Here is a 144179-nt window from a genome sequence, read left to right on the forward strand (position 1 = left end):
AAGTTATATTTGAATTTTGATTCAAATCAGCTTCAACCTAAGAAGTGGTAGCTACATTAGCCCTGCCACATTTCATTTTCATGTCATGATCATGCATCATAGTGTTGCATTTCCGTGAAGTAAATAATGTTCTTTCTTGTTTGCCGATGTTGTTCCCCATCGGTAAATGATGGTTCCGACGATGTGATCGTTGACACTGATGAAGACTCAGAGCTATCTTTAGAACTGTCAGGTAAGCAACCCTCCTTGAGCATTCGGATACAATCCTACTCTCTTGCCTCTGCTCCCTTTTATTGCATTAGGACAATCATGATTCAACTGTTACATATTTCGGTAGTTGAACCCATCCCTCTACATGACCTGTTTTTGCCATAGTAAATAGTTGAAACCACTTAGCATGAGTAGCAACTGCTTGAGCCTTTTTGTGCGCACTCATCCATGCTTGCTTACTGTGCCTGCTATGGTTAGAGCCGTGTCAGGTCCGATCCATCTGGACAACGAATCGAAATGGTGGTGTTCATGTTCTATAGTATGAGAGTAAAGGTGTGAATCAGATTTGGTAAAGGTACCGATGAGAGGCTCTGTAGGAGTACATGGCGGGTTGTATCATTGTGACCGTCCTTAAGAACTGAGTCTCGTGTATGTTATCCAAGACTAGCTACTACCGCACATTGGGATCCTTAATTGACTCTCTCGGCTTATTAATCACCTAGATCTCTGTCCAAGAGTTGCAACTAGTTTCTGCTGTTTGTAGGGCATGCTAGTAGTCTACCGAGTGGCACCCCGTACAGGTGGGCTTGGCAACCCTGTACACATCGTTTGGGACTGTAGAGGAAACTTTGGTCAGACTTCCTTGCGGGTTTAGTCTCAAATAGGCGATAAACCTGGACTAGAGTCTTGTGTGGTTAGTTAGGTCGTGGCCGACACCCACGCCAGTGCTTCCGCTTGAAGGTTGCCGAGATGCATGATGTGCATATGGTGATAAGTGGTGGGAGCGTGTGTGAAGAAGTACACCCCTGCATGGTAATCTAATCAATTCGAATAGCTGCGTCCGTCGATATGAACTACTTGGAAACTTATATGGTCATATAAAACTTGAATGGATACTATAAAATATTGAAGATAAGTGTGAGTGCTATGGATGGCCTTCTCGTAGGGAGACGAGAGTGGATCCATAGTGGTGTATTGAATTGGTGAATATGTGGACTCGTGTGCCCTATCCCACCTCAAAAAAGAACTTGTAGTCGTAGTACAGGTTAGCGAAGAGTCAAAGCTGGCTTGTTGTAGTCAAGCCCCACAATCCCTTCATTGATACTGATGCATATGTAGATAGTTCTGATGTAAGTCTTGCTGAGTACCTTTGTACTCATGGTTTTTTTATTTATGTTTTTGTAGAGAAGATTTTAGTCTCATTAAAGGTTTCTACGAGATGTGTTCGATGTTGACCGGAATAGCTTGGGAATCCTAAACAGAGCTCTCGTTCCTTTGGTAGGGTCGTTATAGCTTTTCAGGCTCCTCCAATCACTTTTAGTAGATGTTTGTACCCACACATGTTATGTTTCTGCTTGATGTTTGTATGACTTCAATGTCGGGTCACGAGACCCTTGTTTGTAATATCATACTATGTTGATTCTTATGAGTCTTTAATAAAAGCTTGAGTCATAGAGTTATGTTGTGATGCCATGTTGTATCTACACATATCGTGCATATTGTTTGTATGTTATGAAATGCATTATATGTGTGGGATTCGACACCTAGTTGTGTGCCTTTAGTAGTACTTTTTACGGGGAAATGCCTCTTTGTGCTTCCACCGAGCCTTAGTAGCTTGCTACTGCTTCGGACACATTCATTGACCGGCATTTGTCCTTCTTTGCTGATGTGTCTGTCCTTGTAGCTTGCTACGACTCGTGTACACACGCTGATGACCGACACCTATTTTGCTGGGTTAGGTATGCATGTCCCTGTACGGATGTACCACTTGGGTTTATAACTAGTCATGTCGACCCGGGTTCTTTGTCATTTGAATGCTAGCGACACATTCATATACGTGAGCGAAAAGATGCAAACGGTCCCGGCCAAGGTAAGGTGGCAGCCGTGGAGTTTACCATGCGTGGGGCCGCAAAGTGATGTGGTGTGTTACAGGATGGGTTCTTATGATTTAGGATTGGGGTCTCGATAAAGGTTGACATGATCATGACTTTACTTAATAAGAAAGCTCCTATTGATCCTCATGATGTTCCTCTAAATTCTTTGGTTGCTCAAGAAAGAGAGCAAGTGGATGTTAATTTTATTTCTAGGAACAACTTCAATAACAATGCTTATGGGAGTACTTTTGGTAGCAATCATAGACCGTTCCCATCCAACAACTATGGTAACAATAACAATTATCCTAGCACCAAAAACTCCACTTCTGAATAAGGGAGCATGCTTAAGGATTTTATCACTTCTCAAAAAGCCTTCAACAAGAGTGTAGAAGAGAAACTAGAAAAATTAGATAGTCTCTCTTTGAAGTTGGACAACATAGCTCATGACGTAGAGATTCTTAAAATTAGAACTTCCCCACTTGAGGAAAGGAACACCACACCCATGAATGCTATCCAAGTCCAAATTAATGAGAACATAAGAATGCTAGCCAAACTTAAAGAGAGATGTGCTAGAGAAAAGGAAGAGGAAGAGAGAATTAAGAGCCTTCCTACACACACTACCATTTCTACTATACAAGTTGTTGAGGATCTCAAAACTTTTAGCACCCATCGCACTCCTAGTACCAATGGACCTATTAATGGTGATGCTAATACCTCAACTATAGGACAAGAAGGTCCTTTGTATTTAGAGACTACCAAAAGAATGAGCTTAGATGACATAACTACCACTTTAATTAATGGTAGTAACCTTGATTTTGACAATTGTAGTCTCTCCGAAGTCATCACCTTTTTGCAAAGAATGGCTAAAGACCGCCACACTAGTACACTCAATATTGCCTTCACCGAGCATATTACCAATGCTCTTATCAAAGCTAGGGAGGAGAAGCTCAAGCTAGAGACTTCTATTCCTATAAAACTAGAAGATGGTTGGGATCCTATGGTCAAAATAAAATTGAATAATGTCTCTTGCTTTGCTTTGTGTGATGTTGGAGCTAGTGCCTCCGTTATGCCCAAAAGAATGTATGATATTCTTGATTGGAAACCTTATGATGCATGTTCCTTGGTGTACGTCTTGTTGATTCTTCCATAAAGAAACCTTTAGGGAGAATTGATGATGTGCTTATTATTGTCAATGTTAATTATGTGCCCACTGATTTTCTTATTATGGACTTTGAATGTGATCCTTCATGTCCAATTATTTTGGGACGTCCTTTTCTCCGCATCGTTGGTGCTATCATTGACATGAAAGAGGGGATTATTAAATTCCAATTTCCTCTTAAAAAGGGAATGGAACACTTCCCTATAAAGAATATTAAGTTACCTTATGATTCCGTTACTCGGGCAAGTTATTCTTTTGGAGTTGATAACACTTGATCTTCTTGCATTATGCCTAGCTCAAAGGCATAAAAGAAAGCGCTTGTTGGGAGGCAACCCAATTTGTTTTTACTTTTTGTTTTAGTGATCTTGATGTGTGTTACAACTCTAGCAACATCATTGTATCTTTATTTTTAAGCTTTGTGCCAAGTTATAGCCTCCGATTGCAAGAAAGTTCAAAAGTTGTGACATGCTGTCCAGAAACAGATTATGTCTGCTTAACGGAAAAATTCACCAAACATCACGAGGTCATCTTTATGATCTGAATGTTTTTGACAGCATGCTATATATAATTTACTTTCTGGCATCTGTTCTGAGTTTTTTATTTGAGTTGCAGAAGTGCCCGGAATAAATTATTTACTACCCCTTGTTTTGTTTTTCGCAGATTCTGCCATGTTTTGCGTTTTCATTGTCTTGCAAATCCTAAGCTTACTTTTTATTCGCAAAAACCTTTTAGCATTCATAAGAAGCAGTAGCTTTTCATGAAAATCTTTATTTCCAGCAGGTAATTAATTATTTTATTAAGGGAACTAACCATTCTATTCAGCTTATGATGAGTTTCCTATGAAGGGAGTTTTCACGTATGCGATGGGAGATGATGAAAAAAGGTACAAGAGTGTCAAGCGCTCAAGATTGAAGATGCCCCATTAACCCCAAGAAATGTTCAAAGGAGACTCGAGCGTCTAAGCTTGGGGATGCCCCATTGCATCCCCTTCTCTATCAACAATCATCAGTTCGACCATCTCCATGCTATATTTTTATCACTTCATATGATATGTGCTATGGTTGGAGCGTCCCGCTATTTGCTTTTTAGTTTGTTTTAGTTTTGCTTGTTGTTCATAACAAGTCGGAACCTAACCTACCTTGTTTGGGAGAGACACACGCTCCATTCCACTCTAGAACACAACATAGGTTTTCATGCTTATCCTTTTTGTGTGTTCTTCATCTTTTCGTAGCTACTATCATGCTTTGCTCTTAGTTTTCATGCTTATCTTTTTAAGAGCTTTTATTTAAGTTGCTTCTAGAACTCTCTTGAATTATCATGCTTATCTTGTTTAAAGAGTTGGCTCGTTGCACTGAGTTGTGTGTCTTGCATGAGTAGGTAATTGAGGTTGCTACTTAAGTATAGTAGTAACTTGCAATAGTTTTGATGTATTGATTGGAGTAATGTTTGGACTATTGGTGCCAAGAGCTTGAGCCAATTAGTAATAGGTGTCATATTTTGGGAAATCCGTGTGTTTTTCAAAAACTAAAATTAATTGAGCACTCTAGCTACTAAATTGATCGCTAACCTCTAGAGGGGTTGGAATATATAGAGTACCCTCACGTTACCATGAGCCGAGGATGCGCAAGCATAACCAAACCCCCAAACACTACTCCTCGGGGTACTTGTCTCTTTGTGAATTTCCTAACTAGATAGAGAGTTACCGATAATAAGTGTATGAGTTCTTCGGACTAATGTGAGTATTCGATTGTTGGCACTTCCACCATCCATATTTTGCTAGCCTCTTCGGTACCGTGCATTGCCCTTTCTCACATTGAGAGTTGGTGCAAACTCTGCCGGTGCATCCAAACCCATGACATGATACGCTCTATCATACATAAGCTTCATTATATCTTTCCTCAAAACATCCACCATACTTACCTACTAAGGCATTTCCATAGCCTTTCCGAGATACATTGCCATGCAACATCCACCATCTCATGACATGATCTTCATGTCATACATGCTTTTGCTTGATCGAGGAGACGCATGCTAGTTGGGCTTCGCCCTTATTACTGCTACATGATGCGCTAGTATCATTTCATATCCTGCTACACTGGCAGAGGCATACATTTGCATACATCATGATAGTTTTCACTTGTCTTTATGTTGAGTACATCTTATAAAGTGTGATGATTTTTATTTTTATTCATGTAAAACATAGATAGTTGCCCTTAAGTGAGGAAAAGATACCAAAGTGCACAAAACAAAAGATCTCAAAGAGGACAAATGGGAGATAAAAAGAAAGAGCCAAAGAGGCCACAAAAAATATATAAAGAGAGAAAAAGAAAAAAAGAGAAATAAAAAGAGAGAAGGGGGCAACACTACTATTCCTTTTGAAAGATCCACACTGTACTCCATTGTTATATTTGTACTACATATTGATTATCATTCATGCATAACTATGTGGGGACCCTTACACTATAGAACTTGGTTTGCATATTCCAATGATGAGCCTCCTCAAGTGAGCTCTAGGTCTTCTTGAGCAAACTAGTTGGATGCACCCCCACTAGTTCCATTGGAGAGCTTACCTTAGCTCATATTTGCATCCATTACATGGCAATCCCTACTCCTCACATCATATCTATCATTTGGCTTTCTCTCACCTATGGTTGTCCTCATTGATGTGAGCCTATCACACCTTTTTGTCTTCCTTCCCCATTATTATTCTATTTGCCATCCTAAGTGCCAACATATCTTGCTTACGCTCATTCATTGCATGAGTGCTCAAAGTATAAAGGGAGAGGATCATTTTGATTTGTGCCTTATTAGTGGTCTGGGGATGAGTCAAAATAAGATTCCGAAGGAGACCAAGTGTGAAATTTTAAGTAGATTGAGTTCTCAATTAAAAAATATTTTATTATCTCAACCCATCTCCCACTTCTTTCACGCAAACACCACTTGGAGACATTTGAGTCACGGACAGCGAGAGCTCTTGTACCTTTATGTTCTTACTTTGCTAAACTCAATACTAGATATAGACTCTTGCTTGTTATTGTCTTGACTTCAATTACATATCTCACTTGCTTTACTTTTAAGTTCTTATATGTGTGTTAGCATGTCACCACAGAAATTATTGTGTTATCATTTATCTACTCGAGGACGAGCAGAAATTAAGCTTGGGGATGTTGATATGTCCCAAATGTATTTATAGTTTCTTCGTGTTCCATGATCTTTTGGGTGACATTGTTATATGTTTTGCTACACTTTTATATCATTTTACACATATTTGGACTAACCTACTAACTCAGTGCACCCAGGGTCAGTTTCTGTCTGCTGATGTCTATTTTGCAAGGGCTTTTACCTAATTTTCCAAAGCCCGAAAAATTCCAGAAAAATTATATAAAAAAACAGCGAAACGGAAGCTTCTGGATCACCGAACATGGGCCATGTTGGAATTATGCCCTAGAGGCAATAATAAATATAGTTATTATTATAATTCCTGTATCAAGATAATCGTTTATTATCCATGCTATAATTGTATTGAATGAAGACTCATTTACATGTGTGGATACATAAACAAAACACCGTCCCTAGCAAGCCTCTAGTTGGCTAGCCAGTTGATCAATGATAGTCAGTGTCTTCTGATTATGAACAAGGTGTTGTTGCTTGATAACTAGATCACGTCATTGGGAGAATCACGTGATGGACTAGACCCAAACTAATAGACGTAGCATGTTGATCGTGTCATTTTGTTGCTACTGTTTTCTGCGTGTCAAGTATTTATTCCTATGACCATGAGATCATATAACTCACTGACACCGGAGGAATGCTTTGTGTGTATCAAACATCGCAACGTAACTGGGTGACTATAAAGATGCTCTACAGGTATTTCCGAAGGTGTTAGTTGAGTTAGTATGGATCAAGACTGGGATTTGTCACTCCGTGTGACGGAGAGGTATCTCGGGGCCCACTCGGTAATGCAACATCACACACAAGCCTTGCAAGCAATGTAACTTAGTGTAAGTTGCGGGATCTTGTATTACGGAACGAGTAAAGAGACCTACCAGTAAACGAGATTGAAATAGGTATGCGGATACTGACGATCGAATCTCGGGCAAGTAACATACCAAGGACAAAGGGAATGACATACGGGATTATATGAATCCTTGGCACTGAGGTTCAAACGATAAGATCTTCGTAGAATATGTAGGATCCAATATGGGCATCCAGGTCCCGCTATTGGATATTGACCGAGGAGTCTCTCGGGTCATGTCTACATAGTTCTCGAACCCGCAGGGTCTGCACACTTAAGGTTCGACGTTATTTTATGCGTATTGGAGTTATATGGTTGGTTACCGAATGTTGTTCGGACTCCCGGATGAGATCACGGACGTCACGAGGGTTTCCGGAATGGTCCAGAAACGAAGATTGATATATAGGATGACCTCATTTGATTGCCGGAAGGTTTTCGGAGTTACCGGGAATGTACCGGGAATGACGAATGGGTTCCGGGAGTTCACCGGGGGGGGGCAACCCACCCCGGGGAAGCCCATAGGCCTTAAGGGTGGCACACCAGCCCTTAGTGGGCTGGTGGGACAGACCAAAAGGGCCCTATGCGCCAAGAAGAAAAAATCAAGAGAAAAGAAAAAAAAGGAGGAGGTGGGAAGGAAGGGGGACTCCCTCCCACCAAACCAAGTCCAACTCGGTTTGGGGGGGGGGAGTCCTCCCCCCTTGGACTCGGCCGACCCCCTTGGGGCTCCTTGAGCCCCAAGGAAAGGTCCCCTCCCTCCCACCTATATATACGGAGGTTTTAGGGCTGATTTGACACGGTTTTTCCACGGCAGCCCGACCACATACCTCCACGGTTTTTCCTCTAGATCGCGTTTCTACGGAGCTCGGGCGGAGCCCTGCTGAGACAAGGTCATCACCAACCTCCGGAGCGCCGTCACGCTGCCGGAGAACTCTTCTACCTCTCCATATCTCTTGCTGGATCAAGAAGGCCGAGATCATCGTCGAGCTGTACGTGTGCTGAACGCGGAGGTGCCGTCCGTTCGGTACTAGATCGTGGGACTGATCGCGGGATTGTTCGCGGGGCGGATCGAGGGACGTGAGGACGTTCCACTACATCAACCGCGTTCTCTAACGCTTCTGCTGTACGATCTACAAGGGTACGTAGATCACTCATCCCCTCTCGTAGATGGACATCACCGTGATAGGTCTTCGTGCACGTAGGAAATTTTTTGTTTCCCATGCGACGTTCCCCAACAGTGGCATCATGAGCTAGGTTCATGCGTAGATGTCTTCTCGAGTAGAACACAAAAGGTTTTGTGGGCGGTGATGTGCGTTTTGCTGCCCTCCTTAGTCTTTTCTTGATTCCGAGGTATTGTACGCTTACGAGAGACTGGTTTCATCGTCACGAGTAACTCCGTTGCTCAAAGATGACTGGCAAGTGTCGGTTTCTCCAACTTTTGTTGAATCGGATTTGACCGAGAAGGTCCATGGATGAGGTTAAATAGCAACTCATATATCTCCGTTGTGGTGTTTGCGTAAGTAAGATGCGATCCTACTAGATACCCTTGGTCACAACGTAAAACATGCAACAACAAAATTAGAGGACGTCTAACTTGTTTTTGCAGGGTATGCTTGTGATGTGATATGGCCAACGATGTGATGTGATATATTGGATGTATGAGATGATCATGTTGTAATAGAAATATCGGTTTGCACGTCGATGGTACGTCAACCGGCAGGAGCCATAGGGTTGTATTTATACTAACGTTTGTGCTTGCAGATGCGTTTACTATTTTGCTAGGATGTAGCTTTAGTAGTAATAGCATGAGTAGCACGACAACCCCGATGGCAACACGTTGATGGAGATCATGGCGTGGCGCCGGTGACAAGAAGATCGTGCCGGTGCTTTGGTGACGGAGATCAAGAAGCACGTGATGATGGCCATATCATGTCACTTATGAATTGCATGTGATGTTAATCCTTTTATGCACCTTGTTTTGCTTAGAACGACGGTAGCATTATGAGGTGATCTCTCACTAAAATTTCAAGACGAAATTGTGTTCTCCCCGACTGTGCACCGTTGCTACAGTTCGTCGTTTCGAGACACCACGTGATGATTGGGTTTGATAGACTCAACGTTCACATACAATGGGTGCAAAACAGTTGCGCACGCGGAACACTCGGGTTAAGCTTGACGAGCCTAGCATGTGCAGACATGGCCTCGGAACACATGAGACCGAAAGGTCGATCATGAATCATGTAGATGATGTGATTAGCATAGGGATGCTTACCACTGAAACTATACTCAACTCACGTGATGATCGGACTTGAGCTAGTGTAAGTGGATCATGAACCACTCAAATGACTAGAGAGATGTACTTTTTGAGTGGGAGTTTAGCGAATAATTTGATTAAGTTAAACTCTAATTATCTTGAACATAGTCTAAGTCCACTTTGAATATATTTGTGTTGTAGATCATGGCTCACGCGATAGTCATCCTGAATTTTAATACGTTCCTAGAGAAAGCTAAGTTGAAAGATGATGGAAGCAACTTTGTAGACCGGGCTCGTAATCTTAAGCTAATCTTACAAGCTGGGAAGAAGGATTATGTCCTTAATGCTGCGTTAGGAGATGAACCACCCGCTACGGCTGATCAGGATGTTAAGAACGCTTGGTTAGCACGTAAGGAGGACTACTCAATAGTTCAATGTGCAGTCTTGTATGGCTTAGAACCGGGACTTCAACGTCGCTTTGAGCGTCATGGACCATTTGAGATGTTCCAGGAGTTGGAGTTTATCTTTTAGAAGAATGCCCGGATCGAGAGGTATGAGACCTCCGATAAATTCTATGCTTGCAAGATGGAGGAAAACTCATCTGTAAGTGAACATGTGCTCAAAATGTCTGGGTACTCAAACCGTCTAGCTGAGCTGGGGATTGAACTCCCGCAAGAAGTTATCACTGACAGAATCCTTCAATCACTGCCGCCAAGCTATAAAGGCTTTGTGTTGAACTACAACATGCAAGGGATGAACAAGTCTCCCGGCGAGTTGTTTGCGATGCTGAAAGTCGCAGAGTCTGAACTCCGTAAAGAGCATCAAGTGTTGATGGTGAATAAGACCACTAGTTTCAAGAGAAACGGCAAAGGCAAGAAGGGCAATTCGAAGAAGAGCGGCAAGCCTGTTGCCAATCCGACGAAGAAACCCAAAGCTGGACCTAAGCCGGAAACAGAGTGTTACTATTGCAAGGGTATGGGTCACTGGAAGCGCAATTGCCCCAAGTATGTGGCAGATAAGAAGGCGGGCAAAGAAAAATCAGGTATATTTGATATACATGTTATTGATGTGTACTTAACCGGCTCTCGTAGTAGTGCCTGGGTATTCGATACCGGTTCTGTTGCTCATATTTGCAACTCGAAACAGGAACTGCGGAATAGGCGAAGGCTGGCGAAAGATGAAGTGACGATGCGCGTAGGAAATGGTTCCAAGGTTGATGCAATTGCCGTCGGCACAGTGTCACTTCGTTTACCGTCAGGATTAGTGATGAACTTAAATCATTGTTATTTAGTGCCTGCATTGAGCATGAACATTATATCTGGATCTTGTTTATTGCGAGACGGTTACTCTTTTAAGTCAGAGAATAATGGTTGTTCTATTTCTATGAGTAACATCTTTTATGGTCATGCACCAAATATGAGAGGATTGTTCATATTGAATCTTGATAACGATACGCATATACATAACATTGAGACCAAAAAGGTTAGAGTTAACAATGATAGCGCCATATTTTTGTGGCACTGCCGCTTAGGTCATATTGGTGTAAAGCGCATGAAGAAACTCCATGCTGATGGACTTTTGGGGTCACTTGACTTTGATTCACTTGACACGTGCGAACCATGCCTCATGGGCAAGATGACTAAGACTCCGTTCTCAGGAACAATGGAGCGTGCAAGTGACTTGTTGGAAATCATACATACCGATGTGTGTGGTCCGATGAGCGTGGAGGCACGCGGCGGATATCGTTATTTTCTCACCTTCACTTACGATTTAAGTAGATATGGTTATGTCTACTTGATGAAGCACAAGTCTGAAACGTTTGAAAAGTTCAAGCAATTTCAGAGTGAAGTGGAAAATCATCGTAACAAGAAGATCAAGTTCCTGCGGTCTGATCGTGGGGGTGAATATGTGAGTTTCGTGTTTGGTGCTCACTTAAGACAATGTGGAATTGTTTCACAGTTAAACACCGCCTAGAACACCACAGCGTAATGGTGTGTCCGAACGTCGTAATCGTACTCTATTAGAGATGGTGCGATCTATGATGTCTCTTACTGATTTGCCGTTATCATTTTGGGGCTATGCATTAGAAACAGCTGCATTCACTTTAAATACGGCACCATCAAAATCCGTTGAGACGACACCATACGAACTGTGGTATGGCAAAAGGCCAAAGTTGTCGTTTCTTAAAGTTTGGGGATGTGATGCTTATGTCAAAAAGCTTCAGCCTGAAAAGCTGGAACCCAAAGCGGAAAAGTGCGTCTTCATAGGTTACCCAAAAGAGACAGTTGGGTACACCTTCTATCTCAAATCCGAGGGCAAAGTGTTTGTTGCTAAAAACGGAGCTTTTCTCGAGAAGGAGTTTCTCTCGAGAGAATTGAGTGGGAGGAAGATAGAACTTGACGAGGTTGTCGAACCTCTCATCCCTCTGGATGGTGGCGCAGGGCAAGGGGAAACCTCTGTCATTGCGACGCCGGTTGAGGAGGAAGTTGATGATGATGATCATGAAACTCCAGTTCAAGTTTATGTCGAACCACGCAGGTCGACGAGACCACGTGCTGCTCCAGAGTGGTACAGTAATCCCGTCTTGTCAATCATGTTGTTAGACAACAATGAACCTGCAAATTATGAAGAAGCAATGGTGGGCCCAGATTCCAACAGATGGCTAGAAGCCATGAAATCCGAGATAGGATCCATGTATGAGAACAAAGTGTGGACTTTGGAGGTACTACCTGAGGGCCGCAAGGCTATTCAAAACAAATGGATTTTTAAGAGGAAGACGGATGCTGACGGCAATGTGACCGTTTATAAAGCTCGACTTGTGGCAAAGGGTTTTTCACAAGTTCAAGGAGTTGACTATGATGAGACATTGTCACCCGTAGCGATGCTTAAGTCCGTCAGAATCATGTTAGCAATAGCTGCATTTTTCGATTATGAGATCTGGCAGATGGATGTCAAAACGGCGTTCCTTAACGGTTTCCTTAAGGAAGAGTTGTATATGATGCAACCCGAAGGTTTTGTTGATCCTAAGAATGCTAACAAGGTGTGCAAGCTCCAGCGATCCATTTATGGACTGGTGCAAGCATCTCGGAGTTGGAACAAACGCTTTGATGAGGTGATCAAAGCATTTGGGTTATATACAAGTGGTTGGAGAATCTTGTATTTACAAGAAAGTGAGTGGGAGCTCTGTGGCGTTTCTAATATTATATGTGGATGACATATTACTGATTGGAAACAACATAGAGTTTTTGGAGAGCATAAAAGGTTACTTGAATAAAAGTTTCTCTATGAAGGACCTAGGAGAAGCTGCTTACATTCTAGGCATTAAGATCTATAGGGATAGATCAAAACGCCTGATAGGACTTTCACAAAGCACATACCTTGATAAAGTTTTGAAGAGGTTCAAAATGGAACAGTCCAAGAAAGGGTTCTTGCCAGCTTTACAAGGTACGAGATTGAGTAAGACTCAGTGCCCAGCAACTGATGAAGATAGAGAGCATATGCGCTCCGTCCCCTATGCTTCAGCCATAGGTTCTATCATGTATGCGATGCTGTGCACTAGACCGGATGTTAGCCTAGCCATAAGTATGGCAGGTAGGTTCCAGAGTAATATAGGAGTGGATCACTGGACAGCCGTCAAGAATATCCTGAAGTACCTGAAAAGGACTAAGGAGATGTTTCTTGTGTATGGAGGTGACGAAGAGCTCATCGTAAAAGGTTACGTCGATGCAAGCTTTGACACAGATCCGGACGACTCTAAGTCGCAAACCGGATACGTATTTATTCTTAATGGGGGTGCGGTAAGCTGGTGCAGTTCCAAGCAAAGCGTCGTAGCAGATTCTACATGTGAAGCGGAGTACATGGCTGCCTCGGAGGCGGCTAAGGAAGGTGTCTGGATGAAGCAGTTCATGACGGATCTTGGAGTGATGCCAAGCGCACTGAATCCAATAACCTTGTTCTGTGATAACACGGGTGCCATTGCCTTAGCAAAGGAACCACGGTTTCACAAGAAGACAGACACATCAAACGACGCTTCAACCTCATCCGCGACTACGTCGAGGGAGAGGACATGAATATATGCAAAGTGCACACGGATCTGAATGTAGCAGACCCGCTGACTAAACCTCTTCCACGGCCAAAACATGATCAACACCAGAACTGTATGGGTGTTAGATTTATTACAATGTAATTCACATGGTGATGTGAGGGCTAGATTATTGACTCTAGTGCAAGTGGGAGACTGTTGGAATTATGCCCTAGAGGCAATAATAAATATTGTTATTATTATAATTCCTGTATCAAGATAATCGTTTATTATGCATGCTATAATTGTATTGAATGAAGACTCATTTACATGTGTGGATACATAGACAAAACACCGTCCCTAGCAAGCCTCTAGTTGGCTAGCCAGTTGATCAATGATAGTCAGTGTCTTCTGATTATGAACAAGGTGTTGTTGCTTGATAACTAGATCACGTCATTGGGAGAATCACGTGATGGACTAGACCCAAACTAATAGACGTAGCATGTTGATCGTGTCATTTTGTTGCTACTGTTTTCTGCGTGTCAAGTATTTATTCCTATGACCATGAGATCATATAACTCACTGACACCGGAGGAATGCTTTGTGTGTATCAAACGTCGCAACGTAACTGGGTGACTATAAAGATGCTCTACAGGTATTTCCGAAGGTGTTAGTTGAGTTAGTATGGATCAAGACTGGGATTTGTCACTCCGTGTGACGGAGAGGTATCTCGGGGCCCACTCGGTAATGCAACATCACACACAAGCCTTGCAAGCAATGTAACTTAGTGTAAGTTGCGGGATCTTGTATTACGGAACGAGTAAAGAGACTTGCCTGTAAACGAGATTGAAATAGGTATGCGGATACTGACGATCGAATCTCGGGCAAGTAACATACCGAAGGACAAAGGGAATGACATACGGGATTATATGAATCCTTGGCACTGAGGTTCAAACGATAAGATCTTCGTAGAATATGTAGTATCCAATATGGGCATCCAGGTCCCGCTATTGGGTATTGACCGAGGAGTCTCTCGGATCATGTCTACATAGTTCTCGAACCCGCAGGGTCTGCACACTTAAGGTTCGACGTTATTTTATGCGTATTGGAGTTATATGGTTGGTTACCGAATGTTGTTCGGACTCCCGGATGAGATCACGGACGTCACGAAGGTTTCCGGAATGGTCCGGAAACGAAGATTGATATATAGGATGACCTCATTTGATTACCGGAAGGTTTTCGGAGTTACCGGGAATGTACCGGGAATGATGAATGGGTTCCGGGAGTTCACCGGGGGGGGCAACCCACCCCGGGGAAGCCCATAGGCCTTAAGGGTGGCACACCAGCCCTTAGTAGGCTGGTGGGACAGCCCAAAAGGGCCCTATGCGCCAAGAAGAAAAAATCAAGAGAAAAGAAAAAAAAAGGAGGAGGTGGGAAGGAAGGGGGACTCCCTCCCACCAAACCAAGTCCAACTCGGTTTGGGGGGGGGGGGGAGTCCTCCCCCCTTGGACTCGGCGGACCCCCTTGGGGCTCCTTGAGCCCCAAGGCAAGGTCCCCTCCCTCCCACCTATATATACGGAGGTTTTAGGGCTGATTTGACACGGTTTTTCCACGGCAGCCCGACCACTTACCTCCACGGTTATTCCTCTAGATCGCGTTTCTGCGGAGCTCGGGCGGAGCCCTGCTGAGACAAGGTCATCACCAACCTCCGGAGCGCTGTCACGCTGCCGGAGAACTCTTCTACCTCTCCGTCTCTCTTGCTGGATCAAGAAGGCCGAGATCATCGTCGAGTTGTACGTGTGCTGAACGCGGAGGTGCCGTCCGTTCGGTACTAGATCGTGGGACTGATCGCGGGATTGTTCGCGGGGCGGATCGAGGGACGTGAGGACGTTCCACTACATCAACCGCGTTCTCTAACGCTTCTGCTGTACGATCTACAAGGGTACGTAGATCACTCATCCCCTCTCGTAGATGGACATCACCATGATAGGTCTTCGTGCTTGTAGGAAAATTTTTGTTTCCCATGCGACGTTCCCCAACAGGCCATAGGGGGGCCACGGGCCTCCCAGGCGGCCTGCTGGCGCGGCCAGGCCCTAGGCCACACCAGGAGGTCGCTTGGATGGGTCCCACCTCCTCCGGTGCCCTCCTTTGGCCTATATTTAGAGTCTCGAGAGAAAACCCTTGCAGACTTTCTGGAATTGCGAATTTCTCCATCGTTCCGCCGCCACAGCGCTTCCGAGATCAGGAGTGTCAGGCGACCTTTACCCGGCACCCTTCCGGAGGGGGGATTGACCTTTGGGAGCTTCTCCACCACCATGGATGCTTCCCGGACGTGCCGTGAGTTGTCCTCCTTAGACCATGAGTCCATGACCAGTAGCTATGTCATGTCTTCTCTCCAATCTTGTGCTTCAATGGTTAGTCCTTGTGAGCTGCCCTACATGATCAAGGCATTTATGTAATTCTCTTGCTATTTCTATGCTCGGTTTGTTGGGATCTGATGGATTATGAGATTATGTTCAGATTGTTATGAGTTATTTATTTGATTATCCTCTTATATTATGTTCCTTAGTGATTCATGCATGTTCTCCGTTGCTATTTATTGCTTTGGCCGAGTAGTAGATTGTAATTCTCTTGCTATTGCTATGCTCGGTTTGCTGGATGGATTATGAGATTATGTTCAGATTTTTATGAGTTATATATTTGATTATCCTTCTATATTAGGTTCCTTAGTGATTCATGCATGTTCTTTGTTGCTATTTATTGCTTTGGCCGAGTAGTAGATTGTAACTCCAAGAGGGAGCGTTATGCATGATTGTGGGCTCATGCCCCTCAATGTCTAGCTTGAGTGATAGAAACATGAGACTAGGGGATGTGCTTGTTGCCACCAGGGAGAAAACAACGGTGCTTGTGACCATTGTTGCAAGGATTGTTTACCTTACGCATAGTTCGTTAATGCAGTTGTCCGTTGCTTTGAGTTTACACTTTGGGTGGGGCTCGCAACTTAATACCAGAGAGATATTCTGGATAGATATCTCAAGGTGGATGATTAGTAAGTAGATGCTGATGAATAAACGGTCTACTTGTCTTGGCGTACTGCCCATTACTATTGAACCTCTAACTGTCAAGTAGCATAATTAGCATTGCGGTGCGATCATAATTCTGTCAATTGCCCAACTGTGATTTGTTTACCCAAGCATAGTTGTTTATCTTCTTTTGGGAGAGAGACATCGCTAGTGAACATCATGTGACTCCGGTCCATATCACCATCATCGTTCACACCTCCGTCATTTTCCGCTTTCATTTACTTTTCCGTTGCAATCACTATTACCTTCCCGCTTTTGTTTTGATCCTTTGCAAACTACAAGGCCGGAGAGATTGACAACCTCTTTGTACTCGTTGTGAGCAAAGTTATGTGTTGTGTCTGAAGGTCCACATTTTCTGCTGACCAGGAGATGATACACCTACTTGTTGAGCCTAGGAATCCTCCTGGTTCGATAAACCTTACAGTCTCCATGTAAGGGATATCTGCGAGGGGCGAAAACTATATCCATCAACTCGTCATCACACACCCGCAGATGAGAAGAGATCTTGTGGGTATGCACCATACATTTAGATGCTCATCAATGCCAAGATTGGCCAACATGCATATCAACTTGATCGTCCACATCTGCCACTTCAGCTAGAGTTCGAGGACAATGAAGTTGTGATGGACCCCAACCATCCTAGCTCAGCTACAGCTCATCAGAAGGCAGAGGTAGCCAAAGAAGCTCCAGCAGCACATGTGAGATCCACAGAGGAGCAAATGTCATTTCTTGTCAGCACCATCCAATGGAGGAGAATTACAGAGATCTTGTTGAACCAGAAGAGCCTTGATAGGATCGTGGAGACTAAATTCCATGACCTAGATGTCAACGTGACACAGTTGGCTACAACTGTTGAGCAGCTCCAGCATGAAATGATGCAGTGCATATATCTCGCTCCAGCAGTGATGATGAAGATTCGCCTCTTCCAATGACTACTTAGTTTAGGTCCCATTCTAGGTCTATAGCTGTGCCCGTGATGGAAGCAAGACCAACTTCATCAGCTCAAGCATCAGCACCTTCAGCTCCTTCAACTCCACCACCTCCTGCACCTCCCGTGATAACACCTCTGCCTCCGGGGACATCCGTTGAAGCATTCACCGACGATCTCCTGTCGAATCCATCAACTGCTATTGGAGGAGATCGAGCCGAGAGCACTGCTTAGTTATAGACCTTTGAACTTTTTGGTAACTTGTTGCCAAAGGGGGAGAAGTGTAGATCATTTATGGATTTGATAGAGAGATAGCTTTGCCTTTTATTTTCTCTCGTTTGGTTTTACAGAACATTTGGTCTTTTGGATGACTTAAACTTTCGTGTTTGATCATACGCTTTGATTGTTGATGCTACTATGTTATACTTCTGAGATATCTACATGATGATCATTCACTCTTTGTTTGGTGTTATGTGCATTACTATTCACTTGTATCATTTATGTGCACCACCAAGATATATGTGACCTGGAAGGGTGAACCATGATCCTAATTGATTGTGCATTTGCATTCAAACACAAATTTAGAATAATGCACAAATTTAGGGGGAGATCTTGATTTTTCCCATACTTCTCAAAGCTACGATGCTAATAATTGATTATATCTTTTGTCAAAACTTTGATCTATATGTTGTCATCAATGACGAGAAAGGGGGAGATTGAAAGCACAATTGCTCCCTAAGGTGGTTTTGGTAATTAATAACAACATATGTATCATCGAACTAATGATTCTATCCAAGTATATTTTAGAAAAGTTCAAAGATGCATTGACTAAATGATTGGAAGGAGAAACCCCTTGATGCAAAGAAAGGAAGAGGATTTGCCAAGCTTCAAGCAAGAGGACTCTACATTTTATATTTATAAGAAGTCACTTTTGAGTCCATAGGAAAGCCAATACTGTTAAAAGGGGGTGAGGTATTTATGGTGAATTGGTTCCTGAAGTGCTTAGAGACAACCACCAAAAATACTCAGCAATTATCTCATGAAATCTTTGTCCAAAGCCTATACATCAAAAATCGGTGCCACCAAGAATTCTATTTCGGCCCTACCGATTTTCTAAAGACAGAACCTTTGCCAAACCCTAATCTCTCGGTATCACCATCTTTCATATCAGTGCCATTGAAAGTCAGTGACCAACTTTCTGGTCTATCGATTTCAAGAATAGGAATTTCCGAGGTTTGAAATCGGTCTCACCGAGATTTGGAAACTGCCCTAGGTCTCCAAATCGGTACCACCAAGATTCATATATCGGTCTCACCAAGAATCCAAAAGTGGTCACATTTAGTGCAACTCGGCACCACCGGGATTCATGTCCGTATCACCGAGTTGGGAAATAATGTTGTAACGGTTGGATTTTGGGAGATACCAATATATACCCCTCCACCACCGCTCATTCATAGAGGAAGCACTCAAAACACACACACACACAAACACACACTTGCCATATCCATTTTTCTGAGAGAGAGCCACATATTCATGTGTTGAGATCAAGAGATTCGAGTCCATCCGTTTGAAACTTGACCTCCAACCTTCCAAAGTTGCTTTCCACTGAATCAATCTCTCATACCCATGCCAAATCTGTGAGAGAGTGACTGACTATTGAGGAGACTATCTTTTGAAGCACAAGAGCATGGATTTCATCGTTGTATCGCATCTATTACCTTTTTTAGGGTGGTGCATCCTAGATTTGTTAGATGTCGCTTGGGAGCCTCCTACTTCGTGTTGTGGAGTCGAACCAAGAAGTTTGTAAGGGCAAGGAGATCACCTACTTCGTGAAGATCTACCAGAGTGAGGTTAGTCCTGTGTGGACGTAATCCATGGTGGAATAGACAAGGTTGCATCTTCATGGACCCCTTGTGGGTGGATCCCTCCATGGACTCTCGCCGCCGTTAGCCTCCGTGGTTTGAAGTCTCCACTAACGTGGATGTTCGATAGCACCGACTATTAGAACCACGCCAAAAATCACCAAATCGACCTTTGCATTTGATCTTCCTTCCCTACCCTCTACTTACACTGGCATGTCTTTACTTTCCGCTACTATACTTCTAGATATGCATGTGTAGGGTGTACTTGACTAGTCACAATTGCTAAAACTGACCCACAACTAAAATTTGGAAAAGCCTAAGTTTTCATTTGGCCAAGTAGTCTAATCACCCCCCCTCAAGACATACTTCAGATCCTATAGGTAGCAAGTGTAAAACAGCGAGCAAAACGTTGTATAAATGCTTGGTAATAGGGCTTAGGGTTCATAATTTCACTAGTGCAATCTCTCAACAATGCTAACATAATAGGATCATATGATCATCCTGCAATGTGCAACAAAGAATCACCCCAAAGTTCCTATCTAGCAGAGAACAATAAGATGAAATTGGTGTGGGTAGTATAACCAACTCAAAGTTATTCTTTTTGATCAATTTTTGAGCTATTCCTATAAGTCTCACAAGTAGCCCTTGAGTTTGTACTAGAATAACACCCATGATACATATCAATAAACCCTAATGTCACCTAGATATTGGAATGTCACCTCAAGTATCTGCGGGTAAATTATATGACATGCGTCAAACAATTTTAGATCTATCATATTCAATCAAACACAAAGAACTTCAAGGAGCACCCCAAGATTTCTCTCGGAGAACATAGTATGAAAACGTGCAATCAAACCCTATGCGTAATCCCCAAGGTCATAGGAATCTGCAAGTTGATGCCATAACATATATCAACTAAATCACTTGAATACCCCAATATCACTACGGGTATCCGCATGCAAGACATACATCAAGTATTCTCAAACCAAAATATTCAATCAAACATAACGGGGCATTAAAGTGAAAGATTCAATTCATCACAACAAGGTAGCAAGGGAATAACATCATATGATCCAACTAGATTAACAAGGCATGTGATACATCAAGATCGTGCCATCTCAAGAACACGAGAGAGAGAGAGAGAGATATATATATATTGAACACATAGCTACTGGTACATACCCTCAGCCCCGAGGTGAACTACTTCCGCCTTGTCATGGCATCCGCCGGATGATGAAGATGGACCCCGGAGATGATTTGCCCTCTCCGAGAGGGTACTAGAAAGGCTCTATATGTGTTTTTCATCAATATAGAGAGTTGCAACAGCGGAGCGGAAGTACTCTCTTTATTTTTGGGTTTTCTCGTATATATAGGATTTTTCAGCATTGGAATCACGCCAAACGGAGCCACGTGGACCCCACAAGCCATTAGGACACGGCCTGGGGGGGCACCCTATTGGCTTGTGGCCCACATGTGGCTCCCCTCTGGTGTTTCTTCGCTCCAATATTTCTTATTTACTCCAGAAAGAAGTATAAAAAAGTTCGGGCGATTCCGAGTACTTTCATTTTCTACACAAAAACAACACCATGGTAATTCCGCTGAAAACAGCGTCAGTCAGGGTTAGTTATAAATAAATTATATAAAGTGCATCAAAACCATATAAAAGTATTGTAAACATAGACATACATGGCATGAATACTTCATAAATTATCGACACATTGGAGTTGTATCAGATAACTTGTGCCCATCTCAACTCGCCTTACCCTACATGCAACCGACTACGAAGCGCCCTAGTTTGCAGGGGTGTCCTCAGAGAACTCACACTAGTGAATGCGGGTCCTATACAAATGGTTTTTACGATCTTTCCGTGACATAGTTTTAAACCATCGCCTTCCTTGTGTGGGCGATAGGGGAGTCCATCCCACACGCCAGATAAAGCGTAGGTGATGCCTCCTCAGGTCACACACGTGTTACAAAAAGAGCTCGTCCGTGATTGAGTGAGCCATCAAAAACAAATATATTGTACTAGTCGTGTGATATATTCTTAGCATCCCACAAAGTGAATCTGCAACCTACATATCCGTTTGTATGGTACAACTTTCTGCATAACATCGTGTGTGATGGGGGTGTCCATCACGGACGATATTTAAAATTTTATCACTTTGTTATTCAATACATCACACGTGACGCCTAGAAGAAACTATATGGCATAGGGTTGTACATCACACACATTTTGTGTGTGGAGATGTTTGTGTAAGCTGGCCGAATGCACACAACTGTTCACTCATCCAACACGACCAGCTTCTAAAAACTGTGTGGGTTGGTTGAGGTCATTTCCATTATGTTGTCTTTGAAACTGTCTGCGATGAAAAAACCAATAAGCAGGCTAATTGCACTATTATTGTTTAGCCCATGTAGTACTCAAATTGACATTTCATATCAAACACACAATATATTTCATATTCATATTACGGCGACCAGGATTTCATAATTGAGATACATCAGAGTACAAAATCATATAGCCTCAACACTAAGTTACACCATATAGGCATATACCTAGCTACCCAATTACACAACAAGGTCGTGTTTCCACGTGCAAGATCTCAAACCTTTGGAAACTAGCATCATAGTCGGTAAATAGATAGATGAATCTCATCTAGAAATGTTTTGAAGCAGAAAGGAAATATTGAGCCTTTAATGACATTGAAGGTCCTTGCGACTTTAGGACGGTGTTTGTGGATGATTGCCCGCACATCCTTCGTCCTATTGAGGAAGAGTTCAAGATTATATCTTGGGTGTTGTATGAATGCCTTACTCGCCTCTTTACCATACATGTGGTTTGAGAGGTAATCATTGATGAAGAACTTTGGAAAGGATTGAAAACAAATATATGCATAAATATATTTTCTATATTTTGAAATGGCACAAAGGACCAAAACAAGGTAAAAGAGTTAGTACTATCCTATAGTTAAGTGATGTCTTCTTCATTGTCGAGACAAACATCCCGTTGTTTTTACGCTAGTTTCTTTATGCTAACAATATTTCCGAGTTTCTTTATTTAACTGATATTCATGGAGATTCTCATTTGATCATATGCAAAATGGGTTGAATAGCGGGTCTAATCCTCTTACAACAAGACTTACATGTCAAGACTAAATTATTAAAAACCTAAATATTAGAATGGTTCCTGCAATTGTACAGTAATGTGCTATCAGCCAAAGGACCATGCATGTGCAAACCTTGATGGTAAACCTGAGTTTCTCCCATTGTTTTCCCCGAAACATATATAAGGAAGATAATTGACATGTTAAGTGAGAGTTGGCACACTATCAGTAAAATATGTTAATATAAAATAAGCACATTACAGATCCAACAGATTAATTCGAGCCATATGGAAAAGCCATTTATCTAAAGCAATCGTTTTTAAGAACTAGGAAATGTAGCAACTGTTAGTCCATACAAATTCGATTTATTTCTCACATGCATAACAATACAAAACTGTATCGAGAACAATTGAACATCACATTGCAGAATTGAACAAAACAAATAACTGATCACCACAAAAAATGAACCAAACGGTTACATGAGCACCATTGCACAACAGAACATACCAAAAGATCATATTGCATAGTAACATTAGATAGGACAATTCACTAGAATTTCTAAAGGAAAGGCATGAGCAGCACATGCAACAGGTAAACCAAACATGCTTAACCAGCGTAGCGAGCTGAACATTGGTCCTTGGTAAGCTAATATCTAGATATTCCTCATCGTTAGAGATACTGATGATGATGAGCTCCTTAAACTTCAAAGAGGGGGAGGACTCCACATCGTGGGTGCCCTCCTCGTAGTGATGAGTCACCTGAGCCTGTCCGAGCATCAACTTGCTATCTCTAGAGTTGAGGTAAGCATGGGTTAGTTGAGAAAACACATCATTGTGTTCGTGAAAGGCACCGGTGGGACCCTTGAGAAAACCCCATGAACTGTCGTTTAAAGCAACCAACCGCATGGAGGCATCCATGTGTGAGGCTTCGATGGTGGCCTTGATATTGAGGTGCTCCTCGAAGATCTGGGGGTTGGCACACATGGCACCATTGTAGCTTCATACACGTGTGCGGTCGTGATTTACTTCTCCATTGCCAAATGCTCCTTCAGCTCCTGGCTATACTACATGCACCATGGCTTTCGATGGCGGTTATTTGGAGGATGGGGTGATGATTTGGGTGGAAGGTGTCGCATCGATAGTCGGGGAATTTAGGATGGAGGAGGAAGAGGAGTTGGTGAGGGGAGGGGGATAGAGGAGGTGTGGATTACCTCACTAGATCGATGGGACCGATCACTAATTAGTATCGGTGCCAGCGAGGAGGTGGTCAATACGTCTATTTTGCATCATGATTTCCTATTGATATTTATCATGTTTTCAGGCACCATTTCACTTTATGATGCAATCCTTATACCTTTTCTCTCTTACTCCCTCCGTACCTAAATATAAGTATTTCTAGAGATTTCATTATTGAACTACATACGGATGTATATAGACTTATTTTAGAGTATAGATTCATTCATTTTGCTTCGTATAGAGTCTCCTATTGAAATGTCTAAAAGACATATATTTAGGAACAGAGGGAGTATTTTACAAGATTTATACAAAGAGAAAATTTTCGGCAATTAGAATTCTAGACCTGAAAGGGCTATGGATAAGCTGGAAAATTTCTGGACTCCAAATGACGTGAGGCTTCACAAAGAATTTTTGTGGAATGTATAAAAAATATTCAAGAAAACAAATACCAGAGGGGGCCACCACTTGACCACAAGGCAACATGGATTAACCACCCCTCGGCCCGCACTCATGCCTTGTGGGTCCCATAGGTGGCCTCTAGTGCCCATCTTCTGCTATATGAAGGGTTTTGACCTAGCCAAAATAAGTGGAGGATTTTTAGGACAGCGCTGCCGTCTCGAGGCAGAACCTTGGTAGGAGTAGTTTCGCTCTCCGACAAAGAAATTCCATGGGGAAACTTCCCTTTGGGAGGGGGAAATCGAAGCCATCGTCATCACCAGTGCTTCTTTCTTCATGGGAGGACCAATCTTCATCAACATATTCACCAGCACAATGAAATCCTTAACGAATTCAATAACCCTCTGATATTGAACATGAACGTGCTTTGTGAGTAGTTACTTTTGTTCTTTAGCATATGGGAGGAGTCTTGTTATAAGTAATCATGTGAAGTTTGTATTCGTTCGATATTTTGATGATGTGAATGTTGTTGCTTCCTTCAGTGTTGTCATGTGAAAGTCGACTACATGATACTTCATCATAATTGGGCCTAAGGGAAGGCATTATGGAGTAGTAAGTAGATGATGGGTTGCTAGAGTTAAAGAAGCTTAAATTCTAGTTTGTGTGTTATTCCATAAGGGGCTGATATGGATTCATATGTTTAATGATATGGTTAGATTTATCTTAATTCTTCTTTCATAGTTGTGGATGCTTGCGAGAGGGGGTAATCATAATTGTGTTTCTTGTTGAAGTAAGAATAGCACCCAAGCACCGGTCCACCCACATATCAAATTATCAAAGTAACATATGTGAATCAACTAAACATGATGAACATGAGTAGACGACAATTCCCATGTGTCCTCGAGAGCACTTGGCTTTATATAAGAAAAATTTCCACCTTTTACTTTTCTATAAAAAGGATTGGGACACCTTGATGCACCTTTTCTACTATTGTTACCCATTACTTGTTATGAATTATCTTGCTACAGAACTATCTATCATTGTTACATATAGCATTTGCATAGAATACCTTGCTAAAAACCGCTTGTCATTTCTGTCTGGTCCTCGTTGGGTTCGACACTCTTACTTATCGAAAGGACTACAATTGACCCCCTATACTTGTGGGTCACCAAGACTCTTTTATAGCACCGTTGTCGGTGAGTGAAGTACCTTTGGTAAGTGGAATTTGGCAAGGAAACACTTCTGCTACGTGTTGAAATTTACTGTTGCTTGTTATACTATGGAGGATAATCCTTTGACAGGCCTATTTTGGGTATCTTCACCTCAACTAGAAGTGCAAAAAAGTCGATCCTCAACCTACTGAACCTACTAAAAATATTTACTATGAAATTCCTTTAGGTATGTTAGAGAAACGGGTAGCTAATCCTTATGCAGGAAATGGAACAACTCATCCTGGTTTGCAGTTGATATATATAGATGAAATATGTGGATTATTTAAGCTTGGAGGTTTATCCAAATATGGAGTTAAGAAGAACGTATTCCCTTGATCTTTGGAGGGAAAGGCATTGATATGGTACATGCTATTGGATGATACTGGAACATGGGATTGGAATCGATTAAATCTATAATTTCATGAGAAGTTTTATCATATGCATCTGGTTCATCGTGATCGGAATTATATATATAATTTTTTGCCTCATTAAGGGGAAAGTATCTCTAAAGCTTGGGGTAGGCTTAAGCCTATGGTGTACACATGCCCCCAATCATGAGCTCTTAACAGAAATAATTATACAAAAAATTTATGCTCCGCTCTCTCATTATAATCAATCGATGCTTGATTCTTCTTCTACTTGCTCCATTATGAAGAAAACTATTGAATTCAAATGGTAGATTATGGGAAGAATTAAACGCAAGTCTGAAGATTGGAAACTCTACAAAGGTAAAGATTCAGGTATAAAGCTTGAGTTTGATTATGTTAAATCTATTATGGAAACGATTATTTTCATAAGTTTAGTACTAAATATGGAATCGAGTCTGTGACAGTAGCTTCCTTTTGTGAATCATTTGCTATTCATGTTGATCTCCCAAAGGATAATTGGTTTAAATTTCGCCCACCTATTGAAGAATTCTTAGAGGAACCTATTATAGTTAAAGATTAAACAACTATTTGTAATGTTGATCCGACCATGCCTATTGCTTACATTGAGAAACCACCTTTTCCTGTTAGGATTAAGCAACATGCTAACATTACAATTGTGGTTAATAAAAGGAATATTAGAACAGCTAAACCCTCTAAACAGATAAATGTAGAACATAATATTGCTATGGTTTAGGATCTCTTGGTTGATAATATTGATGGTCATATTATTTACTTCTGTCATGAGGTTGCTTGTAATGCACAAGATGCGATACTATCCTTATTTTGGTTCGAGGGCCTAGACACGAATAGAAGCGCATCTCGTTGTTTTGCAAGAATGGATATGGTTACAAGTACATGTATAGAAGATACGAGTATATGGAGTTGTCTTACACTTGCCACAAGCTACATCAAGATCACATCAATACAACAACATTCAATCAACATGTAGAAGAACAGGGTCCGACTACGGACGGAAAAAACGATAAAAGAACAACGTCCATCCTTGCTATCTCAGGATGCCGGCCTGGAACCCAACCTAGATCAATGAAGAAGAAGAAGAAGAAACTCCAAATAGAACAATCATCGCGCTCACATCAAAGTGTCACTTTACCTGTACCTGCAACTGTTGTTGTAGTAATACGTGAGCCACACGGACTCAGCAATATCATTTCCAAAGGTATCAAGACTAACAAAGCTTAATGGGTGAGGAATGGTTAAGTGGTGAGGCTGCAGCAAGTGACTAAGCATTTATTTGAGGTGGCTAACTTACGAGTACAAGAATAAGAGGGGGGTGATCTATGCATAACAGACATGAACTAATAATGATCAAATGAATGATCCTGAACACCTACTTGTGTCAAAAATAACCCACCATGTTCTCTTCCAGATGTAGAACACACGAGAAGAGACGGTCATAGTTACGCACACGGTTGGGATATTTTAATTAAACTTACTTCAGGTTATCTACAACCGGTTGTTCAACAAAGTTTCCAAGTTTACCACATAACCGTGGGCACGGCTTTCCGAAAGATTTAACCCTGTAGGGGTGCTCCAACTGATCCGTCACAAATTACCACAAGCTGCATAGAAAACCTCGATCACGAAACTCATGATCTCCTCGGATTCCTTAGTGGAAAACCTCAACTCTGAGGTGGCCCAAAGCATCACCAATATCTCGATGCACAAGATATTTTGTAAAAGATAAAACAAGTCCAGCAAGGCCGCCCGACGTGTCGACGAACCCGATAGGAGCCGCGTATCTCGTTCTCACGACATGACCGTATGAGCAATATGTACTGTAGCCGTATAGACATCCCCCGAGTTGCCCCGGGTGGCCCATGCAAGTCGCTCTATATTTGACCAACACTCATGAGGAGCACTGGCCCGGGTTGTTGATTAATTACCCTCGGGTTAATTACTCCCTATGTGGTTCATTAGTTATTAGGCAAATAGTACCAAAGTTGGCCCTTGCAAGACCAGTCTTAAACTAAAATAAATTATCAAGGGGGTCCCCACAACAACTCGGAGCGTGTTAGGAGCGCTCAATTATGGAATATAACACTGATAGCCGAAACTAAGGCGACAAAGGTGGGACAAAAATACCAGGCTAGAAGGCCAAGCCTTCCACCTTTTACTAAGTATATGGGTGCATTAAATTAAGTAGAATTAATATGGTGATATAACAAGGAACCCATGTTTTCACATGGAAGCAACTGCACCTGCAACTAGCAACGCTATCAAAAGGCTAAGCAAGCAGTAACATAGCCAAACAGTGATTTGCTGGGTTCTCGAAAGGTTAGAGGTTTTTATGGCAATGTTGGGAGGCATATTAAACTTGTGGTAGGCAACGAGACATACCAAAAGAAATGATACAACTAGCATGGCAATGATAGTAATGATATCTAGGGAAATGATCATCTTGCCTGTGATCCCGCTTGGAAGAAGAATGAATCCACGAAGCAGACAAACCAACGTAGTCGAACGGATCCTCACATTCTGACACACTTGTGGAACTCTTTCGAGAAGAAGCAAACCAGAAACAAGAATCAACACACGATATGATGCACAACCAAATATGATGCATGTCCATTTCAATTATGCATGGCATGGAAATTCACAATAATCAAGCACAACACATTAAGTGAAGCTCAATATACAACGAGTTGCATATTGACGAAACTCCACATTCAAATATTTAGCTCACTCTCATTCAGGTACACGACAATTTTAAAATGTTGTTAACATGGCAAGAAGTGAAGCACAAATAAACTACCTATCTAGGCATTTTAAATGAGGTCTAAAATGACATATAGCATTTCCGAAACGACCCCACATGTTAACTTCAAAATTTGTCCAGATATGTCCTAAACACATTTTATGTTTGTTAAACGGCAAAATAAAGTGGTTCATGTGATTCTACATGTCATTCTAGTCGGTTTACATATATAGCTCAACTCCAGCGGAGTTACGGTCTAAAAGAAACGAGCAACACAAGATAATATGGCATCAACGCAACATGGATGCAATTGACAGCCACAACACGTTCCAGTTCCGATAACTCAATGAGATACCGGTGCAAACGAATTGGGAGTGTGTGCGTGTCATGCCAAAGAATGATGGGGTGATCCCGGATACCGGTTTCCCCATGTGTCGGAGGCATGAATATGGGGTACGTGCAACTAACATTGCATCTACGAAACGGATAACATCACATCTCATACAACAATGCATTCGATCCATGGGTATCGTCTTGGCAGTATACCTTTGAAGTGTGCATCTCGGAGAGGATCGAGTCGTTGTGGATTAGATGTTCATGGGTCCTCGCAAACGTCATGGAAGTAGCAGTACACATGTTCTTGTCGGATCCACGACGACGGTAGTGGAAGTAGTGGTACTCAGCGCATCATCGGTTCATCGAGTACTTGACGGTCTCGAACTTGATAGAGATGAAGCAGGACGACAACGGTCATGGGCAGAGTGGCAAAGGACTTGCGATACTTGGCATGAACAAAATGAAGAAGCACATGGCCTCGGTTCCATGGTGCAGCAGCTCATGGAAACGGTCAAGGGGGTGGTGGTCCAGCAGGATGTGGAGGTCACGTGGAACCAGAAGAGCAGCGGCAGCAAGAGCGGAGCATCGCCATAGCAAGGAGACGGGCGGAGGCCATGCGGATGCACGCAACAGAGTGGCGGCTTGGCAAGTTGCACACAAGGTCGACAACAGCTAGAGACAACAGGGAAAGGCATGGGCATGGGGAACAGTCGTACTCCAGAGGCATAGAGGGCACGGGGCCTTCTGCTCGGCTCGATTCCGGAAGGTGCGAGGGAGGGAGGAGGCATAGCAGCAAGGCGCGAGATTGGGGTTGGGACTCCTCCCTGTGAAACGGCACAAGGCAGAAGGAGCGGTAGTGGGTGCAGCGACGCGAGGAGGCTGGAGGAGCCCTCGGGCACGGGGCGCAGCAGAAGCTTGAGGGGAGGCGACACGGCAACCATGGTGCCGCTGCTTGTCGGCGGCTCGCCAGCTATTAGTAGGTCGGAAAGGCGGGCGTGCAGGTCTCCAGCCGCGAGGAGCTCCGGCAGGGGCGGCGGGGTGAGGTTCTAGCCATGGCAGATGATCGGGCGCGCGACGAGCACAACAGGAGTCCGGGAGGGCGACAAGAAGTGAGGGGCTCACCGGAGTGGGGCTGCAGCCATGGGGTTCGGGATGAGGAGCTTCTCTTGTGTGATCTATGTGTATGTGTGGCGATGCTAGAAGGAACGAAAGGGAGAGGGTGCGTGGGAGGCTGTGGTCACCCGGACGTATCCAATTTGACCGCGGACATGGTCGGTATATGGGGACTTAGGCGATTTGGGGCCATTGGATGGGGATCCAATGGTCCATATTTGGACATGGGGTAGGATTTCGTGGAAGTGAAGAGGTGGAGCTAGAAGGTGGGATTTGGGGGGTGTCTGCAATTTGGCTAGGGGGAAACCCTAATGGAGTGAGAGAGCTCTCTCCATGGCGTGGTTCTTATATAGCGTTTGGTCTATGGTGGGATGGCCCTCGTCCGTCCGATCGCGATCCGACGACCACGAATGGAGGGAAGGGCTAGCTTGGTCTAGTGGGTTGTGTAGTTAGGCTATGTGAGGATGAGAGGGAAATGGTGCGGCCCATGACAGAGTTTAAAATATCAAAATGTCCGACAATTGACCACCTATAGTGCCGCTATATGTTTAACGGTTCGGGTATCAAACGAATTCCGATTGCGACAAAATTTGGCATGCGGTCTACCTACATTAAAATAAGACCACACACCAAGTGTCAACCCAATAATAGAAAGTTTCATACACCCTTTTAAAAACAATATTTTAATGATGTCGTGGGCACGTGTGTGTGTGGTTGGTCTCAAAATAGTCAACGACAAAAACAGAGAGAACCAGCAACTAATAACGGATGCAAGTTTCGAAAACTGGCGGCAACAGAGTGCCGATGCAATGCGGATGATGCGATGATGAGTGCGACCAACGAATAATCACAGGGCGGCAACGGAATAAAAGGGGAATCTTCTGGAGTGTCAGTTCTGGGTTGTTACACTCTTAGTATCACAAAACCTATTAGAAATGAACGTGATATGTCAGGTAAGAATAAACTAGTGGTTGGCATGCCTGTTGTTTTTGTTAAAATTGGAGATCATTGCTATCATGGTTTGTGTGATATGGGTGTTAGTGTGACTGCTATCCCTTTTATTTTGTATCAAGAAATTATGAATGATATAACACTTTTTGATATTGAAGACATTGATGTTACCATTGAACATGGAAATAGAGATACTATTTCACCACTTGGGATTGCTCGATATGTTGAAGTCTTGTGTGGAAAATCAAATACCGTATTGATTTCTTAGTACTTGGTTCACAACAAGATAATTTGACTCAACTTCAAATTCATATGGAGCATGGAGATATTGATGAAACAATCTGATGCTACAGCAGAATCCGAGTCAAACTACAAGTCCAAAGGTGTTGCATATCCTCCATTTGGGCCCATGGGCTTTGTACGATCTAGGGTTAGATTTAGGCTGCCTTGGGACATCCTCCCACCTCCTTAGCCGCCACCTCTTGCTCCTATATAAGTATGTCAATCTAGTAGCTTTTTTTCTTTGGATTTGTTTAGTTAAAAGTTAGCCATTGCAACTTCGTGTACTTCATTTGTGCCCAACGACCAGACCAAGACCTCTTTTGGATCCCAATCCTTACCAATACTTCATCTATATTTGCAATATTGAGATTTCTTTTATCATATTCTTGTTTGTTCTTTGATTGCCTCTAGGAATAGACCTTCATGGTCATCTTGATCATGACTTGGTGTGGTCAATAACTTCCATGAGTTGGTTTAGTGATTGCTAAGGCACAACGTCATACACGTTTGTAGTTGGACCGTCAAAGTCGTCTCCACCAAATCGATAGTTATCATCTCATTGAAAGATCAGTACCCTGGCCTCAATCAAGTGGTATTAGTTTTCAGGTTGCTCGATGAGAATTTCCAATTAACCCTAGAGTTGATTTATTTTTCTTACCTATTTACCAATAAAAATCCACAAATTATTTTTAGATCTATTCATCCTATGTCCAAGCGAGTCTGAGCCTTTGCAATTTTCTTTTCAGTGCTTGCATAGTTGAATTATCGGTTGCATCATCATGTCGAGTTGTGGGTCTTAGTGTCTAGTTCCTTTAGAGTTTTGAGTTCTGTTCACATTAGGCACACCACCGCTGAATCATCACCCCTATTGTTGTTGCCCATCACCATCCATCAAATTCCACCACATGCTCTCCATCGTTCATTGTCATTATCATACTTGAGGTTGTTCGCGTCTACGCTATATCCAATCTGCATTGTATCTGGTTTGTTTTGGAAAGAAGAAAGAAAACGAGGAAAAAAGTGAGAGATAAAAAGTAAAAATAAAGTGAGAGAAAAATAGACAGAAAAAAAATAAAAAAAAGTGAGACGAGAAAAAAAGGAAAATATTCGGATCCATCTAGACTAAATCTTCTATGTGCATTCAGATTGGAATTTGTTATACGTAGTGTTTAGTAAAAGATGCATATCTTCCTCATACGAAGTCTGTTTTGGCTCGACAAGTACTCAAATTCAAGCTATCGACGAGCCGCATTTGAATAGTTCATTATTGTCAGTTCTAGTTCAGCTTCTAAATAGGATTTTGTTTTGCCCTCTAAAGGTCGCGAACACAGTTTCATTATTTTCCAGGTCCGGACCCGAATTGTTTTGACTCCTCATACGAACTCAGAATTAAGTGATTATTTTTGCATTGGAAAGCTTGAGATAGTGGCATTCTTAAGAAAAAATATAAGAAATTAGACATGATATTTTCAGAGGAATGTTGCACACGGAGTTTTGGTATATCCTACTTGGTGGTCATTTATCGTCATTATCTTTACTCCCATTGTGATTTTCACTTATATCTTGCTATCTAGACCTACTTCATATCATTTTTTGCTGCTACTTGTGGTATGTCGTGAGTCTGTTAGTTTTCTAGGCTCGTGTCTCTTGTACGATCTAGCCTAGGACCAAAACAGTACCGTCGTTGAGCGTTTATTGAACATTGTATCTGTGAATTGATTATTTCTAATCTTTAGCTACGATATATTAAGCCTTCCGAGCTCCACATATTTCTAAATTGTGTAAACATACGTTCACCTGGTAATCGCTTTAATCAATCTTCGGAGATATTGATATCGTGGGTTGCTGGTCACCACCTGCTGCATGAAAAGAATTTGTAGGACATTGATATTTGCTCTACTATGAGCGCTTTACCACCACATACTAGTAGTTTACAGGAACATTATTATCAGATTTTGTTACTTGTTTTCTACTAATTATGAAAGGTTTCGGAGTTGTAAGTTCTAGGATGACAGACACATCTTCACCCTCACGAGAGGTGTGACTAAAATCACAAGCATGTGACCAGGTTATCTCTCCACCTCCTTCTCACGGTAGATTTAATCCTCCTATGTATCTTGGTTTGGAGCTTGAGATAGAACAAGGTTTTAGTCTCTATGATTTTTCTGCACTTGAGAGAGTATGAGTTGTCACTTGAGAATTTACTAGTTTTGCTTCTATTTGGTGGGGTATGTATCGCAAGGAAAACATTGATAATCAACCCACAACTTGGAAAGATTTGAAAGCTATAATGAGACATAAATTTGTTCCCGCTTAGTATTGTCGTGAATTGCTTTGCAAGTTAGAACAATTAAAACAAGGCAGTAAAAATGTTAATGCTTACTACCAAGAGTTCAACGCTTACATGCATCATTGTGACATAGATGAATCCGAGGATGAAACAAAGAATATATATTTTTCATGGTTTGAACCATGACATTCGAAGAAAAATCATTATATTCTACATTGCTTTGCTGGTATCTATGTTCATGCTTGTACCTTTCAGAGATAAATGCAGGAAGATGCGTTGGGAGACTACGACAACTTCTAATCCAGTTCATGCTCACCACCATTGGTTGTATCCTCCACCGATGCATGTGCTAGATCAGCCACACCTCAGATTGTGAACGCGATATCGCCTCAAGTCTATGAAACATTATCATTGTCCATACCTACATCATTTGAGTCATTGCATCAAGGTAAGAGTAAAGGTATTGATGACATAACTTCACATGAGAATGATGTATGCCTAGTTGACTTGAATACATCGTTTGTTGGGTTTCCTATTGATTTGAGGACAACACCTATTTTAGATAATCATGTTACTATTATAAATGTGTCATGTGATCAAACAACTGAAGTACCAACAATTTTGGGTGAATCAATTCAATTTGCTGATGAGGAAGAACCATGTGAATCGGTGAATAAATCAGATCTAGCTCAAATACGTTTGAGAATAATTGTGCCAATGTTTAATCATTATGTTATGGCCTCTAATATTGGTGATGATTCTGTCTCAAAAGACTTTTTCATATTTTCTTATTTAAGATCATTGTAGCATGTAAATTTGAAGCAATTAAAGTTTATTTACCAATGTTGGGATGTTTTAATGATGAACATTGTCAATCTTTTGATATGAATAAGTGCTTCGCTTATATGTGCAAACTGAGTAGCAATATTTTCATGCCTTCTACTTCTCCTGAAAGTTGCAATCTTTTGACTTTATATTTCATAACATATGAAAGTTACTCATGTGTACATGTGTCATATCTGCAAAAAACAAGGGAAGTCAAAATTGATGATATATACATATACATCATGTACACTTTGTCTCTTTTTTTAGCTACATTTCATATTAATCAACGTCGAGGACGGCTTTGTTTTAAAGAAGGGGAAGATGATGAGGACATGCCTACATTGGATATGATCACAAATATTGCATATGCACATTTATTTGAGGTGATTTGTGATAAGAGTTATGTAATAATTTATTTATGCTATACATAATAAAAGTACTTCACCTCTTTTTGTGTCATGCCTAATTGTAGAACTACCGGACACTTGTACAATCCACATATGCAGGTAAGGGAAAAAGAGGCATTTAGGTGATGTTCAAGAAGTTCTCTCACGTTACTTTTAGCTCAAGAAAAGATAGAGTCCAACTCACTCACGTTCTGGACTCAGATTCGGACTACACCAACACAACTGTCTCAAAACACCACCAACTTCTGAATTTGGACTCCAAATTGGGTGATTATTTTTTGTTGGAAAGTAGATTTCACATGATTTCAGCCCAACTAGATTCACCTTCAAATTCGTCCGGAGCATGGAGATATTGATGAAATAATCTAATGCTGCGGCAGAATCCGAGTCAAACTACAAGTCTAGAGGTGCTGCATCACCTCCACTAGGGCCCATGTGCCTTGTACGATATAGGGTTAGTTTTAGGTTGTCTTGGGACATCCTCCCACCTCCTTGGCCGCCACCACTCGCTCCTATATAGGTAGATCATTTTAGTAGCTTTTTTCTTGGGATTTGTATAGTTAAAAGGTAGCCGTTGCAACTTCGTGTACTTCGTTTGTGCCCAACGACCACACTAAGACTGCTTTCAGATCCTCACCCTTATCAATAATTCATCTATATTTGCAATATTCAGATTGCTTTTATCATATTATTGCTTGTTCTTCAATTGCTTTGAGGAATAAACCTTCGTGGTCAGGTTTATCGTGCTCCGGCGTGGTCAATAACCTCCTAGAGTTGGTTTAGCGATTGTTAAGGCGCAACATCATGCAATTTTGTAGTCGGATCGACAAATTCATCTACACCAAATCGATAGTTATCAACTCATTGAAAGATCAGGACCCTCGCCTTTATCACGCCGAGTTTGCACGATGGACAGCTCTCAAGTGTCCCGTCGGGCCTATGCGACGGAAAGCTCGCACGTGTCCTGTCATCCAATAGATGCTCCCACGACACCCCCATATTAAGTAAAAAAATTAGATGGAGGGCACCAAAAAAGTTGGATGCATGGCACCAAATAAATTGTTATTAGATGCGTGATAATAATGTTGCAACTATTTGTTCCAATATGTCTACATTGTATGTTATTGTGTGAACCTCTACATTGTCAGTTTTGTATTTACAGGAATTCAAAAACCAAAATTATCAATGATTGAGGTTCCCACTATTGGAAAACAGTAATTTGCCATAGGCCGGTTCTTTGCCGTCTGCTGGCTGATGGCAAAGACCCTCTTTGCCGTCAGCTGACCTAAAGCGGATGGTAAAGGGCTCACTAATGGTAAAAAGAATATTTGCCATCTGCCTGCGGACGAAAAAGAGACCTAGGGCAGACGGCAAAGAGGGCAGATGGGTCCCACTAGACCTTGGGCCTGGCCAGGTCCAACGGACGGGCTCTTTGCCGTCAGCCTGGCCTTTGCCATCTGCCGTTGGGCCCTTTGCCGTCCGAGGGCAGACGACAAAGCTGACGGCCATTATCCACTAGCCCCTCGCTCCACTACCCCACTCCCGGCTCTGTCTCTCCTTCAAACCGTCGTGCGCGCCTCCCTCCTGCACCACCGGCGGCCGGCCACCCCTGTGCCGCCCCCTACGCCGACCCCTGCGCCACCCCCTGCGCCGCCCCCTCACCTGCCCCCACCGCCGCCACCACTGCCCCCCGCCGCCACTACTGCCCCCCGCCGCAGCACAGCACCCCACCGCCGCCACCACTGCCCCCTGCCGCCACCACTGCCCCCTGCCGCCACCACTGCCCCCCGCCGCCGCACTGCCCCCGGCGACGCCCCACTGCCCCGTCGCACCCGTCCTCCTCGCCGCCCCAACGCCCCAGCCGCCCCCGCTGGTGAGTCCCCCCATTTTTTTTGTTTTTCCTTATTTTTATTTATGTTAAATTAGTTAGGTTAGTTTTTTACTTTATTAGGTTAGTTAGGTTAGTTAGTTAGGTTGTTAAATTAGTTTAGTTTAGGTTCAGTTTTAGTTTAGGTTTAGTTAGGTTAGTTTCCTGTTTAGTAAAGGAGAAAAGGAGAAGAAGAAGAAGGAGAAAGGAGAAGAAGAAGAAGGAGAAAGGAGGAGAAGAAGAAGGATAAAGGAGAAGAAGAAGAAGGGGGAGAAAGGAGAAGAAGAAGGAGAAGGAGAAAGGAGAAGAAAAAAAATAAGAAGAAGAAGGAAAAGAAGAAGAAGGAAAAGGAAGGGAAGGAGAAGAAAGAAGAAGAAGAAGAAGAAGAAGAAGAAGAAGGAAAAGGAAGGGAAGGAGAAGAAGAAGAAGAAGAAGAAGAAGAAGAAAAAGGAAGGGAACTATATATCATAGATGTGTGGTGAATTATATAAATGTGTTGTCAAATATATATATATATATATATATATATATATATATGTGTGTGTGTGTGTGTGTGTGTGTGTGCTGTGAAATAATATAAAACAAATAAAACAGGTACTATATGGGCTCTTTGCCGTCTGCCAGCTGATGGCAAAGACCTGTGCCATCAGCTGGCAGATGGCAAAGGTGCCACATGGCACCTAGCTGTGCATCCTGGGGTGTCTATATAGGCTCTTTGCCGTCTGCCTCTAGGGTGGGCAGACGACAAAGAAGAGGGCACAGAGGAGGGGGGGAGGAGGAGGCAGGCGGCAAAGAGTGGAGGGGGGGAAGGAGGAGGAGGCAGTCGGCAATGAGTGGAGGGGGGGAGGGGAGGAGTAGGCAGACGGAAAAGATGGAGGGGGGAGGCAGACGGCAAATATGGAGGGGGGAGGGGAGTAGCAGGCAGTCGGCAAAGATGGAGGGGGAGGCAGACGGCAAAGATGGAGGGGGAGGCAGACGGCAAAGCCTCCGTTAACCCCTATCGGAGGCAACGCCTGTCGGCTGCCGTCTCGAGCACTTTGCCGACTGCTCCTAAGGGAAGCTGACGGCAAAGAGCTTTGTCGTCCACTTTGGGGGGGGGCAGACGGCAAAGAAGGTCCTATGCCGTTGTAGGCTGACGCAGAAATTTTTTGCCGGCCGTGAGAATCTTTGCCGTCTGTGATTTTGTCTTTGCCGTCTGGGATTTTGTCTTTGCCATCTGTGATGGCAGACGGCAAAGAAGCTGATTCCTGTAGTGTCCATAATCTATCATGCCTAAATGTTTCTAATTCATTTACATTCGTTCCATGGGACCTAAGAAAGCGCCTAGGGACACAAAAATGATTTTTCATGCACAATAGCATGTTCTTCTAGTTCAAAATTTGAATTATGTGCATTAAATCCTTAGAGAACTCAATTAATGTATAAAAAGGATCGAATTAGTGCACTAGGGGACGCATTGAATGTAGTTTTTCTACCAAAGGTGGCATGTTCCCTATCAAAATTACAAGGCTTCTTGCATAAGCTTAGGTTGTAAGATGCATGTACCAATATTTGTCCCAAATTCTAAAAAAGATAGCACATCATATATGTGTTGTGGCATGACGCTAGGTAAGTTTCATGAAGTTCATACGAGTGTTGGGTTCTCGAGGATTAAAAAACCAATATTGTCAATGTTTGCGCCCTAGTTACGTTGCCAAGATGTTTGTAATTCATTGACATTCAGGGACGACAAAATGGTTTTTAATCCATTTTTGGTGCCCTGGAGCATGTGCTTGTTGTAGTTCAAATTTGGGTTCTTCACATTAAGTGCATGACTAGAAAACTCAATGTCGTTTCGACCATAAAGGTGACATGTTCCCTATCGAAACCATGAGGCTTCTCATGGGAAGCCCCAATTTGTAAGAGGTTTGTCCCAAATTGGTCAAAAAAATACCATGTCGTATAAGAGTTGTGTCATGACACGTGGGTAGGTTTCAAGAATTTCAGACGAGTTTCAGACTTATGGGGATATAAGAGCATAGTTTCTCAATGTTTGCGGCCTAGTCACGACACTAAGATGTTTCTAATCATTGCATGTGACGTGAATAGGGACCCAAGTACATAAAAGTGATTTTCTAACCCATTTTGGTTCCCTACAGCATGTGCTTATTGTAGTTCAAATTTGAATTATGCACATTAAATATCTATAAAAACTCGATTAATGTATAAAGGGCACTGAATGAGCCCTGAATAATTTCATAATTTAGCACTGCACTTGCATTAGTCTACGTTGCATGCAGAAAACAAATCAAGGCAAGAAGAGGCATTAAATGCCGCTACGTCCACGTGGGTGACATGCTCCATATCGAAACCTATTTTGGAAACATGGAGCATGTGCTTTTAGTTCAAATTTTAATTATGCACATTAAATGCCTAGAAAAATTGTGTAGTACATAAAAAGGACAAATGATCCACAAATAATTTGAAACAGGTCTATACACCCGCCTTGAGCCCGTGCGTATGTAAGCATGGTGTGTGCATGTCTCATGCTGGGTCGAGTTTCCTTCTTTCAGAAGTTATCTATTTTATATTAAAATGGTGTTCTATCCAAACACGCTTGTCCCACCACTCCCCCAATTGGTCTCCCGCCACTCCCCCAATCAGTTTCATGCCGAAGCATCGACCTTGTCATCAACCTCCTCGACGAGGAGGATGAGACGGAGCAAGCCGGAGAGCAAGAACGGCATCATCCCATCGAGCATGAGCGAGACGTCAGCATCAGTCCATGCAGGCGTCGGCAGCGCTGCCATGACACATCGCACATAGTTTCTAGTACTACAAGAAACGTTTGCGAGACATAGCTGGTCCCACGAGGTGACCGTCAGGGATGCCTTATAAATGCTAGGACACATGCCTTATCAGCAAGTTGTAGCTTCCCAGCCCCTAACTGATTAAAATGGAACTAGAAAGTTAAGCGTGTTGTGAGTGTAGTAGTCCAAGGATGGGTTACCGGTTGGGAACTTGCTAGATCTCAATGTTCATTTAGACGGTGTGATACAATCACTACATGCATTTGCGAGTAAATGCATGTAGTGGTATGTTAATCCGGCTAAATAAATATTGAGATCCTTTTTTTCAAAATATTTGAGTTACTTTCTTTTGTTTTCGTGTAGGCGTCTCTGTGTAACCCATGCATGTGTGTGTGGACCATGCCTTCGTTGCGCGTTTTTTGATGACACAGGAATGTCTGTAGTGATATGTCTCCGGCTAAATAAATCTTGAGATCCTTGATTTGAAAATAATTACAATGATTTTCTTTGACTGACAATACTGGAACGCCAAGGATGGGTGACGTGTGTGTGTGTGTGTGTGGACCATGACTTTGTTGTGCGGTTTTCGATGACACACCTATCGATGGGATCCTAGGGCCTATCATGTCCCTTTGACTCATAATGCTGGAACATCAATGATGGGTGATGTGTGTGTGTGTTTGTGTGTGTAGTGATATGTCATTCCGGTTAAATAAATCTTGAGATCCTTGTTTTCAAAATATTTCGAGTGGTTTTCTTTTGTTGTTTGTGTGTGTGTGTGCATGGACCATGCCTCTGTTGTGTGGTTTTCGACGACACCTGTTGATGGGCCCTAGGGTGTGTCATTTCTTTGACTCACAACATAGGAATGCCAAGGATGGGTGACGTGTGTCTGTGTGTGTTTGTGTGTGTGTGTCAACCCATGCTTGTGCATGTATGGACCATTACTCCGTTGTGCGGTTTGTGATGACACACCTATCGGTGGGCCCTAGGGTCTATCATATCCCTTTGACTGACAACGTCGGACTGGCTAGGACGGGTGACACGCACGCGTGTATGTCTAGTTTCCTGAGCCAGGTGCATGAATGCCACATCATAGTGTTGTGTGTTGTATATTTGAACACCGGACCACACTCTTTTCCTATATACATTTGGCCACATGCAGGCGATGTTGTTCTTCTATAGCCATGCTCATCCGATCTTCAACGATGCTCCAACTCATGGGACCACATGTTCTATATATCCCTCTTGTCCGACAACAAAATTTGATGGTTTGACCAAATTAAGGTATAAATTATCTTGGTTGTATTATGACAAGTCGGGGATAGCTAAATGTGTGACAAAGTTTCAGCCAGGTCATGTGTTCATAGGATCCCCTCCTCCGGCACATAGTTTATGGTCCAACACCCTATGTTTGTGTCATGAACCCTTTTCTGTCACACTTGACACTTTTTGGCATGAACATATATATGCATCATGTGCCACATCAAAGTTGTGCATTGGAAATTTGAACATGACAACACCATGTTCGTACATATACATACTTCATCCATTCCTAAATACAAGTCTTTTAGAGATTTGATTCCGAAGTACATGCATATGTATATATACATACTTTAAAGTGTAGATTCACCTATTTTGCTATGTATGTAGTCCATAGTGGAATCTCTAAAAAGACTTATATATAGGAACAAAGTGAGTATATATTTGGGACTCTAGCGGGTGCGGTTGTATTTTGACCCTATCTTGCATTTTTCGTTGTTTTACCCAAAAAAAATTATTATCTAAAATTGCAAACGAATGTGGAAAAACAACTGTATGTGATTGTACCCCAATAGACATAAGTTTTCTACTCTAGTCGTGTGTGATGATCGGGCAACCACAACCTTTAGCCAGTGCAAAGGGGTAATGTGCACACTAAAAACCCAAACCCGCTAGCGACCTACAAAAGATTCCGCCGGCGGCCACTAATAGTTAATTTTTTCCGTTGGTACCTCGCCACAACCGCCACACACACACCAAATGGAACTGGTGCTCAACCATGGGGATGTGTATGGCGCCGTCCTAATAGTGTTCCATGACGACATGATAGAGGATTCCACCGCGTTGGCTGCCATGGCGCTGAACGACAAACAGCCAGCTACCGCAGCCGATGATGACGGGATAGAGGATTACGATGCACTAGCCTCCATGTCAGTCAACGGTAAACCACCATCTGCCGCCGATGATGACGGCCCCTAGTTTCAATGTCAGATGTAGATTGCCATTGTTGTGTCCGTCCAGGAATTGGGCTTCGATGTGTTCCTGTGCGACATGGACGAGCATCGTCTCAGCATTAGTGTGGAAAAATCTATTCCATCTACGGATGCCATACGCATAGGCCCCTACATCCGCAACGAGGCTAGGGATCTGAAATGGTAGAAATTTCGTGCGATTGCAAAGAGGAAGCACCTAGGGAAGAACTCAGAAGCGAATGTAGCGGGCAAAAAGAGGTGGGAGCAGGACCAGAAGGCGGCAGAGCAGGCCCCTGACTCCTTGCGAGTGCGTTGGTCTCCCTGCAAGCTTAAACGGTAATGTGGCACATCAATGGCAAGTGTTTTCTCAGTTAAGAAACCAAGGTATCAATCCAATAGGAAGACACACAAGACTATGTAAGCAGCCCGTGCACACAAATAGCAAATCCTCACAACCCAACGCGTAGAGGGGTTGTTAATCCCTCGTGGTTAAAGTAAGGATAGATTGATAGATGCAAATAAGAGTGATAGCAAATAGGACGTAACAAGGTATTTTTAGGTTTTTTGATAATATAGATCTGAAAAAAAGATCAAATAAATTACAAAAGCAAATAGCAAAGTAGAGATTCCAAATAGATGATGTGAAGAAGACCTGGGGCCTTAGGTTTCACTAGTGGCTTCTCTTGAGAAAATAGAAAGTGGTGAGTAGACAAATTATTGTTGGGAAATTGATAGAAAAGCAAATAATTATGATGATATTCTAGACAATGATCATGTATATAGGCATGACGTCAAAAATAAGTAAACCGGCTTTGGCTTTCATCTACTTCCATTACTCCACACATCGACCGCTATCTGACATGCATCAAGTGTATTGAGTTCATCTAGAAACAAAGAAATGCCTTAGGAACGATGACATGATGTAGACAAGATCTATTCATGTAGGAATAGAACCCATTGTTTTATCCTTAATGGCAACGATACATGTGTGTCATGTCTCTTTCTGTCACAAAGATTGAGCACCGCAAGATCGAACCCCATCACAAAGGACCTCTTCCCATTGCAAGATAAAATATCAAGTTGTCCAGACAAAAACCAAATATCAGAGAAGAAATACGAGGCTATAACAATCAAGCATGAATATGTTTTCATAGATCTGATTATAAACTCACAATTCATCGGATACTAGCAAACACACTACAAAAAAAAGAGTTGCATCATATGGAACTCCAAGAGACCATTGTATTGATAAAAAACGAGATAGAAAGCCATCTAGCTACTGCCTACGTACCCGTAGGTCTGATATGAACTACTCACGCATGATGGGAGGAATACCAATGAAGATGGTGAACCCCTCGATGATCGTGTTCTTCTCTGGAAAAGGCTATAGACTGGTTTTCCTGGCTCTGGAACTTGCGGTGGCTGGAATGATTTTTCATTAACTCCTCTAGGGTTTCTCGAATATTGGGGTATTTATAGAGCTTAGAGGCGGTACAGAGGCTTCTAGAGGGCCCCACGAGACACGAGGCCGCGCTAGGGGCCTCTAGCAAGCTGTGGTGACTAGTGCCCCCTGGGCCTTGGCTGCTGCTCAATCTTGGCCTCCAAGTTTCCTTCTGGTCCAAAAAAATCTCCGTAAAGTTTCATGGAAATTGGACCTCATCTGATACGAATTTTCTGTGAAGGAAAAAACATCAATTGGCACTAGGCACCATGTCAATATGTTAGTCCCAAAAAATGATATAAACTTGCTATAAAATGATTATAAAATCTCCAAGAATGATAACATAACAGCATAGAACAATCAAAAATCATAGATACATTGGAGATGTATCATCATCTTCAAGCTTTACTCCTGCTCGTCCTCGAGTAGGTAAATGATGAAAACAGAACTTTTGATTGTGGAATGTTGTCTCTCATGTCCATCATATTCTTTTTCTTTCAGCATGGACATATGGACTTGTAGATGATGCAAAGCAATAGTCTATAATTTGACATGAAGATTTCAATACGCAAGCATATCAACAAGCAACCAAGTCTTTCTAAATATCAATGCTGAAGAATGTTATCCCTAGCCCATCGTGCTCTATCATTGACCCATTCATGCAACACACTCACATATTAAATACGTCCAATGCTCAAGTCTGATAATGGTGTTCCTTAGTTGGGGCTTTATAAGAGATGATGGAGACTCCAATTCGAAAATAAAAATTACATAAGGTAAATAGATAGGCCCTTCGCATAGGGAAGCAGGGATTTGTAGATGCGCCATAGCTCAAAGTACAAAACTTAGAGATAATTTTTTAGGGTGGCATGCTTTTCTAGTCAACGAGAACGATTAATAGTCCCCAATATCCTTCATGATAAACAAATTATAGGCAGTTCCAAACTGAAAGTAAAGTTTATTCCTTTTCCACCATTCTTTTAGATTCCACGGCTAGCCGTATCGACGGGTGTCGTCCATACCAATACTTTCCAAGGAACTTATTATTTGACAACATAAAATATATATTTTTCTTTTTGGTACTGGGCATCCATATTACCACCACACTCTCATGCAATGACAAGTGAATAAACACTCATCTTGAGAATAACCTATTTAACATGGAAGATACTGGCCACCCCTCGCCGCTTCATGAGCGGTACGGGCACACAAAATAGAATTTTATTTTGAATTTTTAGAGTTGGCATTTGCAAATTTACTTGGAATGGTGTTTAAATACCGCATATAGGTAGTTATGGTGGACTCATTTTGCACAACTTTGGGTTTAGGATTTGGATGCACAAGCAACATCCCCGCTTAGTAGAAGTGAAGGCTAGACAATAGATTGAGAAGCGCCCAACCAAGGAACAAAAATCATCATAAGTGAACAATAAACATAAGTAACACTGAATAATGCAACACAAGTAGATGTAATTTCATAGCATAATTTTTGACTTCTTGTACATGCATAGGGAATCACAAACCTTAACACCAATATTCTTACTAGAGCATAATTACTCACCAACATAACTCACATATTACTATCTTCATATCGCAAGACTATTGCAAAGAATCAAGTTTAATATCCAATGATCTTCATGAAAGTTTTTATTATACATTTCCTGGACATTCCTCACTTTGGGACTAATTTTCATTTAAAGCAAATTTTCAATGCAAAAAAAACTCTCAAACAAGTATAAGTGAAGCACGAGAACACAAGTTTCTATAAAATTTGGATGCACAAGCAACATTCCCGCTTAGTAGAAGTGAAGGCTAGACAATAGATTGAGAAGCGCCCAACCAAAGAACAAAAATCATCATAAGTGAACAATAAACATAAGTAACACTGAATAATGCAACACAAGTAGGATGTAATTTCATAGCATAATTTTTGACTTCTTGTACATGCATAGGGAATCACAAACCTTAACACCAATATTCTTACTAGAGCATAATTACTCACCAACATAACTCACATATTACTATCTTCATATCGCAAGACTATTGCAAAGAATCAAGTTTAATATCCAATGATCTTCATGAAAGTTTTTATTATACATTTCCTGGACATTCCTCACTTTGGGACTAATTTTCATTTAAAGCAAATTTTCAATGCAAAAAAAAACTCTCAAACAAGTATAAGTGAAGCACGAGAACACAAGTTTCTTTCAAATTTTCTACTCTCAGAATTATATAAGTGAAGCAAGAGAGGATTTCTTCAAAATTTCAGAAAATCTCAAAATAATATAAGTGAAGCATGAGAGAAAAATTCTTCAAAATAATAGCACCACCATGCTCAAAAAGATATAAGTGAAGTACTTGAGCAATTCAATTGCTCAAAAACTTTAAGGGAAGCATAAAGAGCGATTCTTAACAAATCATGGCATAATTTAGCTCCCTCAAGTGGGTGTGTACAGCAAGGTTTATTATGACAATCTAATCATCAAATAAAGAAAAGACTCAAATGATACAAAATTCTCCCAGCAAAACTCATGATATGTGACGAATAAAAATATAGCTCCCAGTAAAATTACCCATGGTTTCTACAAGAAAGAGGGGATGCCTTATGGGGCATCCCCAAGCTTAGCTGCTTGGTATTCCTTAGATATTACCTTGGGTGCCATGGGAATCCCCAATCTTAGGCGTTTATCACTTCTTATTCCATTATCCATCGTGATCTCACTTAAAACTTGAATACTTCAATCACACAAAACTCAAGAAAATTACGTGAGATCCCTTAGTATAAGAAAACCAAACTTTACTATAGGTACTGTTAAAACCCTATTCCAATTTTATTATTTTGCATTATAAATACTGTATTCTAACTCTACCATGGCTTATGACCCCCAATATAAACCATAGAATCATTAAAATAAGCACATAACACAAAGGAACAGAATCTGTTAAAAACAAAATAGTCTGTAAAGATTCGAAATTTACTTATACATTTGTAACTCCAAAAATAATGAACAATTAGTACCACTTAGGGAATTTTTATATTAATCGTTTTTCTTAAATTCAGACAGTTTTGACTTTTTTTGATTTTTAGGAATTTTTCTACCGGACGCAAAAAGTTTTTGTTTTATAGCAGGATTACATCAACTAATACCCCACATGATCCCAAAGGCTTTGATTGGTACAAAAAATAAATAAAACACAAAAAATACAATTATAAGAGTAGCATAATTGTGCAAAAACTCAAGAATAGAAAATAAAAATGAAAATAAATTTTATTCATTGGGTTGCCTCCCAACAAGCGATGTCGTTTTACGTCCCTAGCTAGGCATATAAGATAAATTTGAAGTGATGTCGTCCTTAGCGATTGATCCATAGGTTGCCCTCATGATTGATTCATATGGTAATTTAATTTTATTTCTAGGGAAGTGTTACATGCCCTTTCTTAGTGGAAACTGAAATTTAATGGTCCCTACTTTCATATAAATCGCATCTCCTATAGCACACAAGAACGGTCTACCAAGAATTATTGGACAAGACAGATTGTACTAAATATCAACAACAATAAAATATATGGGCACATAATTCCTATTTGCAAGAATAAGAACATCATTAATTCTTCCCACAGGTTTTTTAATAGTAGAATCCGCCAGGTGCAAATTGAGAGAACACTCTTCAATATCGATAAGACCAAGCACATCACAAAGAGATTTCAGAATTATGGAAACACTAGCACCCAAATCACATAAATCATATCACTCAAAATTCTTGATTTTTAGCTTAATGGTGGGTTCCCATTCATCATGTAATTTCCTAGGAATTGAAATCTCTAGCTCTAACTTCTCTTCGAGAGTTTTAATCATCGCTTCCGAAATATGCTTAGTGAAAGCTTCATTTTGTTCATAGGAATTGGGTAAATTTATCATGGATTGCAACATAGAAATACACTAAATCATGGAGCAGCTATCAAAATTTAAAAAATTGCAATCCAAAATAGTGGGTGCATCACTAGCTAAATATTTCACCTCTTCAATCCCACTTTTATAAAAAAAAATCAATAATATTTTCACCCCCCAAATCATGGGTACGCCTCCTAGCTAAAGATGACACTTCTTCCGTTCCCTCATCATTAATTTTAACATTATTAAATAGGGAATCAATAGAAGAAACACCAATCATTTTAATCTCTTCATCATTTTTATGAAAGCAATCGGGAAACGCTCTTTCTAAAAATTGTCTTTTAGCTCTAAGCATAATGGTTCTTTTCTTACTTCCATCTATAGAAACAGATAAAGCTTTAATTGATTCATTAATATCAACCTTTGGAAAAAAATATTCTTGAGATTTTTCTACATCATGCGAAATTCTATCACTCCTTCTAGACATATCATCAATTTTATTCAAATTTTCTTCTATCTTTGTATTAAAAGCCTTTTGAGAATTGATAAATTCCTTAATATTACTCTCAAGATCAGAGGGTATCCTAGCATTATTATTATGAGAATTACCATAGTATTTACCATAATTATTTGAAGAACTTCGAGGATACGGCCTAGTATTAAAATTGTTCCTACAAGCATTATTGTTAAAATTGTTTCACGAGACAAAATTCACATCTACGGGATTAATATTTTTCTCAATCCAAGTAGACAAAGGCACATCATTAGGATCAATAGGAGCATGCTTACTAGCAAGCAATTTCATATGAGCATCAACTTTTTCACTGAAAGTACCAATTTCTTCAATAGAATTAACTCTTTTACTAGTAGGAGCTCTTTCAGTATGCCAGTGTAAATAATTAGCCATAATATTATCAAGAAATTTAGGAGCATCACCCAAAGTAATTTCCATAAAAGTACCACCCGCAGCGGAATATAAAAGATTTCTAGAAACAAAATTCAACCCTGCATAAAACAATTGTATGATCATCCACAAATTTAAACCATGAGTTGGGAAGTTTATTATCATCAATTTCATCCTTTCCCAAGATTGGGCAACATGCTCATGCTCAAGTTGTTTATAATTAATAATATGATTTCTAAGAGAAATAATTTTCACAGGAGGAAAATACTTTGTGATAAAAACATCTTTGCACTTGTTCCAAGAATCAATACTATTTCGTGGCAAAGATGAAAACCATATTTTAGCACGATCACGCAAAGAGAACGGAAGTAATTTTAGCTTGACAATGCCATTGTCTGCATCTTTCTCCTTTTGCATATCACATAATTCTACAAAAGTGTTTAGATGGGACGTGCCATCCTCATTAGGATTACCGTAAAATTGCTCTTTCATAACAAGATTCAACAATGCAGCATTAATATCATAAGACTCCGCACTAGTGGTAGGAGGAGCAATAGGAATGCTAGTAAAATGATTGTTATTGGTATTGGAAAAATCGCACGGCTTAGTGTTCTCTTGAGTCATCGTGACTATGCAAACAGGAACACAAGCAAACAAGAGATCCAGCAAGAAAACTACAAATTAAAGATGGCAAATAAAAAAGGCAATTTGTTGTGAAGTGGGGTGAGGAAAACGAGAGGCAAATGGTAAATAATGTAATGCCAAGGAGATGAGACTTGTATGTAGGAACCTGATAGATCTTGACTTGATCTTCCCCGGCAACGGCGCCACAAATCTTGTGATTCCTCACGAGTGTGTTGGTCTCCCTCCAAGCTTAAAGGGTGATGTAGTACAACTATGGCAAGTATTTTGCTGAGTTAAGAAACCAAGGTATCAATCTAGTAGGAAGATCCACAAGACTATGTAAGCAGCCCCTGCAGACACAAATAGCAAGTCCTCGCAACCCAACGCATAGAGGGGTTGTCAATCCCTCGTAGGTAAAGTAAGGATAGACTAATAGAGGCAAATAAGAGTGGCAGAAAATACAATGCAACAAGGTATTTTTGGGTTTTTTGATAATATAGATCTGAAAACAAAAGAACAAATAAAATAGAAAAGCAAATAGCAAAGTAGAGATTGCAAATAGATAATGTGAAGTAGAACCGGGGGCCGTAGTTTTCACTAATGGCTTCTCTAGAAAAAATAGCAAGCGGTGGGTAGACAAATTACTGTTGGGCAATTGATAGAAAAGAAATAATTATGATGATATTCAAGACAATGATCATTTTTATAGGCATCACGTCCAAAATAAGTAGACCGACTTCTTCCTGCATTTAGTTCTGTTACTCCACACATCGAGTGCTATGTAGTATGCATCTAGTGTATTGAGTTCATGGAAAAATGTAGTAATGCCTTAAGAATGATGAAATGATGTAGACAAGATCTATTCATGTAGGAATATACCCCATCGTTTTATCCTTAATGGCAACGATACATGTGTGTCGTGTCTCTTTCTGTTAGAGAGATTGAGCACCGCAAGATCAAACCCATCACAAAGCACCTCTTCCCATTGCAAGATAAAAGATCATGCTGGCCAAATAAAAACCAAATATTGGAGAAGAAATACGAGCTATAATAATCAAGCATGAATATGTTTTCATTGATCTAATCATAAACTCACAATTCATCGGATCCAAACAAACACACCGCAAAAGAAAGAGTTACATCATATGGATCTCCAAGAGACCATTGGATGGAGAAACAAAATGAGAGAGAAAGCCATCTAGCTACTCCCTATGGACTCGTAGGTATGATATGAACTACTCATCCATCATGGGAGGAACACCAATGAAGATGGTGAACCCCTCCATGATCGTGTTCTTCTCTGGAAAAGGCTCTAGATTGTTTTTTGTGGCTCTAAAACTTGGGGTTGCTTAAACGATTTTTTGTCAACTCCTCTAGTTTTTTGGAATATTTTGATATTTATATAGCTCAGAGGCGGTGCAGAAACTTCCAGAGGGCCCCATTAGACAGTAGGCCACGCCAGGGGCCTCTAGCGTGCTGTAGTGTCTAGTGGGCCCTCTGGACCTTGGATGTTGCTCAATTTTGGCCCCCAAGTTTCCTTCTAGTCCAAAAAAATCTCCGTAAAGTTTCATGGCAATTGGACCTCATCTGATATGGATTTTCTACGAAGGAAAAAAAACAACTGGCACTAGGCACTATGTCAATATGTCAGTCCCAAAAAATGATATAAGATTGCTGTAAAATGATTATAAAACATCGAAGAATGATAACATAATAGCATAGAACAATCAAAAATTATAGATATGTTGGACACATATGAGGCACCGCATGCCTCTCAGCCGCGTTGGAGGCGAGTGCAAGCCTTGCATGTGCGGTGGAAATCCTAGCAACAGCTGCCATAATGACCGGGGACGCAGCTCCTACGAGAGTGGCATCCGTATGTATCCCTATGGCCCATGCGGACACCATGATAGCTTCATCAATGTTGGTGGCTGCCTGATATGTCTCCAATGTATCTATAATTTTTTATGGTTTGATGCTATTATCTTGTCAAACTTTGGATGTTTTGCATACCTTTTATATATTTTTTGGGACTAACTTATTAACTCAGTGCCAAGTGCCAGTTCCTGTTTTTTCCATGTTTTTGACCCCTTTCAGAGGAGATTTTGAAACGGAGTCCAAACAGCAGAAAATCCCCGAAAAGATTTATTCTGGAAAGGAAGAAGATCGGGAAGCTTGGGAGCCAAGGCAGGGGAGCCTCAGGGTCCCCACAAGCCCCACCCCGCGGCCAGGGGGGTAGGCCGCGCCACCCAGGCTTGTGGGCCCCCTGAGCGCCCCCTGACCTAGGGGTTGCGCCTATAAATTCCCTAAAAATCCCAAAAAAATCAGGAGATCATCGAAAGTACTTTTCTGCCGCCGCAAGCTTCTGTCTCCTCAAGATCCCATCTGGGGCACGTTCTGGTGCCCTGCCGGAGGGGAGATTCAGACACGGAGGGCTTCTTCATCAACACCATGACCTCTCCAATGATGCGTGAGTAGTTCACCATAGACCTACGGGTCCATAGCTAGTAACTAGATGGCTTTTTCTCTCTCTTGGATCTTCAATACAAAGTTCTCCATGATCTTCATGGAGATTTATCCGATGTAATGTTCTTTTGCAGTGTGTTTGTCGAGATCTGATGAATTGTGCATTTATGATCAGATTATCTATGAATCTTATTTGAGTTTTTTCTGATCTCTCTTATGCATGATTTCATATCCTTGTAATTCTCTTCGAGTTGTGGGTTTTGTCTGGCCAACTAGATCTATGATTCTTGCAATGGGAGAAGTGCTTGGTTTTGGGTTCATACCGTGCGGTGACCTCACCCAGTGACAGAAGGGTAGCGAGGCACGCATCATGTTATTTCCATCAAGGGTAAAAAGATGGGGTTTTCATCATTGGTTTGAGATTATCCCTCTACATCATGTCATCTTGCTTAAAGCGTTATTCTATTCGTCATGAACTCAATACACTAGATGCAGGCTAGATAGCGGTCGATGTGTGGAGTAATATTAGTAGATGCAGAAAGTATCGGTCTACTAGTCTCAGACGCGATGCCTATATGTATGATCATTGCCTTAGATATCGTCATGACTTTGCGCGGTTCTATCAATTGCTCGACAGTAATTTGTTCACCCACCGTGATATTTTCTATTATGAGAGAAGCCTCTAGTGAACACTATGGCCCCCAGGGTCTACTCCACACCATATTTTCAGCCTTACACTTTTAACTTCGTTGCACTTTCCGCCTTCAGATCTCACTTTGCAAACAATCTTGAAGGGATTGACAACCCCTTTGAAGCGTTGGGTGCAAGCTTGTTTGTGTTTGCGCAGGTACTCTGGACTTGACGAGGCCCTCCTTCTGGATCAATACCTTCGTTCTCAAACTGAGGGAAATACTTACTGCTCTTGTGCTGCATCACCCTTTCCTCTTCAAGGGAAAAAACTGACACAAATCAAAGAAGTAACAAGAAGAATTCCTAGCGCCAAGGAAGGACTTTTGTTGCCGCAGCAGAAGAATTTCTGGCGCCGTTGCCGGGGAGGAAGATCAAGTCAAGGACTCATCCAAGTAGGTGTCACAAACTCATATCTTGCATTAACTTTGTTTGCCAGTTGCCTCTCGTTTTCCTCTCCCCCACTTGACGAATTTGCCTTTTTCGTTTGCCTTTTTCGTTCGCCTTTTTCGTTCGCCCTTTTCTCTCGCTTACTTTCGGTTCGTCTGTGTGGGATAGTCTATCCTGATGGCCAGATCCACCACTTCAAACGATACTCCCGAGAGCGAAGTCCTCAATTTCAAACAAATTGAGGAAGAGAACTTAAAGGATGCTTGGTATAGGATTTGCAATGCTCAGAGTAGATCCACTCATAAGCAATCCACTATCGTCCTGCTTCGCAGTTTTTATGTGGGTATTTCTCCTTGGAATAGGTATATTCTTGACACCATCATAGGTGGAAATTTCTTGGGTAGCCATACCGTTGATTCTTATGGAGCAGTAATAAATTTGGTAGGCTCACCCCCACTCATGGTTAATGGAACTACCTTAACTCTGGAACATGTGATGCGTAGGCTAGACGTCATTGAAAATAAAGTTGCTACGATCGAACTCATTGAGAATTTGGATAAAAAGATCCACAATCAAATCACTCAGTATGGATCCAAGGTGGGAATGGTTTTGAAAAATTTAAAGGAGAAGGAACCCACAGTTAACGAAAAGCTAGGTCATGATTCTGCTAGGATTGGCAAACTAGAGGATGTTATAACCAACTTGGGTTCCGCTTTTGCCGTTGTGCAGAATACTCCAAACTTTGCCCACAATAAGGTCACCAAATCTGTTTTTGTTCCCAAAAATAGTGGCGAATCATCTAGCAAGAAATATGAAAACCTTAACATGATCAGTGATCACGCTACTTATGGTTTGAGCACCAAAGACGATGATATGTGATTCTATCGCTTTTATGCCTAGCTAAGGGCGTTAAACAGTAGTGCTTGTTGGGAGGCAACCCAATGAATTTATCTTTTTCTTTCTGTTTTTTTGCGTCCACACTTTCATAATTCTGTTGTGATTGTGTTTTTTGTGTTTCTTTTTTTGTTTGAGCCAAGCAAAACCTTTATGACTAGTCTTGGTAATGGTTGTTTGATCCTGCTGGAAAAAGACAAAAACTTTTCGCGCACGAGATGATTTTTCATTTTTATTCAGAAAGAGATTTTGAGTTGATTCTTTTTGCTGCTGGTTGATATGATTTTTTCCCAGGCCATCGTAATTGTTCAGATTTTTTGAGGTACCAGAAGTATACGAAGTATACAGATTGCTACAGAGTGGTCTGTTTTTGACAGATTCTGTTTTTGTTGAGTTGGTTTCTTGTTTTGATGAAACTATGGTTAGTATCGGGGGGGGGGGTACTAGCCATGGAAAAGTGAGAATTCAGTATCCCAACATCAATATAGATAGAATTAAAGTTTGCTACAGTACCAAAAGAAGTGGTAGTTTGTTTTCTTGTGCTAATGTTATCACGAGTTTCTGTTTAAGTTTTGTGTTGTGAAGTTTTCAAGTTTTGGGTGATGTTGTCATGGAAAAAGAGATAAGGAGTGGAAAGAGATCAAGCTTGGGGGTGCCCAAGGCATCCCAAGCCAAATTCAAGGACACCAAAAAGCCTAAGCTTGGGGATGCCCCGGGAAGGCATCCCCTCTTTCGTCTTCAATCCATCGGTAACATTACTTGGAGCTATATTTTTATTCACCACATGATATGTGTTTTTCTTGGAGCGTCTTGTATCGTAGGAGTCTTTTCCTTTTGTTGTGTCACAATCATCCTTGCTGCACACCTTTTTGAGAGAGAGAGACATGCACTCATCGTGATTTTGCTAGAATGCTCATAGTGCTTCACTTATATCTTTTGAGCTAGATACTTTTGCTCTATGTGCTTCACTTATATCTTTTAGAGCACGGCGGTGCGTGATTTGGTAGTTGGCTTATGCTATGAAAGTAGTCCCAAAAGTGATAGATACCCAAAAAGATGCAAAAACCTCCATCTTCATGTGCATTGAGTAGAAAGAGAAGGTTTGATTCCTCTCAAATAGTTTTGAGACATGGATTTGGTAATATTAAGAGTTATGTTAGTAGGGTGTTGTGAATCTAGAAATACTTGTGTTGAAGTTAGTGATTCCCATAGCATGCACGTATGGTGAACCGCTATGTTAGGAAGTCGGAGCATGATTGATCTATTGATTGTCATCCTTTGTGTTGACGTCGGGATCGCGCGATGGTTTACACCTACCAAAACTTCCCATCGGAGTATGCGTTTAGCACTTTGTTTCGATTACTAATAAAAACTTTCGCAACAAGTATGTGAGTTCTTCATGACTAATGTGAGCCCATGGTATAGATGCACTTTCACCTTCCACCATTGCTAGCCTCTCTAGTGCCGCGCAATTCTCGCCGGTGCACAAACCCACCAAATTCCTTCCTCAAAACAACCACCATATCTACCTACTATGGCATTTTCATAGCCATTCCGAGATATATTGCCATGCAACTCCCACCGTTCCGTCTCGTGACTTGTGCCGTCACTCTCATATTGCTATTTCATGATCGTAAGAAAGCTAGCGAGATGTTTCAACGTCATACGCCATGCTAGATCGTTGCACATCCCGGTACACTGCCGGAGGCATTTCCTATGGAGTCATCATCATTGTGATCTTTGAGCTGTGAGTAAATAAAAGTGTGATGATCATCATTATTAGAGCATTCTCACATGTGAGGAAATAAAAAAAAAGAGGCCAAAGAGCCCCCAAAAAAAGAGACATAAGAGCCCAAATGAAAAAAAGAGAGAAGGGACAATGCTACTATCTTTTTCCACACTTGTGCTTCATGATAGCACCATGTTCTTCATGATTGAAAGCTTCTTGCTTTGTCACTACCATATGCTAGTGGTAATCTTCATTATATAACTTGGCTCGTATATTCCAATGATGGGATTCCTCAAAATTTCCCTAGGTCTTCGTGAGCAAGCAAGTTGGATGCACACCCACTAGTTTTCCTTTTGAGCTTTCACATACTTATAGCTCTAGTGCATCTCTTGTATGGCAATCCCTACTCATTCACATTGCTATCTATTAATGGGAATCTCCATAGCCTATTGATATGCCGAGTCAATGTGACCATTTCCTCCTTTTTATCTCACAACCACCACCACACTCTATTCCACCTATAGTGCTATATCCATGGCTGGCGCTCATGTATTGCGTGATAGTTATAAAAAGTTTGAGAAAGTAAGAGTGCGAAAACAATTACTTGGCCAATACCGGGGTTGTGCATGATTTACATTAGTTGTGTGAGGATGATGGAGCATAGCCAGACTATATGATTTTGTAGGGATAACTTTCATTAGCCTTGTTATTTTGAAAGTTCATGATTACTTTGCTAGTTTGCTTGAAGTATTACTGTTTTCATGTCAATAGCAACCTATTGTTTGGAATCATACGGACCTGAATATTCATGTCACGTGAAAGAACTTGCAAAGGACAACTATGCTTGGTAGCATTCCACATCAAAAATTCATTGTTTATCACTTCCCTACTCGAGGACGAGTAGGGGTTAAGCTTGGGGATGCTTGATACGTCTCCAACGTATCTATAATTTTTGATGGTTTCATGCTATTATCTTGTCAAACTTTGGATGTTTTTCTTACCTTTTATATATTTTTGGGACTAACTTATTAACTCAGTGCCAAGTGCCAGTTCCTGTTTTTTCCATGTTTTTGACCCCTTTTAGAGGAGATTTTGAAACGGAGTCCAAATGGAAGAAAATCCCCGAAAGGATATTTTTTGGAACGGAAGAAGATCGGGAAGCTTGGGAGCCAAGGAAGGGGAGCCTCAGGGGCCGACAAGCCCCCACCCCGCGGCCAGGGGGGTAGGCCGCGCCACCCAGGCTTGTGGGCCCCCTGAGCACCGCCTGACCTAGGGGTTGCGCCTATAAATCCCCTAAAAATCCCAAAAAAAATCAGGAGATCATCGAAAGTACTTTTCCGCCGCCGCAAGCTTCTGTCTCCGCAAGATCCCATCTAGGCCACGTTCTGGTGCCCTGCCGGAGGGGAGATTCGGATACGGAGGGCTTCTCCATCAACACCATGACCTCTTCGATGATGCGTGAGTAGTTCACCATAGACCTACGGGTCCATAGCTAGTTACTAGATGGCTTCTTCTCTCTCTTGGATATTCAATACAAAGTTCTCCATGATCTTCATGGATATCTATCCGATGTAATCTTCTTTTGCGGTGTGTTTGTTGAGATCCTATGAATTATGGATTTATGATCAGATTATCTATGAATCTTATTTGAGTTTCTTCTATCTCTCTTATGCATGATTTCATATCCTTGTAATTCTCTTCGAGTTGTGGGTCTTGTGTGGCCAACTAGATCTATCATTCTTGCAATGGGAGAAGTGCTTGGTTTTGGGTTCATATTGTGCGGTGACCTCACCCGGTGACAGAAGGGGTAGCAAGGCACGCATCGTGTTGTTGCCATCAAGGGTAAAAAGATGGGGTTTTCATCATTGGTTTGAGATTATCCCTCTACATCATGTCATCTTGCTTAAAGCGTTATTCTGTTCGTCATGAACTCAATACACTAGATGCATGTTGGATAGCGGTCGATGTGTGGAGTAATAGTAGTAGATGCAGAAAGCCTAACACTTTCACCAGGGTCTACTCCACACCATATTTTCAGCCTTACACTTTTTACTTCGTTGCACTTTCCGCCTTCAGATCTCACTTTGCAAAAAATCTTGAAGGGATTGACAACCCCTTTGAAGCGTTGGGTGCAAGCTTGTTTGTGTTTGCGCAGGTACTCTGGACTTGACGAGGCCCTCCTTCTGGATCGATACCTTTGTTCTCAAACTGAGGGAAATACTTACTGCTCCTGTGCTGCATCACCCTTTCCTCTTCAAGGGAAAAAAATGACGCAAATCAGAGAAGTAGCAAGAAGAATTCCTAGCGCCAAGGAAGGACTTTTCTTGCCGCAACACTGCCCTGGGGAATGCGGCCGTGGCAAAGGTAGCTTCGTCAACAGCGCTAGACCTAGCAAGAGGCGTCGTAGTCACTCCGGACGTGGTAGCCTCGCCGATCGCCACCATGGCACCAATGGAGCTCATCAACTTGACGAGCTCGTGTGAAAACCCCTTCTGAGACGAGGAAGGTCATGCTGACGATGGAGGCGCGACGTTCGTAAGCATCCATGGCATAGTGAATATTTTGTGCAGTTCGTCTTCATCTAAATTGGCGAAATGTTTGTAAATTAGTGAGCTTATGAAGTAATGTCAACTAATACGCTCCAAAAATAAGACATTTCGTGGTGAAAATTAGCCAAATGTTTGTGTCATATGTTTGTGGGTATGTGCAAATTTAGGATGAATTTCATGTTTGCGTCTAAAAATGAGGATGAACCGTGTGAGATGAACCCACCTTGAGAAATCTCAGAAAAAGCTACCCGCCTTGATTGATGCACAAATTCATGGTTTTGTGGCATTTCAGTACATCATACACACTTTATTATGTTTGGACCGTGTGCGGTCTTAGTTGCTCCTTCCCTGCTTTAGTTACTTCACCAAAATTTAAGTGGGAGCGGTATTTCAACTGTCACCCTCCCTCATCCACCATCGACCCTATAGTAAAATTTGGGTTGCCCACGCATTAGAATCATCGCCATCCCTCATCCAACACCATCTCCGCCCACACCATTACTACTAAAATTGTCTGTAGCATCGGCACATTTGCAAATACCCCCTAGTCCACACAACACTAGCCCCCCTCCCCCTTCCTCCCCCGCTTGAACCCTAGCTCCCCCACGCCGCTACCCTCCACCACCAACCTCAGCCGGTCTGCCCCGTGCATCCTACCTAAACAAGTTCAGGTTACCCACCACTCCACATACACCATCGCTGCGCTAAGTTTTTAGATGGGTCCGGTGGTGTCCCTTTCCCTAGATCCACATCCTGTAATCCAGAGAGTTGCAGCCTAATTAGCCCGACCACATATCTCATTGAGCTCGAGAAAGAAGAAGTATATTATGGCCTCTCCATACTACGCTGACGAGGTGGGCGTCATTCGTGCTGACCATTCGATCCTAGAGGAACACCTCACCGCGGAAGTCGGTGAGGATGTTGACTACGTTGCCTTGCTAAAGGCTTCAAGTCTGTGCGCTCGCGTATTCCTGTATCTCAGGAGAGCTGGCTACGACATCAAGCTCGTCAACATCAACGACTTCACTTGGGCCATGTCACAAGTTAAGTAGTCCATCGGCAACCCCTCTGGTTCAATCGCTATCGATCTCTTCAAAGGCCCTGTCGTTGATCTCGTCCACCTCGTGGTCATGGATTTGCGATCATTTTACTCCATCGAGCCCATTTTGTCATTTTTTAAGGAAACGTTCTACGACGGTGGCTTGGGATCCTTAGCTCCAAAGTCAGATCTCATCGACCAACAGAAGGGTACACACTACGGCTATTACAAGGGGAAACATCCCATCTGCGACATCAGGAAGCGCACCCTCGATGCCACAAATTGCAAGTGGAAGGAGCCCGTCCATCACAAGTGAGGCAACATCATGTGAGCAAATCATACTTTTGTAGCTAGACCTCTCGTACCCATTGTTGTAGTAGCTTTTGTCATGCAATAATAATGTAGTGTTTAATTGAGCATTTGTCCAGTTTTCAAGAAGATGCCTTGCTTTTCTACATCTGGTTGGTAGGTCGGTTGCATTGAGTATTTATCCAGTTTTCAATGGCTATATTTGGTTGTTAGAGTGAGCATATATGCCTTGTTTCTTTCAGTTATTCATAATGTGATGTTCATTATGTGCAAGTATGAACTGTGTAGTTCAATTTCATCAATACCACATGTTATGCCTAGTGTTTTTAACGAGTGCCCTTAACTGCTGCTTCGAACATTTATGCCTTGTTTCTCTAAATTTGGTTGGCGGGTTGGTTGCAGTGAGCATTTGTCTAGTTTTCAAGAAGATGCCTTGCTTTTCTATATCTGGTTGTTAGGTTGATTGCAGTGAGCATTTGTCTTGTTTTCAAGCAGATGCATTGCTTTTCTGAATCTTATTGTTAGGTTGATTGCATCGATCATTTGTCCAGTTTCCAATGGCTATATTTGGTTGGTATAGTGAGCATATATGCCTTTTTTATTTCAAGAAGATACCTTGTATTTTTGGTTGATGTTAAGCCTATTGTACTTATCATGACTTTACATGTACTTGCACAGGAAAACAATTGGAGTGGCCGATGTTTTCGACCGATGTTTTTTCATACCTCCGCATATACTCCATACGTTCCATAATGTACTACATATACTCCCTCCATTTCTAAATATATGTCTTTTTAATGATTCCACTATTGGACTACATACGGATGTATATAGGCATGTTTTAGAGTGTAGATTAACTCATTTTGCTCTGTATGTAGTCCACTTTTGGAATTTCTAAAAAGACTTATATTTAGGAACATAGAGAGTAGATTCTTTGAATAGTCAAACTTTTCAAACTGTGAACAAATTTATTGGGAATAATATTTATATATACCATACTAAGATGTATATGATATGGAAGTAAATTTTTGATGTATCTAATGAAATGGAATTGGAATTCTAGATGTATATGTTTTTCTCTACAAGCTTGGATGAAGTTAGTAAATGTTGACTTCTCAAAATGTTTATATGCAACCCGTCGTGGAACTGATGGAGTAATATATTACAACATTCTACAGCTTCATTGTAGCTTATAATATTGGCTTGTTGCTTGTAGGTACATATGTCCTTGGTAAAGATCCATGACTGGACCCTTTTTGCATGTGGGGAAATGAAATATTCATGAACCAGCATCAAGTGAGGAAACTGATAAGGATTGTTAGGGAAAAGAGACGAACGATGCCAATTAGACTATTTGTTTACGCTCTATCCAACACAACAGTGAGTCGTAGGATGGTAACTACGAACTTTGTGGCCTTCTATTAGAATCGCCCATAATGAGTTGTCACACAACAATGTCTGGAACTTTTTGTTTTGAAGTGGTTCCCAAAGCAATTACTCAAGATTACCTCGCAAAGTGCATGATTGATGGACACGTAATGAACGTTAAAGTATATCATAGAGACTATAATGAGTATCAAGAAGTCGTAATGAAGACATTGAAGGATGGGCGGGTGGCCATCACTAGGGGCTGGCCTAGAGTCGTTCATGTGTTAGGCATGGAGGAGGGCACAATATGGGCATTCCACTTAACCTTCTCCAACAACGAGAATGTCTTTCGGTTCTCTCTTTACCGTCTTTAATACAGCTGTGGTTCCATCATTCTTTATTTGTCCCATATATGTTTTTTTTCCTTTTTTGCGACTTGGTGCTTATGTAGTTCTTAAGTATGTGTACGTGTGAATCGAATTATGCATTCATTCTTCAACCTATATTTAAACATGATTCAATATGAAATACATGACTTCCTACTTTCAAATTTAGATTATGTGAATTCTGAATGCATGTATTAAATTAGGGGTTAATTATGCTATGCAAGCCATTACAATGCACACGGTTTGAAAAGGAAAAACATATGAGATCAACTTCAAGATCACATACGTTTCTCCACTTGCGGTGTGTGCAATGAATGCATGTTGCGCACATGGTCAACATAGAAATAACATGTGAGATTAACAAGACCAGCACACACAATTCCTCATCATAGGGTGTTTGTGCTAGTCTCCTTAACACACACGATTTTCTATCGTGAACTGTTTATGATGTCGTTCCCATCGTAAACGTTGGTCAAAGAAGAACGCGTGCTATTGGCCTTCATCTGACACAGGTATTCTGGATGACACATTTGGGAAGTATGGATGATAAGTTTGGGACATTTTACAAATCACAAATATTTATCAAAAGCGTCACATGTGGGATGGATTCAACCTTCACATACGGTTTTATAAGGATAAACGTATGCACTCTTATATCCTATCATAGATGATCATAGTGGAACTAAATGTGTGTGATAGTCTCCTTATCGTACACGGTTTATAGTTAGGAATTGTTTGTGATGTGGTGCACATTGGAAAGGGTGCACCAGAGAGTAGCATGTGTGGCATGGTTTTGCCATGACATATGTCCTCGTGTCGGACTAAGTCTAAGAGCCATCACAACTAGGTGGTTGCTTGGATGGGGTTGATCGGGAACGAGAGACAAGGGTTTACCCAAGTTCGGCCCCTCCGATGGAGGTAAAAACCTACGTCCTGCTATTTGTGCTATTGATGATGATATCAAATACAAGGGTGCAGAATCGCTAACCTAGCTCTCGAGGATTTCTAACGTGTCCTCTCTCTCAAGGTCTCTCCTTTATATGTAGGTTGAGGCTGTAAGATTACAATAGAGTCTGGGTCGCATAGCAACCCGTGACTTAATCTAACTCCTAGTGATCTTGTCTCTCGCATATGTAAAATACCTTGCGCCTCCCTTCATGAGATGACCTGCCAAATACTGGCCTATGAGTCGGCCTTCTACGAGTTGCCTCGTGTGCCTTGGACTTTCGGGCTCTTCTTGCCTCTTGCATGTGACCATGCCACTTGAGCCACCGTCTCCGACAGCCTAGTCGTCTTCCTCACGGTCCACTCTATGGGGTTTATCCCCAACATTAGCCCCCGGTTTAACTTGGGTTTACCCATGTTAAACTTCATCTTGAACAATATAAAGGAAAACCTTAACCGTGAAACTAAAACTTGAGCTTTGTCGTTAAGCCGGGATTTCTCTGCTTGAACCTTTGTACAAGTCAATACTAGCCAGGTCATTTATTCCTTTTGTGAGACTTAGTCTTTTTTTCTGATAGGCACCTTCATGACATCACATCATTGTCCCCTAGCAATAGCGTGCCTTGATTGTGAATCTTTTAAATAACCGTCAAATCCGGCCTCGTGCGGGAATTGAGGCGTGTCGGGACCCTGATCCTAAGCCATAGGAATCCAGCCTGTAACACATCGCATCCCTTTGTGGTCTCACGCACGGTTAACTCCACGGCTGCAGCCTTACCTTAGCCGGGACCGTTTGCGTCTTTTGACTCACGTATGCGATAGTGTCGCTAGCAATCCAATGTCAAAGAACCCGGATCGACATGTCTAGTCATAAACCAAAGTGGCAGTTCCGCACAAGGACAGGCATACATGACCCAACAAAGCAGGTGTCGGTCATCAACGAACGTAGACGAGTCGTAGCAAGCTACAAGGACTCCATTACGTCGCGTGACATTTCCCCAAAGGGGACAGACACAGCAGCTAAGAAGGACACATGCCGGTCAACCAATGTGTCTGGAGCAATAGCGAACTACCAAGGCTCGTTGGATCACAAAGGGGCATTTCCTTGTAAGGAGTGCTACTAAAGTTCACGACTAGGTATTCGAACCCCATACATATCAAGTAAGACACACGTACGCATGGCATACCGATATGTATAGATACATCGATGGCATCACAACATAACCATAACCATATACAAGCTTTATTTAAGAGGCTCGGAAGAGCCACACACATAATATTACACATTAAGGTCTCTCGACCCATAATAACAGTCATACAAATACAAGCCAGCGGAAGAGTTATAAACTGTCTGGGTACAGACAGTGCAGCTAGAAGGCACATGGTCTGACTATACTACAGAGCCGACGTAGGGCCAGATCGTAGCTGGGACACCAGCTACTCGTCGTCGTCGATGTCTACGAAGAACCCTCCATTAGGGTCATTAGCAACCTCTGCAACATTTATTAAGCAAACATGAGTACGAAGGTACTCATCAAGACTTTAGGATGACTAACTACTCATGCAAGGTATCAAGAAGGTATTGTGGGGTTTCATGCGGAAAGCCAGCATTTGACTCGTGGCTAGACAACTTGCTGTTGAAATTAGTTTTGACAACTTGATTTCTCGCACACGAGTCCACTAACACCACAAAAATACACTATCGTGGAATCATTCCGTCTCCATACGAAATGCCGTCCACGACACTCACGCTTATCTTGACAATTTTATGAGTAGCCATTGAAGTTATCTATGAACAACATATGTCTCCAAGTAGTCCATATCCGCGGACGCGGCTATTCGAATAGATCATAACCCTGCAGGGGTGTACTTCGTCACACACGCTCCCGCCACTTATCGCCATGTGCACGTCATGCACCTCGGCAACCTTCAAGCGGAAGCCCAGCGAGGGAGTCGGCCACGACCGTTAACCACACTAGTACCTAGTCCAGGTTTATCGCCTATCTGAGAGTAACCCGTACGAAAGTCCGGCCGAGGTTTCCGCCACGGCCTCAAACGATGTGCGCAGGGTTCCCAACCCACCGTCTGGGTGCCACTTTGTACACCGTGCCACTGCCTACCACATCACGGCCCACCTCTCAGGTCAGCACCATGCACGGCCTCCAGCATTACTATAAACACCAGAAACTACTTGCAACTCCTGGACCGAGTACTACGCGATTAATAGGCCGAGCGGGGTCATATTTCAGGGCCCAGCATGTGGTAGTATCTAGTCTTGGATTACATACACGGAACTCAGTTCCTATGGACGGTTCCAATGAAACAACCCGCCATGTACTCCTACACAGCCTTTCACCGGTACCTTTACCAAATCAAGTTCAACACACAACCTTTGCTCACCGAACACATTCCACAATTCTGTTCATCTCCCAGATGACAGACCATACACAACTCTAAGCATAGCATGCATAGCAGGATAAGGCACATCATAGCTCAAGCAACTACCAGGTATGCTAGGTTGCAAGGTTCGGCTATTTACTGTGACAAGGTTAAGTCATGCAAAGGAAGTGGGTCCAACTATCGTGGCAAAAGCAGTTGAAGCATTTGATCCTAATGCAATAATTAGATGCAGGAGCAGGAACATAGGAGTTATCGGGATGATCAAAAGGGTTGCTTGCCTTGTTGCTCAGAGGAGGAACGATATCCGTCAGACGGATATTCGGTGGAATCCGGGGGTGCGGAGCCTACCGAAAGAATGGCAACATTCTACAATCATATGCACTCAAAATGATGCATGAGCATGGCATGAGAATGCAAGTGATAAATTATTATTTTCAACATGTATTAGGTTTAGAGTTGATTTGAATCACATTCGAATAGCAATTCAAACGGGGTATTCTCGGATACCGGTTTAATTGATTCGACTTGATGCTTAGATCAACTTGGTGTTAACATGCATGAATGTCATGTTATGATACTGATTTATATCTAGGGCAGTGTGTGATCATTGCATTTATAATGAAATTTGAATATTTTTGCAAATTCCATTTATGAAGTGATTAAAAGAATTGAATTATTCCTTATTTCACAATTTAGGGTTCTGTAACTTTTTCAAACATAGCTGAAAATAGCATAATCAGAATCCTTGAATTTTTCTGATACTTTTTCATATATAATTTATTTTCATTGGAGTTACAGATTAATTTCTATGATTTTTGCAATTTTTAGCAATTTCCTGAATTAGTTTTATACTGGAAATTCCATTTATTGCATCAGGCTGACGTCAGCAGGTCAGCCGACCTGTTCAGGTCAAACCTGACACGGGGGCCCCACTGGTCAGCCTCTCTGGGACTAATCCCGCGCTGACCAGCCCTTAATTGGGGTTTGACCAGGCGTGGGGCCCTCTGGCAGCGACTGAGGGGAGGGCGATTACGCCCTAATGGTCGGCCACGTCGACGCCCACCGGAGGGTGGTCGCCGGCGACCAAACCCGCGGCGGAGGGCTCGCCGGAGGCGACCTAGACGGCGCTGCACAGCACCAAAACGCACGCGGTTGGCAGCTACAGCGAGCTCGCGAAGTGGCCGATCTGGCAGGACCAACTGGGGAGGCTAGGGTCACCGGAAGATGCGTCGGCGACGAGCCGGAGCAGCGGTCGAAGATCGGGCGTCCTTGGGGTCTTTGAATTAGGGGGATCTACGCTCGGTTCTTAGCTGCTACGGCATCTACGCGTCGTCCTGGAGCTGCTGGTGCTCTCGGGAGGATGAACTGATCATCGGAGGGCTACCGGCGACGAGCGGCAGCGGCGGTCCTCGTCGGGCTCCGGTGAAACTAGGTCTAGAGGAGGGGATCGACGGGGAAAACTTAGGGGAAACGACCGCATGCTCATAGGGAGTGCAGAGCAGAGCTTAGACGGCTCGGGGAAGGCCTGGGGGCGACGAATCGACGGGAGAGGTCCGGCGGCCGGAGGAGGAAGACGACGGCGTTGCGGGCGTTGCAGGGCTCGAGGAGACTTCGGCTTCTGCAGAGACGACCAGGGCGACAAGGCGGAGCTAATGGCGTGCTCTGGGAGGGGATCCTATGGCCAGGGGCACGGCCAGCTCGAGCTCGAGCTCGGCTCTAATGGCGGCAGCAGGGAGAAGGAGGGGATCCGGGAGGAGGGGAAGAACCGAGGCGGGGAATGGATAGGGGAAGCTCTGGGGAGCTTATCCCCGTCGTCGCCAGCACGAACCGGCGGCCAGGCAGGCACGCAGGTGCGTGGCCGCGCCGGAGGAGGCGGCGGCCACCTCCTGCTGCCTACTGGCGCGAGGGAGGGGACGAGCGGGGAGATGGGCCGGGCCAGGCTTGGGCGGCAGGTAAGTCTTTTTCCATTTCCTCTGTTTTTGTTTTTCTATTTTGCTATTTATTGCTTTGCTAATTATTTCAGCTCCAAAACAAAAGTAAAAACTATTTTAGACCTCCTGAAATATTTGTCATAATATCCCCACTCATTTCCAAGACTTTCAACAATTTTGGAAAACTATAGTTTCTGATTTCAAATTTTAAATTTGAAACCAGTGGCTTTTGCATTTATTTAAAATGCTTAAAGTGTCAAGAAAATAGTTTTCTCCAATGCTCATTTACTTTCATGATTTATCAGAAAGTTTGAACATTTCTTGAGGCCATTTTGGGTTCATTGATTTTGAACTAGTTGAAAATTCCTTTAATTGAAATGGTGGCTAGGGTTTTGAGTTTTTCCTTTGCCACTTTGTTGTTTTTGTTGAAACTTCTTACATGCAAAAGCAAAGAAGACATGAGCACAATGCTATCTTGCTTAAGGGTTAGGGATGTGACAATGCGTCTTCATAGCCATGATTTGCTATAACAGATCATTTTTTACCGTGTTGTTTCAGGTTTTCCCCTTATAAATAGTCCATCCAGCCCCCCTTCATATTTTTTACATCATCTTCCTTCTTTCGTGTCTAGTGGCATCCTAGAGCCCTCCGGTGTCCCGAATCCACGATCAATCTCGCCCCTGTGCCGTCGTCACCGAAGCTCATCCGAACCTCCAATATTCCTTCGAAACGCGGTCTCCTCCAACTCTTCACTGCTCATCTTGTAAGTCCTCCTAATGCCATTAGGGTTTAAAAACAAACTTCATAGTTTGTCGGGGTTTCTTCGGAGTTCATGATAATGATCCAATGACTTCATGTCCTTTTTGCACATCCGGTTTCGGTCTAACCATACATCCAAAGACTTTAGAGTTGACGATGTATTATGGGCTTACATAATTGCTTGTGAAAATCCTATGGGTATGTCTCCATATAAAATGGTCTATAGAAAAGCATGTCATTTACCTCTTGAGTTACAACATAAAGCTTATTGGGAAATTAAAGAACTTAATTATGATTTCAAACTTGCCGGTGAAAAGAGGTTATTTGATATTAGCTTTTTGCATGAATGGAGGACACAAGCTTATGAAAATGCCATGACAAAAGAATCCAAAGACGGGAATTTAAAGTAGGTGATCAAGTACTTTTGTACAATTCTCGTTGCAGATTCTTTGCATGAAAGCTTCTATCTAAATGGGAAGGACCATATATCATCGAAAAAGTTTGTCACTCCGGAGCTATCAGGATAAGCAATGCCGAAGGCACTAATTCGCGAATAGTTAACTGAAAAAGAACTAAACATTCTATCTTAGGTATGCCCGTTAATGTTGAAACTAATATTATTCAAGTGATGACACGAGAAGAACATATAGAAGAGACCTTGCAGAACAATCTAGATACCTGAAAGGAGTAGGTATGTGATACGGTAAGTAAATTGATCCAAAAATTCCATAAAAAATATTTATGTCTGTTTTGGAATATTACAGAAACTACAAAAATAAGAACCATCCCAGGGGACCCATAATAAGGTCACAAGGCAACATGGCACGCACTACGCCCTGGGTGTGCCAAGTTACCTTGTGGGCCCTCATGTGCCTTTCTGACTCCGTTTTCGCCTTGAATACTTGTCGTGCACGGGAAAAATCATTATGTATACTCCCGTATCTTTTGCTCACCATATTGCTAGTTTTCTCTATGTTCTTGTTTCGAGCTATTTTTTGTCAGAGATTTCAAGGCTTGGAAGTTATGTTGTCGTCCTCCTCCAACAACATTGATGATGAGGCTTGGTTGCTGCACATGGAGTTTGAAAGAGAAGGAACCGAGGAAGTCATCATGGGGGAAGAATCTATGGACTCTATGGAAGTGTGCACCGGACCTTGAAGCATGGCATGTTGGTGGGCATCTCCACCTGTCCAAACCCTTTTCTACCAATGAGATGGAGAACTCAATCAGTTCAAGAAGTGTAAAGTGAATCAAATCCGAGGAAACCCCTCGGCTGGTACGTGGAAATAACTTCCATAATTTGATTCATAACTACATGGTTGAGAATACACATTGCTCAGATATACCATCGAATCGGGACATCTGTAGTCCAAGTGAAAGTGATGCAGGGAAAATCTCTTGGTGGCCTGAGAATAAACATCTTATGGCGGAGGTGCAAAAGAACACCGCAATGATCGACAAGTTGCTCCGGGAGATGCGAGAACTGAAGGATGCCCTGTTGCCCATTATGTAAAACAAGCCTGCCACTTCACCACCACCATCACCCAAGAAAGAAACTTGAGTACACTGGTAGGAGCACCACTCTTGGCTTGTTCCAAGCTTGGGGGAGGTGCCCCAGTATCGTATCACCATCAGTTTTATCATCATTACCTTTTTTTAGAAAAGGAGGATTTCCCCGGCCTCCGCATCAATCATCATTACCTATTCTAGTTCGATCTTTAGTTGCTCTTTGGTTTAGAGGAATAAAGTCCTAGTGTCATTTAGTTTTGAGTATTTTGCTTTGTGATCTATCTATCGATGTAATCAAGTTTGAGAGTTATATAATAAAGAGTAGTTTGAGTTTGTTTGCTTTACCTTCTTGCATCAATCCTAGCTATGAAAAGAATACATAAATAAAAGATTGTATGCTCATCCCAAGGGGAATAATGGACTCACATAAAAAAGTATGATTGATAAACTTTTTGGAAGTTGACAAACATAGTATTAGTCATTGATTCAATTTCCTAAAAAAGTAATAATGGAAGGGAGGTCTCACATATAAATATATTATCTTGAATATCTTTTAAGATGTGAGCCACCGTTAAATATTCTATGCAAGATTAACTAGTTGGCGTTGGACATGGGAGACAATGTAATGAGTTATGTTTGCTTATATTCACAAAGAAGTTATATGCTATGGATCCTCCAACATGTGGTGCATGCTCATAACCTTTGCTAGCGAAAACTTCGCACCAAGTAAAGATACTATTTTCGCATCCATAAATCGATAAACCTAGTTTCTTGCCATGGGAGTCCACCATATCTACCTATGGATTAAACAAGATCATTCAAGTAAGTTGTCATTAGTATAAAAAAATACAAATTACTCCTAAATATGTATGATGTTTTATTGCAAGGGCAAATAAGCTTTGTATGAACTTGTGATGGCAAACAAATAAAAGCAAAACACTGCATAATAAAGGTTGCTATCACAAGGGGCAACATAAAATGACGTTCCTTTCCATTAAGATCTTGCACATTGAATTAAAGAGCGCATGACAACCTCTAATTCCCTTTGCAAAGGGACAAATTTTTACTTTCATGTATTTATTTTTATGCAAGAGTCATTAATGTTCATCCCTATTCCAACCTTATTTACTCTCTACTTGGCAACCCTCATGCGATGGGGAAAGATCCAGGCATATATATCCAGCTGGATGTAGGTGATCATGATTTATTATTGTTGACATTATCCTCAAGATAAGTAGTTGGGTGGTGAAAAGTATAAACCCTTATCTTCCTCTGTATCGAATTAATGATTTTTGTTTCACAAATATGACATGAGTGTCATCAATCATAGAAGGCTAAATGATAGTGGAGTATGTGAACTTGCTAAACAAATCTTTGACATAGACTCTTGCTGAAATATGATGAATTGTAACTGGCTCAATGACTAAGAACATAGTTTGTCAATTTTCAAGAAGGTTTGTAGTTTATACTTTAGCCTATGAATAGATTACCACTTGTTCATGAGAAGTTTTTATGACGATATATTGCTTCTATTGTAATGGTCATGATGCCATCATGTTCGTATTTTTGTTTTTATCAACACCTCTCTCTCTTTCTCTCTCTATCTCTCTCTCCCTCTTTCTAAACATGTGGTCATTATTATCGAGTTCGGCCTTTGCTTGAGGACAAGCGAGGTCTAAGCTAGGGGAGTTGATACGTCCATTTTGCATCATGATTTCCTATTGATATTTATAATGTTTTCAGGCATTATTTCACTTTATTATGCAATCCTTATACCTTTTCTCTCTTATTTTACAAGGTTTATACAAAGACGGGAATTACCGACAACTAGAATTCTGGACCTGAAAGTGCTATGGCAAATCTGGAAATTTCCTGGACTCCAAATGACCTAAACCTTCTTGGAGAATTTTTGTGGAATATATAAAATATACCAGAGCAAAGAAATACATGAGGGGGCCCACCACCTGCCCACAAGGCAACAGAGTGCGGCCACCCCCTAGGCACGCCCTCATGCCTTGTGAGTCCCATGGGTGGCCTCTAGTGCCAATCTTCTCCTATATGAAGGGTTTTGACCTAGAAAAAAAATAAGTGGAGGAATTTCGGGATGAAGCACCGTCGTCTCGAGGCAGAACCTGGGCAGGAGCACTTTGGCTCTCGGGCACAATGATTCCACTGGGGAACATCCCTTCGGGAGGGTGAAATCGAAGCCATCGTCATAACTAACACCTCCTGCTTCATGGGAGGACCAATCTTCACTAACATCCTCACCAACAACATCTCATATCAAACCCTAGTTCATTTCTTGTATTCAATCTTTGTCTTAAAATCTCAGGTTGGTACATGTGGGCTGCTAGTAGTGTTGATTACATCATGTAGTTTATGCTAGTTGGTTTACCTGATGGAAGATTATATGTTTAGATCCTTAATGATATTAAATACCCCTCTGATCTTGCACATGAAAATTCTTTGCAAGTAGATACTTTTGTTCTTGAGGACATGGGAGAAGTCTTGTTATAAGTAATCATATGAAGTTGGTATTCATTCAATATTTTAATGATATATACGTTGTTGCTGCATTTAGTAGTGTCATGTGAATGTCGACTACATGACACTTCACCATATTTGGGCCTAAGGGAATGCATTGGGGAGTATTAAATAGATGATTGGTTTCTAGAGTAACAAAAGCTTAAACCCTAGTTTATGCGTTGTTCCGTAAGGGGCTGATTTGGATCCATATGTTTCATGCTATGGTTATATTTATCTTAACTCTTCTTTCATAGTTGCGGATGCTTGCAGAGGGGGTAATCATAAGTGGGTTGCTTTTTAAAGTAAGAACAACACCAAAGCACCGGTCCACCCACATATCGAATTATCAAAGTAACAAATGTGAATCAACTAAACATGATGAACGTGACTAGACGATAATTCACATGTGTCCTCGAGAGCGCTTTGCTTTATATAGGAGAACTTTTTGGCTTGTCCTTTGCTATACAAAAGTAATGGGCCACCTTCTTGCACCTTTGCTACTATTGTTACTTGTTACTTGTTATCAATTATCATGGTACAAAACTATCTATCATTGTTACTTCCAAGACTTGCAGAGAATACCTTGCTGAAAACTGCTCGTCATTTCCTTCTGCTAATCATTGGGTTTGACACTCTTACTTATGGAAAGGACTATGATTGATCCCCTATACTTGTGGGTAGTCAACGGTGCGGCAAGCAAGCAGTGGAGGTATAAACTTGGAAAGGAAGGAGGAAATAGAAGAAATATGGTTTTGGTCGGGAGGAGGGGGAGGTAGACATTTCTGCGAAAGCTGAAATTTTTCGTTTGGTGCAGTGAAAAACTGGCGCAGTAAGTGTCATCGGACATTGTCCCTTACTCAGAACTTTGTGCGATATTGAAGCATCACAAAGTACTCCTACAGCTTAACCCATGTGTCGTGCAAATTTTTGTCCAAAGCTTCCGACATAAGCCATATATGAGGGTGCCCCAAGATATTTGATACTACATCACACATGGTTTGTGCTAACAAACGATGTGTGATGTACTTGATTTTCATATTGATTTGGAAGATAAAAGGGGATACAATGGCAAATTTGGTCCAAATTTTCCTAGTTACAGTGGTCGTCCACATCATTGCATAATTTAACAACACTTGCTAATTTGGGTACACAAAAGAGCCTATAGCACAACCCACGCTTACTGAATTGAGCAATCTTAGCAATTAAATAAAGCTGGTTGATCTAAACATTAGTCTAAACAAAGACTAATATTTCGCATGGCACTTGTCAATATCCGTCGCCTCCTCCTTGTCCATCCATCGCTTGCCGTCCGCCTAGGGAAGGGGTTCCTTGACATCCATCGCCACATAGTCGACAAGTATATCACAGTCCGCATATGCCATCTCTTTGGAAAAGGCTGCCACGAGCCATGCATGGGTGGCTCTAGTCCGGGTGTGGTCGGTCTTCATCTCAAATAGGAGGCCGCCAACGAACAGATGGCTTCTCAAGCGCTCACAATGATTGCCAATTCTTATGATGTGGGCTGTCGACCGGTGTTAGAGAAGGCCGCTACAATTTGTGTGATGACCAACATGAGTTCGGAATGGGCAGCCTCGACATGGGCATTGGCGGCCTCCATCACAGCTCTAACGTCCTCCGAGGAACGGACAACTGTTCTGTTGTTCTAGCCATTTTTTATCCCCATCAAATATGTTCGTGTCACCATCTCAGCTACAACGGTTGACATTTCTATCATTGGAGCTACCCTGTCGTAGATTGTGGTTGTGCTCATGGATGTTGTTAGCGCACTCATGGTGGATGCAGCCACACTGGGGCCGGAGTGGGCCGTCGAATTTGCCCTCGGGACGCAAATTCATATCCCCATCTTTCACCGGTAATGGTTGAATAGTAAAATAGGCTTGGGGAGCAAGTTTAGTTGATGCGTCGGCGATGGACTATAGCCGACGAAGATTCCAGTAAAAGCCATATGTGAGAGTGCCCCAAGATATATTATACCACATCACACGTGATTCGTGCTAATAAACTATTTGTGATGTACTTGATTTCCATTTTTTTTGAAAGGAAAATGGGATTACATTGGAAAAGGCGGTGTTTGGATTGCGAGAACATTTATCTACTGTGAACATGCAATTAGGTGTCATGTTAAAATATGGAATTATTGGGGTTCATTTGGTTTTTTATCCATTAATTTAGTTTTCTAGGCATTTATGTACATAATTCAAATTTGAATTGCAAGCACATGCTCGAGTGCACGAAAATGGGTTGAAAATCGTATATGTGTCCTTGGGTACATGTTTAGGTCCCATGCAAGAAATAAGAACAAATTTCAAACAACTAGGCGCGTGGCTCTACCAAAAACATCGAGAATCTTGGTTTTTAAATTCCCGTAAATCCAAAACTCGCCTAAAATTCATGAAAATTGGCACGGTGTCATGCCATGGCACATATATGTCATGGTATATTTTTTGTCTAATTTGGGACAAGTTTGTTACAAGCCTCTAACAAACCTGAGATTCTCATAAGAAGCCTTGTGGCTCCGAAGGGAATGTGTCCCTTTTGTGGGTGAAATGACATTCGCTGCCTCTTCTCTCCTTGATTTTTCTCTAGATGGAACATAGAACAATATGAGTGTCACGCTAAAATGTGGAATTATTCAGGATTTGTTTAGCCTTTTATACATTAATTGAATTTTTTAGGCATTTAATGTGCATAATTCAAATTTGAACCACGAGCACATGCTCAGTGGACCAAAATGGATTGAAAATCATATATATGTCCTTGGGTGAATTTTTAGGTCTCATGGAGAAATGTGAATGGATTTCAAACATCTTGGTATGGCGGCTTGGTCGCAAACATTGAGAATTTTGGGTTTTAAATTCATGTAAATCCAAAACTTGCCTGAAATTCATGAAACTTGGCATGGTGTTATGACATGGCACATATATGCCGTGGTATTGTTTTCCAATTTGGAGCAAGGCTCTTACAAATCGGAGCTTATCACAAGAAGCCTCGTGGTTTCGGTAGGGAACATGTCACCTTTATGGGCGAAACGACATTTTCTGCCTCTTCTCTCCTTATTTTTTTTCTAGAGGCAACATAGACCAAATAGGACTGTCCTGCTAAAATATGGAATTATTCGAGGTTCCTTTGGCCTTTTTATACATTAATTGAGTTTTCTAGGCATTTAAGTGCATAATTCATATTTGAAATACACGCACATGCTTGAGTGCACCAAAATGGGTTAAAAAATCATATGAGTCCTTGGGTGCATGTTTAGGTCCCATGCAAGAAATGAGAATGAATTTCAAACATCTCGGGCTCATGGCTTGGCCGTAGACACTGAGAATATTTTTTTTTAAATTTCCGTAAATCCAAAACTCATATGAAATTCATGAAAGTTGGCATGGTGTCATGGCATCGAACATATATGTTGCGGTAAAAAAATTGTCCTGTTTGAGACAAGTTTTAGCAAAAGTTTCTTACAAACGAGAACTTATCACAAGAAGCCTCATGGTTGCAATAGGGAACATGTGTCACCTTCGTGGGTGATACAACATCGATGCCTCTACCTGCCTTGATTTGTTTATAGGCAATATATACCAATAGGAGTGTTTTGTTAAAATTTTGACTTATTTGGGGTTCGTTTGGTCTTTTGATACATTAACTGGGTTTTCTAGGCATATTAATGTGCATAATTCAAATTTGAACTACAAGCACATGCTCTAGTGCATCAAAATGGGTTGAAAAACATATATGTGTCCTTGGGTGCATGTTTAGGTCCAATACAAGAAATGAGAATGAATTTCAAACATCTCGACGTCGTGTCTCAACGACTAACATTGACGAAGTTGGTTTTTAAATTTATATAAATCCAAAACTTGTCAGTAATTCATGAAACTTGGCATGATGTTGTGACATGGTGGATATGGGCATTGTAGGGTTTTGTTTTCCAATTTGAGACAAGTTTTCGATCGTATTTCTAGATCAAACATTAAGAATATTAGTTTAAATTATAGTAAATTCAAAAATCACATGAAATTCATGAAATCGGGTGGGGCGTCATGATATAGCACAATTATATTATGGTATTTTCCTATTCATTTTGAGAGATGGCGCACACATTAACAGCCAACAAAAGCATTTTGGAACAAATAGCTGCACCGTTAGCATCGCAAATGGTTGTATTATTTATAAATCATGGGTGTTATACTGACCATTTTTGTGTCGCCATGCATCCCACTTTTTATTTGGTAGGAGGTGTCGTGTGGGTAGTTGTTTGAGTAGATGGGAGACATGCAACTAGTCATTCACTCTGCATGCTCACGTGGAGGCGTGTGAGAAGTACATTGTGCAAGCTCACTAGGAAGCAGGCCCTGTGAACTCCATCGTCGCCCGAATCGCTCACAACTTCTCCATCGATGGCGCTCAAGCTATCGTTTAATAGGCGGCCATACTGCCTGCTCACTCACAATCCTCTCTCTTCTCCTCGTCTTGCCTACCTCCTTTCATGTAGATGGCCACCTACGCCATGATGCACAAGGATCATATACCACTAATCTTACGGTTTGGTGAAGTCAACCCCGAGCCGAAGGATATAGAACATAATGAAGAATGGGACCTCGTGAACATGGCCCTGAATGAGATGGTCATGGTAGACGTTGCCCCTGTTCCTATATCAGCTCCCGTCCTCGCGCCCGCGCCAGCGACCATCCTCATGGCATTAATGGGCTGGTCGCCAAGCACCATTGTAGAGATAGAAACCATGGGCGTCAGTGAGGTCCCCATGGAACCGCGTGAGCTTGTGTATGTGCAAGCGTTAGTGCCCGTGCATTTGCACGTGCGCATTCCTGCACCCGTCGTGCCAATCTCGGTGCTCATTCCAGCACATGCGATGTTCGTGCCCGTGCATGTGCCTACACCCGCTGCGCCCCCTTCAGCGGCATGGGACACAGCCATCAACCACACCCTCGCAGCATCGTGAGACCCCACATGTCGATCACGCGATGATAGACACTTTGATTGGAAGTTCAAAATATTTTGTGCACGCTTGACAACTTTAAAAACGATGTCCTAGAGGATGGCATCGCCGATGCACGACGATGTTGCCGCAGTATGTTTTTTTTAATATTGTATGTCAATCGTATGAACATAAAGTCATAGTTTGAGTGAATGAAATCTATGGGTTGATCATCTCAGTATTTTTCTCTAAATGCACAGACTAACCAAAGTAAATAAAAAACGTCAATGTTTTTTCTTTGAATAAAACACTCGTCATAAATGTTTCAGATTGAATACCTGTTTGCAAAGGCAGAGCTATTCCTTCGCCACTAAGTTAAGGAAAAATTTGGCGCAAAGGATTTGTGCATCGTGTCATCTCAAGCGATTTTGTATGATGACTCATGTGCTTACTCCATACAATTTGGTAATATTAGCATCTTTCATATTGGGTATATTGTCATTTGTCTACTTATAAACATTAGCATTTGTCAATCTAGTAACATTGCCATCTGCCAACCTTGTAACACTACCATTAGCAAAAACATTGCAGCTAAAAATCACTAGTACTGTCTAATTTTGCAACTGAAATTCACTAAACGTAGATTTCATTCATAGATGAAGCAACCGCTCTTTATACAATGGTTCAACTCAACAGATCAAACGAACAAACTTTTCCCCAATTGTTGCCAACCACGTACTAAAATAGCTAGTTCAACTATATATACTAGCTAATTTTATATACGTAGTATAGTTCAACAATATCTCTAGTAATATGAACTGAACAAAATAGCCCCTAAATACTACCAAAGTGGGGCTTTGTACTACTTCCGGCATCCTATTATCCGGCGAGCGCACTCAGTAAGTATTAGAGAACGCGGAGCCTACAGACGAGCTGGAGGAGCGGAATCCGCCGCTTGTCGTTGTTGTCCTCTGTTGCTCCTGAGAGCCTCCTCAAAGTAGTGGGACTCCTCATAGATCTCCGCATTCTGTGCCATTTCTGCAACGGGCACAACGAATGAAAGCTTCATTGCATGCATGACCTCGCACTCCTCCTCCTACCTTAGGAAGTAGATGTAGCGTGCAAGGTTGCCGATGCAAATGCCGAGCTACTGGCCTTCGACGGCCTCCACCTCCCGCATTCGGGCCGTGGAGGCAGAGTAGGTGTTGACCCGAGCGGTCGATGATGGGGTGGCGGTGGTGGAGCATGCGGTAGGTGGCGCACACACACCCAACAGGGCCACCACGTTCACTACTTTCTTCCAGGGACTATGGCACTGACGGGGTGCAACCTCCTCTAGCTAGATTTGTCCTCTGATGGAGTGGTTGAGCGACAATGACATACTGGTGCCATTGGTGATTGGGGAGAAGTAAACGAGATACACTACTGGGAGGAAGGGGATGAATGTGATGCAGAGTTGCCGACCGTGAGGGTTTATATAGCAGGACAGTAAGCATTGGGGATTTGGGAGATTTCAGTGACCGTGGGGGTTGTGCACGGGAACAGGCTCACTAACACCATCTGAAACACTTGTGTGATGCTCAAGCATGCACTCGAATGCTTCGAGGCAACACGGTGACAAGATGTGTGAGATGACAATGAAATGACATGTACACATATGATTAATAATAAAACAACATTTGCAATTATCTACATAGAAAATGATCATTCTCTACGTAGAACCAAACGGTTGTTCGCCCACGGTAAGATGTGAAATGCGATGTCGTTTCTCACGATGCCCATGGTATACAACCGCATGCATGTACAGATGGCTTGTATACGGCCATTCCTTGCGTGTACAACTTGTCTATGCATGTGGTTATTCACGGTTAAGGCAACCACGATGCTCTCTACTCGTGCCCCTCTATGTGTGCTCTGTCAGCCTCCCTCCATGCATGCTGCCAACAGTTGGTGTCGGCGCACGATCACGTAAGTTTGGGTGACATATGCATGCGGTTGCGCCACGCATGGCGCCACCATGCATTTACTTGCGCCATAATACAATTACGTGTAGCAAAAACTACCATGTAGACATGCCAAAATTCAAGATCATACAACCCCCATTTGTTCCCGCGGCCATTTACCTTAATCTCTTCAACCACGATTATGCATACACAGATAATATCTAGTGGATCCAATGACGCCCCCACCCGGGTGCTAACGATGAGCTTCACCATTCATGCCATAGTGGACACACAGAGAAGGTTCATGGACCTCTTGGTGATGTACACCAATGACCCAATCTGGGTGGAGAACTCCATCCACGCCATGGAGCAGTTGCTTGTTGAGTACAAGTACAAAGTGGTTGGCTTCGAGCTCGAGTACACTAACAGTCATGCCGGCTATGATCAGAAGGTTATCGTCACCCAGTTGTGCATGCGCCATCACATCCTCGTCTACCACTACTATGTGGCCATAAGGCCTTGTGAGCGTTTCTTTAGGTTTGTCAATAGCCCTAACTCTAGGTTCGCAACGATGGCACCACCAATGATGTAAAGGCGTTGAAGACTCCGATCTTGGCCTGTTAGAAGCTTGTCGATATCCAAGTCTAGTACAGGGTCTGGGCCAGCAAGAAGGAGAATGACTCCCTCATTGACCTCCTCATGTCCATCATCAACCCCTACTATAGAAACATGAAGGATGAATGCAACAAAAACAAGTTTGCCTCATACAGAGCCTGATTGCAGAGACTGGATGAAAATCACATCAAGTATCTAGCCAAGGATGCATACACAAGCTACTAGATGTACATGCAAATCGGTGACATGAGGAAGTGCTTATGTCCTGTAGATGATGAGGGATCAAGCCACAAGCGGAGCAGTATCGACAAACATCATCACAAGAGGTAGATGTTTTCATTATCATTTCTCCTAGTTTATTATGCATGTTATTGTTTATTGAGGCGGGCAAATGTTATGTTTAACCATTTATGTAATTGGATGTTTAATTTGGTATGTAATCATGTTGATATAAGTATATATCTTGTTGTTCTATAGACAGAGCATAGATGTCGTGTAGACACAGCAAATCACATCGCATACGATTAAACTAAGGAAAATGTCCGTGATGATTTCAACAATCACATACATTTGTTTATCAACAAGTGTTTTCCCACAACACACACAATTTATTATCAGGAATGTCTTATGTTATTAACGGTCTTCCTACACAATTTTGATTACTGACCTGTTAGTCGGGCATCACACACATCTTGTTACACGAAATCATTTGTGTTATTTTTTCTCACCACAAATAGTTCATAAGACTGACATGTATGTCGTCTGTCACGTGCATCTTGATTTGGATAATCATTTGTGTTATTTTTTCTCATCGCAAACAGTCCATTCGAGTGACATGTATGCCCTCTATCACACACATCTTCATCTAGGTAATCATTTATGTTATTTTGGCTCATCGCAAACAGTTCATATGGATCAACTATATGCCACGTATCACAAACGCAAATCTGATATGAATCGTGCTTGATGGATCATCCATCACACACGGTTTACTTTATTGGCGACAATTCCATTACCATATTGTTTGCGATTCATGCATCGCACATAGTTTGGTCGAATGGTGTCCTATACATATGTTTTCTTAGGACCTTCCTGTTGGGGACATTGCATGGGAAACAAAAAAAATCCTACGCACATACACGATCTATCCACGGTGATGATCATCTACGAAAGGAGAGATCGAATCCACATACCCTTGTAGACTGCTAAGCGGGAAGCGTTAAGAAATGTATTGATGTAGTCTCGCGATCCAATCATGATCTAGTGCCGAACGGACGGCGCCTCCGTGTTCAACACATGTAGAGCTCGATGACTATCTCCACCTCCTTGATCCAACAAGCGAGGGTGGGAAGGTACATGAGTTCTCTAGCAGCACAACGGTGTGGTGGCGGTGGTGGTGAACTAATCCGGCAAGGCTTCGTCGAGCTCTACTAAACTAATCTAGAGGAAGAAGACAATCTATGGAGAGGAGGGAAGTGATGGGGAACGTAGCATGGGAAACAAAAAATTTCCTACGCGCACGAAGACCTATCATGGTGATGTCCATCTACGAGAAGGGATGTGTGATCTACGTACCCTTGTAGACCGTACAGCAGAAGCGTTAGTGAACGCGGTTGATGTAGTGGAACATCCTCACGACCCTCGATCCACCCCGCGAACCGTCCCGCGATCAGTCCCACGATCTAGTACCGAACAGACGGCACCTCCGCGTTCAGCACACGAATAGCTCGACGATGATCTCGGCCTTCTTGATCCAGAAGGAGAGACAGAGAGGTAGAAGAGTTCTCCGGCAGCGTGACGGCGCTCCGGAGGTTGGTGATGATCTCGTCGCAGCAGGGCTCCGCCCGAGCTCCGCAGAAACGCGATCTAGAGGTAAAACCGTGGAGATATGTGGCCGGGCTGCCGTGGCAAAGTTGTGTCAAATCAGCCCTAAAACCTCCGTATATATAGGGGGAAGAGGGGGAGCCTTGCCTTGGGGTCCAAGGACCCCTAAGGGCTTCGGCCGAGCCAAGGGGGGCAGCTCTCCCCTTCCAAACCGAGTCCAACTAGGTTTGGAAGGAGGAGTCCTTCCCCCTTTTCCCACCTCCTCCTTTTTTTTCTTTTCTCTTTGATTTTTCTTCCTATGGCGCATAGGGCTCTTTTGGGCTGTCCCACCAGCCCACTAAGGGCTGGTGCGCCACCCCCAATGCCTATGGACTTCCCCGGGGTGGGTTAACTCCCCGGTGAACTCCCGGAACCCATTCGTCATTCCCGGTACATTCCCGGTAACTCCAAAAACCTTCCGGTAATCAAATGAGGTCATCCTATATATCAATCTTCGTTTCCGGACCATTACGGAAACCCTCGTGATGTTCGTGATCTCATTCGGGACTCCGAACAACATTCGGTAACCAACCATATAACTCAAATACGCATAAAACAACGTCGAACCTTAAGTGTGCAGACCCTGCGGGTTCGAGAACTATGTAGACATGACCCGAGAGACTCCTCGGTCAATATCCAATAGCGGGACCTGGATGCCCATATTGGATCCTACATATTCTACGAAGATCTTATCGTTTGAACCTCAGTGCCAAGGATTCATATAATCCCGTATGTCATTCCCTTTGTCCTTCGGTATGTTACTTGCCCGAGATTCGATCGTCAGTATCTGTATACCTATTTCAATCTCGTTTACCGGCAAGTCTCTTTACTCGTTTCGTAATACAAGATCCCGCAGCTTACACTAAGTCACATTGCTTGCAAGGCTTGTGTGTGATGTTGTATTACCGAGTGGGCCCCGAGATACCTCTCTGCCACATGGTGTGACAAATCCCAGTCTCGACCCATACTAACTCAACAAACACCTTCGGAGATACCTGTAGAGCATCTTTATAGTCACCCAGTTACGTTGCGACGTTTGATACACACAAAGTATTCCTCCGGTGTTAGTGAGTTATATGATCTCATGGTCATAGGAACAAATTCTTGACACACAGAAAACAGTAGCAACAAAATGACACGATCAACATGCTACGTCTATTAGTTTGGGTCTAGTCCATCACGTGATTCTCCTAATGACGTGATCCAGTTATCAAGCAACAACACCTTGTTCATAATCAGAAGACACTGACTATCTTTGATCGACTGGCTAGCCAACTAGAGGCTTGCTAGGGACAGTGTTTTGTCTATGTATCCACACATGTAAATGAGTCTTCATTCAATACAATTATAGCATGGATAATAAACGATTATCTTGATACAGGAATTATAATAATAACTATATTTATTATTGCCTCTAGGGCATAATAACAACAGTCTCCCACTTGCACTAGAGTCAATAATCTAGCCCTCACATCATCATGCGAATTACATTGTAATAAATCTAACACCCATACAGTTCTGGTGTTGATCATGCTTTGCCCGTGGAAGAGGTTTAGTCAGCGGGTCTGCTACATTCAGATCCATGTGCACTTTGCATATATTTACGTCGTCCCCTTCGACGTAGTCACGGATGAGGTTGAAGCGTCGTTTGATGTGTCTGGACTTCTTGTGAAACCGTGGTTCCTTTGCTAAGGCAATGGCACCCGTGTTGTCACAGAACAAGGTTATTGGATTCAGTGCGCTTGGCACCACTCCAAGATCCGTCATGAACTGCTTCATCCAGACACCCTCCTTAGCCGCCTCCGAGGCAGCCATGTACTCCTCTTCACATGTAGAATCTTCTACGACGCTTTGCTTGGAACTGCACCAGCTTACCGCACCCCCATTAAGAATAAATACGTATCCGGTTTGCGACTTAGAGTCGTCCGGATCTGTGTCAAAGCTTGCATCGACGTAACCTTTTACGGCGAGCTCTTCGTCACCTCCATACACGAGAAACATCTCCTTAGTCCTTTTCAGGTACTTCAGGATATTCTTGACCGCCGTCGAGTGATCCACTCCTGGATTACTCTGGAACCTACCTGCCATACTTATGGCCAGGCTAACGTCCGGTCTAGTGCACAGCATTGCATACATGATAGAACCTATGGCTGAAGCATAGGGGACGGTGCGCATATGCTCTCTATCCTCATCAGTTGCTGGGCACTGAGTCTTACTCAATCTCGTACCTTCTAAAACTGGCAAGAACCCTTTCTTGGACTGTTCCATTTTGAACCTCTTCAAAACTTTATCAAGGTATGTGCTTTGTGAAAGTCCTATCAGGCGTTTTGATCTATCCCTGTAGATCTTAATGCCTAGAATGTAAGCAGCTTCTCCTAGGTCCTTCATAGAGAAACTTTTATTCAAGTAATCCTTTATGCTCTCGAAAAACTCTACGTTGTTTCCAATCAGCAATATGTCATCCACATATAATATTAGAAACGCCACAGAGGTCCCACTCACTTTCTTGTAAATACAAGATTCTCCAACCACTTGTATAAACCCAAATGCTTTGATCACCTCATCAAAGCGTTTGTTCCAACTCCGAGATGCTTGCACCAGTCCATAAATGGATCGCTGGAGCTTGCACACCTTCTCAACATTCTTAGGATCGACAAAACCTTCGGGTTGCATCATATACAACTCTTCCTTAAGGAAACCGTTAAGGAACGCCGTTTTGACATCCATCTGCCAGATTTCATAATCGAAAAATGCAGCTATTGCTACCATGATTCTGACGGACTTAAGCATCGCTACGGGTGAGAATGTCTCATCGTAGTCAACTCTGTGAACTTGTGAAAAACCCTTTGCCACTAGTCGAGCTTTATAAACGGTCACATTGCCGTCAGCGTCCGTCTTCCTCTTCAAGATCCATTTGTTCTGAATAGCCTTACGGCCCTCAGGCAGTACTTCCAAAGTCCACACTTTGTTCTCATACATGGATCCTATCTCGGACTTCATGGCTTCCAGCCATTTGTTGGAATCTGGGCCCACCATTGCTTCTTCATAATTTGCAGGTTCATTGTTGTCCAACAACATGATTGATAAGACGGGATTACCGTACCACTCTGGAGCAGCACGTGGTCTCATCGACCTGCGTGGTTCGACAGAAACTTGAACCGGAGTTTCATGATCATCAGCATTAACTTCCTCCTCAACCGGCGTCGCAACGACAGAGGTTTCCCCTTGCCCTGCGCCACCATCCAGAGGGATGAGAGGTTCGACAACCTCGTCAAGTTCTATCTTCCTCCCACTCAATTCTCTCGAGAGAAACTCCTTCTCGAGAAAAGCTCCGTTTTTAGCAACAAACACTTTGCCCTCGGATTTGAGATAGAAGGTGTACCCAACTGTCTCTTTTGGGTAACCTATGAAGACGCACTTTTTCGCTTTGGGTTCCAGCTTTTCAGGCTGAAGCTTTTTGACATAAGCATCACATCCCCAAACTTTAAGAAACGACAACTTTGGCCTTTTGCTATACCACAGTTCGTATGGTGTCGTCTCAACGGATTTTGATGGTGCCCTATTTAAAGTGAATGCAGCTGTTTCTAATGCATAACCCCAAAACGATAACGGCAAATCGGTAAGAGACATCATAGATCGCACCATCTCTAATAAAGTACGATTACGACGTTCGGACACACCATTACGCTGTGGTGTTCCAGGCGGTGTCAACTGTGAAACAATTCCACATTGTCTTAAGTGAGCACCAAACTCGAAACTCAGATATTCACCCCCACGATCAGACCGTAGGAACTTGATCTTCTTGTTACGATGATTTTCAACTTCACTCTGAAATTGCTTGAACTTTTCAAATGTTTCATACTTGTGCTTCATTAAGTAGACATAACCATATCTACTCAAATCGTCAGTGAAGGTGAGAAAATAATGATATCTGCCGCGTGCCTCTACGCTCATCGGACCACATACATCGGTATGTATGATTTCCAACAAGTCACTTGCACGCTCCATTGTTCCGGAGAACGGAGTTTTAGTCATCTTGCCCATGAGGCATGGTTCGCACGTGTCAAGTGAATCAAAGTCAAGTGACTCCAAAAGTCCATCGGCATGGAGTTTCTTCATGCGCTTTACCCCAGTATGACCTAAGCGGCAGTGCCACAAAAATATGGCGCTATCATTGTTAACTCTAACTCTTTTGGTCTCAATGTTATGTATGTGTGTATCACTATCAAGATTCAATATGAACAATCCTCTCACATTGGGTGCATGACCATAAAAGATGTTACTCATAGAAATAGAACAACCATTATTCTCTGACTTAAAAGAGTAACCGTCTCGCAATAAACAAGATCCAGATATAAGCTTCATGCTCAACGCAGGCACTAAATAACAATGATTCAAGTTCATAACTAATCCTGATGGTAACTGAAGTGAAACTGTGCTGACGGCGATTGCATCAACCTTGGAACCATTTCCTACGCGCATCGTCACTTCATCTTTCGCCATCCTTCGTCTATTCCGCAGTTCCTGTTTCGAGTTGCAAATACGAGCAACAGAACCGGTATCGAATACCCAGGCACTACTACGAGAGTCGGTTAAGTACACATCAATAACATGTATATCAAACATACCTGATTTTTCTTTGGCCGTCTTCTTATCAGCCAGATACTTGGGGCAATTGCGCTTCCAGTGACCCATACCCTTGCAATAGTAACACTCTGTTTCAGGCTTAGGTCCAGCTTTGGGTTTCTTCGTCGGATTGGCAACAGGCTTGCCTCTCTTCTTTGAATTACCCTTCTTGCCTTCGCCGTTTCTCTTGAAACTAGTGGTCTTATTCACCATCAACACTTGATGCTCTTTACGGAGTTCAGACTCTGCGACTTTCAGCATCGCAAACAACTCGCCGGGAGACTTGTTCATCCCTTGCATGTTGTAGTTCAACACAAAGCCTTTATAGCTTGGCGGCAGTGATTGAAGGATTCTGTCAGTGATAGCCTCTTGCGGGAGTTCAATCCCCAGCTCAGCTAGACGGTTTGAGTACCCAGACATTTTGAGCACATGTTCACTGACAGACGAGTTCTCCTCCATCTTGCAAGCATAGAATTTATCGGAGGTCTCATACCTCTCGATCCGGGCGTTCTTCTGAAAGATAAACTTCAACTCCTCGAACATCTCAAATGCTCCATGACGCTCAAAGCAACGTTGAAGTCCCGGTTCTAAGCCATACAAGACTGCACATTGAACTACTGAGTAGTCCTCCTTATGCGCTAACCAAGCGTTCTTAACATCCTGATCAGCCGTAGCGGGTGGTTCATCTCCTAGCACAGCATTAAGGACATAATCCTTCTTCCCAGCTTGTAAGATTAGCTTAAGATTACGAGCCCAGTCTACAAAGTTGCTTCCATCATCTTTCAACTTAGCTTTCTCTAGGAACGTATTAAAATTCAGGGTGACTGTCGCGTGAGCCATGATCTACAACACAAATATATTCAAAGTGGACTTAGACTATGTTCAAGATAATTAGAGTTTAACTTAATCAAATTACTCGCTAAACTCCCACTCAAAAAGTACATCTCTCTAGTCATTTGAGTGGTTCATGATCCACTTACACTAGCTCAAGTCCGATCATCACGTGAGTTGAGTATAGTTTCAGTGGTAAGCATCCCTGTGCTAATCATATCATCTATATGATTCATGATCGACCTTTCGGTCTCATGTGTTCTGAGGCCATGTCTGCACATGCTAGGCTCGTCAAGCTTAACCAGAGTGTTCCGCGTGCGCAACTGTTTTGCACCCGTTGTATGTGAATGTTGAGTCTATCACACCCGATCATCACGTGGTGTCTCGAAACGACGAACTGTAGCAACGGTGCACAGTCGGGGAGAACACAATTTCGTCTTGAAATTTTAGTGAGAGATCACCTCATAATGCTACCGTCGTTCTAAGAAAAATAAGGTGCATAAAAGGATTAACATCACATGCAATTCATAAGTGACATGATATGGCCATCATCACGAGCTCCTTGATCTCCATCACCAAAGCACCGCCACGATCTTCTTTGTCACCGGCGCCACACCATGATCTCCATCAACGTGTCGCCGTCGGGGTTGTCGTGCTACTCATGCTATTACTACTAAAGCTACATCCTAACAAAATAGTAAACGCATCTGCAAGCACAAACATTCGTATAAAGACAACCCTATGGCTCCTGCCGGTTGCCGTACCATCGACGTGCAAGTCGATATTATCTATTACAACGTGATCATCTCATACATCCAATATATCACATCACATCGTTGGCCATATCACATCACAAGCATACCCTGCAAAAACAAGTTAGACGTCCTCTAATTTTGTTGTTGCATGTTTTACGTGGTGACCATGGGTATCTAGTAGGATCGCATCTTACTTATGCAAACACCACAACGGAGATATATGAGTTGCTATTTAACCTCATCCAAGGACCTCCTCGGTCAAATCCGATTCAACTAAAGTTGGAGAAACTGACACCCGCCAGTCATCTTTGAGCAACGGAGTTACTCGTAGCGATGAAACCAGTCTCTCCTAAGCGTACGAGTAATGTCGGTCCGAGCCGCTTCGATCCAACAATACCGCCGAATCAAGAAAGACTAAGGAGGGCAGCAAAACGCACATCACCGCCCACAAAAACTTTTGTGTTCTACTCGAGAAGACATCTACGCATGAACCTAGCTCATGATGCCACTAATGGGGAACGTAGCATGGGAAACAAAAAATTTCCTACGCGCATGAAGACCTATCATGGTGATATCCATCTACGAGAGGGGATGTGTGATCTACGTACCCTTGTAGACCGTACAACAGAAGCCTTAGTGAACGCGGTTGATGTAGTGGAACATCCTCACGTCCTTCAATCCGCCCCGCGAACCGTCCCGCAATCAGTCCCACGATCTAGTACCGAACGGACGGCACCTCCGCGTTCAGCACACGTACAGCTCGACGATGATCTCGGCCTTCTTGATTCAGCAAGAGAGACGGAGAGGTAGAAGAGTTCTCCGGCAGCATGACGGCGCTCTGGAGGTTGGTGATGATCTCGTCTCAGCAGGGCTCCGCCCGAGCTCCGTAGAAACGCGATCTAGAGGTAAAACCGTGGAGATATGTGGTCGGGCTGCCGTGGCAAAGTTGTATCAAATCAGCCCTAAAACCTCCGTATATATAGGGGGAAGAGGGGGAGCCTTGCCTTGGGGTCCAAGGACCCCTAAGGGCTTCGGCCGAGCCAAGGGGGGCAGCTCTCCCCTTCCAAACCGAGTCCAACTAGGTTTGGAAGGAGGAGTCCTTCCCCCTTTTCCCACCTCCTCCTTTTTTTTTCTTTTCTCTTTGATTTTTCTTCCTATGGCGCATAGGGCTCTTTTGGGCTGTCCCACCAGCCCACTAAGGGCTGGTGCGCCACCCCCAATGCCTATGGACTTCCCCGGGGTGGGTTAACTCCCCGGTGAACTCCCGGAACCCATTCGTCATTCCCGGTACATTCCCGGTAACTCCGAAAACCTTCCGGTAATCAAATGAGGTCATCCTATATATCAATCTTCGTTTCCGGACCATTACGGAAACCCTCGTGATGTTCGTGATCTCATTCGGGACTCCGAACAACATTCGGTAACCAACCATATAACTCAAATACGCATAAAACAACGTCGAACCTTAAGTGTGCAGACCCTGCGGGTTCGAGAACTATGTAGACATGACCCGAGAGACTCCTCGGTCAATATCCAATAGCGGGACCTGGATGCCCATATTGGATCCTACATATTCTACGAAGATCTTATCGTTTGAACCTCAGTGCCAAGGATTCATATAATCCCGTATGTCATTCCCTTTGTCCTTCGGTATGTTACTTGCCCGAGATTCGATCGTCAGTATCTGTATACCTATTTCAATCTCGTTTACCGGCAAGTCTCTTTACTCGTTCCGTAATACAAGATCCCGCAACTTACACTAAGTCACATTGCTTGCAAGGCTTGTGTGTGATGTTGTATTACCGAGTGGGCCCCGAGATACCTCTCCGTCACACGGAGTGACAAATCCCAGTCTCGACCCATACTAACTCAACGAACACCTTTGGAGATACCTGTAGAGCATCTTTATAGTCACCCAGTTACGTTGCGACGTTTGATACACACAAAGTATTCCTCCGGTGTTAGTGAGTTATACGATCTCATGGTCATAGGAACAAATACTTGACACGTAGAAAACGGTAGCAACAAAATGACACGATCAACATGCTACGTCTATTAGTTTTGGTCTAGTCCATCACGTGATTCTCCTAATGACGTGATCCAGTTATCAAGCAACAACACCTTGTTCATAATCAGAAGACACTGACTATCTTTGATGAACTGGCTAGCCAACTAGAGGCTTGCTAGGGACAGTGTTTTGTCTATATATCCACACATGTAAATGAGTCTTCATTCAATACAATTATAACATGGTTAATAAACGATTATCTTGATACAGGAATTATAATAATAACTATATTTATTATTGCCTCTAGGGCATAATTCCAACAGGAAGCACGTGGCTTTTCAGGGTGGTGGATGCCCTCAAAACATCCACTATATATAGGAGGAAGGGGTAGATAGGGCTAGCCTTGTCCCTCCTCCAAGGAGGAAGGGTTTGGCCGAAGTGGGGGGAGAGCCCACCTACCACAAGGGAGGTGGACACCCTTAGGAGGACTCCTCCTCCACCTACACCACCAAGTCTTGGCGCATGGGCCTCTTGGGGTTGGCTGCCCAAGCCCACCAGGGGATGGTGCACCTCCTCCTAGGCCCATGTGCCCCCCCGGGGGGGTGGGTGGGCCCCTCCCGGTCGACCCCTGGAACCCTTTCAGCAATCCCGGTACAATACCGAATACTGAAACTATTCTGGAACTCGAATACCACTTTCCTATACATAAATTTTTACCTTTGGGCCATTCCGGTGCTCCTCGTGACGTCCGGGATCTCATCTAGGACTCCAAACAACCTTCGGTCACCAACATAGATATCTCATTAATACTGAAATGTCACTGAATCTTAAGTGTGCTCACCGTGCGGGTTCAAGGACTATGTAGACATGACTGAGACACTCTCACGTCGATAATCAATAGCTAGAACTGGATGCACATATTAGTTCCTACATATTGTACGAAGATCTTTATCGGTTGAACGTCTATGTCAAGGATTCAGTTAATCCCGTATGTGTTCCCTTTGTCCATCGGTATGTTACTTGCCCGAGATACGATCGTCGGTATTTGCATACCTAGTTCAATCTCGTTACCAGCAAGTCTCATTACTCGTTCCATAATACAAGATCGTGTGACTAACTCATTAGTCACATTGCTTGCAAGCTTCTTGTGATGTTGTATTACCAAGTGGGCCCTAGAGATACCTCTCCATCGTACGGAGTGAAAAATCCCACTGTCGATCCACGCCAACCTAACAAACACCCTCAGAGATACGTGTAGAGCACCTTTATAGTCACCCAGTTACATTGTGACATTTTATACACACAAGGCATTCCTCCGATGTCCGGGAATTGCATGATCTCATGGTCATAGGAACAAATACTTGACTTGCAGAAAACACTAGAAGTAAACTGACACGATCATATGCTACGTTCATAGTTTAGGTCTTGTCCATCACATCATTCTCCTAATGATGTGATCCCGTTATCAAATGATAACTCATGTCTATGCCCAGGAAACCTTGACCATCTTTGATCAACGAGCTTGTCCTATAGAGGCTCACTAAGGAAAGTTTGTTGTTTATGTATCCACACATGTATTTGACTTTCCAATCAACACAGTTCTAGCATGCATAATAAATGATTGTCATGAACAAGGAAATATAATAATAACCACTTTATTATTTCTTCTAGGGCATATTTCGAAGAGTCTACCACTTGCACTAGAGTCAATAATCTATCTCACATCACTATGTGATTTACATTGTAATGAATCTAACACCCATACAATTACGGTGTTGATCATGTTTTGCTCGTGGAAGAGGCTTAGTCAATGGGCCTGCAACATCCAAATCCGTGTATACTTTGCAAATACTTATGTCCTTCTCCTTGATATAATCGCGGATGGAATTGAAGCATTGCTTTATATCTCTGGTCCTCTTGTGGAACCTTGGATCCTTGGCTAGAGCAATGGCACCCATGTTGTTAGAGAACAGATTCATTGGATCTAGTGCACTGGGCACAACTCCAAGATCTATGAACTCCTTCATCCAGACACCTTCTTTAGCCGCCTCCGAGGCAGCTATGTACTCCGCTTCACATGAAGAATCAGCTACTACTATAAGTGCATCTAGTGCCCCTTAGTGATTTTGGTGGTTTGAAGACTTATAGGCTAAGTATCTAATGTGTTCATGAGTGTACACAAGATCTATAAGTTGCTGAGGAGTTTGAAATATTCGATGAATATCGTCCCCTAAAAATGTATATCTTCGGCTGGAGAAATTGGTCTTCTGCTGAAGACTTTGATCACAAAGAAATCATGATGAAATTGATATTCCTCATGAAGATATTGAAGATGAGGAATTCGGTGTGTCCCGGAGAAAAACGATCTGAAGACTTCGAAGCGTGAAGATTTATTGTTTTTGTTTCATTTTCTTCACTCTTGAGTCATAGGAACACCGTACTGTTAAAGGGGGTCGAGGTAACACTTCGGAATGAATTTCCTCATGATGCTCAACCCAAGCCTAATCCTACCAAAAGCGTCAAGTGAGGAATATGAGAGACATGACGACTCTCACAGTTGAGGGTCTCGACCGTTGCCGCAATTCGCGCCACATCACCGATCTTATCCACACCAACGATCATATTATTTAAGGGCCTTAATGTCAAATCATGTCGGGATGCTCCCAGGCTATAAATAGCCCCCCCACAACTATTAGCTGGTTGGCTGCTCCGTGAGAAACTGACACTTGTCATTTAGAAGCAACCCAAATTCCTTAGAGTATGCGAGAGTAAATCATCAGTGAGGAAATACCCCAAACACCAAACCACAAACCAAAAACCAAGTGATTGAGCATCACTGAAGAATTTGTTCCTATGTGGGACTGAAGCCTTTTACCTTTGGGGACTGTGCATCCTCCAAACGGTTAGGCGTCATGGTCTAGAGAAATCCAGCAGTCAATAGTGGATTGTCGGGTGACCAAGTCTGTGAGGGTTTGGAAGTCTGCCCAAAAGACTTACCATGAGAGATGGGCGAGGACTGTGTGTCCTTAGCTCAAGGAGAATACGGTAGGGACTGTGTGTCCCGGGACTGTGTGTCTTTTGGTTTCAATACCAAGCCGCTCCAAACCAGAAGTACAACTGTCACAAAAGTTGGAACTGGGTCATCAACCACGGTCTTCACTGTGATACTGGTTCTATTTCTTCAACTCTTTCAATTCCTCAATATTGTATGTTGAAGATTTTCATTGTCACTGTTTGAAGAATTTGCTGAAGACTTTCTCTAAAATTCCTGAACCTCATATTCTTCACGCGAGTTAATCCTCACCTGCTTTCTCTGTGCATGTGTACTGTGCAAACTGTTTTTCATATTCCTCATCTTGAAAACTGTTGTAGTGATACTTTGCACCCCTGATCCTTTGCTATTTCTGCTGCAAGTTAGTCATCAGTGAGAAATTATTTCCTCAGTGATGAAATTCTAAAATTCTCCTATTCACCCCCCTCTAGTCGATATAACACACTTTCAATTGGTATCAGAGCAAGGTACTCCCTCGTTCTGTGTGATTTTGGTTTAACCACCTGGAGTTTTAGTTATGTCGACTGTAGGCATGATCAAGGTTACTACAGGATGTCCTACTTTCGAAGGAAAGGACTTTCCCTTCTAGAAGACCAAGATGCAGATGCATCTACAAGCTATTGACAATGATCTCTGGTATATTGTGAAACATGGTGTTCCTCTCATCACTGCTACTGTCTTTGCCGTTGATGTGAAGAAATTCAAGCAACTTGATTCTCAAGCAAAGAATATCATTTGTGGCCATCTGAGCAAAGGTTAGTATGGCAGAGTAAGTGCTTTGGGCTCAGCAAAACTAATCTGGGAAAGGTTGTCCAAAGTAAATGAAGGAGTATCAGCTCAACATGACTCTTGTGTTGATGTTCTTCGCAATCTCTTCAATCGCTTCAAAAGGCTTGACAATATAAGCTGCCAAGATACCTTTGATCGCTTCACTGACATATCAAATGAACTGCAAGCACTGGGAGCTCAAGACATTACTGACCATGAAGTTGTGAAGAAACTGCTATGATCTTTGGATTCATCATTTGATACTTTGGTTTTGATGATTCAAGAAAGACCAGACTACAAGATGCTTGATCCTGCTGATATACTCGAAAGACTCAATACTCATGAATTCCAACAGGAAGAAAAGAGAGATCTATATGGACCAAGCTACTTTAGACCTCGTGCACTGAAGGCCAACTCAATTTCCTCATCTGAAGAAGAAGACTCGGATTGCAGCATTGGTGATCCTGAAGAACTTGGACAGGAGCTAGCAATGCTCGTGAGGAAATTCCAGAAGTTTACAAGATGTGGCCAGTTTGGTAAATCTTCAAGAAGAAATATGAGGAAATCAGAATCTTCATCTCAAGACTACAAGAAAAGGACCTGCCACAAATGCAAGAAATCAGGTCACTATATTGCTGATTGTCCTCGTTGGGTGAAGGAATCAAAGAAGAAGAAATACAAGGATGAGAGTTCTGATGACTCAAAGAAAAAGAAGAAATCTTCAAAATCCTCATCCTCAAAGTCCTCATCGCACCAGAAGACTAGTTTTAGAAAGGCTCGAGCACTTATTGGTATTTTGAGGCAGAATCTGAGGAATGTGATGAAGAGGAGGGTTCTGAAGAAGACTCAGAATCTGGAGAGGCTAGTCATGCACTAGCAACCACATTCGTGAGCAAGTCAATCTTCAACCTTGAAGAAAATGACAACACCATCCACACTGGTGACTATGTTGATGACTTCGCTCCAACCTATTGCTTCATGGCAAAAGGTTCAAAGGTACCGACTGATGCTTCCTCCTCTGATTCAAGTGACTGTGAACCTGATGATTATAAAAAACCCAGTTACAGTAAACTTGCTATCATTGCAACTAAACAACAAACTGCCCTCGAAAAGCTTCAGAAACTACTAGATAGAAGCGATGACCTGTTGAATGATGAAATGAATCTTACCCAAATCCTCACAGAAGATATGAAAAGTCTTCAGTTCAGATTTGATAATCTTCAAGATCGTCATGGCACACTCCTCGCTGCTCATGAGAAACTTTCCTATGACTTTCTTCAAAGGAAACTTGATCTTGAGAAGCTGAGGATTTCTCATGATGATCTTCATATGGAAAATGATTCATTACTCGCTCAACAGATCCGTGCCACTCAGGTTGAATTCATTCCTCCATGTCTTAAATGCATCTAACGTGAAACTGCTAATTCTTCACCAGAATCATCAAATGGTTATATTGCTACAAATTCCTCAACTGCTCATGTGGTATCAAATTCCTCACTTGAGGAAACCACAAATGTCACTGATGAAAATGCAGGACTGAAGGAATTGTATGTGACAGGCATGTACAAAAGTCTCAAAGGGCACCAAACCCTTTGCGATGTGCTCAAAAAGCAGATCTTGAATAGGAACCCGGGGAAAGAAGGAATTGCCTTTGAGAGGAAATTGAATGCTGATGGATCATACTGGAAACCTGAGAAGTATCCCAAAACCTCATGGGTTGCTGCTAAAGGGCCTCCTATTGATCCATCCAATCTAACAGGCTTTGCATGTGAATTATCCTATTCCTCAGATGAGTCATTTGACTCCAACTATAAACTGTTCAAAAATCAATCTGGTGAAGTATTTGCTCGATATGTTGGAACTAACTACAGGAATGGACCACCCCTGAGGAAAACCTGGGTCCCCAAAAGTTGCCTTGAAAATCTTCAGGTGAATGTCCTCATGACACCCCCTATGAAGAATCTGAACCCCAGATCAAATTCCTCAGGAGGACCAAAGTCTTCAAGAGGATCAAAATCCTCAACTGGTCAAAACTATGCTCATACCCGTGCTAATACTTCAAATATGCAGGGAATTTACAAGGGACGTGAATATGAGTATTACTCTTCAAATCATTATGTTCATAAATCCTCAAAGAATTTCTCTGCCTATTCATTTGAGTACTCTAGCCCCCCTACTGTGAAGAGAAGTGCATTAGCTTCAATGCCCCCTTTCTCGTATGGTGGTCGCAGGATGATGAACTCTTTACCACCCCTTCAGATGTGGGTGGTGAAGAAATTGAACTAATCACTTCTGCAGGACAGGTCTCCAGATGAAAATCATCATCTGAAGAACTTGCTGGAGACCTGAGGAAAATGCTTGATAGGACGCAAGCTAACATTGATGAAATGAAAAACATTTCACACGTCCTCATAATTACTATTATGATGAAATTCCTATCTGATGAAATTGATATCATATTCTTCAAGTCTGAAGCATATGAGATGGTAAGCTGTACTAATTCATCTGCAGGATGACAAAACCAAGAGTACTAAGTGGGTTCTTGATAGTGGCTGCACACATCACATGACTGGTGACAAAAGCTTGCTGATGAATATGTCACTGACTCCATCACCCCTGAAGCAAATCACTTATGCTGACAAAGGTAAAAGCAAGGTATTGGGACTTGGCAAAGTGGCGATTTCTAAGGACAAGCACATGGATAAAGTGATGCTTGTTGAATCCCTTGGGTTTAACCTCATGTCAGTCTCAATGCTTTGTGATCTTGATATGGTGGTTATCTTTGGAAAATATAGATGTGTTGTCATCATGGAATCTGACAGATCCAAAGTCTTTGAAGGTATTAGAAGAGGGGATTTGTACATTGTTGATTTCTCTACAGGTCCTCAACCAGCCACATGCTTACTATAAAAAACCTCAGAAGGGTGGCTATGGCATCGAAGACTTGGTCATGCAGGCATGAGGAATTTCCACACGCTAGCGAAGAAGAAGAAGCATGTCATTCGCATCGAATCAGTCAAATTCCTCAAGGACCACCTCTGCAGTGCTTGTGAGTGTGGAAAAATGACCAAATCCAAACACCCTTTGAAGACTATCATGACCAATACTCGTCCATTTGAATTGCTTCACATGGATCTATTTGGACATACTCATTATGCCACTCTAACAAATGTTGCATCTTTATATGGCTTTGTCATAGTTGATGATTATTCCAGATACACTTGGGTACACATCATTCTGTATAAAACTGAAGTGCAGGAAGTCTTCAAACGATTTTCCTCAAGGGCCTTGAAGAACTTTGGCGTCAAGATCAAACACGTCAGGAGTGATAATGGGACAAAATTCCAAAACATTGGTCTTGATACTTATCTTGATGAACTTGGTATTACTCACGAATTGTCTGCTCCTTATACTCCTCAACAGAATGGCGTCGTCGAAAGAAAGAACAGGAGTCTGGTTGAAATGGCACGGACCATGCTTGAAGAATATCAGACTCCTTGTCGTTTCTAGCCTAAATCAATCAACACTGCTTGCTATATCATCAACAAGGTATATCTTCACAAATTCCTCAAGAAAACCTCATATGAACTCCTCACTCACAAGAAACCCAATGTAAGTTATTTCAAAGTCTTCGGTGCAAAATGCTGGATTAGAGATCCTCACCATATCTCAAAGTTTGCACCTAAGGCACATGAGGGTTTTATGCTTGGTTACGGAAAGGACTCTTACACCTATAGAGTCTTCAACACCTATCACAACAAGGTTGTTGAAACAGTAGATGTGCGGTTTGATGAAACTAATGTCTTGCAAAGAGAGCAATTGCCTCCTGATCCAGATAAGCTGTCTCCTAAGGAAGCAATAAAGCTCAAAGCTACTGAAGACCTTGTTCCTTCTGAGGAAATTGCTGAAGAAATCACTCCCAGCACTGATGCAAATCAAGAAGATGCTCCTGAGGAAATTGCTCCAGAACAAATTCCTCAGCCCAAATGAAATCCTCAACCAGCTCATCCGAGGATTGCAAATGAAGTAGAACTTGACAAAATCCTCGATGACATCAACGCGCCAGGTCCTCTCATTCACTCAAAAGCTTCACACTTAGTTAACTTTTGTGGGCATTCTTCTTTTGTGTCTATCACAGAACCTTCAAAAGTTGTTGGGGCTTTCATGGAACCTGAGTGGATTCAAGCCATGCAAGACGAACTTCTTCAATTCAAGCTGAATGACGTATGGGAGCTTGTCAAACGACCAGATCCTCACAAGTACAATGTCATCGGCACCAAGTGGATTTTCCGATATAAGCAAGATGAGGATGGTCAAGTGGTGAGGAATAAGGCACGACATGTTGCCCAAGGCTACACACAGGTTGAAGGAATTGATTTCGATGAAACTTGTGCACCTGTTGTTAGACTTGAAGCTATTCGAATACTACTTGCTTATGCTAATAATCATAACATTACCTTATATCAAATGGATGTGAAAAGTGCATTCCTCAATGCTAAGCTTGAGGAAGAAGTATATGTTGCTCAGCCCCCAGGTTTTGAGGATCCAAAGAATCCAGACAAAGTCTTTAGACTCAAAAAGGCGCTCTATGGTCTCATGCAAGCCCCTCGGGCGTGGTACGATACTTTGAAGGAATTCCTCATAAAGAAAGGCTTCAAACCTGGTTCACTCGATCCAACTCTTTTCACAAAATCATATGACAATGAACTATTTGTGTGCCAAATATATGTTGATGACATCATATTTGGTTGTACTGACAAACGTTAGAGTGATGACTTTGCTTACATGATGAGTGAAGAATATCAAATGTCTATGATGGGGGAACTGAAATTCTTCTTAGGTCTTCAAATTTGTCAACAGTGCAATGGCATCTTCATATCACAGGAGAAATACCTCAAGGATGTTCTGAGGAAATTCGACATGCATGAATCAAAGGCGCAAAGACTCCCATGCCTACCAACGGCCACCTCTACACTGACAAAATGGTAAAGAATTCGATCAGCGGGTATATCGCTCAATGATTGGCTCTTTACTGTATTTATGTGCATCTAGGCCAGATATAATGCTTAGTGTTTGCATGTGTGCATGTTTTCAAGAAAAATCGAAGGAATCACACCATAAGGCTGTGAAGCATATTCTTCGATACTTAGCTCACACACCAACATTAGGATTATGGTACCCCAAGGGCTCAAATCTTCATCTTGTGGGATATTCTGATTCTGACTATGTTGGTGACCATGTGGATCGCAAGTCAACTTCTGGCACTTGTCATTTCCTCGAAAGATCATTAGTCTACGGGTCCTCAAAGAAGTAGATGTTGTGCTCAATTGCTATGGATGAAGCAAACCCTTAAGGACTACGACATCAACATGAAGAATGTGCCTCTCTACTGCGACAATGAGAGTGCAATCAAGATTGCATACAACCCAGTACAACACTCGAAGACTAAGCACATCCAGATTCGTCATCATTTTTTTCGGGACCATGTCCTCAAGGGCAATATCATCATTGACCATGTGAATGATACGTCTCCAATGTATCTATAATTTTTTATGGTTCCATGCTATTATCTTGTCAACTTTGGAACTTTTATATGCATGAATATGTTATTTTATATCTTTTTTGGGACTAACCTATTAACTCAGTGCCTAGTGCCAGTTTCTATTTTTCCGAGTTTTTGACCTTTTTCAGAAAAGAATATCAAACGGAGTCCAAATGGAATAAAAATTCGTGATGATTTTTTTGGACCAAAAGAGACCCCCGAAGCTTTGGAAGAAGGCCAGAAGAGCCACGAGGGAGTCACACGCCCAGGAGACGCCCCCTAGGCTGCACCTAGCAGGCTTTTGACCTCCTCGTGGGCCCAACCGACATAATTCCACCGCGTAAATTCCTATAAATACAGAAACCCCCCAAAAGAAACCTAGATCGGGAGTTCCGCCGCCGCAAGCCTCTGTAGCCACCAAAAACCAATCGGGAGCCCGTTCCGGCACCCTGTCGGAGGGGGAATCCATCTCTGGTGGCCATCTTTATCATCTCGGCGATCTCCATGATGAGGAGGGAGTAGTTCTCCCTCGGGGCTGAGGGTATGTACCAGTAGCTATGTGTTTGATCTCTCTCTCTCGTGTTCTTGAGATGTCATGATATCGATGTACAACGGGCTTTGCTACTATAGTTGGATCCTATGATGTTCTTCCCCCTCTCCCTTCTTGTAATGAATTGAGTTTCCCCTTTGAAGTTATCTTATCAGATTGAGTCTTTAAAAACACTTGATGTATATCTTGCACGTGTCTATCTGTGGTGACAATGGGATATTCATGTGATTACTTGATGTATGTTTTGGTGATCAACTTGTGGGTTTCATGATGTCTGGAACCTATGCATATGGGTTGGCACACGTTTTGACTCTCCGGTAGAAACTTTGGGGCACTCTTTGAAGTTCTATGTGTTGGTTGAATAGATGATTCTGAGACTTTGTGATTCATATTGTATAATCATGCCCACGGATACTTGAGGTGACAATGGAGTATCTCGGTGACATTAGGGTCTTGGTTGATGTGTGTCTTAAGGTGTTATTCTAGTACGAACTCTAGGATAGATTGAATGGAAAGCTTCATGTTATTTTACTACTGACTCTTGAATAGATCGATCAGAAAGAATAACTTTGTGGTGGTTTCGTACCCGACAATAATCTCTTCGTTTGTTCTCCGCTATTAGTGACTTTGGAGTGACTCTTTCTTGCATGTTGAGGGCTAGTTATATGATCCAATTATGTTATCATTGTTGAGAGAACTTCACTAGTGAAAGTATGAACCCTAGGCCTTGTTTCCACGCATTGCAATACCGTTCGTGCTCACTTTTACTATTAGTTACCTTGCTGTTTTTGTAATTTCAGATTACAAAAACCTATATCTACCATCAATATTGCACTTGTATCACCATCTCTTCGCCGAACTAGTGCACCTATACAACTTACCATTGTATTGGGTGTGTTGGGGACACAAGAGACTCTTTGTTATTTGGTTGCAGGGTTGCTTGAGAGAGACCATCTTCATCCTGCACCTCCCGCGGATTGATAAACCTTAGGTCACCCACTTGAGGGAAAATTGCTATTTTCCTACAAACCTCTGCACTTGGAGGCCCAATAACGTCTACAAGGAGAAGGTTGCGTAGTAGACATCAAGCTCTTTTCTGGCGCCGTTGCCGGGGAGGTTAGCGCTTGAAGGTATATCTTTAGATCTTGCAATCAAATCTTTTAGTTTAATGTTTTATCACTAGTTTAGTCTATAAAATAAAACTACAAAAAAATGGAATTAATGTTGCCTCATATGCTTCATCTTTTTAATGTCTTTCGTGAAAATGATGGGAAGGATAATTGTGCTCAAGTGCTATAAGAAGAATTACATAGAATGCTTGGCATAAAATATGTGAATGATGAGCATGGTTGCAATGTTGTTAGTATGAATTCTTTGAATACCCATGATGCTAATGATATGCAAAGCCAAAAGCTTGGGGATGCTATGTTTGATGAAGATGATCTTTTTAGTTCCCCCACTTTGGATGATCAAATTTATTATGATGAAAGCATGCCCCCCTATTTATGATGATTATCGTGATGATACTTATGCTATAAATAATAGGGATGATAAAACTTGTCATACTCTTGAGTATCCTTTTACTGAACATCACTCTTTTAATGTGGAAACAATTTGTAGTGCTCAAGTCTTTTACGATACTCCCACTATTAATCATGAGAATAAATTTGCTATTGTGGAGAGTAGTAAAATTTCTATGCTTGTAGATCATGAAAGGAATGCTTTAGGTGCTCGTTATATTGTTGAATTCATTCATGATGCTACTCAAAATAATTATGAGAGAGGAACATATGCTACTCCATATCGCAATAATATCAAGTTTCCTCTCTATGTGTTGAAAGTTTTGAAGCTATGCTTGTTTTACCTTCCTATGCTAGTTGATTCTTGCTCTAAAAAATTGTTTGATCACAAAATCCCTATGCATAGGAAATGGGTTAGACTTAAATGTGCTAGTCATATGCTCCATGATGCTTCCATTATGTTTCAATCCTTATCTTTTATGTGCGCATCATTGAAATCATCATGCCTAGCTTGAAAGGCATTAAAGAAAAGTGCTTGTTGGAAGACAACCCAATATGTATACTTACTGTTTTTGTGTGTTCACATGATTAAGCTACTGTATTAATCATATTTTATTGCCTTAGTTTCAATAAAGTGCCAAGTAAAGCCTTTATGATTAGTTTGGTTGATAGTTGTTTGATCATGCTGAAAAATACAGAAACTTTGCGCTCACAAAATTATTTTTCGTTCCTATCGAGAGATAGATATTGAGCTGATTATTTTTTCTTCTGATTTATATGCAAATTTCCCTAATTGTCATAATTTTTCAGAATTTCTGGGATAACAGAGGTATATGAAATATACAAATCATTACAGTCTGTTCTGTTTTTGACAGATTCTGTTTTCAATGCATAGTTTGCTTGTTTTGGTGTTTCCATAGATTATATTGAGTAATATAAATTTTGGAAATAGTAAGATACAGTAGGCATTGTGTGAAAATAATTATGAGTCTTGTTTTTACAGTACCCAAGTGATTGATTTGCTTGTTATCATACTAACCCATCTCACGAAGTTCCGTTAAGTTTTGTGTTGTGAAGTTTTCAAGTTTTGGGTAGAGTTTCGATGGACTATGGAACAAGGAGTGGCAAGAGCCTAATCTTGGGGATGCCCAAGGCACCCCAAAGACATATTCAAGGACACCAAAGAGCCTAATATTGGGTATGCCCCGGGAAGTCATCCCCTCTTTCGTCTTCAATCCATCGGTAACTTTACTTGGGGCTATATTTTTATTCACCACATGGTATGTGTTTTGCTTGGAGCGTCGTGTATTATAGGAGTCTTTGATTTTTGTTTTGTCACAATCATCCTCTCTGCACACCTTTTTGAGAGGGACATGCACTCATCGTGAATTTGCTAGAATACTCAATGAGCTTCACTTATATCTTTTGAGTTAGGCAATTTAGCTCGCATGTGTTTCACTTATATCTTTTGACCTAGGTAATTTTGCTCTAGTGCTTCACTTAAATCTTTTTAGAGCATGGCGGTGTCATATTTTGTAGAAATAAAAACTCTCATGCTTCACTTATATCATTTTGAGAGTCTTAAACAGCATGGTAATTTGCTTAGGTTATGAATCTAGTCCTAATATGATGGGCATCCAAGAGGGATATAATAAAAACTTTCATATAGAGTGCATCGAGTACTATGAGAAGTTTGATTCTTTGCATATAGTTTTGAGACATAAGGATGGTGATATTAGAGTCATGCTAGTTAGTAATTATGGATTGGTAGAAATACTTGTGTTAGACTTTGTGATTCCCGTAGCATGCACATATGGTGAACCGCTATGTTAGGAAGTCGGAGCATGATGTTTTTATTGAGTGTAATCGTTTGTGTGGAGGTCGGGATCGCGTGATGGTTAACTCCTACTAACCCTTCCCCAAGGAGCATGCGTCTAGCACTTTGTTTCAATTACTAATAAAACTTTTGCAACAAGTATGTGAGTTCTTTATGACTAATGTTGAGTCCATGGATTATACGCACTCTCACCCTTCCACCATTGCTAGCCTCTCTAGTACCGCGCAACTTTCGCCGGTGCATACACCCACCATATATCCTTCCTCAAAACATCCACCATACCTACCCATCATGGCATTTCCATAGCCATTCCGAGATATATTGCAATGCAACATCCACCGTTCTGTTTATTATGACACGCATCATCATTGTCATATTGCTTTGCATGCTCATGTAGTTGACATCGTATTTGTGACAAAGCCACCATTCATATCTTTCATACATGTCACTCATGAGTCGTTGCACATCCCAGTACACCACCGAAGGCATTCATATAGAGTCATATCTTTTGTTCTATGAATCGAGTTGTAAGTAAATAAAAGTGTGATGATCATCATTATTAGAGCATTGTCCCATGTGAGGAAAGGACGGAAGCTATGATTCCCTCACAAGTTGGGATGAGACTCTGGACTTAAAATAAAAAGAAAATAAAAGAGGCCAAAGAGCCCACCAAAAAATGACTGAAAAATAAAATAAAATAAAAAGAGGCCAAAGAGGCCAAACAAAAAAATAGAAAAAGAGAGAAGGGACAATGCTACTATCCTTTACCACACTTGTGCTTCAAAGTAGCACCATGGTCTTCATGATAGAGAGTCTCATATATTGTCACTTTCATATGCTAGTGGGAATTTTTGTTATAGAACTTGGCTTGTATATTCCAATGATGGGCATTCTCAATTTCCCTAGGTCTTCGTGAGCAAGCGAGTTGGATGCACACCCACTTAGTTTCTTTTTGAGCTTTCATAAACTTATAGCTCTAGTGCATCCGTTGCATGGCAATCCCTACTCACTCACATTGATATCTATTGATGGGCATCTCCATAGCCCGTTGATACGCCTAGTTGATGTGACCAAGTCCTCCTTTTTGCCTCACAACCTCCACCATATTCTATTCCACCTATAGTGCTATGTCCATGGCTCACGCTCATGTATTGCGTGAGAGTTGAAAAGGTTTGAGAAAGTAAAAGTGTGAAAACAATGGCTTGACTAAGACCGGGGTTGTTCATGATTTAAATACGTTGTGTGGGGAAGATGGAGCATAGCCAGACTATATGATATTGTAGGGATAACTTTTTTTGGCCATGTTATTTCGAGAAGACATGATTTCTTTGTTAGTATGCTTCAAGTATTATTGTTCTTATGTCAATAGTAAACTATTGTTTTGAATCTTATGGATCTGAACATTCATGCCACAAGAAAGAGGTTACAAAGAACAAATATGTTAGGTGGCATTCCACATCAAAAAATCGGTCTTTATCACTTCCCAACTCGAGGACGGGCAGGAGTTAAGCTTGGGGATGATTGATACGTCTCCAACGTATCTATAATTTTTGATGGTTCCATGCTATTATCTTTTCAACTTTGGATGTTTTATATGCATGAATATGCTATTTTATATCTTTTTTGAGACTAACCTATTAACTCAGTGCCTAGTGCTAGTTTCTTTTTTTCTGAGTTTTTGACCTTTTTCAGAAAAGAATATCAAACGGATTCCAAATGGAATAAAACTTTCGCGATGATTTTTTGGACAAAAAGAGACCCCCGAAGCTTTGGAAGAAGGCCAGAAGAGACACGAGGGAGTCACAAGCCCACGAGGCGCCCCCTAGGCCGCATCTAGCAGGCTTGTGACCTCCTCGTGGGCCCAATAGACATAATTCCACCGCCATAAATTCCTATAAATATAGAAACCCCCAAAAAGAAACCTAGATCGGGAGTTCCGCCGCCGCAAGCCTCTGTAGCCACCAACAACTAATCGGGAGCCCGTTCCGGCACCCTACAGGAGGGGGAATCCATCTCCGGTGGCCATCTTCATCATCCCGGCGATCTCCATGACGAGGAGGGAGTAGTTCTCCCTCGGGGTCGAGGGTATGGACCAGTAGCTATGTGTTTGATCTCTCTCTCTCTCTCGTGTTCTTGAGATGTCATGATCTTGATGTACCGCGGGCTTTGCTACTATAGTTGGATCCTATGATGTTCTTCCCCCTCTCCCTTCTTGTAATGAATTGAGTTTTCCCTTTGAAGTTATCTTATCGGATCGATTCTTTAAAAACACTTGATGTATGTCTTGCAAGTGTCTATCTGTGGTGACAATGGGATATTCATGTGAGTACTTGATGTATGTTTTGGTGATCAACTTGCGGTTTTCGTGACATCGGGAACCTATGCATATGGGATTGCACACGTTTTAACTCTTCGGTAGAAACTTTGGGGCACTCTTTGAAGTTCTATGTGTTGGTTGAATAGATGATTCTGAGATTGTGTGATGCATATCGTATAATCATGGCCATGGATACTTGAGGTGACAATGGAGTATCTAGGTGACATTAGGGTCTTGGTTGATGTGTGTCTTAAGGTGTTATTATAGTACGAACTCTAGGATAGATTGAATGGAAAGAGTAGCTTCATGTTATTTTACTACGGACTCTTGAATAGATTGATCAGAAAGAATAACGTTGTGGTGGTTTCGTACCCGACAATAATCTCTTCGTTTGTTCTCCGCTATTAGTGACTTTGGAGTGACTCTTTGTTGCATGTTGAGGGCTAGTTATATGATCCAATTATGTTATCATTATTGAGAGAACTTCACTAGTGAAAGTACGAACCCTAGGCCTTGTTTCCAAGCATTGCAATACCGTTCGTGCTCACTTTTACTATTAGTTACCTTGCTGTTTTTGTAATTTCAGATTACAAAAACTTATATCTACCATCCATATTGCACTTGTATCACCATCTCTTCGCCGAACTAGTGCAGCTATACAACTTACCATTGTATTGGGTGTGTTGGGAAGACAAGAGACTCTTTGTTATTTGGTTGCAGGGTTGCTTGAGAGAGACCATCTTCATCCTACACCTCCCGCGGATTGATAAACCTTAGGTCACCCACTTGAGGGAAAATTGCTACTGTCCTATAAACCTCTGCACTTGGAGGCCCAACAACGTCTACAAGGAGAAGGTTGCGTAGTACACATCAGTGAAGACTGATGATCAACTAGATGATATCTTCGCCAAGCCCTTGGATGAGAAAAGGTTTTGCAAGTTGCGGTGTGAGCTAAATATCCTAGAATCTTCAAACGTTTTGTAAAAACATGCACACATCCTAACACTTATGCAAAATTGATCACTTAGATGTGCAACACATGAAGAATCGATTTTCTTCAACCAATGAAGAATATCACTCTTAGTGTGAGGAAATTAATGAATAATTTGGTTCTCACGGCCCTACGACAATTGTACGCGGCGCTTGAAATCATCATTCTTATACAGTGGGTCACGCCACCACCCAACTTTGAAATTCCTCAAGTTGATTTTCTTCAAAGTTGTTTTTCCTCAAGTTTATTTTCTTCAAAGTTGATTTTCTTCAAACTTGTTTTTATTCAAAGCTGAAATTCATCAACCTGACGCTTTGTCACAAAATCCTCAAGTTAGTCAAAAATTTCAAAACACTTGATGATTTTCATATATATATATATATATATATATATATATATATATATATATATATATATATATAGTGTGATTTCGAAGTCCTCAACATCATTCACTTATAGCTATTTCTTCAATTTGATATTTCATCTAAGTGAATGTGATAGGACCCTACTCCCCCTATGCTTTACTCATCGAGTCTATTCAATTCTTCATATGCGTTCTACTTGAAACTTTGTTCAAAATCCTCACTGCGTCCTTGTCAGCTGATGATTTTGCAACAAAATCCTCAAATCCTCAAAAATGATTTTTATATTGTTACACAGTAACTGAACCCCACTTCCCACGATGAGATAAGCACGATATCGACCGCTTTAAACTCTGGCTACACGTGTCGTGCGGAGACGAATAGGCAAGGGTAGTTCGGTCCAAAAGAATCGTCCGGACAGTTTTCACCTGAGCTATAAATATGCCCTTACCCCTTCTGTCCAAACTCTTCGTTCTCTCTCGACCTTCTCTCCGCCACTAGAAAAACCTAGCGCCACTCCTAGAAATCTCGTCGCCGGCGAGGAAAAGCTTCACTGCCTTGACCTCTCCGTCGCCGAGCTCACGCCGGAAGCGGAACATCTTCATCCGCCGCCGCCGTAGTCGTCTTCTGCCACCAAGTTAGGGCGCAGCAGACTCAAACCAAAGAGCATCTACTGTTGCTTCCTCTGTTCTTCGTGCTTGCCATATAGGGTAAATAAAAACCTATTTTTACTATCCCTTTCGGTCTACTATTTTACCTTAGATTCGAGAAATCTGTTTTTCCTCAGTGTCTATCAGCCTCGCACACTCTATTCCTCAAACACTTGATGAATTTCACTAAGCCACTAAAATTATTCACGTGATTCCTAAATTGTGCAAATTTTTGAAACTGTACAACTCTGGAACCCAAGATTAGAGTGCTTAGACAAATTCCTCAACCCACTGGTCAAATTCCTCAACTTTCAAAAAAAAATCAATTTCTTCAAATCTGAGAACGCATATGACCTCTCCAAATTCCTCGCACATATACTCTGTTCATAGGTACAAAATGTCAGCTGATGAATCTCTAGGTTCTCATCAACTTAACTCATTTGCAGCATTTCTCGAAGAAACTTTTCGAGTGTCATCAGAATCCTCAAGAGTGCAAATTCCTCAGCAAAAGCCTCAGCTAAAGAAAATGGAAGATGACAGAAAGAAAAACAATGCAATTGATATCCCTGAGGATATATACCTTAACTATTGCACGCCAGATGAGCAGGAACCAATGCCTAAGAGGAAAATCAGGCTTCAAAAGATAGAACGCACGTGGGCTAAGTAGTGGAAGGAATACCGCTTCGTCACCCCAAAGTATGCGAACAAATTCGCCCTTAAGCCGCCTGGAAAAAGGCCTCCTCTCGAGGATCATCAGGTTGCACATCCTTCAAGCATCAAATATATTGATGATTATCGTGAGGAGAAAGACAAACACTTGTCTAAGCTTCAGAAGAAAGCAAAAGCTGCAGTGAGGAAATTCAATGAGGAATCTGCTACTGCCACTGCAGCCACCTCATCTGCTGCTAAAGCTTTTGGCACAACTATTCCTCAAGTGAAGCATGTTCCACAGAAACCAAAGGCTTCAAAGCCTAAAGAGCAATTCCCTCAGAAGGTTGTGCATGCGCCAAAACCCTCAATAGCCACACAGGCTCCAAAGCCTGAACACAAGCAGATTGTCAAGCAACAGCCTGCGCACTCCAACTCCTCTGTACCATCTGCCACGAGCTCAGAGACAAAGTCTTCACCAACACCTTTGAAGACCAAAATGACTGCTGGAAGAGGCATCAGACCCAACCCAAGCAAAGTCATCAAAGTCCCTTCTGCATCAGAAGGAAGTGATGAATATGATGATGAAACTCTTCAAGCCATCATCCGAAACAAGCAGGAATGCGTCACACAAGCTTCAGGCAACGCTATTCCTCTTGCCATGGACCCAAAGGTCCTGTTGGACTACATCAATGTTTGGTATGATGACCCTAACACACCCATTGATGAGTTGAAGCTTCCCCTGGTATTAGCCATATGGTGGCCACATTCATCAATGAGGCCAAATGGAAGGAGACGCAAGCCAAGCAAGCAAAGGCTGCAAAGCTGAAGAAGGAGAAATTCCTCACACAGAATCTCCTAAACCTGATGCCTGATGCTCTTATGTAAACCTAGGCGGAACTGAAGACTTTGACCGACAAGTATACCAAACTATCTGATCGTCAAAGTCTCAAGACAAATTTCATCAAGTTTGCAACCAATGCAATTGATGAATAAAACAAGAAGGCTGCTCCTCCAGCAAAACCAACGCAGCCTGAGCAGTCTGAGCCCAGCTATTCTGTTCAGCTCACGGAGGAAGATGAAGAAGAAGCAACCCCTGCTGAGGTAATGCCTCAAAAAAGCTGTGTTGATGCACCAGTTATTGAAGAAATAGCTAAGGACATTCCAGCTGATGAATCTGTGCCAGCTGATGAATCTGCTACAGCTGAAGAAAATGCTTCAACTGAGGAAACTGCGAGGACTGACACTACACCAGCTCCTGAAGAGAAAATCCCTTCACCTCAGTCCTCAAAGGTGAAGAAAATGGTTCCGTCTACATCAGACATGAAGAAAACCAAGGCTGTAAAGAAAGAAGCAAAGAAAAGAAAATAAAGCTTCTTTAACTCTAGAATCATCAGAGGCCAAGCGTCAAAAGACTCTTGATGAAACTGCTCCACTTGATGATGTGCCTCTGAAGAAAGCTCCATCATACACTATGGTCCCCTTCGGAATTGACTATGTCATTCCTGAAGAAGATGAGGAGATTCCAGTTGATGAGGAAATGAAAGACGTTGATTCTGACGAAACCATGGATGAGGAAATTCAAATTGATGACATTCCTTTGTCCTTCATTCCTCACAAGACACCTGATGAAACTGCACAAGGATCAGCTGCACCAGCTGAAGATTTTGCCTCCTCCTCCAAGCAAATTCCTCAAGCTAAGGAAAACCCAGAAGAAAATCCTCAGCCCGAGGAAAATCCTCAACCTGAAGAAAATCCTCAACCTGAGGTTCAGGCCGAAGAAAATCCTCAACCTAAGGTACAGGCTAAAGAAAATGCTCTTGCACGCAATACTGAAACTGCTATTGTGGTGGTCAACACTAAGACTGCAATGATAGTATCTCCTCAAGAGAAGCAGCATAATCTTCAGCCTATGCAAAATCAGCCTTTTTCAAAGAGGCCAAAGTTTCAGAAGGAGTTGTTCTATGAAGAACGTATGTATCTCATCGGCGACAATCCTTATGACAAGCTTCGCATCAGGCAGAGGAAGTTTTGGACAAGGACTCAGCTCAACTCTTATGCATCTATGCTCTCTGGAAGAAACAAAATATTTCAGCACAGGCATATTCCTCATGTTGAGTTAGAAGAAATTCCTTGCTTCGCCCCAGTCCTCAACGTTCTTCAGGAAGACGGACTGCTGCCACTTTGCACTGATATCTGTGATTGGAATAGCGATATCATTCTTCAATTCTATGCAACTTTTCACATCTCTAGAGACCCGAAGGATATCAACACTTGGGTGCTGGATTGGATGACACAACGCACACATTACAAAGCCCCTGCTACTGAGCTGCTGCGAGTACTTCTGGTGTCAATTCCCTCGGAACATGTTGTGATGATGTATGATGAACGGGAGTTGCCCAATAAGCTGATGGAAGTCCTCATGAAGCCTTTGCCCAAGGATCAGCCTCCAAGAATGACTTTTTTGGTTCAAGACTTGAAGTATGAACCCAGGACTGTCTACAGGATTCTGTGCAGTGTCATTGCTCCAATCAAGGGTCATGATGATGAAGAAGATGTTGTAGGCATCATGAAGAATATCCTCTTCAACATCATCCATGACATCCCTATGAACCTTCACGACTTCCTCCTGAGGACTCTAGCTGACAATGCTATGTCACCCTTCGACCTAAAGATTTACGCTCCATGGATCATGAGATTCATCAGGCGCAGGTCAGGCATCAACTATCATGCTGATTTCAACAATCACATTGGATATATGCCTCCTATCAGAGCCAACAAGAAGACTTTTGAGCCTGTTGAAGGAAAAGGAAAATCAGTCATTGATGAAGGTAGTCAGCCCGTTGATGGCCAATTTCGTGAAGGAGATGCATATTCTTCATGGGATGATACTGAAACTCAGGAGCCACCAAGCCATGTTGCACCAAGGGTGATGACTAACCGGGAACTACTGCTCAGTCTTCATCAGAAGGTCGATCAGAATCACAAATGGGTAAAATGTCAATTCAGCGCCATTGTGAAAACCCTCAACGAGACCGAGAATGCAGTGAAGAAAAATACTACTATCTTCATGAGGTTTTCGATCGCACCTGGGCCACTTTGGCTCATCTGAAGACTCAAGAAGAACTTGATGAATTGGAATTTACTCAGGACTTCGACTGGTCGTGGCCTCCGAAGAGGAAATTCAAGCCAATCTCAGTTCCAGACCTTGAGGACAGCTCCTTTTCTTCTTTCCGCACTGCAGAATCTGATGAAGATCAAGAAGACACTGCCACCGGCCCAAGGAAGAAGCCCGCCAAGAATCCTCACGCGTCTTCTTCATCAGCCAAGAAGTGAAAGTCTTTAAGGGGCGTTAGTCCTCAGTTTTGTCCCTTTTCATCACTTCATGACAAAGGGGGAGAAATCTGAGAGTTAGTCTTCACGCGGGATATGTTTTGGGGCTTATGAACTTTATTAAGTTACAAACTCTTGGCTCTTCTCAAGTGTTTTATGTGATGCGTTCTAATTTAAGCCCGATGGTACTCTGACGCTTTTGAACATTTTTCTTCGCATGCTTATTCCTCAAAATATTAATGCACGCATGCTGAAATTCGCCAGATACCATTTCTCATCATGCATTCTCAAATTCTTCATATTATATGTCATATGTATGCATGATTTACAAGATTCATGGGGAGATCTCCATGATATAAATCATCAATGTGCATTTGCTGTGAAAAGCAAAATCCTCAAGATATGCACATCTTCAGGGGGAGTCTCTCTGTATCTTGATTTCAAATTCCTCAAATGAGTATTTACACCTCATATTTTATCCTCGTTGAAGACTTAACCTAATTGTCATCAACCACCAAAAAGGGGGAGATTGTAAGTGCATCTAGTGCCCCCTTAGTGATTTTGGTGGTTTGAAGACTTGTATGTTAAGTATCTAATGTGTTCATGAGTGTACACAGGATCTATAAATCACTGAGGAGTTTGAAATATTTCATGAATATTGACCCCTAAAAATGTATATCTTCGGCTGAAGAAATTGGTCTTCTGCTGAAGACTTTGATCGCGAAGAAATCGCGATGAAATTGATATTCCTCATGAAGATATTGAAGATGAGGAATTCGGTGTGTCCTGAAGAAAATTGATCCGAAGACTTTGAAGCGTGAAGATTTATTCTTTCTGTTTCATTTTCCTCACTCTTGAGTCATAGGAACACCGTACTATTAAAGGGGGTCGAGGTAACACTTTGGAATAAATTTCCTCATGATGCTCAACCCAATCCTAATCCTACCAAAAGCCTCAAGTGAGGAATATGAGAGACATGAGGACTCTCACAGTTGAGGGTCACGACCGTTGCTGCAATTCGCGCCACATCACCGATCTTATCCACACCAACGGCCATATTATTTAAGGGCATTAATGTCAAATCATGTCGGGATGCTCCCAGGCTATAAATAGCCGCCCCCACAACCATTAGCTGGTTGGCTGCTTCGTGAGAAACTGACACTTGTCATTTAGAAGCAACCCAAATTCCTCAGAGTCTTTGAGAGTAAATCATCAGTGAGGAAATACCCCCAAACACCAAACCAAAAACCAAAAACCAAGTGATTGAGCATCACTGAAGAATTTGTTCCTGTTTGGGACTGAAGCCTTTTACCTTTGAGGACTGTGCATCCTCCAGACGGTTAGGCGTCATGGTCTAGAGCAATCCAGCAGTCAATTGTGGATCGCCGGGTGACCAAGTTTGTGAGGGTTTGGAAGTCTGCCCTGAAGACTTACCACGAGAGTTGGGCGAGGACTGTGTGTACTTAGCTCAAGGACAATACGGTAGGGACTGTGTGTCCCGGGATTGTGTGTCTTTTGGTTTCAATACCAAGCCACTCCAAACCAGACATACAACTATCACAGCAGTTGGAACTGGGTCATGAACCACTGTCTTCACTGTGATACGGGTTCTATTTCTTCAACTCTTTCAATTCATCAATATTGTATGTTGAAGATTTTCGTTGTCACTGTTTGAAGAATTTGCTGAAGACTTTCTCTAAAATTCCTCAACCTCAAACCCTCACCTGCTTTCTCTGTGCATGCGTACCGTGCAAACTGTTTTTCATATTCCTCATCTTGAAAACTGTTGTAGTGATACTTTGCACCCCTGATCCTTTGCTGTTTCCGCTGTAAGTAAGTCATCAGTGAGGAATTTCCTCAAGGGGAATTTCCTCAGTGATGAAATTCTAAAAATCTCCTATTCACCTCCCTTTAGTCGATATAACGAACTTTCAACTACGCTTTTCTTTGTCTTGTGAAAAACCCTTTGCCACAAGTCGAGCTTTATAAACGGTGATATTATCGTCCGCGTTCGTTTTCTTCTTAATGATACATTTATTATGACTGGCCTTTCGCCCTTCACGTAATACTTCCAAAGTCCAGACTTTGTTTTCATACATGGATCCTATCTCGGATTTCATGGCCTCTAACCATTTGTTGGAATCCGGGCGCACCATCCCTTCTCCATAGTTAGTAGGTTCATCGTTTTCCAACAACATGATGTCTAAGACCGGGTTACTATACCACTGAGGAGCGGCGCGTGCCCTTGTCGACCTATGACGTTCGACAACAACTTGATCCGAAACTTCATGATCATCATCATTGGCTTCCTCTTCAACTGGTATATGCTCCATAGAAACATCTTTCTGTGCTGCGCTACTCTCTGGTTGAAGTAAAGGTTCTACAACCTCATCATGTTCTATCTTCCTCCCACTCAATTCTTTCAAGAGAAACTCTTTCTCAAGAATTGTTTCGTTTTTAGTGAAAAAAAAATTCCTTCGGATCTGAGATAGAAGGTATACTCAACTATCTCTTTTGGGTATCCTATGAGGATGCATCTCTCCGCTTTGGATTCCAGCTTTTCTGGCTGAAGCTTTTTGACATAAGCATCACATCCCCAAACTTTAAAAGAAACGAAAATTTTGGTTTCTTGCCAAACCACAGTTCATATGGCGTCGTCTCAACTGATTTTGATGGTGCCCTATTTAAAGTGAAAGCAGTTGTGTCTAATGCATAACCCCAAAATGATAATGGCAAATTGGCCAGAGTCATCATAGAATGCACCATATCCAATAAAGTACGATTACGGTGTTCGGACAAACCATTACGTTTTGGTGTTCCAGGCGGTGTCAACTGTGAAATAATTCCACATTGTCTTATGTGAGCACCAAACTCATAACTCAGAAATTCTCCTCCTCAATCAGATCGTAGGAATTTGATCTTCTTGTTATGATGATTCTCCACTTCACTTTGAAATTGCTTGAACTTTTCAAACGTTGCATACTTGTGTTTCATTAAGTAAACATAACCATATCTACTTAAGTCATCGGTGAAAGTGAGAAAATAACGATATCCATCGCACGCCTCAATGCTCATCGGCCCGCACACATCAGTATGTATGATTTCCAATAAGTCACTTGCTCGCTCCATTGTTCTGGAGAACGGAGTTTTGGTCATCTTGCCCATGAGGCATGGTTCACATGTGTCAAGTGATTCAAAATCAAGGGGCTCCAAAAGTCCATCAGCTTGGAGTTTCTTCATGCATTTTACACCAATATGACCTAAGCGGTAGTGCCACAAGAAAGTGGTACTATAATGATCAACTCTACATCTTTTGGCATCAATGTTATGAACATGTGTGTCATTACTATTGAGATTCAATAAGAATAAACCCCTCACATTGGGTGCATGACCATAAAAGATATTACTCATATAAATAGAACAATCGTTATTCTCTGATTTAAATGAGTAACCGTCTCGCAATAAACAAGATCCAGATATAATGTTCATGCTTAACGCGGGCACTAAATAACAATTATTCAGGTTCATCACTAATTCCAATGGTAATTGAAGTGAGAGTGTGTCGACGCGACCGCATCAACCTTGGAACCATTTCCCACGCCCATCATCACTTCGTCCTTCGCCGACCTTCATCTATTCCGTAGTTCCTTCTTTGAGTTGCAAATGTGAGCAACCGAACCGGTATCAAATACCCACGCACTACAACAAGAATTGGTGAGGTACACATAAATAACATGTATATCATATATACCTTGCTTGGTGTTGGCCGCCTTCTTGTCGGCCAGATACTTGGGGCAGTTACGGTTCCAGTGACCAGACCCCTTGCAATGAAAGCACTTAGTTTCTGGCTTGGGTCCAACCTTGGGTTTCTTCATGGGAGGGGAACTGCTTTTCCACTCTTCTTGGAGTTACCCTTCTTGCCCTTGCTATTGTTCTTGAAACTGGTGGTTTTATTGACCATCAACGCTTGATGTTCCTTCTGAATTTATGACTCAGTGACTTTTAGCATCACAAATAGCTCGACGACTGATTTATTCATCCCTTGCATGTTGTATTTTATCACAAAGCTTTTGTAGCTAGGTGGAAGTGATTGAAGAACTCTATCAGTGATTGCATCTCGCAGGAGAACAGTTCCCAACTCAGCCGGACGGTCGGAATACCCACACATTCTGAGTATGTGCTCACTAACAAACCCGTTCTCCTCCATTTTGCAAGCATAGAACTTATCGGAGGTCTCATACCTCTCGATTCGGGCATTCTTCTCAAAGATAAACTTCAATTCCTGGAACATCTCATACGCTCCATGACGTTCAAAACACCTTTGAAGTCCCAGTTCTAAGCCATACAAAATTGCACACTAAACTACTGAGTAGTCATCCAGACGCGACTGCCAGACGTTCATAACGTCTTCAGCCGCTGGAAAGGGGGGAGCATCACCAAGCGGTGTATCAAGGACATGATTCTTTTGGGAAACTATGAGGACAATCCTAAGATTACGGGCCGAGTCTAAAAAGTTACTTCCATCATCTTTCAGCTTGGCTTTATCTAGGAACATATTAAAATTTAGGGGTGCTACTGCGCAAGCCAGTGATCTTGAACATAAATTTGCAAAGATTACTTAGACTATTGTTCAAGATAATAAGTTTATTTAATCACATTACTAAACAACTCCCACTCAAATTGACATCCCTCTAGTCATTCGAGTGATAAATGATCCAAATCCACCAACCCAAGTGTGATCATCACGTGAGATGAGTTGGTTTCAATGGTGAACATCTTGATATTGATCATATCTACTATATGAATCATGTTTGACCTTTCGGTCTCTTGTGTTCCGAGGCCATGTCTGTACATGCTAGTATCGTCAAGTTTAACCCGAGTGTTCCACATGTGCAAAACTATCTTGCACCCATTGTATGTGATTATAGAGTCTATCACACTCGATCATCACGTGGTGTCTCGAAACGACGAACTTTCGCAATGGTGCATGATACGTCTCCAACGTATCTATAATTTTTTATGGTTCCATGCTATTATCTTGTCAAACTTTGGATGTTTTGTATGCCTTTTATATCTTTTTTGGGACTAACTTATTAACTCAGTGACAAGTGCCAGTTCCTGTTTTTCCGTGTTTTTGACCCTTTTCAGAGGAGAATATAAAACGGATCCAAACGGAATAAAACTTCTGAAAAGATTTTTTCCGGAACAGAAGATACGCAGGGGGCGTGAGAACCAAGGCAGAGGCCACCAGGGGAGGCCACAAGCCCCCTAGGCGCGGCGAGAGGGGGGCCGCGCCTAGCAGGCTTGTGGGGCCCCTGTGGCTCGTCTGCCCTACCTCTTTCGCCTATAAATTCCCGAAAAATCCAAAACTACGCGAGAGATCAACGAAAATACTTTTCCGCCGCCGCAAGCTTCTGTCTCCGCAAGATCCCATGTCGGGCACGTTCTGATTCCCTGCCGGAGGGGGATTTGGATACGGAGGGCTTCTTCATCAACACCATGACCTCTCTGATGATGCGTGAGTAGTTCAGTACAGACCTTCGGGTCCATAGCTAGTAGCTAGATGGCTTCTTCTCTCTCTTGGATCTTCAATACAAAGTTCTCCATGATCTTCATGGAGATCTATCCGTTGTAATCTTCTTTTGCGGTGTGTTTGTCGAGATCCGATGAATTGTGGATTTATGATCAGATTATCATTTAATCTTATTTGAGCTTTTTCTGATCTCTTATATGCATGATTTCATGTCCTTGTAATTCTCTTCGAGTTGTGGGTTTTGTTTGGCCAACTTGATCTATGATTCTTGCAATGGGAGAAGTGCTTGGTTTTGGGTTCATACCGTGCGGTGACCTCTCCCAGTGACAGAAGGGGCAGCGAGGCACGCATCGTGTTGTTGCCATCAAGGGTAAAAAGATGGGGTTTACATCATTGGTTTGAGTTTATCCCTCTACATCATGTCATCTTGCTTAAGGTGTTACTCTGTTTGTCATGAACTCAATACACTAGATGCATGCTGGATAGCGGTCGATCTGTTCAGTAATAGTAGTAGATGCAGAAAGTATCGGTCTACTTGTCTCGGACATGATGCCTATATGTATGATCATTGCCTTAGATATCGTCATGACTTTGCGCGGTTCTATCAATTGCTCGACAGTAATTTGTTCACCCACCGTAATATTTGCTATTTTGGGAGAAGCCTCTATTGAACACTATGGCCCCTGGGTCTACTTCACACCATATTTTCAGCCTTACACTTTTACTTCGTTGCACTTTCTGCCTTCAGATCTCACTTTGCAATCAATCTTGAAGGGATTGACAACCCCTTTATAGCGTTGGGTGCAAGCTTGTTTGTGTTTGCGCAGGTACTCTGGACACTTGGCTTGATTCTCCTACTATATTGATACCTTGGTTCTCAAAACTAAGGGAAATACTTACTCCTATTGTGTTGCATCACCCTTTCCTCTTCAAATGAAAACCAACGCAAGCTCAAGAGGTAGTGATACGTCTCAAACGTATCTATAGTTTTTGATGGTTTCACGTTGTTATCTTGTCAACTTTGGATGTTTTGTTTACCTTTTATATCTTTCTTGGGACTAACTTATTAACTCAGTGCCAAGTGCCAGTTCCTGTTTTTTTTGTGTTTTTGACTCTTTTCAGATCTGATTTTGGAACGGAGTCCAAACGGAATAAAATCCCCAAAATGAATTTTTCCAGAACGGAAGACGATCGGGAGGCTTGAGGGCCAAGCAAGTGGGCCCACGGGGTGCCCACAAGCCCTGTTGCCGCGGCCAGGGGGGAGGCTGCGGCAACCAAGCTTGTGGCCTCCCTGGCGCCCCCTGCCCTAGGTCTTTGGCCTATAAATTCCCTAAAAATCAAGAAAAAATCAGGACGTCCACGAAACCACTTTTCCGCTGCCGCAAGCTTCCGTTTTCGCGAGATCTCATCTCAAGACCCTTCCCGGTGCCCTACCGGAGGGGACTTTGGAGTTGGATGGCTTCTTCATGAACATCATCGCCCCTCCAGTGACTCGTGAGTAGTTCACTTCAGACCTACGGGTCCGTAGTTAGTAGGTAGATGGCTTCTTCTCTCTCTTGGATCTTCAATAGAAAGTTCTCCATGATCTTCATGGAGATCTATCCGATGTAATTCTCTTTGGCGTTGTGTTTGTCAAGATCCGATGAATTGCGGATTTGTGATCAGATTATCTATGATATATATTTGTGTCTTTGCTAATTTCTTATATGCATGATTTGATATCCTTGTAAGTCTCTCCGAGTCTTGGGTTTTGTTTGGCCAACTAGATCTATGATTCTTGCAATGGGAGAAGTGCTTGGTTTTGGGTTCTTACCGTGTGGTGACCTTTCCCAGTGACAATAGGGGCAGCAAGGCACACATCGTGTGGTTGCCATCAAGGGTAACAAGATGGGCTTTGTCGTAGATATGAGATTGTCCATCTACATCATGTCATCTTGCTTAAGGCGTTACTCTGTTCTTTTGGACTTAATACACTAGATGCATGCTGGATAGCGGTCGACGTGTGGAGTAATAGTAGTAGATGCAGAAAGTATCGTCTACTTGTTTTGGACGTGATGCTTATAGATATAATCGTTGCCATAGATATCGTCACGACTTTGCGCGGTTCTATCAATTGCTCGACAGTAATGCTTTCACCCACCGTCTACTTGTTTTCATGAGAGAAACCACTAGTGAACACTACGGCCCCCGGGTCTATTCACACCTATCGTTTCCACTTTTGCTTTTACTTTGCTTTGTTACTTTGTTGCTTTCAGTTCTCACTTGGCAAACAATCTATAAGGGATTGACAACCCCTTCATAGTGTTGGGAGCAAGCTCTTTGTGTTTGTGCAGGCACTTGTGATACTCCTTCACTGGATCGATACCTTGGTTCTCAAAACTGAGGAAAATACTTACCGCCGTTGTGCTACATCACCCTTTCCGCTTCGAGGGAACACCAACGCAAGGCTCCAAGGCCACGGGGAAATCCTTTGCATATTTGCCTAGGAAGTCCCTAAAGGCGTAGCCGTAGCAGAAGGATTCCTGGTGCCGTTGCTGAGGAGAATCAAGAACAAGAATAGTCTCCCGTCAGCACGCTTGTTTCTGACACCGTTGGAAGGTCTTTTGTCCCAGTAGCAAGAAGAATTTCTGGCGCCGTTGCCAGGGAAGGAGTGATCTATCCAAGTAGGTCTCACAAACTCATCTCTTGCATTTACTTTTTTTGCCAGTTGCCTCTCGTTTTCCTCTCCCCCACTTCACATTTGCCGTTTTGTTTTGCCTTTCTTCTTTGCCGTTTTCCTTTTCCAGTTTTCTTGCTTGCTTGTGTGCTTGTATGTTTGTTGAAGTCATCATGGCTGAAAACACCAAACTTTGCGACTTCTCGAGTACCAATAATAATGGTTTTTTTAGTACTCCGATTGCTCCCGCCACTAGTGCGGAATCGTATGAAATCAACGCAGCTTTGCTAAATCTTGTTATGAAAGAGCAATTCTCTGGCCTTCCTAGTGAAGATGACGCATCCCATCTCAATACCTTCATTGAGCTTTGCGATATGCAAAAGAAAAGAGATGTGGATAATGACCTGATTAAGTTGAAGTTTTTTCCTTTCTCGTTGCGAGATCGTGCAAAAACTTGGTTTTCTTCTTTGCCTAAAAATAGTATCAATTCTTGGGATAAGTGCAAAGATGCTTACGTATCCAAGTATTTTCCGCCGGCTAAGATCATCTCCTTACGTAACAATATCATGAATTTCAAGCAACTTGATCATGAACACGTTGTACAATCTTGGGAGAGGATGAAGCTTATGATTAGAAATTGTCCCGCTCATGGCTTGAGTTTGTGGATGATTATACAATATTTTACGCTCGCTTGAATTTCGCCTCTCGCAATATCTTGGACTCCGCCTCAGGTGGAACGTTCATGGAAATCACGTTAGGAGACGCTACAAAACTTCTAGACAATATCATGACCAACTACTCTCAGTGGCACACTGAAAGGTCAGCTGCTAGCAAAAAGGTAAACGCTATAGAAGAAATTAACTCGCTTAGTGCTAAGATGGATGAGTTGATGACTTTGGTTGCTAGTAGAAACGCTCCTTTAGATCCTAATGACATGCCACTACCTTCCTTAATTGATAGTAGCAACGCTAGTTTGGACGTTAATTTTCTTGGTAGGAACAATTTTGGCAACAACAATGCTTTTAGAGGAAACTATGTTCCTAGGCCTTTTCCTAGTAACTCCTCTAACAATTATGGCAATTCCTACAACAACACTTATGGAAATCACAACAAATTACCCTCTGATTTAGAGAGTAATATCAAAGAGTTCATCAACTCTCAAAGGATTTTCAATGCGTCCATAGCGGAAAAACTACTCAAAATTGACGATTTGGCTAAGAGCATTGATAGGATGTCTTGTGATATTGATACTTTGAAAGTTAGATGTGCTCCTCCCAAGGTCAACTTGGATGAAACTTTGAAAGCTATGCGTGTCTCCATGAATGAGAGCAAAGAAAGAACCGCCCAAATTCACGCTAGGCATGAATGGTTTAAAAGGGTGCGTTCTAGTGATGCAAATCACAAAGATCTTAAAGTTCTTGGTGTGTCTCCTCTTGAATCTTTGTTTTCACGTGTCAAACCTATTGATGAAGGGGCTGGATATGAATCCACTTTGGTTGAAAAACGCCCCAATGATTCGGAGTCCACCTATCTTGATGATAAAGGTGTGGAGAGTGGAGTAGAAGAAATCAAAATTTTGGGTAGTAATGAAACTCCCACTTTGGATTTCAAGGAATTCAATTTTGATAATTGCTCCTTGTGTGAATGCATCTCTTTGATGCAATCCATTGCAAACTCTCCACATTCTTAAGCCAAAGCAAAGCCTTTACCGCGCATATCGTAGACGCTATGATGAAATCTCTTGAAGAGAAGCTCGAACTAGAAGTCTCTATACCTAGAAAACTTCATGATGAGTGGGAACCTACTATCAAAATCAAGATCAAAAACTATGAGTGCAATGCCTTGTGTGATTTGGGTGCTAGTGTTTCCGCGATTCCAAAATCTTTATGTGATATTCTTGGTTTTCATGAGATTGAAGAGTGTTCTCTAAATTTGCATCTTGTGGATTCAACTGTCAAGAAACCCATGGGAAGGATCGATGATGTTCTTATTGTTGCAAATAAGAACTATGTACCCGTGGATTTCATTGTACTTGACATATATTGCAATCCTTCATGTCCCATTGTTCTTGGTAGACCTTTCCTAAGGACTATTGGTGCTATCAATATGAAGGAAGGGAATATTAGATTTCAGTTTCCCCTAAAGAAGGGCTTGGAGCACTTTCCTAGAAATAAAATAAGATTGCCTTATGAATCTATGATGAGGGTTACTTATGGTTTGAGCACCAAAGATGACTATACATGATTCCATCACCTTTGCCTAGCTAAGGGCGTTAAACAATAGCGCTTGTTGGAGGCAACCCAACGAATCTATCCTTTTTTCTTTCTGTTTTGTGTTTTCCACACTTTCATAATTCTGTTATGATTGTGTTTTTTGTGTTTCTTTGTGCGTTTGTGCCAAGCAAAACCGTTATGATTAGTCTTGGGGATGATCGTTTGGTCATGCTGGAAAAGACAGAAACTTTCTGCTCACGAAAATAATTTTCATTTTTGTTCTGTAAGAGCTTTTGAGTTGATTCTTTTTGCTGCTGATTGCTACGCAAATTATTCAGACTGTCGTAATTGTTCAGAAGTTTTGATGTATCAGCAGTATATGAAGTATACAGATTGCTACAGACTGGTCTGCTGTTAACAGATTCTGTTTTTGTTGTGTTGGTTTCTTATTTTGATGAAACTATGGATAGTATCGGGGGGTATTAGCTATGGAAGATTGAAAATACAGTAACCCAACATCAACATAAGTAGAATTCAAGTTTGCTACAGTACCTAAGGAAGTGGTGGTTTTTCTTTCTTATACTAATGTTATCACGAGTTTCTGCTTAAGTTTCGTGTTGTGAAGTTTTCAAGTTTTGGGTGAAGTTCTTATGGACAAAAAGATAAAGAGTGGCAAGAGCTCAAGCTTGGGGATGCCCAAGGCAACCCAAGATGATTCAAGGATGCCGTAAAATCATAAGCTTGGGGATGCCCCGGGAAGGCATCCCCTCTGTCGTCTTCAATCCATCTGTAACGTTACTTGGGGCTATATTTTTATTCGCCACATGTCATGTGTTTTGCTTGGAGCGTCTTGTATCGTAGGAGTCTTTTATTTTTTTGCGTCACAATCATCCTTGCTGCACACCTAGAGATAGAGACATGCACTCACCGTGATTTTGTCGAGCTTCACTTATATCCTTTGGTTAGACAATTCAACTCATATGTGCTTCACTTATATCTTTTGAGCTAGTTGATTTTGCTCTATGTGCTTCACTTATATCTTTTGGAGCACGGCGGTGCGTGGGTTGGTAGTTGATCTATGCTTTGAAAGTAGTCTCAAAAGGGGTAGTTATCCAAAGGGATACGAAAACTTCCACCTTCATGTGCATTGAATAGTTAGAGAAGTTTGATTCATCTCAACTAGTTTTGAGTTGTGGTTATGGTAATATTGAAGTTATATTAGTAAGGTGTTGTGGATCTGGAAATACTTCTTTTGAAGTTAGTGATTCCCGTAGCATGCACGCATGGTGAACCGTTATGTGATGAAGTCTAAGCATGATTAGTCTATTGATTTTCATCCTTTGTGTGGCGGTCGGGATCACGCGATGGTTTATACCTACCAACCCTTCCCCTAGGAGTATGCGTTGAATGCTTTGTTTCGATTACTAATAAAACTTTTGCAACAAGTATATGAGTACTTCATGACTATTGTTGAGTCCATGGTTTAGATGCACTTTCACCTTCCACCATCACTATCTTCTTTAGTACCGTGCAACTTTCGCCGGTGCACAAAACCCACCATTAGCCTCCCTCAAAACAGCCACCATAGCTACCTACTATGGCTTTTTCAAAGTCATTCCAAGATATATTGCCATGCAACTACCACCATGACATGTGCCACCACGTCTACACTGCCATTGCATGATCGTAAGATAGCTAGCATGATGTTTCCATTAATGTCCATGCCATGCTAGTTCATTGTCACGGTACACTACCGAAGGCATTCCATATAGAGTCATCGTTGCTCTAAGTTTGAGTTGTAAGTGTGATGATCATCATTGATGGAGCATTGTCCAATATGAGGAAATAAAAGAGGTCAAAGATGCCCACCAATATATAAAAAATAAAAAATAAAATAAAAATAGGCCAAAGAGCCCATTCAAAAAAATGAGAGAAAAAGAGAGAAGGGACAATGCTACCACTTTTTCCACACTTGTGCATATTAAGCACCATGATCTTCATGATTGAGAGTCTCTCATTTTGTCACCACCATATAGCTAGTGGGAATTTTTCATTATATAACTTGGCTTGTATATTCCAATGATAGGCTTCCTCAAATTTTCCTTAGATCTTCGTGAGCAAGCAAGTTGGATACACACCCACTAGTTTTCTTTAAGAGCTTTCACATACTCTTAGCTCTAGTGCATCATTTGTATGGCAATCCATACTCGTTCACATTTATATCTATGGATGAGCATCTCCACAACTCATTGATATGCCAAGTTAATGTGATCATCTTCTCCTTGTTTTTCTTGCACCCTCCACCACACTCCACACCACTTATAGTGCTAAAACCATGGCTCACGCTCATGTACTGCGTGAGAGTTGAAAAAGTTTGAGAAAGTAAAGGTGTGAAAACAATTACTTGGCCAATACCGGGGTTGTGCATGATTTAAATTCGTTGTGCAATGATGATAGAGCATAGCCAGACTATATGATTTTCTAGGGATAAGTTTCTTTTGGCCTTGTTATTTTGAAAGTTCATGATTACTTTGCTAGTTTGCTTGCAGTATTATTGTTTCCACGTCAATAGCAAGCTATTGTTTTGAATCTAATGGATCTGAACATTCACACCACGTAAGAGGAGTTACTAAGGACATCTATGCTAGGTAGAATGAAGACATCAAAAATTCATTCTGTATCACTTCCCTACTCAAGGACGAGCAGGAGTTAAGCTTGGGGATGCTTGATACGTCTCAAACGTATCTATAATGTTTGATGGTTTCACGCTGTTATCTTGTCAACTTTGGATGTTTTGTTTACCTTCTATATCTTTTTTGGAACTAACTTATTAACTCAGTGCCAAGTGCCAGTTCTTATTTTTCTGTGTTTTTGACTCTTTTCATATCTGATTTTGGAACGGAGTCCAAACGGAATAAAATCCCCAAAATATTTTTTTCCAGAATGGAAGAAGATCGGGAGGCTTGAGGGCCAAGGAAGTGGGCCCACAGAGAGCCCACAAGCCCTGTTGCCGCGGCCAGGGGGGAGGTCGCGGCAACCAAGCTTGTGGCCTCCCTGGCACCCCCTTGTCCTAGGTCTTTGGCCTATAAATTCCCTAAATTCCAGAAAAAATCAAGGGTCCACGAAAACACTTTTCGCTGCCGCAAGCTTCCGTTTCCGCGAGATATCATATGCAGACCCTTCCCAGTGCCCTGCCGGAGGGGACTTTGGAGTTGGAGGGCTTCTTCATCAACATCATCGCCCCTCCAATGACTCGTGAGTAGTTCACTTCAGACCTACGGGTCCGTAGTTAGTAGCTAGATGGCTTCTTCTCTCTCTTGGATCTTCAATACAAGGTTCTCCATGATCTTCATGGAGATCTATCCGATGTAATTCTCTTTGGCGGTGTGTTTGTCGAGATCCGATGAATTGTGGATTTGTGATCAGATTATCTATGATATATATTTGAGTCTTTGCTGATTTCTTATATGCATGATTTGATATCCTTGTAAGTCTCTCCGAGTCTTGGGTTTTGTTTGGCCAACTAGATCTATGATTCTTGCAATGGGAGAAGTGCTTGGTTTGGGGTTCTTACCGTGTGGTGACCTTTCCCAGTGACAGTAGGGGCAGCAAGGCACACATCGTGTAGTTGACATCAAGGGTAACAAGATGGGCTTTGTCGTAGATATGATATTGTCCATCTACATCATGTCATCTTGCTTAAGGTGTTACTCTGTTCTTTTGGACTTAATACACTAGATGCATGCTGGATAGCGGTCGACGTGTGGAGTAATAGTAGTAGATGCAGAAAGTATCGGTCTACTTGTTTTGGACATGATGCCTATAGATATAATCATTGCCACAGATATCGTCACGACTTTGCGCGGTTCTATCAATTGCTCGAGAGTAATTCGTTCACCCACCATCTACTTGCTTTCATGAGAGAAGCCGCTAGTGAACACTACGGCCCCCGGGTCTATTCACACCTATCATTTCCACTTTTGCTTTTACTTTTCTTTGTTACTTTGTTGCTTTCAGTTCTCACTTGGCAAACAATCTATAAGGGATTGACAACCCCTTCACAGCGTTGGGAGCAAGCTCTTTGTGTTTGTGCAGACACTTGTGATACTCCTTCACTGGATCGATACCTTGGTTCTCAAAACTGAGGGAAATACTTATCGCCGCTGTGCTACATCACCCTTTCCGGTTCGAGGGAACACCAACGCAAGGCTCCAAGGCCACGGGGAAATCCTTTGCATATTTGCCTAGGAAGTCCCTAAAGGCGTAGCCGTAGAATAAGGATTCCTGGTGCTGTTGTTGAGGAGAATCAAGAACAAGAATAGTCTCCCGTCAGCACGCTTGTTTCTGGCACCGTTGGAAGGTCTTTTGTCGCAGTAGCAGGTAGCAAGAAGGATTTCTGGCACCGTTGCCGGGGAGGATCAAGTCAAGAATAGTCTCTTGTCAACGTGTCAATCTCTGGCACCGGGGATTATTCTAAGTGAAGCTTATCCAAGTAAGTGTCGCAAACTCATCTCTTGCATTTACGTTTTTGCCTCTCGTTTTCCTCTCTCCCACTTCTGAAAAAACAAAAAATTACACAAATATTTGCCTTTTTCGTTTGCCTTTCCTTTGCTTGTGTGCTATGTGCCTTCAATATACTTGCATCTTCGCTTGCTTAAAATCTATTGATATGGACCCTCATCCACTTGCTAATCTCTTTAAGAGATCCCATTATGTGGAACCAATTGTTACTGAGTTGAGTGCACTTGACTTTCTCTATGGAGTTTTGCTTGAGATGCATGAATCTGAAAATCATGATGAAGAAATTCATGAAGTGATTCATGAGGGCTCCTTGAATGAAAAGCATGATTGCAATGATTTCACTATAAATTCTATTAGTGACAATCATGCTAAAAATATGCAAAACCCTAAGCTTGGGGATGCTAGTTTTGCTATGGCATCTACTTGTTGCAATGATCATGAATGGGGTGATGATTTTTCTAATGAACTTGAAAATTTGTTTAAACCTCATGATGAATATGATATTTGCAATATTATTGAAAGTGGGATTGGAGAAGTCATGACTTCAGTTGATGAGAATCCCACTATTTTTGAAGAGCGTCAACTTTGCATGCATGTGGATCATGAAAAGAATATCCTATGGGATAGCTATATTATTGTATTTGAATATGATCCCACATGTAATTATTATAAGAGAGGAAAATATTGTGGTAGAAACTTTCATGTTACTAAACCACCTCTTGTTGTGTTGAGATTGCTATTGTCTCTTTCTTATTCCTTGCATATGGTGACTATTGGTTGTCTTGACAATTTGTTTTCCTATAAAATGCATATGCATAGGAAGTATGTTAGACTTAGATGTGATTTTCACATGCTTTATGATGCTCTCGTTGTGCTTCAACTCCTATGTTTTATGTGAGCATCATTGAATTATCAATGCCTAGCTAAGGGCGTTAAACAATAGCGCTTGTTGGGAGGCAACCCAATGAATTTATATTTTTTCTGTTTTGTTGCATCCACACCATCATAATTCTATTATGATTATGTCTTTTGTTTTTGTTTTTGTGTTTGAGCCAAGCAAAACCTTTATGACTAGTTTGGTGTTGGTTGTTTGATCCTGCTGGAAAAAGACAGAAACTTTTTGCTCACGAAATGATTTTTCATTTTTATCCAGAAAGAGCTTTTTGAGTTGATTCCTTTTGCTTCTGGTTGATATTCCTTTTGCCTAGGCTATCATAATTTTTCACAATTTTTGAGGTACCAGAAGTATACGAAGTATACATATTGCTACAGACTAGTCTGTTTTTGACAGATTCTGTTTTTGTTGTGTTGGTTGCTTGTTTTGATGAAACTATGGATAGTATCGGGGGTACTAGCCATGGAAAAGTAAGAATACAGTAATATAACACCAATATAAATAGAAATCAAGATTGCTACAGTACCTCAAGAGGTGGTAGTTTTTTTTCTTGTGCTAATGATATCACGAGTTTTTGTTTAAGTTTTGTGTTGTGAAGTTTTCAAGTTTTGGGTGATGTTCTCATGGACAAAGGGATAAAGAGTGGAAAGAGCTCAAGGTTGGGGATGACCAAGGCATCCCTAGCCAAATTCAAGGACACCAAAAATCCTAAGCTTGGGGATGCCCCGGGAAGGCATCCCCTCCTTCGTCTTCAATCCATCGGTAACATTACTTGGAGCTATATTTTTATTCACCGCATGATATGTGTTTTGCTTGGAGTGTCTTGTATCGTAGGATTATTTTGTTTTTGTTGTGTCACAATCATCCTTGTTGCACACCTTTTGAGAGAGACATGCACTCATCGAGAATTTTCTAGAATACTCATTGTGCTTCACTTATATCTTTTGAGCTGGACAATTTTGCTCTATGTGCTTCACTTAGATCTTTTAGAGCACGGCGGTGCGGAACTTCGTAGTTGGCTTGCGCTATGAAAGTAATCCTAAAGGTTATAGGCACCCAAAGAGGATACAATAAAACCTCCATCTTCATGTGCATTGAGTAGAAAGAGAAGTTTGATTCCTCTCAATTAGTTTTGAGACGTGGATTCGGTAATATTAAGAGTTGTGTTAGTAGGGTGTTGTGAATCTAGAAATACTTGTGTCGAAGTTAGTGATTCCCGTAACATGCACGTATGGTGAACCGCTATGTTAGGAAGTGGGATCATAACCGATCTATTGATTGCCATCCTTTGTGTTGCGGTCGGGATCGCGTGATGGTTAACACCTACCAACCCTTCCCCTAGGAGTATGCGTTTAGCACTTTATTTCGATTACTAATAAAAACTAAACAGCCACCATACCTACCTACTATGGCATTTTCATAGCCATTCCGAGATATATTGCCTTGCAACTTCCACCATTCCGTCTCATGACTTGTGCCGTCACTGTCATATTGCCATTGCATGATCGTAAGATAGCTAGCGAGCTGTTTCGACGTCATACGCCAAGCTAGATCGTTGCACATCCCGATACACTGCCGGAGGCATTCCCTATAGAGTCATCATCGTTCTAAGCATTGAGCTGTGAGTAAATAAAAGTGTGATGATCACCATTATTAGAGCATTGTCCCATGTGAGGAAATAAAAAAAAGAGGCCAAAGTTACCCACAAAAAAAGAGAGATATGGAAAGAGGCCAAAGAGCCCAAACAAAAAAAGAGAGAGAGAAAAAGAGAGAAGGGACAATGCTACTATCTCTTTCCACACTTGTGCTTCATAATAGCACCATGTTCTTCATGATTGAGAGCCTCTCGGTTTTTCACCACCATATGCTAGTCGGAATCTTTATTATATAACTTGGCTTGTATGTTCCAATGATGGGCTTCCTCAAAATTGCCCTAGGTCTTCGTGAGCAAGCAAGTTGGATGCACACCCACTAGTTCTCCTTTTGAGTTTTCACATACTTATAGCTCTAGTGCATCCGTTGTATAGCAATCCTTACGCATTCTCATTGATATCTATTAATGGGCGTCTTCATAGCCCTTTGATATGCCAAGTCGATGTGACCATCTCCTCCTTTTTGCCTCACAACCTCCACCACACTCTATTTCACCTATAGTGCTATATCCATGGCTCACGCTCATGTATTGCGTGAGAGTTGAAAAATGTTTGAGAAAGTAAGAGTGCGAAAACAATTACTTGTCCAATACCGGGGTTGTGCATGATTTAAATTCATTGTGTGGGGATGATGGAGCATAGCTAGACTATATGATTTTGTAGGGATAACTTTCTTTGGCCTTGTTATTTTGAAAGTTCATGATTACCTTGCTAGTTTGCTTGAAATATTATTGTTCTCATGTCAATAGCAAACTATTGTTTTGAATCTTATGGATCTGAACATTCATGTCACATGAAAGAAGTTACAAAGGACAACTATGCTAGGTAGCATTCCACATCAAAAATTCGGTCTTTATCACTTCCCTACTCGAGGACGAGCAGGAGTTAAGCTTGGGGATGCTTGATACGTCTCCAACGTATCTATAATTTTTGATGGTTGCATGCTATTATCTTGTCAAACTTTGGATGTTTTGTATCACTTTTATATATTTTTTGGGACTAACTTATTAACTCAGTGCCAAGTGCCAGTTCGTGTTTTTTCCGTGTTTTTGACCCTTTTCAGAGGAGAATATTAAACGGAGTCCAAACAGAATAAAACTTCCGAAAAGATTTTTTCTGGAATAGAAGATACACAGGGGGTGTGAGAACCAAGGCAGAGGCCACCAGGGGAGGACACAAGCGCCCTAGGCGCGGCCAGAGGGGGCCCGCGCCTAGCAGGCTTGTGGGCCCCCCTCTGGCTTGTCTGCCCTACCTCTTCCGCCTATAAATTCCCGAAATATCCAAAACTACGCGAGAGATCCACAAAAATACTTTCCCGCCGCTGCAAGCTTCTGTCTCCGCAAGATCCCATCTGGGGCACATTCTGGTGCCCTGCCGGAGGGGGGATTCGGATACAGAGGGCTTCTTCATCAACACCATGACCTCTCAGATGATGCGTGAGTAGTTCACCATAGACCTTCGGGTCCATAGCTAGTAGCTAGATGGCTTCTTCTCTCTCTTGGATCTTCAATACAAAGTTCTCCATGATCTTCATGGAGATCTATCCAATGTAATCTTCTTTTGCGGTGTGTTTGTCGAGATCCGATGAATTGTGGATTTATGATCAGATTATCTATGAATCTTATTTGAGTTTCTTCTCATCTCTTATATGCATGATTTCATATCCTTGTAATTCTCTTCGAGTTGTGGGTTTTGTTTGGCCAACTTGATCTATGATTCTTGCAATGGGAGAAGTGCTTGGTTTTGGGTTCATACCGTGCGGTGACCTCTCCCAGTGACAGAAGGGGCAGCAAGGCACGCATCATGTTGTTGCCATCAAGGGTAAAAAGAAGGGGTTTACATCATTGGTTTGAGTTTATCCCTCTACATCATGTCATATTGCTTAAGGCGTTACTCTGTTCGTCATGAACTCAATACACTAGATACATGCTGGATAGCGGTCGATGTGTGGAGTAATAGTAGTAGATGCAGAAAGTATCGGTCTACTTGTCTCGGACGTGATGCCTATATGTATGATCATTGCCTTAGATATGGTCATGACTTTGCGTGGTTCTATCAATTGGTCGACAGTAATTTGTTCACCCACCGTAATATTTGCTATTTTGAGAGAAGTCTCTAGTGAACACTATGGCCCCGGGGTCTACTTCACACCATATTTTCAGCCTTACACTTTTACTTCGTTGCACTTTCCGCCTTCAGATCTCACCTTGCAATCAATCTTGAAGGGATTGACAACCCCTTTATAGCGTTGGGTGCAAGCTTGTTTGTGTTTGTGCAGGTACTCTGGACACTTGGCTTGATTCTCCTACTGGATTGATACCTTGGTTCTCAAAACTGAGGGGAATACTTTCTACTACTATGATACATCACCCTTTCCTCTTCAAGGGAAAAACAACGCAATCTCAAGAGGTAGCAGTGCACACTCAGGGAGAGCACAATTTTATCTTGAAATTTTAGTGAGGGATCACCTTATAATGCTACCGTCGTCCTAAGCAAAATAAGGTGCATAAAAGGATTAACATCACATGTAAATCCTAAGTGACAAGATATGGCCGTGATCTTGTGCTTTTGATCTCCATCTCCAAAGCACCGGCATGATCTCCATCGCCACCGGCACAACACCATGATCATCATCATCGTGTTGTCATCAAGGTTGTCGCGCCAACCATGCTTGTACTATTATTGCTACCGTTGAGCAATAAAGTAAAGCATTACATAGCGCTTAATGATTGACGTGCAGGTCATAGAATAATTAAAGACAACCCTATGGCTCCTACCGGTTGCCGTAGCATCGACATGCAAGTCGATATTAACTATTACAACATGATCATCTCATACATGAAATATATAACATCATGTATTTAGCCATATCATATCAGAACATACCCTGCAAAAACAAGTTAGACATCCTCTAATTTGTTGTTGCATGTTTTACGTGGCTGCTATGGGTATCTAGTAAGAACGCTTATTACCTACGCAAAAACACAGGTGATATGCAAGTTTCTATTTAACCTTATACAAGGACCGCCTCTGTCGAATCCGATTCAACTAAAGTGGGAGAGATAGACACCAGCCAAACATCTTTATGCAACAAGTTGCATGTCTGTCGATGGAACCGGTTTCTCGTACATGGACGAGTAAGGTTGGTCCAGGCCGCTTCATCCCAGAATACTACCGAATCAAGAAAATACTAAGGAGGGAAGCAATCTGAATATCAACGCCCACAAACTCCTTTGTGTTCCACTCGAGATGTCATCTACGCATAGACCTAGCTCATGATGGCACTGTTGGGGAACGTTGCATGGGAAACAAAAACTTTCCTACGCACATACAAGATCTATCCATGGTGATGACCATCTACGAGAGGAGAGATCGGATCCACATACCCTTGTAGATCGCTAAGCGGGAAGCGTTAAGAAACCCGGTTGATGTAGTCAAACGTCTTTGCGATCCAAATCGCAAGCTGTCCCGTGATCTAATCATGATCTAGTGCCGAAAATGGAACCTCATCGTTCACCACACGTACATCTCGATGACGATCTCCACCTCCTTTATCTAGCAAGCGAGGGTGGAGATGCAGATGAGTTCTCCGGCAGCACAACGGCGTGGTGGCGGTGGTGGTGAACTAATCCGGTAGGGCTTCGCCGAGCTCTACCGAACTAATCTAGAGGAAGAAGATGATCTATGGAGAGGAGGGCAGCATGTGGCTTTTCAGGGTGGTGGCTGCCCTCATAACCTCCACTATATATAGGAGGAATGGGTAGGTAGGGCTAGCCTTGCCCCTCCTCCAAGGAGGAAGGGTTCGGTCGAAGTGGGGGACTATCCACCTCCCCACAAGGGAGGTGGGCACCCTTGGGAGGACTCCTCCTCCACTCCTCCACCAAGTCTTTGCACATGAGCCTCTTGGGGTCGGCTGCCCAAGCCCACCAGGGGCTAGTGAGCCACCTCCTAGGCCCATGCCCCCCCCCCTGGGGGTAGGTGTGTCACACCCCAGTTTTTGGCTTTCCTGACTAACTAACTTATTTCAAAATTTAGGACCAATTAAAATTTTTGTGAATGCTTGTGATGCTTGGAGTGACTATTGTTTGCCTTGCTTGGTTGCATGATTGTGTTTGATACCTAATAGATCCTGTCACTCTCCTAATCACCTCCTCACTCCATGATCTCCTGCCTAATGATCATGCCATGTGTTTAGGATAAATATCTATTTTTACCAAATATTATTTTTCCAAAAAGCTTTTCGTTGAATTAAGCTTTCAAACCCCTGAGATGAGGTTTGCACTACAAGTCCTCAAATTAGGGAGTTTCTTTTTGCACAAATTGTTTTATTTAAAACCATTATCAAAATGACTTTAAAAAACCACCATATTATTATTTTAAAAGTTATTTTATTATTTTATTTAAAAGCCCTTCTGTGATGCCAGAAATGGTCTCCTATGAAGGAAAGTTATTTTTATTGCCTTCAAAATATTTAAGAAAATTTAGGGAAACTCAGTGGATATATTTATTCCATATTTATGAGTTTCAATACATGGTCATGTTCAAAATATTGGGCAAACCCCTCCAAAACCATTCCTGCCTATTTCAAGCTTTTGGAATATTTCTATAAGAAATATTCTCAATAAATTCCAGTAAAATTCTAGCATGTCATCTATGATATTATTGATGATCTTGCCAAGTTTCATTTCAATCCAAGTTGATTTGACTCCCCTAATCACTCTAAAACACTATCTGTCCAGAATCAAATTTGAGCAACTTTACATTGTGAAGTGTCTCCAATTGTGCTCAAATTTGATGGACATGTTCTAATACTCCAATAAGGGATCCACACCAATTAGTACACCAAGGAGAATAGAGGAACTTGTCCTAAGACCCTCAAAACCCTCTCTGATGATTTCTGACTTTGGTAAACTTTACATTGTAAAGTTTCTCCAATTATCCTCAAACTTTTTGTGCATGCCTTAATGCTCAAATAATGCCCCTACACCAAAAATTGGATTTGTGGGAATTCATTTGAATAGGGTTCTAAGCAGAAACCCATTTCCGCCCATTTCCAGGGTTAGTCAAGTCTACATTGAAAAACTACTCCAGCAAATCCCAAATTTGGTGTGCAAGCCTATTTTCATCTATTGTTTGATCCTGTTAAGTTTCATAGCCATTGGAATCCATCTGGTAGCTTAACCACAGATCAAACACCTTGTGTACACTCACTAATTTGGTTTCTTTTGCCCCTTCCACTTTTACCCTTGAGCTCAACTTTCTACCACAGCCTCACATAGTCATATTTTACCTCCAGTAACTTTCCCATGGCCACTGGTCAATTATTGGGGAAGGACCCTTTGTAAGTTTCTCTCATTTTCACCCTTGGCAGCACTGTTTTACCCTTCTTCCCATTATTCTGCTTAAGCTATCACCCCCAACTCTTTCCAGAGCATTTAATATATGCCAAGGCTTCATTTAGAACCAAGATATGGCATGCTCATGTGGAGAAAATGAGCAGCACAACCACAAGTTCATTTCTGGCTAAAGGGTAGCTTTGTACAACAAGTGCTAGCTACACTTATTTGCTTGAGTTGAATTTTTGCAGATGTGTAGTCCATCTTGACCTCATGCTCCAGGACATGGTTTCACCTCCCATCTCTGCCTGTGAAAACAACTTATGCTAGCCCCAAGTTTGCTGCTGAAAACTAAACCAGAGTCCAAACCTCATCAAACCACCCCCACTAGCTACCAAACTCCAGAGTCACTCTCCTGTGTGTGCCTTGAGTGTTGGACATGTTTGACTGGCCATTTGGACCCTGTAGACACAGGTGACCATGGTGACCACCACTCTAGCGTGAAGTATTGGTGCTCTGCACCCTCTTCTCCTTCTGCAGCTCGGTCCCCTCCTTGGTAGCATGCCCCAGCGCGCCAGAACGCTCCCCTTGACCAGTCCAGCCCATCCCAACACCTAGAAGCAGCCAAGCCCTCCCTGGCACGCGTGCTCTCGTCGTGCACCGAGAGCTCCAGAGAGCTCTTGAGCTCTCTCGGCCATTCCCTCTATCATTACCTCCTACCCCTTGAGCATTGCAGTCGGGGCATCTCTCCTCTCCTCCTGGGATCCTTCCCGAATCCCCCTCGAGCTCCCCGTTCGCTCCTTCCCTCCTCCTTCTGCCATGGCCGAAGCCCCACCGGGGACCTCCTCTCGAGTCGGGCCAACCAGGAGCTTCTCCCCTCGCCTCTAAGCCCCTGGGGACCCCCTAGCCTACGCCGCTCCTTTCCCCCTTTCCTCCTTCCTCCCTGGTGTCTGGGGAAGGCCCTCTACCTTGCGTCCAAAGCCGGATGTGCCGCGGCCAAGGCCTCGCTCGCCTCTGTGGCTTCCCGGTGGGGATGGGATCCCAGGCGAGTGCGGCGGGTTTCCCCAAGCGTTCCGGTGGCCGAGCCAGCGAGGATGGGGCCCTGTGGCATCGGGACCTCGTCGGACCCCCCTGCCTTCCCACGACGGGAGGTTGAAGACAACCTGGCCAGCGGGACCCCCCGTGTCAGCGAGCCAGGAGCAGGCCGCCCATCCAAGCAAAGGCGCCCCAAGAGCTTCACGCTTTCCCCTCGCCAAAGGCGCACTAGGCCGGTGCGCCTCCTGTGTGGCCAGCCTGTTGGTGGCCAGGGCAGCTGGGCCGGCCCGAAGGCCTATCCAACGCCCTCGGGGCAGGATAACCCCCAGAGGCTGAGCCTTTTATCTTTTTTATTTCATCCATAGCTTATAAATTCCATATTAAAATCATTCTAACTCCAAATCACTTGGTTCAAATTTCTGCAGGTCCCTAAATTCAAACTCTATCCACCCATGTGCTTTGCACATTTTTCCAAGATATGTTTCTTTGGTGTGTTAATTAAAATCCAAATCTGGATATTATTAACCCCACCTTTCAAAACTCCTAGAAGCTTCAAATCAACTCCAATTGGAGTGATTCAAATTTCCAGAACCTTCTTAAATCATTTCCTAATTTTAGAGCCTTGGTCAACATTTTTATCAAACTTCATTCTGTTGCAATAAATAAATAGCTTCTGTTGTTATTTAATCCTCATTGTTAAATCCCTAGAATATTCATTTCAAGTCCAAATCCAGTGAAACCACTTCCTAAATATTTCTAAAATCATCCTCTATTAAATGGGTGCCTCCACTCATTTTTAACAGAATGTTTTCTATTGACCTCTTCAAAGGTCACATATCCCTCCTTTCCTTCCATCTAGACACCCCTGATGATTCAAACCCCTTGGCAAGGATTCAGGTATTTTTCTTATGACCAGAGAGGTCCAAGAAAAATATAACTTCTATTTATAGAACACTTTTACTCTGCTGGATATATGGCTTACTATAGTTGTTTCCGACGATAGTTGACGGTACACGGAGTATTCGGGGACGGAGCGGAAGACCTCGAAGACCCCGAGGACTTACGTGAGCAAGGCAAGCAGCCTTTGACCATGACTTAAGCATATGAAATGATGCATGCTAGTATAGCAAGTATTTTCCCGTTGCATGTAATCACAGTGTCGGTTCATCATTGAGGTGATGGTACCGAAGGCTTCTTCGAAGCACTTGCATTGATAGTAATGATATTCACATGGCTCCTCGGAGCACAAACATGATGAGCTGACCCTACCATCTATGAGGATCATGCTACTGTCATGTTGTCTAGTAAAGTAGAATCACTGTATTGAGCTTGACCCTACCCCGTGAGGGTCATGTTATTACCATGTTGACAAGTAATGTTAAGGCATATTATCTCAAGCATAATGATGAGCTAAATAAAGAGTTTATGAAAACCCCGTCGGGTGCCACTAATGCCCGAGGGTGATGATGAGTTGGTGATCACTTTTGGTGAAGTGATGCACCGGTGATTTTGGTGTGAGTATGGTTTCGGAAATGGATTAGATTTATGATGTGTCGACCGTCCCAACCTTACCAGTATGACCACGATACCCCTTTATGGGATGGGGCTTTGTTGATTACTCTGGTCGGTGCTAGCAAAGAGCCACATTACTAGTGGCGGGAGTGATCGGTGTCACTCTCGTGATGGGGTCGTGCCAGGTAGGACGACTATGCCATTATTATGAGTTCCAGGCACACCGTTGGTCCCTGCATGGTTGATACGGTCCAGAGTCCGTGCTCGTAAGACGTACAACATGTGGGCTGGGTACCAATCGAGTGGACCTCTTTGTCTAGTATCGTTAGGGGAAAGATGATGATCGGGTACTTACCTCGGGTATATGTGATATACCGCGAGTCGTGGATGACACGGAAGTTTCCCGTTTCTCGTGGGTCCAGCGTACTACCTCTGCAGAGTGTAAACTATTCGAATAGCCGTGTCCACGGTCAAGGACAGTTGGGTGGTGCTGCTTAAACTACGTCCTGAGTTTCCGCATAAACCAAGTGTGTGTGCATGGTGTTAAAAAGGTGTTGTTATGATAATCACAATAATATGATCAAGTTCGGTGACTTGACATATAGGGTAAACCCGGATGGTTTAGCCCTCATTAATATCTTGAGGATATGACAAGTCCGATGACTTGGCATATAGGGTGAACCCGGTGTGTTCAACCCTTGACAGATATGTCAATATCTGTAACCTGTTCTTCAAAAGTAGTTCTTTAACTTGTTGCATATACCTGATCATTCCACCCAGATGAGTTACACAAAAGATGCTTGATATTGTTATCCTTCACTTTCATTTGTTCCTATCATGGGCTGTTTGCGAGTACATTCAAAGTACTCATTGGCTTGCCACTGGTTATTTCATTGACCAGGTGTGAAAGACAGGATATGGTGAAGATTAACTCCGTCACGTTCTTGCGAGCTAGGATGCTTCCCAGTCAGAATGCCTGTAGGTTAAGGCTGATGGCATGGGTTCACGCTTTCAACCAATAATTCCGCTATTGGTCTAGTTTGGTGCTTTGCCCTTTAAGGCCCTATGTATGTAAGACTCGACCGAAGTGGTCATTTATTGTATCAAACGGTATGTATGGATGTAAGACTCTATTATTCAGTATCAGTGTTCAGTGAGCATTGATCCTTGGGATCACTAGGCATGGCGATCTCGACTTACCAGTCGGGGTCCCCACAGAGCTGGTATCAGAGCCATCCTGACTGTAGGAAGCCCTTAGTTAGCATGGACGTTAGTTAGGATAAAACTGCTTTCCAGATCCTTCAAAATACTTACAAAACTTATATATTTTCTCGGCTCGCCTAAATCTTCAAAGGAATTGCAGGTTATGCTCTAGCCTTCCACTCTTATTTTCTTGACACTCCTCGTCTACTTTTTCAAAACTTGCTAATGGTCGCTAGTACCCTATGCCTTCTGACCATGGGATAAATTGAAATCCTTGTGGGCAGCCCGGAAGGAAGTAACCTTTCCAGGCAAACACGTGTGCTGAAGGACAGAAAATACAACTCTACGACCAGACGACACCAACAGTAGTACCTCCATGAGGAACAAGGTTATCGAGGTTTAGAATAGGGTGAAACCCTGGGCACTCTTCCAGAGTGATGCCACTTTCGCCTACGATAATATGGACATAATATATGCAAACCTTGATCTGCATCACTAATAGAGTGACCCTGTCAGTTATAAGGAATTGTGTCGACCACCACCGGTGGTGAGAACCTTTCCATTTGGTCCGCCTCACCTTAGTGAACAGGAAAACGGTTCTCTTCATCCCCCGCTCTAGGTGTCGATATCGCAATTAGTATGATTGACAGATCAGATCTCTATCATGTCTTGCAAATATCGGTGCATGAAGGTGTCCACTTGAGACCCTCGAAGCCTCTAAAGACAAGAAGACGATGACAAGATCACGAAGACAAGGAAGACCGTGTCAGTGACAGCTATGAAGAACCACCTTCGTCAGCAACTTCCCAGACGAGAAGACAACCACAGTTCCTTACAACTCAAGCGAATTGCTTCAGCAAGCAACAACAAGAGGCATGACAACACCATAAGAAGGTCCAGAAGACTTAGCAGACTCCACTCCGGAGCAAGAAGCAAGCACGACTGTCGAGTCCGTGAACCTAGGATAGGATGAGTCATGAATCCCCTATGCGAAGTCGAGTCCGTGAAATGGTTCGGATGGACCATGTTGAGTGTTGTTTGTTTTTGTTGTTTGTGCTTTGATATAAGTCGCACTTTTGCTTAGGCAACAAGCATGCGGTTATATCACTTGTCTTATTTTGATGTTCAAAATAATTTTAGCACTTGTTTGAGTTGATTTTTCAACGCTTGTTTGATTGCACTGAGACCCTTAGACACTCCTCTCTGTGCTCTCTCTCTCTCGACCCTCTCGACAACTGAAGACAGCAAGGCAAGATGCGCCAAGGATCCGCTTCGAAGGACGGCTGACGTTGAAGACACTGACTGTGCTACGCTTAACCACACGCAACCCGTAGTAGTGATGTTTTTCCCTCAAGACGGAAAAACCACACCAGACCAGACTAACCTTCACAAGCCTTTCCGGCTCAAATTTCTGGTCACGTGTCTAGTACACGGACTTGCCGGAACTCGTGTAGGTCCCCGATAAACCCCGCTAAGCATTGGGTTCCTTGTGGAACAAGTGATCACCGTGAACAAGTATCCTTCCATCTCAAGATAGCACTGTAACCTTGATGCCATAAGAGGACCGATCTCCGATATGAGAGCTTTAGACTAAGATTGTTGTGATGATAATAGTTGTCTTGACGATATAGCTAGACTGTTTTGGTGGATCGTGAGACCCTTATAAAGGTATGTGGATTTGGTGGAACGAGTTGATACAGTAGTATAACCTGCATGATCTGGAGTAAGATTGGATTTCATAGGACGATTATGATCGCAAGCATTATTCTTGGTGGTATACATAACTTGAGCAAGTAGTTGGCATGGTTTGGAGATAATTACCATAATGACCTTGAGTATCAAGTAGACTTCTTATTGGATTTGAGTCTTGGAGTTAAATAGGTAATCTTAATAGAGTATTGAGGATGACAAAGACCACATGGTTCGGAGTAAATTGGATTTAGCTCGTTAATCTCGATCATGATACCATGTTTCTCGGTGGATATAGAGTACGTATACTTGGAGTTGTCAAATAGATTTACAACCTATGTAGTTGGCCTTGGAGATTAGATGGCCATGTTTATTTAAGTTGGTAGATATACTACGACGTAATTCTTGCAGTAATATGTGAAATATGAGGACCCTAAGAGAGTATGCAGAACCCCATCAATGTCGGATTGCAGGAGTGACACGTCCAGTGATGATTGATCGGATTGATAGATCATTTGATCGGATTCATAGAAAAGGAAACAAAATAATGGATTGGTCTACTGCGTGTTTCCTTAATATAGTAGTGTAGTACCCTGTCCATTGGATGACTTAGGTGGACAATTGGATTTGTTGTGCCTCGGAATCAATCGTGGTAGCTGTATGTCTCCCCAAGGTCCTTGCATAGTAATGCATGTATAGTTGGGGGCTACGCCATACTTGTAAGTGTTTGGGTTTAGTTCTTCCCTCAACCCGGAGTTGACTAGCTTGAGCGGTGTGGAGTTGACCCACGTAGGATGATATCCTTGATGAGATGAGGTGATGTTGTCTCAAGTTAGCGGTCGAACTATTGGCATCTAAGGAATGTGCTTAGAGATAAGATGATAACTGTTCGCCCACATCCCAAGTTCCTTAAGACCCTAAAGCTTCGCTGAGCCACACATGGATGGATTACGACCATAGAAGACGACTCTAAGTCGTTAAAATGTGGCCAGTACCCGCCCATAGCAAGTCCCGTTCTCCTCACCTGACCTTGAGCACCGTGCTTATGTCGTGTTTGGGAAGGTAGGTTGTCATCCTCACTCATGACATCCTTACTCACCCAGTAAGAGGAAGAACACCTTAGTCCTACTTGGACGAGCCCAGGAACGCCGATCGTTATACCTCTCGAGGGTACCGTGATATCTCGAGAAGGTGGACTTCTCGAAGCAATCCCAAGACGACGGAAGTCTAACCTACTCCAGCCAAGACGAAGAACCGCCGTGATAAGGAAGCCACGACAACGACGATGAAGCAACAAAAGTCAACCACCGACCGCGCACCGACTACATCAACGACATCAAGAAGCCTCGACGATTCAAGATGACGAAGTCCTTGGACAAGCGAAAGAATTAGACGACCTTTCCTTGGTCCAAATCAAGGACGAGAGTACTAGTGAGTCGTGGTGGAAACCTGCTAAAGGTGATTCCCGCTTGCCGAGTCGCAGACCTTGGGAATGGATGACCGGTCTATACTCTTGGGTAGCCAGCTTATCCAGAAACCCTCGCAACTCCCAAGATGGCAGGACTTGTTCGGGACCTGAGCCTCCGAGCTTAGACTCATAGGTGAGACCCAGCCCGGACCCTTTCAAGAGAAGCCTACGAAGACTATTTGCGACCATAGCTTGACTGCTGAAAGGAAGTCAAGGACTTCCCCATAAGCAGGAAGCCAAGCGTAGACTTTGGTAGTGCGTTCTAACACGAGACATCTTGATGTCACTAACCGACATGTGAAGCCAGGACCAGATCCTAGACACACCCTCTTGCCACGTATTCTGACTTTGGAATACACTCGCAAGCCAGAACCTTGCACGGAATTAGCTTACCAAGCCCTTGACCTCGGTCAAGCCTAACTTATTGCCAGATCCCGCTCACGATCAGTCAAGGATGTGCGGACATTCTAAGTTGTATCAGCAAGCACCTCAAGACCACAACAACAACATGGAGACATGAAGACTACCTCCGACTCAAGATTTTGTATCCCTCCAACCCCTAGCCTAGAAATCTCGGGGACGAGATTTTCTTAAGAGGGTAAGGTCTGTCACACCCCAGTTTTTGGCTTTCCTCACTAACTAACTTATTTCAAAATATAGGACCAATTAAATTTTTTGTGAATGCTTGTGATGCTTGGAGTGACTATTGTTTGCCTTGCTTGGTTGCATGATTGTGTTTGATACCTAATAGATCCTGTCACTCTCCTAATCACCTCCTCATTCCATGATCTCCTGCCTAATGATCACACCATGTGTTTAGGATAAATATCTATTTTTACCAAATATTATTTTTCCAAAAAGCTTTTCTTTGAATTAAGCTTTCAAACCCCTGAGATGAGGTTTGCACTACAAGTCCTCAAACTAGGGAGTTTCTTTTTGCACCAATTGTTTTATTTAAAACCATTATAAAAATGACTTTCAAAAACCACCAAATTATTATTTTAAAAGTTATTTTATTATTTTATTTAAAAGCCCTTCTGTGATGCCAGAAATGGTCTCCTATGAAGGAAAGTTATTTTTATTGCCTTCAAAATATTTAAGAAAATTTAGGGAAACTCAGTGGATATATTTATTCCATATTTATGAGTTTCAACACATGGTCATGTTCGAAATATTGGGCAAACCCCTCCAAAACCATTCCCGCCTATTTCAAGCTTTTGGAATATTTCTATAAGAAATATTCTCAATAAATTCCAGTAAAATTCTAGCATGTGATATATGATATTATTGATGATCTTGCCAAGTTTCATTTCAATCGAAGTTGATTTGACTCCCCTGATCACTCTAAAACACTATCTGTCCAGAATCAAATTTGAGCAACTTTACATTGTGAAGTGTCTCCAATTGTGCTCAAATTTGGTGGACATGTTCTAATACTCCAATAAGGGATCCACACCACGTGGTACACCAAGGAGAATATAGGAACTTGTCCTAAGACCCTCAAAACCCTCTCTGTTGATTTCTGACTTTGGTAAACTTTACATTATAAAGTTTCTCCAATTATCCTCAAACTTTTTGTGCATGCCTTAATGCTCAAATAATGCCCCTACACCAAAAATTGGACTTGTGGGAATTCATTTGAATAAGTTTCTAAGCAGAAACCCATTTCTGCCCATTCCCAGGGTTTTTCAAGTCTACATTGGAAAACTCCTCGAGCAAATCCCAAATTTGGTGTGCAAGCCCATTATCATCTATTGTTTGATCCTGTTAAGTTTCATAGCCATTGGAATCCATCTGGTATCCTAACCACAGATCAAACACCTTGTGTACACTCACTAATTTGGTTTCTTTTGCCCCTTTCACTTTCACCCTTGAGCTCAACTTTCTACCACAGCCTCACATAGTCATATTTTACCTCCAGTAACTTTCCCATGGCCACTGGTCAATTATTGGGGGAGGACCCTTTGTAAGTTTCTCTCATTTTCACCCTTGGCAGCATTGTTTTACCCTTCTTCCCATTATTCTGCTTAAGCTATCACCCCCAACTCTTTCCAGAGCATATAATATATGCCAAGACTTCATTTAGAACCAAGATATGGCATGCTCATGTGGAGAAAATGAGCAGCACAACCACAAGTTCATTTCTGGCTAAAGGGTAGCTTTGTACAGCAAGTGCTAGCTACACTTATTTGCTTGAGTTGAATTTTTGCAGATGTGTAGTCCATCTTTACCTCATGCTCCAGGACATGGTTTCACCTCCCATCTCTGCCTGTGAAAACCACTTATGCTAGCCCCAAGTTTGCTGCTGCAAACTAAACCAGAGTCCAAACCTAATGAAACCACCCCCACTAGCTACCAAACTCCAGAGTCACTCTCCTACGTGTGTACCTTGAGTGTTGGACATGTTTGACTGGCCATTTGGACCCTGTAGACACAGGTGACCATGGTGACCACCACTCTAGCGTGCAGTATTGGTGCTCTGCACCCGCTTATCCTTCTGTAGCTCGGTCCCCTCCTTGGCAGCATGCCCCAGCGCGCCAGAACGCTCCCCTTGACCAGTCCAACCCATCCCGACACCTAGAAGCAGCCAAGCCCTCCCTCGCACGCGTGCTCTCGTCGTGCACTGAGAGCTCCACAGAGCTCTTGAGCTCTCTCGGCCATTCCCTCTATCATTACCTCCTACCCCTTGAGCATTGCAGCCGGGGCATATCTCCTCTCCTCCTGGATCCATCCCGAGTCCCCCTCGAGCTCCCCGTTCGCTCCTTCCCTCCTCCTTCTGCCATGGCCGAAGCCCCACCGGGGGCCTCCTCTCGAGCCGGGCCAACCAGGAGCTTCTCCCCTCGCCTCTAAGCCCCTGGGGACCCCCGAGCCTGCGCCACTCCTTTCCCCCTTTCCTCATTCCTCCCTGGTGTGTAGGGAAGGCCCTCTACCTTGCGGCCGAAGCCGGATGCGCCGCGGCCAAGGCCCCGCTCGCCTCTGTGGCTTCCCGGCGGGGATGGGATCCCAGGCGAGTGCGGCTGGTTTCCCCAAGCGTTCCGGTGGCCGAGCCAGCTAGGATGGGGCCCTGTGGCGTCGAGACCTCGTCGGACCCCCTGCCTTCCCACGGCGGGAGATTGAAGACAACCTGGCCAGCGGGACCCCCCGCGTCAGCGAGCGACGAGCTGGCCGCCCATCCTAGCGAAGGCGCCCCAAGCGCTTCACGCTTTCCCCTCGCCAAAGGCGCCCTAGGCCGGTGCGCCTCCTGTGTGGCCAGCCTGTTGGTGGCCAGGGCAGCTGGGCCTGCCCGAAGGCCTATCCAAAGCCGTGGGGGCAGGATAACCCCCGGAGGCTGCGCCTTTTCTCTTTTTTATTTCGTCCATAGCTTATAAATTCCATATTAAAATCATTCTAACTCCAAATCACTTGGTTCAAATTTCTGCAGGTTCCTAAATTCAAACTCTATCCACCCATGTGCTTTGCACATTTTTCCAAGATATGTTTCTGTGGTGTGTTAATTAAAATCCAAATCTGGATATTATTAACCCCTCCTTTCAAAACTCCTAGAAGCTTCAAATCAACTCCAATTGGAGTGATTCAAATTTCCAGAACCTTCTTAAATCATTTCCTAATTTTAGAGCCTTGGTCAACATTTTTATCAAACTTCATTCTGTTGCAATAAATAAATAGCTTCTATTGCTATTTAATCCTGATTGTTAAATCCCTAGAATATTCATTTCAACTTCAAATCCAGTGAAACCACTTCCTAAATATTTCTAAAATCATCCTTTGTTAAATGGGTGCCTCCACTCATTTTTAACAGAATGTTTTCTGTTGACCTCTTCAAAGGTCACCTATCTCTCCTTTCCTTCCATCTAGACACCCCTTATGATTCAAACCCCTTGGCAAGGATTCAGGTATTTTTCTTATGACCAGAGAGGTCCAAGAAAAATATAACTTCTATTTATAGAACACTTTTTTTTTGCTGGATATATGGCTTACTATAGTTGTTTCCGACGATAGTTGACGGTACACGGAGTATTCGGGGACGGAGCGGAAGACCTCGAAGACCCCGAGGACTTACGGGAGCAAGGCAAGCAGCCTTTGACCATGACTTAAGAATATGAAATGATGCATGCTAGTATAGAAAGTATTTTCCCGTTGCATGTAATCAAAGTGCGGGTTCATCATTGAGGTGATGGTACCGAAGGCTTCTTCGAAGCACTTGCATTGATAGTAGTGATATTCACATGGCTCCTCGGAGCACAAACATGATGAGCTGACCCTACCATCTACGAGGATCATGCTACTGTCATGTTGTCTAGTAAAGTAGAATCACTGCATTGAGCTTGACCCTACCCCGTGAGGGTCATGTTATTACCATGTTGACAAGTAATGTTAAGGCATATTATCTCAAGCATAATGATGAGCTAAATAAAGAGTTTATGAAAACCCCGTCGGGTGCCACTAATGCCCGAGGGTGATGATGAGTTGGTGATCACTTTTGGTGAAGTGATGCACCGGTGATTTTGGTGTGAGTATGGTTTCGGAAATGGATTAGATTTATGATGTGTCGACCGTCCCTACCTTACCAGTACGACCACGATACCCCTTTATGGGACGGGGCTTTGTTGATTACTCTGGTCGGTGCTAGCAAAGAGCCACATTACTAGTGGCGGGAGTGATCGGTGTCACTCTCGTGATGCGGTCGTGCCAGGTAGGACGACTATGCCATTATTATGAGTTCCGCGCACACCGTTGGTCCCTGCATGGTTGATACGGTCCAGAGTCCGTGCTCGTAAGACGTACAACATGTGGGCTGGGTACCAATCGAGTTGACCTCTTTGTCTAGTATCGTTAGGGGAAAGATGATGATCGGGTACTTACCTCGGGTATATGTGATATACCGCGAGTCGTGGATGACACGGAAGTTTCCCGTTTCTCGTGGGTCCAGCGTACTACCTCTGCAGAGTGTAAACTATTCGA

This window comes from Hordeum vulgare, chromosome 5H (assembly GCF_904849725.1).
Source record: "Hordeum vulgare subsp. vulgare chromosome 5H, MorexV3_pseudomolecules_assembly, whole genome shotgun sequence".
NCBI lineage: Eukaryota > Viridiplantae > Streptophyta > Magnoliopsida > Poales > Poaceae > Hordeum > Hordeum vulgare.